Source organism: Oncorhynchus tshawytscha, unplaced genomic scaffold, assembly GCF_018296145.1.
Source record: "Oncorhynchus tshawytscha isolate Ot180627B unplaced genomic scaffold, Otsh_v2.0 Un_contig_27_pilon_pilon, whole genome shotgun sequence".
Lineage (NCBI taxonomy): Eukaryota > Metazoa > Chordata > Actinopteri > Salmoniformes > Salmonidae > Oncorhynchus > Oncorhynchus tshawytscha.
This window is the reverse complement of record NW_024609711.1, coordinates 49,603-174,666: the sequence shown is the minus strand read 5'-3', so window position 1 is coordinate 174,666 and position 125,064 is coordinate 49,603. Positions and strand designations below refer to the sequence as shown.

General features: G+C 41.8%; 3 long non-coding RNA genes and 6 gene segments (V, D, J or C); all 9 read left to right on the top strand.

Annotated features, from left to right (window-relative positions):
* Nucleotides 1-24,084: 24,084 nt before the first annotated feature.
* Nucleotides 24,085-24,646, top strand: LOC112232664. The gene is made up of 2 exons (XR_006082652.1): nucleotides 24,085-24,181; nucleotides 24,348-24,646. It is a non-coding gene; the product is annotated as an uncharacterized LOC112232664 (long non-coding RNA).
* Nucleotides 24,647-35,174: 10,528 nt separating this feature from the next.
* Nucleotides 35,175-35,761, top strand: LOC112232663. The segment is given in 2 exon segments: nucleotides 35,175-35,317; nucleotides 35,421-35,761. Coding segments are annotated over 2 exon segments (384 nt in total).
* A 1,391-nt stretch (nucleotides 35,762-37,152) lies between these two features.
* On the top strand, nucleotides 37,153-37,718 carry LOC112232662. The segment is given in 2 exon segments: nucleotides 37,153-37,268; nucleotides 37,369-37,718. Coding segments are annotated over 2 exon segments (378 nt in total).
* An 8,832-nt stretch (nucleotides 37,719-46,550) lies between these two features.
* On the top strand, nucleotides 46,551-47,226 carry LOC121845608. The segment is given in 2 exon segments: nucleotides 46,551-46,744; nucleotides 46,832-47,226. Coding segments are annotated over 2 exon segments (426 nt in total).
* An 8,824-nt stretch (nucleotides 47,227-56,050) lies between these two features.
* LOC112232675 lies at nucleotides 56,051-75,457 on the top strand. The segment is given in 3 exon segments: nucleotides 56,051-56,090; nucleotides 56,204-56,374; nucleotides 75,287-75,457. Coding segments are annotated over 3 exon segments (360 nt in total).
* Nucleotides 74,820-75,158, top strand: LOC112232679. The gene is made up of 2 exons (XR_002950676.2): nucleotides 74,820-75,005; nucleotides 75,116-75,158. It is a non-coding gene; the product is annotated as an uncharacterized LOC112232679 (long non-coding RNA).
* Nucleotides 75,458-99,957: 24,500 nt separating the features above from the next.
* Nucleotides 99,958-100,566, top strand: LOC121845607. The segment is given in 2 exon segments: nucleotides 99,958-100,000; nucleotides 100,097-100,566. Coding segments are annotated over 2 exon segments (363 nt in total).
* Nucleotides 100,567-100,891: 325 nt separating this feature from the next.
* On the top strand, nucleotides 100,892-102,740 carry LOC121845610. The gene is made up of 3 exons (XR_006082653.1): nucleotides 100,892-101,427; nucleotides 101,518-102,418; nucleotides 102,548-102,740. It is a non-coding gene; the product is annotated as an uncharacterized LOC121845610 (long non-coding RNA).
* Nucleotides 102,741-103,530: 790 nt separating this feature from the next.
* LOC121845609 lies at nucleotides 103,531-104,131 on the top strand. The segment is given in 2 exon segments: nucleotides 103,531-103,646; nucleotides 103,737-104,131. Coding segments are annotated over 2 exon segments (393 nt in total).
* The last annotated feature ends 20,933 nt before the right edge of the window (nucleotides 104,132-125,064 follow it).

The window sequence follows — 125,064 nt, the reverse complement described above, 5'->3', positions numbered from 1 at the left end:
AATCCTCCAGCAATACTGTGACTTTAACAGGACAGAACCTGCAGACTGAAGACACAGCTGTGTTTTATTGTGCCAGAGACTCAGTGATACAAACCAGGGCCAGACATGTACAAAAAACTCACTCATCCCTTATTAAACAGTTGGAGCAATACGTTTCAATCAGTAAATGGTGATATTAACCTTCTTGCTGTAATGAAATCAAGTCTAATCCCCCCATGTAATTACTAATTCTGTTTGTACTACATTGATATCATTGACAGGATAACAAATAATTGGCTTAGACAGAATAGATATGGTTTTCTCAATGTTTAGCTCCAACCTTCTCCATGATATAAAATACAAGTTCCAAACTGTGGACCTTTTTAAGTCAATATGATAAGAGCTTTACTATGTCCAACAGTGGAGGCTGCTGAGGGGAGGATGGCTCATAATAATAATAATAATGTCTGGATTTGATCGTAATGGCTGGAACGAAGTGATAGGAATGGTATGACAAACATGTTTGAAATGATTCCATTCCAGACACTATTATGAGCTGTCCTCCCCTCAGCAGACTCCACTGATGCCCACCTCTACAGTATAACTACTAGTACCATGTTCTCATTGGATATTGAGGAGCATCTATGTTCTATTCAATTTAAGGAGTCCTATTATACAATTAATCCCTGGAGGAAGGTTTTTTGTACAGCTCTGGTCATGGTTTGTATCACTGTGTCCACCAAGCACAATAACACCTAGCTGTGTCTTCAGTCAGAATTTATTTTACCTGTATTTAACTAGGCAAGTCAGTTAAGAACAAATTCTTATTTTCAATGACAGCCTAGGAACAGTGGGTTAACTGCCTGTTCAGAGGCATAACGGCAGATTTATACCTTGTCAGCTCAGGGGTTTGAACTTGCAACCTCCCGGTTTCCAGGCCAACACTCTAACCACTAGGCTACCCTGCCGATACATGAGAACTGACAGACTTTGTCACATCTCCACTATATCTGTCATGTTACTGTGGTCTTTTTAAAAGTAAATAACCATGTGTGTAGATTGTACACTTTTGTTTCACAGTAGATGTGTTTAAGCCCACCAAGAAACACCTGATTTATCCCACAGTATTTATGAATAAGATGGGTAGAAAATGAATCTGTTTAAGTCATAAGTAAAGGCCTTTCAAAAAGAGGCTGTCATGATTGACTGTGGCACATATTTAACACGTATTGCTTGTTACAGAAGACTACTGTTGTACATTGAATATCCATTCATCCTTGTTACACCTTTATGTGTTGGCTCTCTGTCTGTACATGTGTGAAATGCGGTTTCCCTAAAGTTATTACACCCTAAACCTGAATCTGAAATTACCTTTAGGATCTTTCTAACCCCCTATTACTTTGGGGTTCTAATCTCCCTCTTTCAAAATCCCCCCGGTGTACATGCACCGAACATCCATAGGCTGGAGCCACCTGGAGCTCGGCGCATGTACATATGAAGAGAACTAAATAGGTAACTCAACAGTGTGTTGGGCCGAGAAACATTATTTAGATGGTTGTTTTATTGTTGTTGAAAGCTTGAAATGTACACAATGCGAAGGGACCTTGTTTCTAACACCCCATTCTGAGACATATACACACACACACACACACACATACACACACAATTCCCTCCCCAGACATTCCTGCTTCATAGACAACAACCCTAAGGGCAATAAAATAGGGTGTGTGGGGCCATTCTCTTTCGAATGTTCAACTCCCCCCCAGTTCAACCAGGTCCCTACACATCAATCATCATGACAATTTCAAAGGAATATATGCTTAAGTACGTGATCAGTTCCTGCCAGGATGTCCTGACTGGATGCCCAAATATGGGCATGCACACGTCATCCTGACATAGGGTCATAAATCATACGTTTGACGTGTGCTGTCTACTTTATTCTCTCTGGCACTCTCTCTCCATATGAATACAATAAAGACCGGTACTGATGAAGAATCTGCTATTTAAATGTATTACAAGAAAAAAGTATAATATGGATGTTGATTCAAAATGCTTTAGTTTGTCGAAATGAAAGTAGTGTCTTAAATATGTTTCATCCACCTCAAGTTAAATGTTAGGGGGCGCTATTTTAATATTTGGATGAAAAACGTTCCCATTTTAAACAAGATATTTTGTCACGAAAATATGCTCGACTATGCATATAAATGACAGCTCTGACGTTTCCAAAACTGCAAAGATATTGTCTGTAAGTGCAACAGAACTGATGTTACAGGCGAAACCCAGATAAAAATCCAACCAGGAAGTGCTGCATTTTTTGAAACCGCCTCATGCCAATGACTTCTTATATGGCTGTGAATGAGCTACGAATGAGCTTACGTTTTCCACGTATTCCCCAATGTGTCTACAGCATTGTGACGTGTTTTTACGCATTTCCGTTGAAGAATAGCCGTAAGGGACCATATTCAGCAAGTGGTCACATGGTGTCTCCCGCAGAAAATCTTGCGTAAAATACTGAGGTAGCCATTTTTCCAATCGCTTCTTATGAGAAACCAATTGCCTCGACGGATATATTATCTAATATATATGTTAAAAACACCTTGAGGATTGATCCTAAACAACGTTTGCCGTGTTTCTGTCGATATTATGGAGCTAATTTTGAAAAAAGTTTGGCGTTGTAGTGGTAGCATTTTCCGGTCGATTTCTCAGCCAAGCATGATGAACAAATGGGAGCTATTTCGCCTACAAAAATAATATTTTTGGAAAAAAGGAACATTTGCTATCTAACTGAGAGTCTCCTGAGTGAAAACATCCGAAGTTCTTCAAAGGTAAATGATTTAATTTGGTTGCTTTTCTTATTTTCGTGAAAATGTTGCCTGCTGCCAGCAGAGCCTAGCATAGCATTATGCCATGATAAACTTACACAAATGCTTGTCTAGCGTTGGCTGTAACGCATATTTTGAAAATCTGAGATGACAGTGGGATTAACAAAAGGCTAAGCTTGTGTTTGAATATATTTCATTTGCGATTTTCATGAATAGGAAAAGTTTCTAGGGGTATTTACGTCCGCTGCGTTATGCTAATTCGTTTGAGGCTATGATTACGCTCCCGGATCCGGGATTGCTAGTCGCAAGAATGCTGTAAATGTAAAGTTTCTTATTTACCCCACCCTCCTATTCAAAAAGATAACCTAAAGAGGGTCTCTGAGTTTTCAGATTGCAAAGGTTGTGTCCAGGAATAGTGGTCATGGTCCTGCATTATCTCCTAACCTCTTATACATCCCCTCCCCCTTTATGTCAATGCAAACGTGGTTCTTTTCCTACTTAAACCGTATCTGTCTGTCCTAGCTCCCACCAGTTCAGTTTCAACATAAACCATGTCCCCTGCATCTCTGCTGCTGCTGGCAGTCTCTCTGGGTTTGGAGGAAAGACAAAACAAAGAAAATTGCCTGTAGTATAAAACTAACTTCAACTCAACTACTAGAATTTATGTAGCGTAACTAACATGTTGCTATTTTGTGTATTTAGTTCATTATTTTCTTTCAACAGGTGTACAGAGTTATGAACTCACTCAGCCACCCTTTATGACTGTCAAATCAAATCAAATCAAATCAAATTTATTTATATAGCCCTTCGTACATCAGCTGATATCTCAAAGTGCTGTACAGAAACCCAGCCTAAAACCCCAAACAGCAAGCAATGCAGGTGTAGAAGCACGGTGGCTAGGAAAAACTCCCTAGAAAGGCCAAAACCTAGGAAGAAACCTAGAGAGGAACCAGGCTATGTGGGGTGGCCAGTCCTCTTCTGGCTGTGCCGGGTGGAGATTATAACAGAACATGGCCAAGATGTTCAAATGTTCATAAATGACCAGCATGGTCGAATAATAATAAGGCAGAACAGTTGAAACTGGAACAGCAGCACAGTCAGGTGGAAGTTGAAACTGGAGCAGCAGCATGGCCAGGTGGACTGGGGACAGCAAGGAGTCATCATGTCAGGTAGTCCTGGGGCATGGACCTAGGGCTCAGGTCAGTTGAAACTGGAACAGCAGCATGGCCAGGTGGACTGGGGACAGCAAGGAGTCATCATGTCAGGTAGGCCTGGAGCTCAGGTCCTAGGGCTCAGGTCCTCCGAGAGAGAGAAAGATAGAGAGAAGGAGAGAATTAGAGAACGCACACTTAGATTCACACAGGACACCGAATAGGACAGGAGAAGTACTCCAGATATAACAAACTGACCCCAGCCCCCCGACACATAAACTACTGCAGCATAAATACTGGAGGCTGAGACAGGAGGGGTCAGGAGACACTGTGGCCCCATCCGAGGTCACCCCCGGACAGGGCCAAACAGGAACAAGGCAAAACTGTCCAGCCAGGTCAACCACTGACCATCTCCTGTAAGGTCTCTTATTCTGTTACTAAAACTTGGACTGCTTGGATTCGACAGCTGGAATGGATTGGAAATGTATATTCTGGAGACACACAATACAAGGATTCACTGAAGAACATGTTGGGCCTCTCAGTAGACTCTAGCAGTAATACTGTGTTTTTAAAAGGGAACATCCAGACTGAAGATACAGCTGTGTATTATTGTGCCTACCCTCAGTCATACAAACCAGCACCAGAGCTGTATAAAAACCCATCCTCTTGGGAGACACTGTATAGAATATGGAAGCTGAAGAGCAGCAATGTAATGCTCCTCTTTTCCACTAATTGTATTAAAAATAAATGTTTTATCCATAAAATGCTCAGTAAGTGTCACACCCTGACCATAGTTTGCTTTGTATGTTTCTATGTTTTGGTTGGTCAGGGTGTGATCTGAGTGGGCATTCTATGTTGGATGTCTTGTTTGTCTATTTCTATGTCTGGCCTGATATGGTTCTCAATCAGAGGCAGGTGTTAGTCATTGTCTCTGATTGGGAACCATATTTAGGTAGCCTGGGTTTCACTGTGTGTTTGTGGGTGATTGTTCCTGTCTCTGTGTTTTGCACCAGATAGGGCTGTTTTGGGTTTTCATGTTTCTTGTTTTTGTAGTCAGTTGTTCATGTGTACATTTACATATTAAAAGAACCATGGACACTTACCACGCCGCATATTGGTCCTCTGATCCTTTTCGCCTCTCCTCTTCGGAAAAAGAGGAGGAAATCCCTGACAGTAAGAATGTCTAGCCCATCTCCTTTGTTAATAAATCAGAGGAGTTATAGTCAATATACCAAATGCACCTGAAAAAATTACAGACTTATAACATCGTTATAGGAATATATTATGTAATTAATGCTTACATGGCTTTACAATAGCTGTACTTTTGAGATTGGTCGATATGATATGATGATGTTTCTGAACAGGTGTACACTGTGGTCTTAAGCTCACCCAGCCAAGTTAAAAGGTTATAAATTCTGGAGTGTCTTTGGTTAGCACCTGTAAGATCTCTGGGTATTCTCTGACTGATAGCACCAACCTCTATGGAGTGTCATGGGTCCAACCTGAAGTCATTATACCAGAGTGGGTTGGGAATATCTACTGTGTCACGATGCAGGCACAGCTTACAAAGATTCTCTTAAACACAAGTTCAGCTTGACCAGAGACACTTTGAGAGGCACAGTGGCTTTAATAGGACAGAGTCTGCAGACTGAAGACACAGCTGTCTATTACTGTTCGCATTACCAAAGTGAAACAAACAAGCCCAAAACTTTTCCAAAAATCCCAACAGCCATGAGTAGAAAACAAACTTAATCATATTGTATTTCCCCGACCAGAAATACTGGTGTACCATTGATAGACGTCTACATAGTAAATCAAGTGTGAAAATAGACCAAAGCAATTCTCAAATCATTCCTCTGTACATTTCACTCTACATGATGTGTTGTATCTTATTTGCTCTATAAGAGGTGTCAATAATCAAGAAAATTCAGAGTTCATACTAGCTAGCTATAGTTAACCATCGTTATTTCACTGAAAATATCAGCAGCAAGTCATTACATTCTGATACTGATTCGGTGTATAACTTGTCACAAAGATACAAGTTTATTTTGTCCTTTTATAACTCTTTCACTCTATGCAAAGCAACTCTCCTCTCTTGTGTATAAAGAGGAATATCTCACTCTCTTTCACTGAGTTCAGAAGTGCAGTTACCATCAGTTCAGCTTCAACACAAACCATGTTCCCTGTATCTCTGCTGTTGGTGCTGGCAGCTGTATCCTGTGAGTTTTGGGGGACTGATATGTCAACATTGGCGTAATAGGGAGTAATGGAGTTTTAGAAATGTAATTAACATAATATTTCGTTTGTTTTGTTTCACAGGTGTGTTCTTCAGACTGAACTCACACAGCCAGGCTCTATGATCCTGCAGCCTGGACAGCCTCTGACCCTCACCTGTAAAGTCTCTGGGTATTCTTTTACCAGTACCAGTTACTGTACAGGTGTGAATCACCAACCTAAAGGAAAATCATTAGAGTGGATTGGATTTATTTGTCAAGATGGTAGACATATTACAGTGATAAACTGAAAAACAAGTTCAGTATCTCCAGAGACACTTCAAGCAGCACAATGACTTTAACAGGACAGAGTCTGCAGACTGAAGACACAGCTCTGTATTATTGTGCTCGCCATCCATACTGATACAAACCAACACAGAACCGGTACAAAAACTCCATGACATTCATATGAATATAAAGGTATACAAACACTAAACATGACACCACAATACAAACTTATATAACAATTCAAACACATGTACATTATACACAATTACTGTATTACTACAATTTCTTAGCAGTTATACTCCATCCATCAAATCTGCTCAAAGTATTAGTGTCACGCTCCCTTCTTCATTTGTTTGGTGTATTCTAACTTTATGTACAGAGAATTCAGATGAACTAATCATCCCTTCTTTAAGGATCTCTATTGAAAAGCTTTCCACAATTTCATTCAATAAAGATATCAGGTCACACAGAAACAGCATATTTTCCATAATTTGGTCAAACCGTATGAGAAGTAACTATTCATGCATCCATTCCATAGTCTAAGAGTTTATGTTGGATAATCTATTCTGTTTCACACTGGCCCTGCTCTGCTTATCTCAGTTGTGTCTGTTTCTCTCACACACCCCACCCATCTCTCTTCCCCCCTGTGACCCTCACAGCTGTGTGTCACCACGCTTTGTTGAACTCCAGCCTGTCACCTGGGTGTTTCTGGGTCCCAGTTTAGCATCTCTGATGATTCAGATAGACAGTTCAAGCAGTTAAGTAGTCCAGGGACTGTCCCTAAACACTTTCATGATCTAATTCTCACTACCTTGTTTCGGCTGAGGAGAAACTGCCTTTTTGCATTAGCCAGCTGGTGGCTGGTAACCATACAATGTTTCAACCACATGGACACAATTTGCATTTGGTTTGAATAAATGGTGAGATGGATCAAAGAATCAATCAATTGAATCACCATTAAATATATATTATAGACCTTGTTAGCAGTTGTATTCATTACATGATTTAATATTTTCAGTCATTCACTGCTACTCATCACACACAATGTTATTGACACACCATATTCATGGTTTGTGTTTGTAATAGATATAACACACTTTGCAAGAATTGCATTGAACAATGTGGTTTCTCAAAGCTGCCCTGGGAAATTCCCCCTAAATACTTTAGTATGTCTTGGGGAGAATATGTTCAAGAATGCGTTTTTATTTGTCGTGTCTATCAAAATGAGAATTGGGCACAGTAGTTCAAAGCTACTCAACCATGACTTCTACCCAGGATGCACCTGCACTCTGATAAAGCCATTTCCCTGATATAGCATCTTGATTAACCCTAAAAAGGGCCGATGTATCATTGTGAAAGTGCAGTAACACATTTAAAAACACACAACAGTGATGTATTGAAGATGTGGGAGAAAATGTCAAATTATGAATTGAAAAAGTCATTGAGTGAAGTTTAGCCATCTAAGTGAAGTAGTTTGGTGAAAGTTGTTGACCATGTGACATTGAAACAATGAGAATACGAACTTGTTGTTCGTTATTGTTTTTTAAAACATTGTTTTTTGTGCTGTTGTAATATGATTTGATATCAACTATTTCATGACTCTTAATACATGAAACATAATGTTCGAATTTGAGACGTGAAGAAGAAAAAAACATTTAATTTATTGTTTAAACAGTACAGAAAATGTTTGCTGATTGACAGTGATCACTGATGTCTGACTTTGTTTTAAAATGTATTTATTGCCTTGAAACCCCTTTTATATGCATGTGACATGCTACTATCCAACCATGGTTGTCATGCAAATACTGTCTCACAAGTTTGTGTACTTATATGATTTTTCCTCCAATAGGTGAATTGTCTTCCATCCTGAAAAGATGACAGGCAAACTACACCTCCTCCTGGTCTTGCTGGGCCTCTGTAGTATGTACTCAATAATCTAGCAATTTATTGGAACAAAGTGTTTTATCTTTCCCAGATAATTACAATATCCATTGAGTTAACATTTTTGTGATCTATTGTGTTCAATCTCTTTTCTCTATTAGGGGTGTATAGTCAGAGTCTGGAGGACATTCCCTCCAGTCCAGTCCTGAAAAAGCCTGGAGAACCTCTCAGCCTCTCCTGTAAGGGATCTGGCTTTACCTTTAGTAGCTACAACATGGCCTGGATACGTCAACCTGCGGGAAGAGCTCTTGAATGGATAGGCATTATATGGGATGATGCTAGTGGAACTGTATATGCAAAAAGTGTTGAAGGACGGATAGAAGTCACCAGAGAGAATTCTAACAGCATGGTGTATCTGAAGCTGTCTGGTCTGAGAGCAGAGGACTCTGCTGTGTATTACTGTGCAAGAGAGGCACAGTAGTGTGAGTGAGTGGAGGATCTGTACAAAAACCCCTCAGAGAATCTAACTCTCAACTGAGTACACCTTTACAAGCTCTGGTATGAACTGTATTCACCAACCTACAGGGAAACCACTGGAATGGATGGGCTGGATCAACACCAATACTGGAGCAGCAGGCTATACCAAATCCCTGGAGGGACAGATTGAACTGACCAAAGACAGCTCAGTGAGCATGACACATCTGAAACTGTCTGGTCTGAAGGCAGAGGACTCTGCTGTGTATTACTGTGCACGCTGGGTACAGTGAAGTGAGTGGTGGAGCTGTACAAAAACCCCTCAGACATATACTGAACAAAAATATGAACGCAACATGCAGCAATTTCAAAGATTTTACTGAGCTACAGTTCATATAAAGAAATCGTTCAATTGAAATAAATTCATTAGGCCCTAATCTATGGATTTCACATGACTGGGCAGGGATGCAGCCAATTGTGGGCCAGGGAGGACACAGGCCCACCCACTGTGGAGCCAGGCCCAACCAATCAGAATGAGTCTTTCCCTACAAAATGGCTTTATTACAGACAGAAATACTCCTCAGTTTCATCAGCTGTCCAGGTGGCTGGTCTCAGACGATCCCAAAGGTGAAGAAGCCGGATGTGGATGTCCTGGGCTGGCGTAGTTACATGTGCTCTGTGGCTGTGAGGCCGGTTGGATGTACTGCTGAATTCTCTAAAACGACCTTGGCCTCCAAGGCTTTTGGTAGAGAAATTAACATAAAATTATCTGGCAACAGCTCTGGTGGACATTCCTGCAGTCAGCATGCCAATTGCACGCTCCCTCAAAATTTGAGACATCTGTGGCATTGTGTTGTGTGACAAAAGTGAGCATTTTAGAGTTGCCTTTTATTGTCCCCAGCACAAGGTGGATGTGTGTAATGATCATGCTTTTTAATCAGCTTCTTGATATTCCACAACTGTTAGGTGGATGGATTATATTGGCAAAGGAAAAATGCTCACTAATAGGGATGTAAACAAATTTGTGCACAAAATTTGAGAAAAATATGCTTTTTGTGTGTATGGAACTTTTCTGGGATCTTTTATTTCAGCTCATGAAGCATGGGACCAACATTTTACATAATTTTGTTCAGTATATAGATAGAGACAGGCTGTGGAACATTGACTAAGTCTTCTCTGCAAACAGCGGGAATAGACAACCTTCTACTTGAATTAAATGTCCCGAACCTCAGAAACACTGTCCATGCTTCATGAATAAGCTCTCTGAGGTTTTTCTTATGTTGTGACCTGTCCTTTTCAGAAAGAGCAGAAAATACATTAAGGACATAAGGACCTTGACTGTCCAAAAGAAGAGGGTTTGCCAACTTTGACTGAACACTTAACAGTGACTTAACAGTAACGATATTGAATTGTGAAAAATAATTTTATTTCATATCAAAGTGATATTTGACAACATTCCATATAGTAATACTATGTGTAGCTAATATACGACTTTAGTTTTTAGTTAGTCAATTTGAAATAATAGTGCAACGATTCTGTAAAATCACACAAATATTAGCTGAGCATGGATTCTGCAGGAAGGTTTTTGACAGGGTAAAGAATAAAAACTATGTCGAATGCCAAACTCCGAGACCACCAAGCAGGGTCCCACCAAGACCTCTCTTAGAAAGAGTAGTGATGGGCATAAGGTATTATTACAGTATTGTTCTGCACACTCTGCATTGATACATACAATCCTGTATGCTATGAAAAAGCTCTACTTTAGTACCCATCTCCAATTCAACAAACCCATTTGTGCTAAACGAATATAGGCCTGTAGCATTAACGTCCCTGGCTATTAAGTCTAGTATTACTAATGTGTACTGACTGTCTCTTTGTGACCCTATCCTCTCCCCCTGGGGCATCTTCCTGGACTCGCCCGGTGGCCGGAACTGGGGCTGCGGCCAGAACTTGGGGGGGTGGTAGCTTTTGAGGGCATCATAACTATTCGAATATGATGACAATCCTTCATATAGCACGCTTGTGTCAGAAAGAAAATGACCAAAATATAGACAGAGGAAGAAAATGGCCAGGCCACAGAGGGTCACTACCACAGCAGCCGTGTTGGTCCTGTAAGCATGACCACTGCACTGCCGCACCCCCTTCAGGTCCCTCTTCGCCATCCTCTTCCTCACCTGAGAGGTGAAAAACAAGGACATAGACAGGGGAATAAAGGGTTTTGTACATTTCTGATTTCAATGTCATTAAAATGTCAGTTTAACTGGTCACATTTTACTCATGCTAGATCAACAATAACTGCAGAAAGTGCATTGTATAACTCTTGAATTACACAATGGCGGTTGGGTGACCTAAAAAGTCTCATCCCTGATTGGCTTAAAACTCTTAAACCTATAACAAAGTGCCTAGGTAGATTGGAGCCATCATTGTACCCACACAGCTCACCATGACAACCATCTTATTTCTTAGTGCTTTGTTATGACATGATCCAATCAATGTCAGACATCTTACCTGATAAGAGCAGAGCAGGGCCAGGAGCACTAGGAAGATGAAGTTTCAGAACATGGTGTTTAACACAGAGCAACAGAGGTAGTCTTTAATCTGGACTCCTATGTGTCTTAGAGCCCGTTGCTGTTGTGGCTGTCGGGGTCGTCTGGGCCGGCCTGAGCGTCCACGATCTCCCTTCTCTTCCTATTCTTCTTCTTCTCCCTCCTCTTCAACATCACCATAGTGATCCATCTCTAGGTCCGCTTCACCAAAATCAAACTGCACTTCAGGCATATCAAAATCAAACCTTCCTCCATGACTGTCCAAATGACATTAATGTTGAGCTGAACTAAAGGTTTCGCCAGGTATCTCTCCAATTCCCTCTCCTACACTGTATAACATGTATCTCATACACTTGATGCTTAACGTCTGTAACATGCGGTGTGAACTAGCTACACTTTCCTAAGTAGAGACTGTATATCCCTTCTTCAACCACAGCACCATTCTCTCTCATTTAACACTATCTCTTGCTGCACTAGATTTGCAGAATGGTGTAATGTTCCAAATCTCTGTGGTGAATGACACATCGAGCAAACTAACTATCTGACCTAGAACAACTGACCATGAAATCTGTGGTAGTCAAAACCCCCACCTACCCAACAGCAGCACTATCTCCTGATGTAATAGACAGCTTCTTTATTAATATTATCTTAGTCTCTCACAGTCTGTGGTCCCACACGGGGGGAAAACTCTTAATCCTCCATGATCACTGTAGAACAGTATTGTTGAGTTAGTCATGAATGTTTGCATGGAAATCTGTACAATATAAGCATTTTTTCCGGAACCTAGGTTGATGTCTCAATATTGACTCCTGTTTACTCTGTCAATAAAAGACGGAGAATATGCAAATAATCCCCTCTGATAATAACTGTATATCAATGACCAGCTCTGAGGTGCAGCCACACACACAGACACACACACACACAGACACAACCTTCATCACTGCAACCACCCTGTCTGTCAATACCCAGACAGACACTGTCTGCCATTCAACAGAGAAACATGTTTCTTACATCTCTCCTCCTCCTGTCCTTCCTACCAGGTAAGTGGGGGGATTTTAATATCTTCAAATACAAGGTACAAAACAAGATTGGACATTAAATCCAGTAAATAAGGTTGTTTTTGCCCATGTGTTAATTTTTGTATAAAGACGTAGATGGTTGGAAAAAGTAATTTATTCTCTTTCATCAGATTAAGTTTCCTGTCTGTCTCTCTGTTCTCCCTGCTCTCTTTCAGATATATACAGCATTAGTTTGACCTCCTCCCCTGCTCAACTCAAACCTCCTGGAGAGTCAGTGAAACTATCTTGCCAAGTCTCTGGCTATGTCCTGACAGACTATGGTACAGGTTGGATACGACAGCAGCCAGGGAAAACACTGGAGTGGATTGGGATCATCTGGGGTGGTGGATCCATCAACTCTGGAGCCTCTTTTAAGAACAGATTCACCATCTCCAGAGACAGTAGTAATGTACTGTACTTAGACATCACCAGTCTGCAGCCTGAGGACACAGCTGTGTATTATTGTGCTCGCTACCCACAGAGATAGAAACCAGCACCAGACCTGTACAAAAACTCACCTACTCCATAAACGGTTGGAGTTATATGTACCCACCAGGAGTGGGCGATCTTAGCCTTTACATGAAATACATCCTACTATGATCTGATGACTGTATGAACTATATGTAGTATCAGTCACTAGTCATAACATATGACTACTATAGGATATGAACAGATATAGGTATAACACAATACCCTCACTATTAAACATGTGTTAATATCAGTGGTGGAAAAAGTACCCAATTGACATACTTGAGTACAAGTATAGATATAGAAAAGGACTTGAGTAAAAGTGAAATAATACTTGAGTAAAAGTAAAAAAATATTTGGTTTTAAATATACTTAAGTATTAAAAGTAAATGTAAATACTCAAATATACTTCCGTATCAAAAGTAAAAGTAAAATAATACATAATTTCAAATTCCTTATTATGCAAACCAGATGGCACGATTTTCTTGTTTCTTTTTATTTACGGATAGCCAGGGGCACACTCCAACTCTAAGACATCCTTTACAAATGAAGCATGTGTGTTTAGTGAGTCTGCCAGATCAGAGGCAGTAGGGATGACCAGGGATGTTCTCTTGATAAGTGCATGAATTTGACCATTTTCCTGCCCTGCTAAGCATTAAAAACGTAATGAAAACTTCTGGATGTCAGGGAAATGTATGGAGTAAAAATGACGTTATTTTCTGTAGTGAAAGTACTCAAAAATATGAATAGTAAAGTACAGATACCCCCCAAAATGACTTAATTAGTACTTTAAAGTATTTTTACTTAAGTACTTTGTACCATTGATTAAAATGTTATTCAACAAATACATATTGTGGGATTGATTCCGTGGATGTTTCAGAAGTTTGCCCCTTTATCATGCTATGACAACATGATGGCAGCATGTTCCAATATTATTTTACTGTCATGAATAATAATTTGTACATTCATTCTGAAACGGTCCTTACAACTCCTACTCGGGTTTGTGTTGTCATGGAAATGTGTTCTCCATCTATTTACCTGGTAAAATAAATACATAGAAACAGAAACAGAAGGATTTCTTCTTCATAACAGAGCATCTCAAGATGACCTCATACTAGGTGATCTGTGGGTATCTATCAAAGCCTCTTGTGATTGGTCCTCCCAGTAAGAAGGAGCTCATGCAAAACATTCTAGTCCTCCATCTTTATTAATGTCTCTGTTGAAGGAGGATTCTGCTGTAGACTCTCAACTACCATTAGAGAACTACACAGATCACCATGTTTCCTACAACAGGAATATTCTTACTGACAGTCTATCTAATAGGTGTTTATACTGTCTATCAAATAAACAAGTTGACATCAGATTTTAGTTTCAACTTCAACAACATCTCTGCTTTCTATTTCCACAGGTGTTCATGGTCAGACACTGACTGAGTCTGGACCAGTAGTTAAAAAGCCTGGAGAATCCCACCAACTGACCTGTACAGCCTCTGGCTTCACATTCAGTAGCTACAGGATGGGTTGGATCAGACAGGCTCCTGGGAAAGGACTGGAGTGGATTGCTTATGTTAGCACACAGAGTAATCCAATCTCTTATTCCCAGTCAGTCCAGGGTAGATTCACCATCTCCAGAAATGACTCCAGCAGTAAGCTGTACCTACAGATGAACAGTCTGAAGAGTGAGGACACAGCAGTGTATTACTGTGCTAGAGAGTCACAGTGGTTAAACTAATGGGAGAAGCCATACAAAAACACTTCCGCATTCAGCACAGATAATCGTATTTATTTCTGATGAACGCTAATAGCAATATGTTTACAAACACCGCAATACCTTTGTTTTTACAATAATAACTTTATACATATGGCATAGGCATTACCAATAATATGAGAACAATGTTAAAACATTCTAGAGTGTAGTGTTAGAAACTGACACATTATAAATATTTTACCACCATTTGCACTGATATTCCCAGTGCTTTAATACTGATTATCTTCATTATGCAAATATAATCTCACCCCTCACTTCCTCTCACTCTCTGTTATATAATGCTCTGTCTGTCTGTCCTACATTCTTAGAAAAAAAAGGTTCCAAAATAATTCTTCAGCTGTCCCTATATTAGAACCCTTTTGGGTTCCATTTTAGAACCCTCTGCGAAAATAGACCTGCATGGAACCAAAAAGGGTTCTTCCAAGGATTCTCCCATGGAGACAACCAACGAACCCTTTTAGGTTCTAGATAGCCCCTTTTTTTCTAAGCGTGTAGTATGTCTCTCTGAGTTCTGGAGAGTAGAGAAGAGCTGCTCCCACCAGTTCAGCTTCAACACAAACCATGTTCCCTGCATGTCTGCTGCTGGCAGCTGCCTCCTGTGAGTTCCTGACTATAGTCTGATCAGTATAACCTGTGTTGCTGTGATACTGATGTGACTCCTTGATTGATCTGACCTGTCATTCCTCTCCCTCCTCAGGTGTCCACAGTCAGGTTGTACTCACACAGGCTGAACAGTCAGTCCAGGGGACCCCTGCAGGATCCCTCAAACTCAGATGTGCCTGTAGGTGAATTCACTCTAAGCAGCAATCATATCCACTGGATCCACCAGGCACCTGGAAAAGTACTTGAATTGATCATTTACTATTATTCGGACACTGACAAGAGCAATGCCTGATTTGAATGGATCATTTACTATTACTCTGATAGTAACAAGAGCAATGCCCAGGTAGTACAGAGTAGATTCACAGCGTTGAAGGACAGCTCTAACATCTATCTACACATGAGCCTGTTGAAGTCAGAGGACTCTGCAGTGTATTACTGTGCTAGAGACTCACTATGGTTAAACTAATGAGAATAGTTGTACAGAAACCATCTGGTAGAGAAGGGAAGGACGTGTACAAACACATGACAAGGGGAAACATGATGAACAATTCTAATGATGTATCAAATAATAACACAATGATACACCTGTTAAATACATGGTGCTAGTGTTGTTGATGCACCAACAGGGGGCACTCTCTCTCTCCATATGATTAAAATAAAGACTAGTACTGATGAAGACTCTGATAATAAATGTTATTAAAGGAAAAATGCATAATATGGATGTTGATTCAAAATGGTTCGTGTGTCAAAACGAAAGTAGTGTCTTAAATATGTTTCATCCACCAACCACATGTATAAACCAAGGAGGTAAATGTAGTGTTTCAACCTGCCCCACCACCCCACCTTTCAAACAGGTAATCTAAAGAGGGTCTCTGTAAAGGTTGTGTCCAGTAATAGTGGAGATGGTCATGCAGTGTTTCTAACCCTCTTATACATCCCCTCCCATTTTATGTCAATGCAAACCTGGTTCTCTCCCTACTTAAACCGTATCAGTCTGTCTGTCCTAGTACGTACCTCTGAGTCCTGGAGAGAAGAGCAGCTCCCACCAGTTCAGCTTCAACACAAACCATGTCCCCTGCATCTCTGCTGCTGGCAGCTGCCTCCTGTCAGTCTCTCTGGGTTTGGAGGAAAGACAAAGCAAAGAAAATTGCCTGAAGTATAAAACCCGCTTCAACATAACTACTAGAATGCATATAGTGTAACATGTTGCTATTTTGTGTATTTAATGTTGTTCGTTCTTTTCATTCAACAGGTGTACAGAGTTATTTTTAACTCACTCAGCCAGCCTCCATGACTGACCAGCCTGGTCAACCACTGACCGTCTCCTGTAAGGTCTCTTCTTCTGTTACTAACACTTTAAAAATGTTTTATTTTATTTAACTAGGCAAGTCAGTTAAGAACAAATTCTTATTTACAGTGATAACCTACCAAAATGCAAAAGGCCTTCTGTGGGAAAAATAAAATAAGATACCTGATTTATAGCTGATTATCTTCATTGTGCAAATATTTGTATTTATTTATTTATTTCACCTTTATTTAACCAGGTAGGCAAGTTGAGAACAAGTTCTCATTTACAACTGTGACCTGGCCAAGATAAAGCAAAGCAGTTCGACACATACAACAACACAGAGTTACACATGGAGTAAACAAACATACAGTCAATAATACAGTAGAAAAATAAGTCTATATACAATGTGTGCAAATGAGGTGAGATAGGGGAGTTAAGGCAATAAATAGGCCATGGTGGCGAAGTAAATACAATATAGCAATTAAACACTGGAAAGGTAGATGTGCAGTAGATGAATGTGCAAAGTAGAAATACTGGGGTGCAAAGGAGCAAAATAAATAAATAAATAAATACAGTAGAGGATGAGGTATTTGTTTGGGCTATTTACAGATGGGCTATGTACAGGTGCAGTGATCTGTGAGCTGCTCTGACAGCTGGTGCTTGAAGTTAGTGAGGGAGATGAGTCTCCAGTTTCAGTAATTTTTGTAGTTTGTTCCAGTCATTGGCAGCAGAGAACTGGAAGGAGAGGGGTACAAAGGAGGAATTGGCTTTTGGGGGTGACCAGTGAGATATACCTTCTGGAGTGCGTGCTACGGGTAGGTGCTGCTATGGTGACCAGCAAGCTGAGATAAGGTGGGGCTTTACCTACCTTGATCTTGTAGATGACCTGGAGCCAGTGGGTTTGGCGACGAGTATGAAGCGAGGGCCAGCCAACGAGAGCGTACAGGTCGCAGTGGTGGGTAGTATATGGGGCTTTGGTGACAAAATGGATGGCAGTGTCCAGAGAAGGGCAAGAAGTATACAGAATGGTGTTGTCTGCGTAGAGGTGTATCAGAGACTCACCAGCAGCAAGAACGACATCATTGATTTGTACAGAGAAGAGAGTCGGACCAAAAATTGAACCCTGTGGCACCCCCATAGAGAATGCCAGAGGCCCGGACAATCAGCCCTCCGATTTGACACACTGAATTCTATCGGAGAAGTAGTTGGTGAACAAGGCGAGGCAATCATTTGAGAAACCAAGGCTGCTGAGTCTGCCGATAAGGATGTGGTGATTGACAGAGTCGAAAGCCTTAGCCAGGTCAATGAATACGGCTGCACAGTATTGTTTCTTATTGATGGCGGTTATGATATCGTTTAGGACCTTGAGCGTGGCTGAGGTGAACCCATGACCAGCTCTGAAATCAGATTGCATAGCGGAGAAGGTACTGTGGGATTCGAAATGGTTGGTAATCTGTTTGTTAACTTGGCTTTCGAAGACCTTAGAAAGGCAGGGTAGGATAGACATAGGTCTGTAGCAGTTTGGGTCAAGAGTGTCTCCCTCTTTGAAGTGGGGGGTGACCACAGCTGCTTTCCAATCTTTGGTAATCTCAGACGACAAGAAAGAGAGGTTGAACAGGCTAGTAATAGGGATTGCAACAATTTTGGCAGATCATTTTAAATAGATAAATATAATCTTACCCCTCACGTCCTCTCCCTCTACCTCTCCGTTACATAAATGGGCTCTATGTTTGTCTGTCCAACACTCTTAGAAATAATATTATAACATTAGAACCCTTTTGGGTTCCATTGAGAACCGTCTGTGAAAATATTCCTACATGGAACCCAAAATTGTTTCACCTGGAATCAAAAAGGGTTCTCCTATGGGGACAGCCGACAAACCCTTTTAGGTTCTAGATAGCTAAAAAAAATATAAGAGAATAGCAGCTCCCACCAGTTCAGCTTCAACACAAACCATGTTCCCTTCATCTCTGCTGCTGCTGGCAGCTGCCTCCTTTGAGTTCCTGACTGTAGTTTGATCAGTACAACCTGTTTTGCTGTGGTACTGATTTAACCGCTTGATTGATCTTACCTGTCATTCCACTCCCTCCTCAGGTGTCCAGTGTAACGGTCGTACTCACACAGGCTGAACAATCAGTCCAGGGCACCCTTGCAGGATCCCTCAAACTCACATGTGCCTGTAGTGGATTCACTCTAAGCAGCAATTATATGTACTGGATCTGCCAGGTACCTGGACTGATTATTCAGAGAGTAGCAAGTGCAATGCCTCTGGAGTACAGGGCTGATTCACAGCATGGAAGGACAGCACTAATGTATGCACATGAGCCAGTTGATGTCAGAGGACTCTGCAGTGTATTACTGTGCTAGAGATTCACTATGGTTAAACTAATGGGAATAGCTGTACACAAACCATCTGGTAGAGAAAGGAAGGACGTGCACAAACACACAGACACACGTATGGTATGACCAGTAGACCATGACAAAGGGATATACATGAGGAACAATTCTGTGGAGTGCAATTGAAATTGCTTCATCTATGGATCTGTTGGGGCGGTATGCAAATTGGAGTGGGTGTAGGGTGTCCGGGAGGATGCTGTTGATGTGAGCCATGACCAGCCTTTCAAAGCACTTCATGGCTACCGACATGAGTGCCCCGGGCGGTAATCATTTAGGCAGGTTACCTTCATTTACTTGGGCACAGGGACTATGGTGGTCTGCATGAAACATGTAGGTATTACAGACTCTGTAAAATGTCAATGAAGATCACATCGGCTACCGAGAAATTTCTCACAGTCATCCAGAACAGCTGGTGCTCTCGTGCATGCTTCAGTGTTGCTTGCCTCAAAGCAAGCATAAAAGGAATTTAGCTCGTCTGGTAGGCTTGCGTCACTGGGCAGCTCACGTCTGGGTTTCCCTTTGTAGTCCGTAATAGTTTTCAAGCCCTGCCACATCCGAAGAGGGTCAGAGCTGGTTTAGTAGGATTCAATCTTAATCCTGTATTGACGCTTTGCTTGTTTGATGGTTCGTCTGAGTGCCCTGAGTAGCGGGATTTCTTTTCAGCATCCGGATTAGTCTCCCGCTCCTTGAAAGCGGCAGCTCTAGCCTTTAGCTCGATGAAGATGTTGCTTGTAATCCATGGCTTCTGGTTGGGATATGTACGTACAGTCAATGTGGGGATGACGTCATCGATGCACTTATTGATGAAGCCGATGACTGAGGTGGTGTATTCCTCAATGCCATTGGATGAATCCCAGAACATATTCCAGTCTGTGCTAGCACAACAGCCCTGTAATGTAGCATCCATGTCATCTGACCACTACTTCCATATTGAGCAAGTCACTGGTACTTCCTGATTTAGTTTTTGCTTGTAAGCAGGTATCAGGAGGAAAGAATTGTGGTCCGATTTTCCAAATGGAGGGCGAGGAGAGCTTTGTATGCATCTCTGTGTGTGGAGTAAAGGTGGTCGAGAATTTTTTTCCCCTGGTTGCACATGTGACATGAGACCCAGATAGGGTTCAAAAGGGCCGGAACGGCAGGCAGAACGCAGGGTCAGAACAGGCAGGGGTCAATAATTCAGAGTAGTGGGGCAAGGTACAGGACGGCAGGCAGGCTCAGGGTCAGGTCAGGCAGAATGGTCAGAACCCGGGAAAACTAGAAAACACAGGTGCAAGGGGGAAACTGCTGGTAGGCTTGAGGAACAAAACGAACTGGCAGCAGACAAACAGAGAACACAGGTATACCTACACTGGGGATAATGGGGAAGATGGGAAACACCTGGAGGAGGGTGGAGACAATCACAAAGACAGCTGCAACAGATCAGGGTGTGACACTAACAGCATGGTGTATCGAAGCTGTATGTTCTGAGAACAGAGGACTCTGCTGTATAAATGTAAAACACTCTTTTTTTTGCAATTTTCAATTACTATCACATTGAAAACATATCCTGTGAATACTGGTGTACTGTTTTTGTCACCAATGGCCTTTTTGTATATACATGTTAATTATTTCCTTGACAAATGGATGTATATGCCATTTCAATGAACCCACAATAAAATGAATTCATGAAGATGTTCAATATTTAGAAAATCATCATGTTCCCCACAGTTCCTCCAGTCCTTGAGTCAGTTGTGTGTGGTGAGTAGAACCTGGATTTATTTTGAATAAGTGACCTGATCAGGAAAAACTCTGTTCCTGGTCAGGTCATGTAATAAAGGACAACTCTTGGCCCTACTTATGAGTCATAAATTCACCTCTGACCTCATTTATCAGCCCCTCCCCCATGACATCATGATGTAAATCCAGATCTCTCAGAGTTCATATATACTTATGTTCTGCTGATGACTTGTTGTCTTGCGTGGAGCAGCTGAGTTCATATCTCTACCCTCAGTATGACAGGAAAACTCTCCCTTCTGCTGCTCTCTCTCTGTCTGACCTGTGAGTTCTGCAGTACTTCATTAGCTGTCTTTTATGGAATGACTGAACATTGACAATGTTTTTTTGTAAACTCTCTTCTCTTGCTATCCTTAATTTTTCTGCTGCTTTCCCTGTAACACATTCTTCCTATTTCTTTCTCTCTCTCCATTAGGTTTAAATGGTCAGAGTCTGGAGTCCATTCCCTCCAATTCAGTCATGAAAAAGCCTGAAGAAGCTCTCAGTCTCTCCTGTAAGGGATCTGGGTATACCTTTAGTAGCTACAACACACATTGGATTAGACAACCTGCTGGGAAAGCATTGGAATGGATGGGTTATTCTGGATTAGGCCTAGGTAACCATGCTAAAAGGTTTGAAGGACGTATGGAAACGACTAAAGATAATTCCAACAGCATGATGACTCTGAAGCTGTCTGGTCTGAGAGCAGAGGACTCTGCTGTGTATTACTGTGCACGAGACACACAGTGGTGTGAGTGAGTGAAGGATCTGTACAAAAACCCCTCAGAGAATTTAACTGGCAGCAGAGTCAACAAAGAGCAGTAGAGCATCAATACAACAGTGTAACATCTACTGAAGTATTATATTCCCCTGGGAGCCAAAAAATACTTGTCAACAGAACTACTTGTACATCAATACAAAGTACACATTTCCCTGAGGAGAGGTGTAGTAAGGAGAGGGATAATTGCATTACTCTGTGTTTAAGATGTCTTATCTGCCATTTAAATCATGATGAAGCTTTTTATCATCCACCAAGGTTGCCCACAGTTCCTCCAATTGCTGAGTCAGTCCAGATGTCTGATGAATAGAGCCAGTCCACCCAATGACAGACTCAGGACCCAGGTTTTAGAACTGTTTTTTTTGTATCGTGCTTTGTATTTCTATTTTTAATCAGATATTTTTATTTTATTGGGCTCACTTGAAAAAGAGACCTTGATATCAACATGACTCCCAGTCAAGAATAAAGGTTAAATAAACTCTTGGCCCTACTGATGACTCAAAAATTCACCTCTGACCTCATTCAACAGCCCCTCGCCCATGACTTCATGATGTAAATATAGATCTACTTAGATATACTTATGTTCTCCTGCTGACTTGTTGTCTTGTGTGGAGCAGCTGAGTTCATATCTCCACCCTCAGTATGATGGAAAACTCTACCTTCTGCTGGTCTCTCTCTCTGTCTGCCCTGTGAGTTCTGCAGTACTTCATCAACCATTTTTTTGTGGAATGACTGAACATGGACAATGTTTTTGTAAACTCTCTTCTCTTGCTTTCCTTAATTTCTCTGCTGCTTTCCTCTAACATGTTCTTCGTATTTTATTCTCTCTCTCCATCAGGTTTAAATGGTCAGAGTCTGGATCCCAGTCCCTCCAGTTCAGTCCTGAAAAAGCTTGGATAAACTATAAGTCTCTCCTGTAAGATATCTGGATTCACCATTGACAGCCACAACACACAATGGATAAGACAGCCAGCTGGAATATCCCTGGAATGGATGGGTTATTCTGGATTAGGCCTAGGCTACCATGCTAAAAGGTTTGAAGGACACATGGAAACGACAAAAGACAATTCCAACCGCATGATGACTCTGAAGCTGTCTGGTCTGAGAGCAGAGGACTCTGCTGTGTATTACTGTGCAAGAGACACAGTGGTGTGAGTGAGTGGAGGGTCTGTACAAAAACCCATCAGATAATCTAACTGGCAGCAGAGTCAACAGAGGGCAGTAGAGCGTCAGTACAACAGAGTAACAGAGTATCTAATGAAGTATAATATTCCCTTAAGGGTCAAAACTACAGAACTACTTGTACGTCAACACATGGTACATAACCCAAAGTATGTGGACATCTGCTCATCAAAAAGCTCATTCCAAAATCATTGGCATTAATGTGGAGTTGGTCCCCCCTTTGACTCTATAACAGCATGGTCAGAATATTAGCCCCATTGGTGAAGTATTTCTATAAATATTTAGAAAATCATCCTCCAAGATTCCCTACAGTTTTACCAACCTCCCTGACCTGAGCAGGAAAAGCTCTTTGCCCTGGTTAAGGCACGGGTACATAGTTTGTCCGTGTCACTTCACATGTCATGAACAAAATAAAATACACATAACAAAGAAATCTGCCTGTAGTATAAAACTGGCTTCAACGTAACTAGCTACTAGAATGTATATAGTATATAATTTGTGTATTTAATGTTGTTCATTATTTTCTTTCCCAGGTGTACAGAGTTATGAACTCACTCAGCCAGCCTCTATGACTGTCCAGCCAGGTCAACCACTGACCGTCTCCTGTAAGGTCTCTTCTTCTGTTGGTAGCTATTGGACAGCTTGGATCTGACAACCTGCAGGGAAAAGCATTGGAGTGGAATGGAAATGCATATTCTGGAGACACACAACACAAGGATTCACTGAACAACATGTCCGGCCTCTCAGTAGATTCTAGCAGTAATGCTGTATTTTTAAAAGGGCAGAACCTTCAGACTGACGACACAACTGTGTATTATTGTGCCTACCCTCACAGTGATATAAACCAGCACCAGAGCTGTATAAAAACCCATCCTCTTGGGAGACACTGTATAGAATATGGAAGCTGAAGAGCAGCAATGTAATGCTCCTCTTTTCCACTAATTGTATTAAAAATAAATGTTTTATCCATAAAATGCTCAGTAAGAATGTCTAGCCCATCTCCTTTGTTAATAAATCAGAGGAGTTATAGTCAATATACCAAATGCACCTGAAATAGCGGGACAACTTATGCTAAATGGTGATAAAAAATATTGACTAGCTTTACCACTAGGTTCTGTAAGAATACATGGGATAACGTACCACAATTACTGAAATTATACAACATTATGACAAGCTATAGGACACAGCCATTCATCTTCCCTGGCCAGAATATGGTGCCATGACTCCATACTTCATCACTGCCACGACTGGAAGTAATTATTTACATTTACAAAAGGTATGTATGCAGGTATTTTAATGTATTGTATTGTATGTGCATATATTATGAGTATATTATGCATATAGAATGCATCCAGTGACACCTGTCTTTGCAGGACAGACAGTATGCAAATAAACCCCCTCCCTCTGATATATAAATGACATGTTCTGACCTTCCTCACTGCAACCACCCTGTCTGTACTCAGACACACACTGCCAGAGATCCAACAGAGAAACATGTTTCTTACATCCCTACTCCTCCTGGCAGTCCTGCCATGTAAGTGGGGGGGATTTTAGTCTCTTTGTATACAGGACACCAAACAATGTATTAGTCAGTTGTTTTATCATTTTGTTAGTCAGTTGTAGTCAGTTTTGTTGCCATTGTGACAGTTTTTGTTGAATGCCTCTCCTCTGTCTTTCTCTACACTCCTGCTCTCTTTCAGATATACACAGCATTAGTTTGACCTCCTCCCCTGCTCAACTCAAACCTCCTGGAGAGTCAGTGAAACTATCTTGCCAAGTCTCTGGCTATGTCCTGACAGACTATGGTACAGGTTGGATACGACAGCAGCCAGGGAAAACACTGGAGTGGATTGGGATCATCTGGGGTGGTGGATCCATCAACTCTGGAGCCTCTTTTAAGAGCAGATTCACCATCTCCAGAGACAGTAGTAATGTACTGTACTTAGACATCACCAGTCTGCAGGCTGAGGACACAGCTGTGTATTATTGTGCAAAAACTGGAGGCACAGTGCAACAGCTCAATGGAAGACCTGGACAAAAACATCTTACATACTAATTTTCAACAAATACACAGCAAGTTGGGTGTAGGTTTTTTTCAGTTTAAAAGTTGTGGTGTTGATTTCTAAATGATTTGACTCTAAATGGCACACTCCATGGTCATAAATTCAACACTCCCTTAGTTAATTTAATGCTGATAAATACACCTTTTTTTGGTGATAAGGGTCAAATAAGGATTTCTAAAAAATAGTCCAATGGCTGTTTTTCTAAACATACTTTTGAGTCCCATCCTATAAGTGAAGCGTGAAAAGTCAATATGGTTCAGTGGGTTTTCTGAAATGTCTAATTTCTATCGGCTCCCGAGTGGCGCATCAGTCTAAGGAACTGCATCTCAGTGCTAGAGGTGTCACTACAGACCCTGGTTTGATTCCAGGCTGTATCACAATCCGGCCGTGATTGGGAGTCCCATAGGGCGGTGCACAATTGGCCAGGCGTGTAGGCCAACATTGTAAATAAGAATTTGTTCTTAACTGACGTAAATAGTCAAATAAAAAATAATCACAATGTACCAGCCTTGTGCAAATTACACATAGCTTTCTAATTTTTTTACTAATTCATCTCACTCCCTCTACCTTATATAAAACAGTCTCTCTGTGTGAATCATACAGTATCTCTCTCCCATCAGTTCAGCTTCAACACAAAGCCTGTTCCCTGATTCTCTGCTGCTGCTGTTGGCAGCTGTTTCCTGTCTCTCAGGATTTGGGTGTTTAATTAACAGACTTATAACATGTTTAAAGGAATATATTGTGTAATTAATATTACATAGCTTTAAAATAGTTGTACTTTGAGATTGTTCTACATGATATTATGATGTTTCTTAACAGGTGTACACTGTGGTCTGGAGCTCACCCAGCCGAGTTCAATGGTTATAAATTCTGGAGTCTTTGGTCCTGTTAGGTCTCCGGGTATTCTCTGACTGATAGTACCAACCTCTATAGAGTATCATGGGTCCAACCTGAAGGCATTATACCAGAGTGGGTTGGGAACATCTACTGTTTCACGATGCAGGCACAGCTTACAAAGATTATCTTAAACACAAGTTCAGCTTGACCAGAGACACTTTAAGAGGTGGCTTTAATAGGACAGTCTGCAGACTGAAGATTCAGCTGTGTATAACTGTTCTCGTTACCACAGTGATACAAACAAGCACAACATGTGTACAACAATCTCAACAGCCATGAGTAGAAAACAAACTCAATCATATTGTATTTCCCCCACAAGATATAACATTTATAGATGTCTACTGTACATTGCAAATCAAGTGTTTAATCACACACAAGTAATGCTCAAATCATTCCTCTGTACATTTCACTCTACATGATGTGTTGTATCTTATTTGCTCTATAAGATGTGCTAATTCTCAAGGAAATTCAGAGTTCATACTAGCTAGCTATAGTTAACCATCAATACTTCACTGAAAATATAATCATTACATTCTGATACTGATTCTGTGTATAACATGTCATAATGATACACGTCCCTTCCTCTTTTTTTATGACTTTCACTGCAAAGCAACTCTCCTCTCTTGTATGAAGAGGAATATCTCTCCTGCTTTCACGTAGCAAGTGCAGTTACCATTAGTTCAGCTTCAACACAAACCATGTTCCCTGCATCTCTGCTGTTGGTGCTGGCAGCTGTATCCTGTGAGTTTTGGGGGACTGATACATCAACATTGGTGTACTAGGGAGTAATAGAGTTTTGGAGATGTAATTAGGAACATTATTAGTTTTGTTTGTTTTGTTTTACAGGTGTGTTCTGTTAGAATGAACAGCCTCTGACCCTCTCCTGTAAGGCCTCTGGGTATTCTTTAACCAGCACCAGCTACTGTACAGGGGTGAATCACCAACTTGCAGGAAAAGAACTGGAGTGGATCGGATTTATTTGTCACGATGGTAGACATATTACAGTGATAAACTGAAAAACAAATTCAGTATCTCCAGAGACATGTCCAGCATCACAATGACTTTAACAGGACAGAGTCTGCAGACTGAAGACACAGCTGTGTATTATTGTGCTCGCCATCCATACTGATACAAACCAACGCAGAACCGGTACAAAAACTCCATGACATTCATATGAATATAAAGGTATACAAACACTAAACATGACACCACAATACAAACTTATATAACAATTCAAACACATGTACATTATACACAATTACTGTATTACTACAATTTCTTAGCAGTTATACTCCATCCATCAAATCTGCTCAAAGTATTAGTGTCATGCTCCCTTCTTCATTTGTTTGTTGTATTCTGTCTTTTCGTATGGAGAGCGCAGATTAACTAATCATCCCTTATTTACTATTTGTTACACTGTAGAATAATAGTGAAGACATGAAAGCTATGAAATAACACACATAGAATCATGTATTAACCAAAAAAGAGTTAAACAATTCGAAGTATATTTTATTCAAATAGCCACCATTTGCCTTGATGACATCTTTGCACACTGGCATTCTCTCAACCAGCTTCACCTGGAATGCTTTTCCAACAGTCTTGAAGGAGTTCCCACATATGCTGAGCACTTGTTGGCTGCTTTTCCTTCACTCTGCGGTCTGACTCATTCCAAACCATCTCAATTTGGTTGAGGTCGGGAGATTGTGGAGGGCAGGTCATCTGATGCAGCACCCCATCACTCTCCTTCTTGGTCAAATAGCCCTTACACAGCCTGGAGGTGTGTTGGGTCATTTTCCTGTTGAAAAAACGAATGATAGTCCCACTAAATGTAACAGGTGTAAAATATACTTCATGTATTTCACCGAAAATCATTCAAATTTATTTTAATTTATTATTTTAAGGTTATTTTAAGATGTATTACAGTACTTTCAAGAGTGAATTATTTTATTTTATTTATTTTCTAAATTGTGTTAATGCTGTGATGTCATCAACAGGAGCCATGCTCTTACTCCTCAGTTTGCTCAGAGCATGATGAGGAGAGGTAGGTGTTACATATGCTCCGGTCTTTTGAATGCACATGTCGCAAATGTTCCCAAATTCACAAGATGAGACAATCAAAAGTTATATCGTCACTAATTTAGTGTTGCATTACTGTTTATAGGAATACATATTCATGTGAATGTGGATAATGTTCGAGTGCAACTTTGGAAAGCTAGCTCAACTATCATGAGCTTTGTGGCGGGAGGGGGTCTCTTTCAGGTGCAGACATCATGAGTTGTTCTATTATTTTCTCATTGGTTTTCTGCACTGTCTTTTATCAGGCATATAGACTTGAATGGAGTCCAGACTGCAGTAGTAACTTTTGCTTTGTATTTGTATCCATTCCATGCAGGTATGTTGTGAAATGTGAGGATTTTGTATTTCATGTTTAATATGCCTAGTTCGCTGTCGTTCCTTTGTTACTTTGGCTCTGTTATTCCATTAGTATGCTTCAGGTATAATGGTACAATAGTACACTCTCTAAGAATTATTTTGCACTTATTAGCAATTTATTAGTGTATTGGTGGACAACATTTTATAAAATGTCTTTTGGAAATATGAACAGGTACATTTTGTACAATGTACTTTTTGTTGATACTCTTACACTACAGTTTGCTCAGAGCGTGATGAGGAGAGGCAAATATACTTGTATGGAGTCCAGCCTGAAGCAGTTACATTTGCCTTGTATTTGTATATATTCCACGCAGACAATAAAAGAAAGACAACTGGCAGAATTGTGTCCAGAGCCTTATCTTCCACCTACACCTTACCAGAACACAACGCAGAAAGGTACCGGTGCAGAACGGGTTACATAAGCACAAACCAGATGGGATGGTAAATCACTGCAGAATGCTGTTGTAGCCATGCTGGTGAAGAGTGACTTAAATACAAATTAAATCCCAGATAGCGTCACCAGCAAAGCACCATCCTCCTCCATGCTTTAAACATGAGTAGGTCATCCATTCACCCACACCGCGTCTCATAACAGACAGGCTGCAGTTTCTGAGGCTGGTAACTCTAATGAACTTATTCTCTGCAGCAGTGGTAACTCTGGGTCTTCCATTCCTGTGATGGTCCTCATTAGAGCCAGTTTCATCAAAGCGCATGATGTTTTTTGCAACTGCACTTGAAGAAATTTTCAAAGTTCTTGACATTTTCCGCATGGACTGAGCTTCATGTCCAACAGTGATGATGGACTGTTGTTTCTCTTTGCTTAATTGAGCTGTTCTTGCCATAATATGGACTTGGCTTTTTACCAAATAGGGCTATGTTTTGTATACCCCCCCTACATTGTCACAACACAACTGATTGGATCAAACACATTAAAAAGGAAATAAATTCCACAAAATAACTTTGAACCCTTTGTGACTAGGGGGCATTATTTTCATTTTTGGAAAAATAACGTTCCCGTAGTAAACAGGATATTTTGTCAGGACAAGATGCTAGAATATGCATATAATTGACAACTTAGGATAGAAAACACTCTAACGTTTCCAAAACTGTAAAAATATTGTCTGTGAGTATAACAGAACTGAAATTGCAGGCGAAAGCCTGAGAAAAATCCAATCCAGAAGTGCCTCGTGTTTTGAAAGCGCTGCATTCCAATGCGTCCCTATTGAGCAGTGAATGGGCTATCAACCAGATTACCTTTTCTCCCTATTCCCCAAGGTGTCTACAGCATTGTGACGTAGTTTTACGCATTTATGTTGAAGAATACCCGTAAGCGGCTACATTGCGCTGGTCACCTGATGGCTCCCAGAGTGATTTTCGTGTAAAATACAGAGGTAGCCAATATTCCAATCGGTCCTACTGAAAAAACAATTGTCCCGGTGGATATATTATCAAATAGATATTTGAAAAACACCTTGAGGATAGATTATAAACAACGTTTGCCATGTTTCTGTCGATATTATGGAGTTAATTTGCAATATTTTCCGGAGTTTTCGTGACTGCAATTTCCGGACGATTTCTCAGCCAAACGTGAAGAACAAACGGAGCTATTTTGCCTACAAAAATAATATTTTTGGAAAAAAGTAACATTGGCTATCTAACTGGGAGTCTCGTGAGTGAAAACATCCGAAGCTCATCAAAGGTAAATTATTTAATTTGATTGCTTTTCTGATTTCCGTGACCAAGTTACCTGCTGCTAGCTGGACAAAATGCTATGCTAGGCTATCGATAAACTTACACAAATGCTTGTCTAGCTTTGGCTCTAAAGCATTTTGAAATCTGAGATGACAGGTTGAGCTGTGTCTCAATATATTTCACTTGTGATTTTCATGAATAGGAATATTCTCTAGGAATATTTATGTCCGTTGCGTTATGCTAATTAGTGTCAGTCGATGATTACGCTCCCTCATGCGGGATGGGGAGTCATTAGAGGTTTTTAAGAAGGCACACCTGTTAATTCAAATGCATTCTAGATGATTACCTCATGAAGCTGTTTGAGAGGATTTATTTATTTTAATTTTATTTTATTTATTTTACCTTTATTTAACCAAGTAGGCAAGTTGAGAACAAGTTCTCATTTACAATTGGGACCTGGCCAAGGTAAAGCAAAGCAGTTCGACACATACAACAACACAGAGTAAAACAACACATGGAGTAAAACAAACATACAGTCAATAATACAGTAGAAACAAGTCTATATACGATGTGAGCAAATGAGGTGAGATAAGGGAGGTAAAGGCAAAAAAAGGCCATGGTGGCAAAGTAAATACAATTTAGCAAGTAAAACACTGGAATGGTAGATTTGCAGTGGAAGAATGTCCAAAGTAGAAATAAAAATAATGGGGTGCAAAGGAGAAAAATGAATAATTAAATAAATACAGTAGGGGAAGCGGTAGTTGTTTGAGCTAAATTATAGATGGGCTATGTACAGGTGCAGTAATCTGTGAGCTGCTCTGACAGCTGGTGCTTAAAGCTAGTGAAGGAGGTAAGTGTTTCCAGTTTCAGAGACTTTTGTAGTTTGGCAGCAGAGACCTGGAAGGAGAGGCGGCCAAAGAAAGAATTGGTTTTGGGGGTGACCAAATATATATATATATATATATATATATATATATATACTGCTCAAAAAAATAAAGGGAACACTTAAACAACACAATGTAACTCCAAGTCAATCACACTTCTGTGAAATCTAACTGTCCACATGCTGTTGTGCAAATGGAATAGAATACAGGTGGAAATTATAGGCAATTAGCAAGACACCCCCAATAAAGGAGTGGTTCTGCAGGGGGTGACCACACCCCACTTCTCAGTTCCTATGCTTCCCGGCTGATGTTTTGGTCACTTTTGAATGCTGGCCGTGCTTTCACTCTAGTGGTAGCATGAGAGGGAGTCTACAACCCACACAAGTGGCTCAGGTAGTGCAGCTCATCCAGGATGGTACATCAATGTGATCTGTGGCAAGAAGGTTTTCTGTGTCTGTCAGCGTAGTGTCCAGAGCATGGAGGCGCTACCAAGAGACAGGCCAGTACATCAGGAGACGTGGAGGAGGCCGTAGAAGGGCAACAACCCAGCAGCAGGACCGCTACCTCCGCCTTTGTGCAAGGAGGAGCAGGAGGAGCACTGCCAGAGCCCTGCAAAATGACCTCCAGCAGGCCACAAATGTGCATGTGTCTGCTCAAATGGTCAGAAACAGACTCCATGAGGGTGGTATGAGGGCCCGATGTCCACAGGTGGGGGATGTCCTTACAGCCCAACACCGTGCAGGACGTTTGGCATTTACCAGAGAACACCAAGATTGGCAAATTCGCCACTGGTGCCCTGTGCTCTTCACAGATGAAAGCAGGTTCACACTGAGCACGTGACAGACGTGGAGACGCCGTGGAGAACGTTCTGCTGCCTGCAACATCCTCCAGCATGACCGGTTTGGCGGTGGGTCAGTCATGGTGTGGGGTGGCATTTCTTTGGGGGGCCGCACAGCCCTCCATGTGCTCGCCAGAGGTAGTCTGACTGCCATTAGGTACCGAGATGAGATCCTCAGACCCCTTGTGAGACCATATGCTGGTGCGGTTGGCCCTGGGTTCCTCCTAATGCAAGACAATGCTAGACTTCATGTGGCTGGAGTGTGTCAGCAGTTCCTGCAAGAGGAAGGCATTGATGCTATGGACTGGCCCGCCCGTTCCCCAGACCTGAATCCAATTGAGCACATCTGGGACATCATGTCTCGCTTCATCCACCAACGCCACGTTGCACCACAGACTGTCCAGCAGTTGGCGGATGCTTTAGTCCAGGTCTGGGAGGAGATCCCTCAGGAGACCATCCGCCACCTCATCAGGATCATTCCTAGGCGTTGTAGGGAGGTCGTACAGGCACATGGAGGCCACACACACTACTGAGTCTCATTTTGACTTGTTTTAAGGACATGACATCAAAGTTGGATCAGCCTGTAGTGTGGTTTTCCACTTTAATTTTGAGTGTGACTCCAAATCCAGACCTCCATGGGTTGATAAATTTGATTTCCATTGATCATTTTTGTGTGATTTTGTTGTCAGCACATTCAACTATGTAAAGAAAAAAGAATTTAATAAGAATATTTCATTCATTCAGATCTAGGATGTGTTATTTTAGTGTTCCCTTTATTTTTTTGAGCAGTGTACATATATATACAGTGGGGCAAAAAAGTATTTAGTCAGCCACCAATTGTGCAAGTTCTACCACTTAAAAAGATGAGAGAGGCCTGTAATTTGCATCATAGGTACACTTCAACTATGACAGACAAAATTAGAAAAGAAATCCAGAAAATCACATTGTAGGATTTTTTTATTAATTTATTTGCAAATTATGGTGGAAAATAAGTATTTGGTCAATAACAAAAGTTTATCTCAATACTTTGTTATATACCCTTTGTTGGCAATGACAGAGGTCAAACGTTTTCTGTAAGTCTTCACAAGGTTTTCACACACTGTTGCTGGTATTTTGGCCCATTCCTTCATGCAGATCTCCTCTAGAGCAGTGATGTTTTGGGGCTGTTGCTAGGCAACACGGACTTTCAACTCTCTCCAAAGATTTTCTATGGGGTTGAGATCTGGAGACTGGCTAGGCCACTCCAGGACCTTGAAATGCTTCTTACGAAGCCACTCCTTCGTTGTGTTTGGGATCATTGTCATGCTGAAAGACCCAGCCACGTTTCATCTTCAATGCCCTTGCTGATGGAAGGAGGTTTTCACTCAAAATCTTACGATATATGGCCCTGCACTAACCTGACTATCACTAAACAATGGAATGGATGACTGTCTGGTGTTTAGTAGTCATGGAGTTGTCCATACACAGCAAGTGGGCATGTGTTATGTTCACTAGAACAGTACAAGTGTTCAGTTAACATAGTGTGTTATGTTCTTATTAAGAACAGATAACTAAAACATAGGGGTGGGTGGAAATGGTAATACTACCACTACTTATAATAATCAAATTTCAAATCAAATGTATTCATATTGCCCTTCGTACATCAGCTGATATCTCAAAGTGCTGTACAGAAACCCAGCCTAAAACCCCAAACAGCAAGCAATGCAGGTGTAGAAGCACGGTGGCTAGGAAAAACTCCCTACAAAGGCCAAAACCTAGGAGGAAACCTAGAGAGGAACCAGGCTATGTGGGGTGGCCAGTCCTCTTCTGGCTGTGCCGGGTGGAGATTATAACAGAACATGGCCAAGATGTTAAAATGTTCATAAATGACCAGCATGGTCGAATAATAATAATAAGGCAGAACAGTTGAAACTGGAGCAGCAGCACGGCCAGGTGGACTGGGGACAGCAAGGAGTCATCATGTCAGGTAGTCCTGGGGCATGGTCCTAGGGCTCAGGTCCTCCGAGAGAGAGAAAGAAAGAGAGAAGGAGAGAATTAGAGAACGCACACTTAGATTCACACAGGACACCGAATAGGACAGGAGAAGTACTCCAGATATAACAAACTGACCCTAGCCCCCCGACACATAAACTACTGCAGCATAAATACTGGAGGCTGAGACAGGAGGGGTCAGGAGACACTGTGGCCCCATCCGAGGACACCCCCAGACAGGGCCAAACAGGAAGGATATAACCCCACCCACTTTGCCAAAGCACAGCCCCCACACCACTAATAACAATAATAATTATAATTATAATAACAATAATAATGATAATAGAAATAATACATGGGACTTATATAAACTCAGCAAGAATAAAAACGTCCTCGCACTGTCCACTGTGTTTGTTTTCAACAGACTTAACATATGTAAATATTTGTATTAACATAACACGATTCAACAACTGGGTCATAAACTGAACAAGTTCCACAGACATGACTAACAGAAATGGAGTAATGTGTCCCTGAACAAAAGGGGGGGGTCAAATTCAAAGTAACAGTCAGTATCGGGTGTGGCCACCAGCTGCATTAAGTACTGCAGTGCATCTTCCTCATGGACTGCACCAGATTTGCCAGTTCTTGGCTGGTGGCATTGTCATGCTGGACGGTCATGTCAGGATGAGCCTGCAAGAAGGGTACCACATGAGGGAGGAGAATGTCTTCCCTGTAACGCATAGTGCTGAGATTGCCTGCAATGACAACAAGCTCAGTCTGATGATGCTGTGACACAACGCCCCAGACAATGACGGCCCCTCCACCTCCAAATTGATCCCACTCCAGAGTACAGGCCTCGGTGCAACACTCATTCCTTTGACGATAAATGTGAATCCGACCATCACCCCTGGTGAGACAAAACCTCCACTCGTCAGTGAAGAGCACTTTTTGCCATTCCTGTCTGGTCCAGCTATGGTGGGTTTGCACCCATAGGCGACGTTGTTGCCGGTTATGTCTGGTGAGGACCTGCCTTACAACAGGCCTACAAGCCCTTAGTCCAGCCTCTCTCAGCCTAGTGCGGACAGTCTAAGCACTGATGGAGGGATTTTGCATTCCTGGTGTAACTCAGCCAGTTGTTGTTGCCATCCTGTACCTGTCCCGCAGTTGTGATGTTCGGATGTACCGATCATGTGCAGGTGTTGTTACACGTGGTCTGCCACTGCGAGGACGATCAGCTGTCCATCCGGTCTACCTGAAGCGCTGTCTTAGGCATCTCACAGTACGGACATTGCAATTTATTGCCCTGGCCACATCTGCAGTTCTCATACCTCCTTGCAGCATGCCTAAGGCACATTCACGCAGATGAGCAGGGACCCTGGGCATATTTCTTTTGGTATTTTTCAGAGTCAGTAGAAAGGCCTCTTTAGTGTCCTGAGTTTTCATAACTGTGACCTTAATTGCCTACCGTCTATAAGCTGTTAGTGTGTTAATGACTGTTCCACAGGTGATTGTTCATGAATTTTTTATGGTTCATTGAACAAGCATGGGAAACAGTGTTTAAACCCTTTACAATTAAGATCTGTGAAGTTATTTGGATTTTTACGAATTATCTCTGAAAGACAGGGTCCTGAAAAAGGGACATTTATTTTTTTGCTGAGTTTAGTGCTTTTCAAGGATCCAAAATAATAATACGTGGGAGATGCAAATGTGTGTCTGTTCATGTATACCCAAGGTATCCTCCCATTTCAGTAGTCTGATATAACTGCCCTCCACAGACCATCTCCCTCAGCCAAGACAAACACTCTGAGTCTGTGCTCCTACTTTTACATAACCTTAGAAGACTCCAACAATGAGAGTTCTAAAATGTGTGTTCCTTCTTGCTCTCATCTCAGGTGAGTTAACTGGAGTTATTTCATTCCATTGTAGGAGACAGGAGAGGAGTTGTGCTACTTGGCTGGAGGGTCACAGTAATCTAAACTCTTGTCTGTTTTTCAGTTGTTCAGGGACAGTCACTCACCTCCTCTGAGTCAGTGGTGAAGAGCCCTGGAGAGTCAGTAACACTGTCCTGTACTGTGTCTGGTTTCTCCATGGGTAGCTACTACATGCACTGGATCCGTCAGAAACCAGGGAAAGGAGTAGATTGGATTGGCCACATTGACACTAGCACTGGCACTGTATTTGCTCAGTCCCTCCAGGGCCAGTTCACCATCACCAAAGACAACTCCAAAAACCAGTTGTACTTAGAGGTGAAAAGCCTGAAGACTGAAGACTCTGCTGTTTATTATTGTGCCAGAGACACAGTGACACAGGAGGCTGAAGCACCGTACAAAAACTGATCAACACTGATCACAGTATGAGAGGCAATGAGGCGCATCTCGGATATCAATATTAAACCTAAAATGTAATCCACACACATTTTTACCTGAAAAGCACATTATTTACATGAACCCAAAGTCAACTTTACAGAATTGAGTTCATATTAGCTGTCACGTTTTGAGTATTTGTATCGGACAGAATTATATTAATATTACAACTTTTGTATTTTGAATTTGGCGCTCTGCAACTTCACCGGATGTTGTCGAGGTGGGCTGTTAACTTCTCACTGATCCGTAAGAAGTTAATGTGATCAGCAAACAGAAATATACTCAAACTAAATACAGTAATGGACCATTTATATATATTTGGGGAACTCCATAATAGATTCCCAAGAGGGGATAAGCAGATAGAGATACATATAATTCAATACAACTTCTATTGTCCCACATAGGGAAATGTGCTTGTGTCTGTGCTGTTCAGCACTGTATAAAATATTAAACATATCTAGTCTGAACATCCCATTGGTAAAATCTTAAAATCAGCGAGCAGAATAAAGGACAGGGAGGGGAGATCATCAAGGAATAGAGCAAATGTCATTCCCTCTCAGTCTCTATTTAAGCCTCTAGAGGGCGGTGTATGCAAAGTCTCCCTCCCATCCATCCCTTTATAATCAAACACAGCTCTGGCCATCTCATTATAGGCAACTTGGACTGACATTACAACAAGCCCTGCACTAACCTGACAAGCACTGAACATTGGAACTGATGACTGTCTGGTGTTTAGTTGTCATGGTGATGTCCATACACTGTAAGGGAGTGTGTGTTATCTTCACTAGAACAGTGCAAGTGTTCAGTAAACGTATTCTACACAGCACATAATGACCTGTTTCTAACCTGATTATTAAAAACAGAAACATAGGGGTCGTGGAAATGGTAATAATAAAACATGGGACATATGTAGCGCTTTCAAGGACCCAAAACGTCTTATTGATACACTGTCACACTGGGTGGCAGGTAGCCTAGTGGTTAGAGTGTTGGGCCAGGAACGGAAAGGTTGCTAGTTTAAATCCCTGAGCTGACAAGATAAAAATCTGTCGCTCTGCCCCTGAACAAGGCGGTTAACCCACTGTTACTAGGCCGTCATTGTAAATAAGAATTTGTTCTTAACTGACTTGACTAGTTAAATAAAGGTTAAATTTTAAAAAATTAAACGATACATGTCTATGTCACTATTACATGTACACCTTGAGTTTTCACCAAAACTTTTCACAACAGTGCCAATATACGTAGTATTTTAGACCACTAGATCTACGGGGAGAAACATGTAACACCATAGAGATGCAAATGTGTTTCTGTTCACATAGACCCAAGGTCTCCTCCCATTTCAATAGTCTGATATAACTGCCCTCCACAGACCATCTCCCTCAGTCACGACGACCACTCCCAGTCTGTGCTTCTTTTACAGAATTTTAGATCCGTAACACAATGAGAGTTCTAGAATGTATGTTCCTCCTGGCTCTCATCTCAGGTGAGTTAACTGGAGTTATTTCTGTCCAGTGTAGGAGAGAGGAGAGGAGCTTACTTGGCTGGAGGGTCACAGTAATCTAAACTCTCTGTCTGTTTTTCAGCTGTTCAGGGACAGTCACTCACCTCCTCTGAGCCAGTAGTGAAGAAACCTGGAGAGTCAGTAACACTGTCATGTACTGTGTCTGGACTAGCCCTGAGCTGGTTACACTGGATCCGTCAGAAACCAGGGAAAGGTCTAGAGTGGATTGGGCTCATTGACAGTGGCACTGGCACTGTATTTGCCCAGTCCCTCCAGGGCCAGTTCACCATCACCAAAGACAACTCTAAAAACCAGCTGTACTTAGAGGTGAAAAGTCTGAAGACTGAAGACTCTGCTGTTTATTATTGTGCCAGAAACACAGTGACACAGGATCCTGCAGCGCCGTACAAAAACTGATCAACACTGATCACAGTATGAGAGGCAATGAGGCGCATCGTTTTTTTTAAACACACACACTACAACACTGTCCACTGATATCAATGTTATACACATAAAACATTCACACACATTATGAACAGTGAAAAGCACACTATTTACATGAACACAGAAGTGCATTTTTTGCAACTCAGACTTCATATTAGCTATTCTTTTTTGAACATCTTTATCGGACAGAAATATATTCATGTGATGTCAAATAACCAACAGTATCAATAATACATGTGGTCATTTAGTAAAATTATTATCAATGTCAAGCAGCTCAAACCATTTATTTTGTAATGCCTTTCAATTAGGTAAGCTTATTTGAATGAAATCAGATTTCAAATGTATGCAATTCAGAGGTATTACATCAGCAAACATAAGAATGAAGATACTTTTGGGTAGCATATAAGGGTTATTCATTTAAATATTGTCATGAACCAAGTACAGTACAGCTCCCACTAGTTTAGCTTCAAAGCAAATCGTGATCCTTTCATCTCTACTTGTCACATCTACTCCCACTCCTCCCATCCAGCGTTCAACGTCGTTATGAGAGGCGTTGCCTTCAACTAGTGGAGGATACTCTACCACCAGTCGATCCAGCCAGCACACCAGCCCATTCAGCAACCTGCCCAGTTCAGCGATGACCGCTTGTCCTTCCCGGATAAATATGATGGCACCCCATGTAAATGCCGTGGCTTTCGACTACAGTGTTCCCTATACGTTGCGCAACAGATGGGAGCTCCTACCACCGAGAGGTTGAAGGTTGCCTCGGTTATTTCTCTGATGACTGGGCGGGCGTAGGACGGTTGTCTGGGAGAGAGGAGGAGCTGGATTCGTGTTAGTGGTTCATGGCTCGGTTAAGAGGTATCTTTGATCATCCACCGGAGGGCAAAGAGGGGGTGAGCAGACGACTGCTGAGTGCGTGCTCACCTTCCAGACACTAGCAGCATCCAGCGGATGGCATGAGTCGCCACTTCGTATGCTATTCAGAAGAGGGTCAACGAGATGGCGTATAGATCACAGATTCCCAGTGACTACCGTATCTCATCTTTTCATGTCTCCCTTCTCAGGTCAGTGGTTCCTTGTCCCCACGACACCCCTCTGACCCCCTGGACGTCAAGGGAGCTCCCGCCTATGCGGTCAGATCTCTACAGGACTCCCAATGTTGTGGGGGTCGGCTGCAGTACCTTGTGGACTGGGAGGGGTATGGCCCAGAGGAGCGGTGTTGTGTTCCAGGGGAGGACATTCTGGATCCCAACTTCATTACGCTCAACTGCGCTACATCATTACGCACGCCTGGACTCCATTACCTCCCCTTTTATCTGGCACTCCCTTAGTTTCCTTCCCCAGGCAGTATTGTTTGTTGTTCATGTCTAGACGCTACTCCTACATTGTATCTTTATATTAAACTTACAAAAGAAAAGAAGAGCCGCATACTCTAGGAGCTCAGACGCAATAATTTAATAACCTAATAACCAACGTTTCGACATACTTAAACTTACCACCTGCTTCTCGACTGTTACAGTACTGCTGCTGTTGGCAGCTGTATCCTGACAGTTATTCTGGGGATGGAATGAAGTGATGACAAAGAAAATTATATTTATAATAGAAGCAAGTATTACTGATGTACATGTATACTGATTAAGTATTACTGATGTACATGTATTTAGTCAGCCACAATATTATATATTATATTTTCCCGTTCCCTACTGCCCTGTAAGAAGGATTCAATGCAAAACTCTGAGCTCTTCCATCACTACTTATCTCACTGCAAAGTGGAGGAGAGGACTGAAGCACTGACTAGACTGAGGAACAGAGACATACTGTACTAAGAGTTCATCATGACATTTACTATTGTGTTTCTACTGATGACAATAGGCTCGACAGGAACACTTTTAGACCATTGTATTTGTAACAGAATGTTTGCTGAGGTGTTGAGTCCAGGTTTGATCTCAAATAGTACTTTTTTTCTCCAGAGGTGTTCAGGGTCAGACACTAACTGAGTTTGGACCAGTGGTAGAAAGCCTGGAGAATCCCACAAACTGACCTGTACATATTCTGGGTTTGGTGGAAATATTAATGCAGCTTGGATCAGACAGGCTCCTGGAAAAGATCTGCAGTGGGTTTCCTATATTAGCAGTGGTAGTTGTTCTACTACCTCCAGTCAGGGAGGTACGAGGGTCGGTTCACCATCTCCAGAGACAACAGCAAGCAGCAGGTGTATCTCCAGATTAACAGTCTGAAGACTGAAGAATCTGCTGTTTATTATTGTGCCAGAGACACAGTGACACAGGAGGCTGCAGGGCTGCACAAAGACTGATCAATCACTTTTCTCACTGTGAGAGTCTGTTTTTCTGATCTCCAGTCACTGTTAACATAAATCCCATAGCGCTACCAACACTAGGTGTGTAGACACATCATACTCTTAATTATAGCCATAATATACATGATTACTTGATAAACATAAAACATATACATGACAACCTGTCAAGATAACTGTATGAATATCCTTAACCGAAATCCTTAAAGCCATTCAAAGTGAGTTGACAATGGCAAATAACCCCAAAGAGCATCCATAATATTTGCAGCCATTCAGTCAAATTAATTATCAATCTCTAGAAGCTAAATCCATTTAGGCCTATTTGGTAATGTCTTTCAATTTGGTGAGTTTCTTTATTTACATTAAACTAGATGTCAAATGAGTACAATATTAAATACAGAACCATGAAGAAGGTCAATAATGTTAAAGTATTGTTAAAGTATAGATGGAACAAGTTAAGATGGAACAAGTATACTGTAGATGGAACAAGTTAAGATGGAACAAGTATACTGTAGATGGAACAAGTTTAGATGGAAAGAGTTTAGGTGGAACAAGTTTAGATGGAAAGAGTTTAGGTGGAACAAGTATAGATGGAACAAGTTGAGATGTAACAAATATTGATGAAACAAGTATAAAAGGAACAAGTTTAGATGGAAGAAGTATATTGTATTAGTCCCAATAGATTGTCATCCTGTGCTGTTCTGAGAAACACTTTTGCCAATATCAACACTGAAAGAACACCTCCTTCTCAGTCTCTATTTAGGCACACAGTTCTTAGAGGCCGAGAGTCTGAGATCAGAGGACTCTGCTGTTTATTGTTGCGCTCGAGAGACACACTGACTGAAGCTGGTGAATCATCTGTACAGAAACCACCCTAGCAACATGGATAGGTGTTGTACTACTGTAATGCTCCGGGTGTCGTGGGTGTGGAGTCAACTGCAGGAAACAGAATTTCAATGCTGTGCGTCTTTTTAATCGCGCTTAACACACCACAGGGTGCTCACAAAAGTAACATACAAAACACAACAGAGCCGAAGGTTACAATGAAATAATCCCGCACAACAACCAGGCGGGCCGGCTGTCTAATAAAGACAAACTAATTAACCCTACACAGGTGCTACCACTAAACATACAAGGAGGGGGAGGAAAAAACAATCAGTGGCAGCTAATAGGCCGGTGACGACGACCGCCGAGCGCCACCCGCCCGGGAAAAGGAAACACCCTCGGTCGGACTCGTGACAGTACCCCCCTGACGCGCGGCTCCCGCAGCGCGCGACACCGGCCTCGAGGTCGCCCGGAGGACGAGGTGCAGGGCGATCCGGATGGAGGCGATGGAAATCCTTCAACATGGAGGGATCCAAGATGTCTCTCACCGGTACCCAGCACCTCTCCTCCGGACCGTACCCCTCCCAGTCCACGAGGTACTGCAGGCCCCTCACCCGGCGCCTTGAGTCCAGAATGGCCCGGATCCTGTACGCCGGGGTCCCCTCGATGTCCAGAGGGGGAGGGACCTCCGGTACCTCACTGTCCTGCAGGGGACCAGCCACCACCGGCCTGAGGAGAGACACATGAAACGAGGGGTTAATACGATAATAGGAAGGGAGTTGTAATCGATAACACACCTCGTTTATTCTCCTCAGGACTTTAAAGGGCCCTACACACTGCGGACCCAGCTTCCGGCAGGGCAAGCGGAGAGGTAGGTTTCGGGTCGAGAGCCAGACCCTGTCCCCCGGTACAAACACGGGGCCTCACTGCGGTGGCGGTCAGCACTCCTCTTCTGCCGTCCACTCGCTTGTCGTAGAGAGTCCTGGACGGCCCTCCAGGTCTCCTTGGAGCGCTGTACCCATTCCTCCACCGCAGGAGCCTCGGTCTGGCTCGGATGCCATGGTGCCAGGACCGGCTGGTACCCCAACACACACTGAAAAGGGGACACGTTAGTAGAGGAGTGGCGTAGTGAGTTCTGAGCCATTTCAGCCCAGGGAATGTATCGTGCCCACTCCCCTGGCCGATCCTGGCAATACGACCGCAGAAACCTGCCCACCTCCTGGTTCACTCTCTCCACCTGCCCATTACTCTCGGGGTGATAACCGGAGGTCAGGCTGACGGAGACCCCCAAGCGTTCCATGAACGCTCTCCATACCCGAGACGTGAATTGGGGGCCCCGATCAGAAACGATGTCCTCCGGCACCCCGTAGTGCCGAAAGACATGGGTGAATAACGCCTCCGCAGTCTGTAGGGCTGTAGGGATACCGGGCAACGGGAGGAGACGGCAGGACTTAGAGAACCGATCCACAATCACTAGAACCGTGGTGTTCCCCTGAGACGGCGGAAGATCGGTCAGGAAATCTATGGACAGATGTGACCATGGCCGCTGTGGAACGGGGAGGGGTTGTAGCTTCCCTCTAGGAAGGTGCCTAGGAGCCTTACTCTGAGCGCACACTGAACAGGAGGAGACATAACCCTTAACGTCTTTAGCCAACGTAGGCCACCAATACCTCCCCCGAAGGCTCCCCACTGTCCTCGTCACCCCAGGGTGACCCGAGGAGGGTAGGACGTGAGCCCACCGAATCAGTTTGTCCCGAACACCAAGCGGCACGTACCTTCGCCCCGCTGGACACTGAGGAGGCGCGGGTTCAGCCCGTAACGCCCGCTCGATGTCCGAGTCCACCTCCCATACCACTGGGGCTACCAACTTTGAGGCGGGAAGGATGGGAGTTGGTTCGGTGGACCCATCCTCCGTGTCGTAAAGGCGGGACAGTGCGTCAGCCTTTACGTTCTGGGAGCCCGGTCTATAAGACAAAGTAAACCGGAACCGGGTGAAGAAGATGGCCCACCTTGCCTGACGTGGGCTAAGTCTCCTAGCTGCCCGAATATACTCCAGATTCTGGTGGTCGGTCCAGATGAGAAAGGGGTGCTTAGCCCCCTCAAGCCAGTGTCTCCACACCTTCAGTGCCTTAACCACCGCTAGCAACTCCCGGTCCCCCACATCATAGTTACGCTCCGCTGGGCTGAGCTTCCTTGAGAAGAAAGCGCAGGGGCAGAGTTTTGGTGGCGTACCCGAGCGCTGTGATAGCACGGCACCCACCCCAGCCTCGGACGCGTCCACCTCCACTATGAATGCTAGAGAGGGGTCCGGATGCGCCAACACGGGCGCCTCAGTGAACAGCGCCTTCAACCTGTTGAATGCTCCGTCCGCCTCGGCTGACCACTGCAAACGCACCGGGCCACCCTTCAGCAGTGAGGTAATGGGAGCCGCTACCTGGCCAAAACCCCGGATAAACCTCCGGTAGTAGTTGGCAAAACCCAAAACCGCTGCACCTCCTTTACCGTGGTCGGAGTCGGCCAATTACGCACGGCACTAATGCGGTCACCCTCCATCACTACCCCCGAGGTGGAAATGCGATATCCCAGAAAAGAGACGGCTCGTTTAGAGAACACGCATTTCTCAGCCTTGACGTATAGGTCATGCTCCAGCAGTCTACCAAGCACTTTGCGCACCAGAGACACATGCGCGGTGTGAGTAGCCGAGTAGATCAGAATGTCATCGATATAAACAACCACTCCCTGCCCGCACAGGTCCCTGAGAATCTCGTCTACAAAGGATTGGAAAACGGCTGGAGCATTTTTTAACCCATACGGCATGACGAGGTACTCATAGTGGCCTGATGTAGTACTAAATGCGGTTTTCCACTCGTCTCCCTTCCGAATACGCACCAGACTATACGCGCTCCTGAGATCCAGTTTTGTGAAGAACTGCGCTCCGTGGAACGATTCCACCGCCGTAGCGATGAGAGGTAGAGGGTAACTATACCCCACTGTGATGGCGTTTAGACCTCTATAATCGATACACGGACGCAAACCTCCCTCCTTTTTCCTCACAAAAAGAAACTCGAGGAGACGGGTGAAATGGAGGGCCGAATGTACCCCTGTCCCAGCGACTCCGTGACATATGTCTCCATTGCCAACGTCTCCTCCTGGGACAGCGGGTACACGTGACTCTTGGGAAGCGCAGCGTCTACCTGGAGATCTATCGTACAATCCCTTCCCGGTCGATAAGGTGGTAATTTAGTCGCTTTCACTTTACTGAAAGCGATTGCCAAATCGGCATACTCGGGGGGAATGCACACCGTGGAACCCTGGTCTGGACTCTCCACCGACGTGGCACCGATGGAAACTCCCAAACACCTTCCAGAACACTCCTCTGACCACCCCTGGAGAACCCCCTGTCTCCACGAAATTTTAGGATTGTGCCGGGCCAACCAGGGAGTCCCCAGCACCACTGGAAACGCAGGCGAATCAATAATAAAGAAACTGATACGCTCCCTATGATTCCCCTGCGTCACCATGTCCAGTGGGACCGTGGTCTCCCTGACCATCCCTGACCCTAATGGCCGGCTATCTAGGGAGTGCACGGGAAGGGAGAATCTATCGGCACCAGCGGAACCCCTAACTTAAGGGCGAGTCCGCGATCCATAAAGTTCCCAGCTGCGCCTGAATCGACTAGCGCCCTATGCTGGGAAGAGGGAAAAAGTAAAGGAAAAAGTTAAGACAAACATGTGGCCAACAAGGGGTTCTGGGTGAGTTTGATGCTGACTCACCTGGGGTGACCGAAGCGTTCCGCCTGCCATCTCTACTCCCAGACGGACCCCCCAGCACCGATCAGACGTGTGTCCTCTCCGACCACAGTTGGTGCAGGGAAGGCCTCCTCCTCCGGTACCCCTCGGCGCAGCCCCTCCCAACTCCATCGGAATGGGAGCGGAGGGGCTGGGTGGTGGAATGCACAGGACCCTCTCTGAACGCCCGCGGGCAGCCAGCAGATTATCCAGTCGAATGGACATGTCAATCAGCTGATCCAGTGACAGAGTGGTGTCCCGACACGCTAACTCCCGGCGGACGTCCTCTCGGAGACTACACCTGTAGTGGTCCATGAGGGCCCTGTCGTTCCACCCAGATCCGGCTGCCAAGGTCCGGAACTCCAGCGCGTAATCCTGGGCGCTCCTCCTCTCCTGCCTGAGATGAAATAGTCGTTCTCCCACCGCTCGGCCGTCTAGAGGGTGATCAAACACGGCACGGAAACGGCGGGAAAACTCTGGGTAGTGCTCCCGCGCTGAGTCTGGGCCATTCCAGACTGCGTTCGCCCACTCCAGAGCACGACCCGTGAGGCAGGAGATGAGGACACTCACCCTCTCTGCTCCTGAGGGAGTGGGTCTGATGGTGGCCAGGTATAGCTCCAGCTGAAGCAGAAACCCCTGGCAACCCGCCGCAGCTCCATCATAAGCCTTCGGTAGCGTCAGACGGAGGGTGCTGGAGTCGGGAGATGGAGAGTCCGGAACCGTGGGTGCCGAAGGTGGAGAGAGGAGACCACTCCTCTCCCATCGGTCCATTCTCTCCATCACTTGATCCATCGCGGTTCCGATCCGATGGAGGACGGTGGTGTGGTGGAGAACCCGTTCCTCCATCGATGGGAGAGGGTTGGCTGCTGCTCCTGCTGACTCCATTCAATTTGATAGGTGCGGGATTCTGTAATGCTCCGGGTGTCGTGGGTGTGGAGTCAACTGCAGGAAACAGAATTTCAATGCTGTGCGTCTTTTTAATCGCGCTTAACACACCACAGGGTGCTCACAAAAGTAACATACAAAACACAACAGAGCCGAAGGTTACAATGAAATAATCCCGCACAACAACCAGGCGGGCCGGCTGTCTAATAAAGACAAACTAATTAACCCTACACAGGTGCTACCACTAAACATACAAGGAGGGGGAGGAAAAAACAATCAGTGGCAGCTAATAGGCCGGTGACGACGACCGCCGAGCGCCACCCGCCCGGGAAAAGGAAACACCCTCGGTCGGACTCGTGACAACTACTTTCTCTGTTTGTGTCACACTAGAATAATACTGAGTATCATTACTGTAAAGAACACAAAAATATCACAAAGAACTACACACTAAAAGACTCCAGCCTCTAACATCCCAGGTGTCTCTTGGCCAGTCTGGTCAAGCTTTCTTTTTGTCACAAAAACACGTTTTTATAGACCCAGTGCAGTCAAAAACTAGATTACTCTGTGTTTTATATATTTCCACACTGAGTTTGGAATAATACTTTGAAATTGTGAAAATCATGATAATGCCATGTTAGTGTAAGGTTTTGGGGGGAAAAAACAGCTGAAATTTCAGCCTGTTTAGGCCGGAGAAAGTTTTGGCCTTCCACGGTGACATCACCATGCAGTAAATGAGTTAATACACCGATAAGAAGGAGAGTTGCAAACCTCTCTGTCAATAATAGCACATTCTCTGTTTTCCCCTCCCCACTCAGACCACTCCCAGACAGCCCTAGCAAAATTCTTGCTTGATAAATTGCTCTTTGATGTAAAGCTCCTTTTTTATACAGTTGTCATTGAAAACAATCAGAGTATGATTCTTAATAGTTACCCAGGAATTATTTCAAAATTCAACAAATTATTTAGGCCATATGAACCTCTTCCCTATCTCAGACTCTATCTAATCCCTGTTTATCATCCCAACCATTGAGGAGGAGTCAATGCAAAACTGACCTCTTCCATCACTACTTATCTTACTGCAGAGTGGAGGAGAGGATTAAAGCTCTGACTAGATTGATGAACAGAGACACATCATAACTACTAATAGTTCATCATGACGTTTACTATTGTGGTTCTTCTGATGACAATGGGCTTGAAAGGTGAACAATGTTAGGCTGATTATATTTGTAAAAGAATGTTAGCTGAGGTTTGGAGGAATTTTATCTAATGATACTTTGTCTCCACAGATGTTCATGGTCAGACACTGACTGAGTCTGGACCAGTTGTAAAAATAACTGGAGAAACACACAAAGTGACCTGTACAGCTTCTGGGTTCACATTCAGTAGCTACTGGATGGCTTGGATCAGACAGGTTCCTGGGAAAGGACTTGAATGGATTGCCATTATAAGATATGATAGTGCTGAAATCTACTACTCCCAGTCTGTTCAGGGTCGGTTCACCATCTCCAGAGACAACAGTAAGCAGCAGGTGTATCTCCAGATGAACAGCCTGAACACTGAAGACTCTGCTGTTTATTATTGTGCCAGAGACACAGTGACACAGGAGGCTGCTGCGCTGTATAAAAACTGGACAACACTGATCTCAATATTGGAAGCAATGAGATGAGTCTGTGCTCCACTCTGTCTCAGCATCAACCTCATGGCATTAACAAAACACATACTGGTCTACACATAACATACTCACATAGACAGGTTATACGCTCAGTTATATCTAAAATAATATATTAAAGATATGCCTGCCATTGTTATATACAGTGCCCAATTTTTCAGTTTTTGATTTGTTAAAAAAGTTTGAAACATCCAATAAATGTCGTTCCACTTCATGATTGTGTCCCACTTGTTGTTGATTCTTCACAAAAAAAATACAGTTTTATATCTTTATGTTTGAAGCCTGAAATGTGGCAAAAGGTCGCAAAGTTCAAGGGGGCCGAATACTTTCGCAAGGCACTGTAGGAATATGAAAAGAGTCATGAAACTCAGCAATACAAGTTGAAATACTAAATATGTATAGAAATTTGAGGCACACCAACAGAGTGCTATTCTGTGCCATTCGAAGAAACATTGAAGACAATAATAGTGTTAATAATAATAGAGTTCAGCAAACAAAAAAGAGAACCCAGAATTAGATACATTTTGTAATTCATTTGAGTTTTCATATTGCAGGTTAATGCAGCTTATAACAGTCATACTTAATCTACTGAAAGTATATTTTTGTTTTTCCTCTTTTACAGTACCAACTCTCTCACCTTTATGCAAAATGTCTCACCTCCCTGTCTATAAAAATGAATATTTGTCTCTCAGTATGAGTTAACAAGTACAGTTCACATAAGTTCAGCTTTAACACGAACCATGTTCTTTGCTTTTCTGCTGCTGGCAGCTGCTTCCTGTGAGTTTTTGGGACTGATACATCATCTATAATCAGAACAATAGTCCACAGTAAAATGTAATAGATAGATATGCAATATAATTTAAATAGCTAAATGCAGTACTATAAAGTATGTATACTTACTATATATACAGCAGGGTTCCTCAACTGGCTGTCCTCAGGATGAATTGCAGGTGATTATATTTGTCCCCCCATATTTTCTGAGCAAAAAAAGATAGAAAACTATTTTAAAAATTACGAATTGTATTTTTCTGAACATGAAAGACTGTAAAAAGAAACACAAATCAGCTCCAAGTCATTTTAATTTTGAACATCTTCTCCAAAGTATTCCCAAGCATAATAGAGATATATACTGTATTTGATCGTATACAAGTGTAATGTAGTCAAATGTAGCCAAATATTATGTCTGTTTGGGCTTCTTGAGGTCAATTTGCAGTCTACAAATGATTTGTAATTATGTTCCAGCCCCTGACCATCTGCTCAAGAAAAAGCAGACCTTGGCTCAATCTAGTTGATGATCCCTGTCAGATATCTCTAGTTTAAACTGATGAATTTTTATGGGGATTTGTTTATTGATAACATCAACTCAGTTAATTAACAACATTTTGTATTGAATTTCAGTCAGTAATACAGCTTGGTGCAGCTTATAACAACCATACACAATCTGTTTTTAGTAGACAAGAGCAGCTTCCACCAGTTGAGCTTCAACACAAGCCATGTTACCTGCATCTCTGCTGCTTTTGGCAGCTGCATCCTGTGAGTCCCTCTTGGGTGAATAAAAATACACATACATTTATTATTATGATTATTTCAAAAGACCAATTAATTATTAATGCTGGGTTACTTTGGACCTTCATCAATCATTTTATTTTGCACAGGTGTGAACTATGGAGTTGAGCTCACCCAACAAGGCCCAATGGCCATAGAGCCTGGACAATCTGGCCCTCAGATTGGGGGGGTAGTGCTCTTTTCTCTGGTTCACGTTCGCTCTTTTGCAGGTTTTACTATATCGTTTATTCCATCCTAGAAAATGTCCTCATCTGCTTGCATCTACCTTCCCTTATATAAATGTGTTTTGGTACTTTCCTTATGCACTGCGCTTTAATCTGTGCTAACTTTTACTATACCACAGGTCAATATATTCTACCAGTCCATCCAGCCCTCTCTCCACCTTTCATTGTGACAATAGTGGTAGGTGGTTAATTTGTCCAGGTCTGCAATAGGCTATAGCAATCATGGCACACATAAAAGCATTCATTTGAATCCATAAGAACAAAGAGGAGAGGCCAGGTGCCTCATTGAGCATGAAGGAAGAAGACATGAGACAAGCAGCTCAAAAAGCTACCCTATTGATCTTGTTAAGGGACAATATCATTATCTTACCTAGACTGGCAAAATTCTACTCTTGGCTGCTGTGAAAATGTCATTTGAATAATTGCACAAAAGCTTTGTGGTTTGAATGTTTCATTCCATTTGGATCAGTTGTCTGTCTACTCTAGACAGTTTATAAGGTCTCGAAAGGCACATTAACAGGCCAATCTGACTGTATTTTTTCTTCTGACACTGAGAATGGAGGGTGGAGGAGAGGACTGAAGCACTGACTAGACTGAAGAACAGGGACACACCATAACTTCTGACAGTCCATGATTAAATACACTATTGCTTTATTACTGATGATTATAGGGTTGACAGGTGAACAGTTTCAGACTGATTTTACTTGAACAGATTGTTAAGTTGGGTTTTGAGTCCAGGAATGTTCTCTAATGTAACTTTGTCTCCACAGGTGTTCATGGTTAGACAGTGACTACAGTCTGATATGAAAGTCTCTAGGGACCAGTTTCTCCAGAAAAAAATGAAGCCTAGTCCTGAACTAAATGGAGAGCTCAATGGAGAATCGGCATGAGAAGTTATTTTCAGTCTATGATTAGTCTTAATCTGTATCTGGGAAACTAGACCTAGGAGTCTATTTTCCACAATATCAACTACCACATGGCATCAACAACATACTGTACACTGGTCTACACATATCATACTGTCATACACAGGTTATATATAATCTAAATGATATCTAAAATAATACAAAATAATTATTTTGAATACGTAATGAGCTGAGTATAGATCCTTGAGACACCAACAGTTAGAAATGCACCACAGTCCTATGTGCTGTGACATTCCAGGAAACTCGGACAACAATAACAATGTTGTTAAAAATAATAACATACTGTAAAAAATGTATTTCATTTCAGTCAGGATTACAGGTTGATGCAGTTTATAACAAACATATATCAGTTTCTTTATATATAGACATGTTCCTCTTATTCCAACCCCCCTCAACTGAAAATGAGATTTTCTCTGTATGTAAAGAGGAGTGTCTATCTGTCCTTCACTCATTTGGAGTAGACAAGTGCAGCTTCACTCATTTGGAGTAGACAAGTGCAGCTTCACTCATTTGGAGTAGACAAGTGCAGCTTCACTCATTTGGTGTAGACAAGTGCAGCTTCACTCATTTGGTGTAGACAAGTGCAGCTTCACTCAGTTGGAGTAGACAAGAGCAGCTTCACTCAGTTGGAGTAGACAAGAGCAGCTTCACTCAGTTGGAGTAGACAAGAGCAGCTTCACTCAGTTGGAGTAGACAAGAGCAGCTTCACTCAGTTGGAGTAGACAAGAGCAGCTTCACTCAGTTGGAGTAGACAAGTGCAGCTTCACTCCTTGACCCCATCCCTCTCTTTGTTTATGTTCTTGTTTAGTTTGATGTTGTTTTGTTTTGACTCCTGTTTTTTTGTTTCATTTCTAAAATTGTAAAGAGACTTTGGGTCCTTGTAAGAGCTTCAGAGGAGAAACCCAACTGCCACAAATTATTTATCATCGAATAGATATGTGAAAAACATTGATTCTAAACAACGTTTGCCATGTTTCTGTCGATATTATGGAGTTAATTTGGAAAAAAGTTTGGCGTTGTAATGACTGAATTTTCGGGGTTTTTTCTTAGCCAAACGTGATGAACAAAACGGAGCGATTTCTCCTACACAAATAATATTTTGGGAAAAACTGAACATTTGCTATCTAACTGAGAGTCTCCTCATTGAAAACATCCAAAGTTCTTCAAAGGTAAATGATTTTATTTGAATGCTTTTCTAGTTTTTGTGAAAATGTTGCCTGCTGAATGCTAGGCTTAATGCTATGCTAGCTACCAATACTCTTAAACAAATGCTTGTGTAGCTATGGTTGAAAAGCATATTTTGAAAATCTGAGATGACAGTGTTGGGATCATGCGAATTTTCGCAGCTTTTTGTTAAAAATCACGCAACATTTCAAAGTCCTGCTACTCATGCCAGGAATATAGTATATGCATATGATAGGTATGTGTGTATAGAAAACACTCTGAAGTATCTAAAACTGGTTCAATCGTGTCTGTGGCTATAACATAACGTGTTTAGGAGTAAAAATCCCTCGAAAAACTGTTCACCAATAACACAAAAAAAAATATCAATCCGCCAGTCAATGTATTGTTTAAGGCAACAGAAAATAAATGAGGATGCCCTGTAAACGCCTACAGCTTCCACACGATGTCGCCAGTACTGGCATTAAAAGTTTGCTTTATCCTTGGTTTGATGACGTTTTGGCCCTTCCTGTTTTAGTCTCTCCACAGGATGTTGTGAAATTGTAAACAATGGACGATGATTTCAAGACTTGCTGCTATCGAATACAGATCGCCCCGTGATCAATTTTATAGATTATTAACGTTTATTAATACCTAAAGTTGGTTTAGAAAAGTAGTTTGAAGTGATTTGTAAAAGTTTATAGGCAACTTTTGTAATTTTAAAAAGTGACGTTGCGTCTTGTAAAATGGAATATTCCTGGATCAGACCGGTCTAAGGAAAACGACATTTTGGCTATACAATGACGGATTTAATCGGGAAAAAGACCCAATTGTGATGTTTATGGGATATATAGGAGTGCCAAGAAAGAAGCTCGTCAAAGGTAATGAATGTTTTATATTTTATTTCTGCGTTTTGGGTAGCGCCGGCTACCGCAAAATCTTTTGTTTTAGGTGACGTTCCAGTATTTTGGGGGGTGCATGCTATCAGATAATAGCTTCTCATGCTTTCGCCGAAAAGCATTTTACAAATCTGACTTGGTGGCTAGATTCACAACGAGTGTAGCTTTAATTCAGTACCTTGCATGTGTGTTTTAATGAAAGTTTGAGTTTTATCAAAAACTATAGGTGGCGCTCTTGAAATTTCTGCTGATTTGGTCCCGACAGCGGAACCAAATCCCTAACAATTAACAAAAGGCTAAGCTTGTGAGCCAATATATTTATTTAATTTCATTTGCGATTTTCATGAATAGTTAACGTTGCGTTATGGTAATGAGCTTGAGGCTATGATTATGCTCCCGGATACGGGATTGCTCGACGCTAGAGGTTAACCTCTAAGGTACTAAGCTAACATATGGAATTGTTTTAATCTGATTTAGAATTTTAGGACCCCTGTAGGTATAAAAATATATACAGTGCCTTGCGAAAGTATTCGGCCCCCTTGAACTTTGCAACCTTTTGCCACATTTCAGGCTTCAAACATAAAGATATAAAACTGTATTTTTTTGTGAAGAATCAACAACAAGTGGGACACAATCATGAAGTGGAACGACATTTATTGGATATTTCAAACTTTTTTAACAAATCAAAAACTGAAAAATTGGGCGTGCAAAATTATTCAGCCCCTTTACTTTCAGTGCAGCAAACTCTCTCCAGAAGTTCAGTGAGGATCTCTGAATGATCCAATGTTGACCTAAATGACTAATGATGATAAATACAATCCACCTGTGTGTAATCAAGTCTCCGTATAAATGCACCTGCACTGTAATAGTCTCAGAGGTCCGTTAAAATAATCGCGCAGAGAGCATCATGAAGAACAAGGAACACACCAGGCAGGTCCGAGATACTGTTGTTTCTGAAGAAGTTTAAAGCCGTGATTTGGATACAAAAAGATTTCCCAAGCTTTAAACATCCCAAGGAGCACTGTGCAAGCGATAATATTGAAATGGAAGGAGTATCAGACCACTGGTGAGTTGACAAATCTACCAAGACCTGATGACCTGTCCCTCTAAACTTTCAGCTCATACAAGGAGAAGACTGATCAGAGATGCAGCCAAGAGGCCCATGATCACTCTGGATGAACTGCAGAGATCTACAGCTGAGGTGGGAGACTCTGTCCATAGGACAACAATCAGTCATATATTGCACAAATCTGGCCTTTATGGAAGAGTGGCAAGAAGAAAGCCATTTCTTAAAGATATCCATAAAAATTGTTGTTTAAAGTTTGCCACAAGCCACCTGGGAGACACACCAAACATGTGGAAGAAGGTGCTCTGGTCAGATGAAACCAAAATTGAACTTTTTGGCAACAATGCAAAACGTTATGTTTGGCGTAAAAGCAACACAGCTCATCACCCTGAACCCACCATCCCCACTGTCAAACATGGTGGTGGCAGCATCATGATTTGGGCCTGCTTTTCTTCAGCAGGGACAGGGAAGATGGTTAAAATTGATGGGAAGATGGATGGAGCCAAATACAGGACCATTCTGGAAGAAAACCTGATGGAGTCTGCAAAAGACCTGAGACTGGGACGGAGATTTGTCTTCCAACAAGACAATGATCCAAAACATAAAGCAAAATCTACAATGGAATGGTTCAAAAATAAACATATCCAGGTGTTAGAATGGCCAAGTCAAAGTCCAGACCTGAATCCAATCGAGAATCTGTGGAAAGAACTGAAAACTGCTGTTCACAAATGCTCTCCATCCAACCTCACTGAGCTCGAGCTGTTTTGCAAGGAGGAATGGGAAAAATTTCAGTCTCTCGATGTGCAAAACTGATAGAGACATACCCCAAGCGACTTACAGCTGTAATCGCAGCAAAAGGTGGCGCTACAAAGTATTAACTTAAGGGGGCTGAATAATTTTGCACGCCCAATTTTTCAGTTTTTGTTTTGTTAAAAAAGTTTGAAATATCCAATAAATGTCGTTCCACTTCATGATTGTGTCGCACTTGTTGTTGATTCTTCACAAAAAAATACAGTTTTATATCTTTATGTTTGAAGCCTGAAATGTGGCAAAAAGTCGCAAAGTTCAAGGGGGCCAAATACTTTCGCAAGGCACTGTATATATTTCAATAATGTTTTTGATAAAATATTGAATTTGACCTTTCCCACTATAGCCCATAGAAACGCATTGAATAACACATTCATGAATGTAAAAAAAATCAAACGCTAAAGAAATTATCAAAAGGAATACGGTTTTGTAGTGTCTGTCCGATATCTAGGAGATATCTAAGAAATCCCAGGAAATAGTGTGTTTTTTGTACACATATTTAACCCCTCCATGCTTCCATTCATCTGTATGGGTTACCTTCAGACGAGTGTTGGTGAGAGTTTCCCCATTCCACAGTGGGGAAATATTAGTTTGTAGCCCAAACGGTCCGGATACTACATATAGAAGTTGGCACATCAGCGTTACTGACTTCAGACGAGACCCTTGACCCTTGTGGGGATGTTTTTATTGTGTTACTTAGATTGACGCACAGGTGCATCAATAGACTCTTAAGGATTTAGCCTGTAAAATCAATAAGGGACATCAATAGCTTCCACCTGGATTCACCTGGACAGTCTATGACATAGAACGAGCATGTGTTCATAATGTTTTGTGCATTCAGTGTATCATTTCATACTTGTGAGAAGAACATGAGGTGTTTAATTAGGCAGTAGCCGTATAAATCCAGTATGGCCAGAATTCCCACACTAAAAGAGCACTTGGTCAAAATGCCCTACAGTAAGAATATTTAAGCAATATGATAAACATTTATAATCTGCAAATTACAATACAGCGCCTCTTGAGTAGTGAAGTAATACATTAATTATTTAAACTCTTTGTCATCTTCCCTCCCAGTGAGGGGGAGTCAATGTAAAACTCTGAGCTCTTCCATCACTACTTATCTCACTGCAGAGTGGATGAAAGTCACACTGACTAGACTGAGGAACAGAGACACATTATAAGAAGAGTTCATGAAATGTACTACCGTGTTTCTACTGATGATAATAGGCCTGACAGGTGGAAACTTTAAGATTGTTAGAAGAAAACCTTAATATTGTTATAATGTGTATTTTTGAATCCAGCTAAAAACTCTAATGTTACTCTCCTTCAACAGGTGTTCAGAGTCAGACATTGACTGAGTCTGGAGAATCCCACCACCTGACATGTACAGCCTCTGGTTAAGACATAAATGCCTGCTACATGACTTGGATCAGACAGGCTCCTGGGAAAGGACTGGAGTGGATTGCAGCTATTACTGGCAGTGATGGTGACAGCACTTACTACCCCCAGTCTGTTCAGGGTCGGTTCACCATCTCTAGAAAAAATAGCATGAAACAGGTGTATCTCCAGATGAACATCCAGATACACAGTGACACAGGAGGCTGCAGTGCCATTCAAAACTGGTCAGCGCTGAGCTCAGTATGTCTCTAAAATGAGTCTATGGTCCCCTCTGTCAGCATCAACTCCATGTCATTAACAACACACACACTGGTCGACACATACCATACTCTCACAAACATGTCATACGCTCAATGATGTCTAAAATAAAATATAAAATATGTAAAATATTAAAAACATGTATTTTTTAAAAATAATATGAATATCTCACAGATAAAATGTATTTGGCCGAGTATAGATCCTTGACGGACAACAACAGTTAGATTGCTATATTCTGTGCTATTGCAAGAAACATTGATGACAATAATAATTGTTTTTAAAGTAATAAGATGCTGTAAACAAAGTGAGATTCCAAATTTGTAATGCAGGTTGTTGCAGCTCATACCAATCAATCTACTCAACATGTCAGTGTGATACTAGTTGATTCTCTCTCTTCTTATACCAACTCTCTCAGCTGTATGCAAAGTTCCACCCCTCTTCTCTCTGCATATAAAGAAAAGTGTGTACCTGTCTTTCACTCATTTGTAATAAACAAGTGCAGCTCCCACCAGTCTAACTTCAACACAAATCATGTTTCCTGCACATCTGCCGCTGCTGGCAGGGGCCTCCTGTGAGTTTCTGGGAGCAATATATGAACAAACAACAGAGTAATAGTCAGTCAAATTATTTTGAAAATATGTTTCACGAAAAGTTGTATACTGTTTTTTTTGTTTTGTTTTACAGGTGTGTTCTGTCAGACTGAGCTCACACAGCCAGGCTCTATGACCCTGCAGCCTGGACATCCTCTGACCCTCTCCTGTAAGGTCTCTGGGTATTCAGTAACCAGCACCAGCTACTGTACAGGTTGGGTACGACAGCCTGCAGGAAAAGCACTGGAGTGGGTTGGAGAAATTTCAAAAAGATTTGATCTTGCAACCATTTCGGTTAGTAGTCCAATGCTCTAACCACAAGGCTATGCTGCCGCCCCAACTATTTGTAGTTGTCCACATATTTCAAGAACCATCCAGAGTAGTGATGCTGGACGGATGGGGAGGTGAGGGCAGCGATCAGTTGAAAAGCATGCATTTAGTTTTGCTTGCATTTAATAACAGTTGGAGGCCACACTGTGTTATTTAACACAGTGTCCAAAGAAGGGCCAGAAGTATACAGAATGGTGTCGTCTGCATAGAGGTGGATCAGAGAATAACCAACAGCAAGAGCGACATCATTGATGTATACAGAGAAAAGAGTTGGCCCGAGGATTGAATCCTGTGGCACCCCCATAGAGACTGCCAGAGGTTCAGACAACAAGCTCTCCGATTTGACACACTGAACTCTGCCTGAGAAGTAGTTGGTGAACCAGTCATTTGAGAAACCAAGGCTGTTGAGTCTGTCGATAAAAATGTGGTGATTGACAGAGTCGAAAGCCTTGGCCAGGTCAGACTGAATCACATTTTCCTCTAGGATTTTTCCTGTGCTTATAGCTATATTATGCTTAATAATATATATATTAACCCACTAATCCTTGCCGATGACAATCATACAGTTAACAGTCACTTTGTGTTTAAATACTGCATCAACCAAATCATATGTATATACTGTATTCTATACTATGCCACAATATCTCCAATGCCGCTCTGACATATATTTATATATGTGCAATCCATTCCTTACTTAGATTTATGTGTATTTTGGGTATATGTTGTGAAACTGTTAGATATTACTGCACTGTCATAGCTAGAAGCACAAGCATTTCGCTACACCCGCAATAACATCTGCTAAACACATGTATGTAACCAATAAATATGATTTCATTTGAACATGATGCAACCTCCACCACGCTTGAAAATATGTGTAATTGAAAAACCTCCCTGGTCTTTGTGCTTGAATCTGTGCTTGAAATTCACTACTAATTGAATGTGTTGGGTACAGAGATGGGGTTACTATTCATTCATGTTAACCCCTTCCAGTCTCCTCCTTTATTTCCAGAATTTGTATAACTTCCCCACAATGAGAGTTCTAGAATGTGTGTTCCTCTTGGCATTCATCTCAGATGAGTTAACTGGAGTTATTTCTGTCCAGTGTAGGAGAGAGGAGGGGAGCTGTGCTATTAGGCTGGAGGGTCACAGTCATCTAAACTATCTGTTTCTCAGCTGTTCAGGGGCAGTCACTCACCTCCTCTGAGCCAATGGGAAAGAGACCTGGAGAGTCAGTAACACTGTCCTGTACAGCTTCTGGAATCTCCATGGGTAGGTACTGGATGCAATGGCTCCATCAGAAAAAGACAAGAGTAGATTGGGAAAGGACAAGAGTGGATTGGGCAAATTGATTGGGGCACTGGCACTATACTTGCCCAGTCTCTTCGGGGAAGTTCACCATAACCAAACATAGCTCCAAAAACCAGCTGTGTTTCAAGGTGAAAAGCCTGAAGACTGAAGACTGTTGAGTGTTATTATAGTGACACACGATGCTGCAGTGCCATACACAAACTGATTAACACTGATCTCAGTGTGTGGCAAAAAGGTATGTCTGTTCTTTGATGTTAGGGAGGCTGCGAATTTTCGCAGCTTTTTGTTAAAAATCGCGCAAGATTTCAACGTCCTGCTACTCATGCAAGGAATATAGTAAATGCATATGATTAGTATGTGTGGATAGAAAACACTCTGAAGTCTCTAAAACTGGTTAAATCATGTCTGTGGCTATAACAGAACGTGTTTAGGAGACAAAATCGCAAGGAAAACTGTTCACCAAAAACACACAAAAAATATCCATCCGCCAGTCTCTGTATTGTCTATGGCAAGGGAAAATAGATAGAGCCCCGTTTACAATGCCTACCGCTTTCGCACAATTTTGCCAGTACTGGCAATTCAGTTGTAGTTTATCCTTGGTGGGATGACGAATAGGCACTTCCTGTCTTGGGGTCCACCGAAGGAAGTTATGAAAGGGAGAATATGGACGATGATTTCAAGACTTGCTGCTATCGAATACAGATCGCCCCGTGATCAATTTGATCGATTATTAACGTTTATTAATACCTAAAGATGGTTTACAAAGGTAGTTTGAAGTGTTTTGTCAAAGTTTATAGGCAACTTTTTTAATTTAAAAAAACGCTGTTGCGTTTTAGAAAGGTGCTTTTTTCCTGGATCAGACGGGCTTCATAAATGGACATTTTGGGTATACATGGACGGATTTAATCCAAAAAAAAGACCCAATTGTGATGTTTATGGGACATATAGGAGTGCCAACAAAGAAGCTCGTCAAAGGTAATGAATGTTTTATATTTTATTTCTGCGTTTTGTGTAGCGCCGGCTACGCTAATTATTTCTGTTTACGTCCCATTTGGTTATTTCGGGGGTTGCATGCTATCAGATAATAGCTTCTCATGCTTTCGCCGAAAAGCATTTTACAAATCCGACATGTTGGCTAGATTCACAACGAGTGTAGCTTTAATTGAGTACCCTGCATGTGTGTTTTAATTAAAGTTTGAGTTGTATCGAGGACTATTAGTTGGCGCTCTGAAATTTCCACTGATTTGGTCCCTGTACAGGGACAGCAGCTGTAAAAGGTTTTAAACACACATACTCAACAGTAGTGAAAAAAAACACTGATATCAATATTATCCCTATAAACGAATCCTGACTGTCTGTAGTTTAATACTTATGGCTGTGTTCATACAAGGTGTGTTCATACAAGGTGTGTTCATATGTGAGTCTGTTGTGTCCACTACAATCACTCTCAGACAATAGGCTTTTAAAATAGTTTTAATTGTGACTTTAACTAACAAACTACAGAATTATGACCTACAGATTAAAGCGACTGGATGTGTTCGAACTTCAAAGTAACATTTTTATTTGATAGTTTGTCAAATGTTGTTTGTGATTTTGAATTTCTACATGTTTTCAGGGCCAAACTGACTGAGTCTGAACCAGTGGCTAAAATGCCTGGAGAATCCCACAAACTGACCTGTACATATTCTGGAATCTCAACTGGCTCCAACTTTAATTTGATCAACGACTGTAAACAACGAGCAGAACAGAGCCATTCATAATGCTGCACAATGCATTCCATAAGAGATTTTTGGATTATTATTATGATAAATAATTGTTCTACTCAACGTCACTGTGATACTAGTAATTTGTAATCTGTACTTAATCCTGAATCTCTGACTTTGATGCAAATCAATTCCCTTCTTTATATAAAAAGAGTCTCTCTCACTCAGTTGGAGTAAATAAGTATTGTTCCCATCAGTTCAGCGTCCTCACAAACCATGTTCACCGGGGGTTAGGTCTTGCTCGGGGTCCACGGGGTTTAACACGCATTACCAAGCATTATTCTAAGCATGATCAGAGAGAGAGAGAGAGACAAAGAAACCATGGCTTGTGCCATGGCCTATAGCTCATATGAGAGGGAAAGGAAGGGAGACAGTGTACATCTCACTACAGCAGGTCAGGAACAAAAAAGAAAGAGACAATGAACCCAAGACCCTTTTATAACATCTGACTTGTTTGGATTCAAAATCTGAGTTGTTGACCATTGGCATTACTGTAAAGTTAACCTCCAATCAGATATCAACCCTACAGACCTACACTCCACACTGCCCCTTTCCCACCTAGACAAAAGGAGCACCTGCAATTGAAGTCGGAAGTTTACATACAACTTAGCCATTTAAACTCAGTTTTTCACAATTCCTGACATTTAATCCTACTAAAAATGCCCTGTTTTAGGTCAGTTAGGATCATAACTTTATTTTAAGAATGTGACATGTCAGAATAAAAGTAAAGAGAATTATTAATTTCAGCTTTTATTTCTTTCAACACATTCCCAGTGGGTCAGAAGTTTACATACACTCAAGTTTACATTTCTGGCTTTTTTATGGCGGTTTTGGAGCAGTGGCTTCTTCCTTGCTGAGTGGCCTTTCAGGTTATGTCGATATTGGACTCATTTTACTGTGGATATAGATATTTTTGTACTTGTTTCCTCCAGCATCTTCACAAGGTCCTTTGTTGTTGTTGTGGGCTTGATTTGCACTTTTCGCACCAAAGTAAATTCATCTCTAGGACACAGAACGCGTCTCCTTCTTGAGCGGTATGATGGCTGAGTGGTCCCATGGTGTTTATACCTGCGTACTATATTTTGTATAGATGAACGTGGTACCTTCAGGCGTTTGGAAATTGCTCCCAAGGATGAACCAGATGGCTGTGCGCCATCGTACACTTTCGTGCATACATTTATTTTGCCCCCCCACACCAAACGCGATCACGACACGCAGGTTACAATATCAAAACAAACTCTGAACCAATGACACATTCATTAGGGGACAGGTCAAAAAGCATTAAACATGTATGGCAATTTAGATAGTTAGCTAGCAAGTGCAGGCTAACGTTAATTTGTCCAATTTAGCTAGCTTGCTGTAGCTAGCTAATTTGTCCTGGGATATAAACATTGAGTTGTTATTTTACCTGAAATGCACAAGGACCTCTACTCCGACAATTAATCCACACATAAAACGGCCAACCTGAATCGTTTCTAGTCATCTCTCCTCCTTCCAGGCTTTTTCATCTTTGAACTTATATGGTGATCGCATCTACACTTTCATTGTATTACCATGACAACCGGCAACAACGTTCGTCTTTCAATCACCCACGTGGGTATAACCAATGAGGAGATGGCACGTGGGTACCTGCTTCTATAAACCAATGAGGAGATGGGAGAGGCAGGACTTTCAGCATGATCTGCGTCAGAAATAGGAATGACTTCTATTTTAGCACATGGTAACGCAGACGCTCATTGGCGCGCGTGAGCAGTGTGGGTGCAATAATTGAATAACATGGATTTCAAATTTATTTTGCGACGCTCGCGCACGCGACATGTTCGGTCTGGTCAGCATGTAAGTGTATGTGTAATGTCGTGTGTGTAGGTGGAAGGGAAGTCTGGTGGAAGGGAAGTAGAGAATGTTCATTTCTCTACCATAAACTGCATCCCATGTCGATTTAGAGGATTTGGCAGTACGTCCAAACGGCCTCACAACTGCAGACCTCGAGTTTGGCGTCGTGTGGGTGAGCGGTTTGTTGATGTCAACGTTGTGAACAAAATGCCCCATGGTGGCAGTGTGGTTATTGTATGGGCAGGCATAATCTACGGACAACAAACATATTTGCATTTCATTGATGGAGATACCGTGACGAGATCCTAAGTCCCATTGTCGTGCCATTCATCTGCCGCTCACCTCATGTTTCAGCATAATAACACAGCTCCATGTCGCAAGGATCTGTACACGTAATGGAAGCTGAAAATGACCCAGTTCTTCCAACGCCTGCATAATCACCAGACATGTCACCCAGTGAACACGTTTGGGATGCACTTGGCCGATGTGTACGACAGCGTGTTCCAGTTCCAGCCGCTTCGTACAGCCATTGAAGAGGTGTGGGACAACATTCCACAGACCTAGGGCTGTGGCGGTCACAAAATGTTGTCAAGAAAATAACTGTATCACAGTAAATGATCGTGAATTGATATAAACACATTTAGCATCTCCTGGCTTCCATACAAGCCACCGATGCAGACCTTTGGAACATCTACATTTTAAAAAGTCTAATGAATCCATGTAATAAATCCCACACCATCACAATGAATCCATTATTTATTTTAGACAGGTCTAAAGAAGCATGATATGAAGAAAATGTAGTCTATTCCAGATGAACAGAATAGCATACTTTGAGTTTTTCTTGTTAGGTCCTGATCTGGCCATGCCAAACGGCTGTGGGCTACACTAGTTCATTTAGTAGACAAGATTTGCTTAGAATTACGTGGTATTATTTTATAGTATGAAGAATACAATTGAACAAAGCTGAAGTAAATAGAAAGGATATTTTCTCCAAACGATTTGAGGGAGTGCACACATGCGGCTATTCTGTTAAATACTTAACAAAGAAATAGCTATTCCTATATGCTTAACTTCTTGCGGATCAGTGGGACGCTTCTTGCAGAGCAGTGGGACCTCGCCAACATCCGGTGAAATTGCAGAGGTCGAAATTCAAAATAAAAAAATTGTAATATTAAACATTCATGAAAATAGAAGTGTCATACATCAGTTAAAAGCTTAACTTCTTATTAATCCAGCCGCTTTGTCAGATTTCAAAAAGGCTTTACAACAAAAGCATACCATGTGATTATCTGAGGACAGCGCCCCGGGAACAAAAGCATTAAAAACATTTTCCAAACAAGCAGAGGCGTCACAAAAGTCAGAAATAGCGATTAAATAAATCACTTACCTTTTGAAGATCTTCCTCTGTTTGCAATCCCAATGGTCCCAGCTACATCACAAATTTTCGTTTTGTTTGATAAAGTCGTTCTTTATATCCCAAAAAGTCTTTAGTTGGCACGCTTTATTCAGTAATCCACCGGTTTCACTCGTTCAACATTCATAAGAAGACCTTTGGCGAAGACTTTTGGAGGATGGCCTGGTTTCAAGAAGGGCAGCAAAGAAGCCACTTCTCTCCAGGAAAAACATCAGGGGCAGACGGATATTCTGCAAAAGTTACAGGGATTGGACTGCTGAGGACTGGGGACAAGTCATTTTCACTGATGAATCCTCTTTCCGATTGTTTGGGGCATCCGTAAAAAAACTTGTCCAGAGACAAGGTGAGCGCTACCATCAGTCCTGTATCATGCCAACAGTAAAGCATCCTGAGACCATTCATGTGTGGGGTTGCTTCTCCGCCAAGGGAGTGGGCTCACTCACAATTTTGCCTAAGAACACAGCCATGAATAAAGAATGGTACCAACACATCCTCCAAGAGCACCTTCCCCCAACCATCCAGGAACAGTTTGGTGACAAACAATGCATTTTCCAGCATGATGGAGCACCTTGCCACAAGACAAAAGTGATAACTAAGTGCCTCGGGGAACAAAACATCAATATTTTGGGTCCATGGCCAGGAAACTCCCCAGACCATAATCCCATTGAGAACTTGTGGTCAATCTTCAAGAGGTGGGTGGACAAACAAAACCCCACAAATTCTGACAAACTCCAAGCATTGATCATGCAAGAATGGGCTGCCATCAGTCAGGATGTGGCTGAGAAGTTAATTGACAGCTTGCCAGGGCGGATTGCAGAGGTCTTGAAAAAGAAGGGTCAACACTGCAAAATATTGACTCTTTGCATCAACTTCATGTAATTGTCAATAAAAGCCTTTGACACTTATGAAATGCTTGCAATTATACTTCAGTATTCCATAGTAACATCTGACAAAAATATCTAGACACTGAAGCAGCAAACTTTGTGGAAATTAATATTTGTGTCATTCTCAAAACTTTTGCCCACGACTGTACACACTTTCTATTAACTATTTTCTAAGATAGCACTACACGCTCCCCCTGATAATAATTGATTGGTCACTGCACTTAATACCTTGTATTATAACCGATACCATAAACGTCTTCGAATCTATTACTTGAGAATACGGACTTTATGTCCTATTCCAGTACTTCCTCAAAAATCACTATTATTGATAACCCACATCATCTCTCATCGCACCCTCTCCCCATAGGGCATAAACCAGCCTCTCTCCATGTTGATACTGCTGCTACACGTAAATCAAACAGTGTTCGAAAATCCTGTATTTTCTTTTTGTTTTTTTAACTCACTATCTTCTAGAACTCTCTTCTTAATTGAAAAAACTCACTGCAACTGGGACTTTTGTCCTTTTTACAGATCTCGCAGGGGAATACCTCCACTAGGGACCTATCCTATTGTCACGCCCTGACCTTAGTATTCTTTGTTTCTATATTATTTTGGTTAGGTCAGGGTGTGACATGGGTGATGTATGTGTTTTTGTACTGTCTAGGGGTGTTGTATATTTATGGGGGTTGTTTACTATCTAGGTGTTTATGTATGTCTATGATTGCCTAGATTGGTTCTCAATTAGAGGCAGCTGTTTTTCGTTGTCTCTGATTGGGAACCATATTTAGGCAGCCATCTTCTTTGGGTATTTCGTGGGTTATAGTCTATGTCTAGTTGCCTGTGTTTGCACATTTATATTCCAGCTTCACGTTCGTTTTGTTATTTTGTATAGTTTGTTTAGTGTCCGTCTTTATTAAAAGTATCATGTATTCATATCACGCTGCGCCTTGGTCTCCTCCATTAAATGAACGTGACACCTATATGGAACCTACCCTTCACTTATATTAGCCTGGCTCTCTGAGAGAACCTCCACTTGGGACCTATTGTTAAAGGAACCTACTCTTCACATATATTAGCCTGCCTCTCGCAGAGAAAAACCTCCTTGGGACCTATCCTTAACTACTTTGGGCTAGGGGGCAGTATTTTGAAGTTTTGATGACAAACGTGCCCAAAGTAAACTGCCTGTTACTCAGGCCCAGAGGGAGGATATGCATATAATTGGTAGAATTGGATAGACAACACCCTGAAGTTTCTAAAACTGCTAAAATATTGTCTGTGGGTATAACAGAACTGATTTGGCAGGCAAAATCCCGAGGACAATCCATCCTGGAAAAAACATTTTGAGGTCATTGGACTTTTCAATGCTTTTCTGTGGGAAAGTCTAATAATTAACCCAGATTGCAGTTCCTATGATTTCCACTAGATATCAACAGTCTTTAGAAATGGTTTCATGCTTGTTTTTTGAAAAATGAAGAAGTATTCGTATTCTTTCGAAGTATCCCTGAGAAGGACTCTAGTCGTTTGGTGCGCGTGAATGAGTGCGCGCTCCCTGTCCTTTTTCTCTGGTATTGAACACAGTATATTCCATATAAAAATGGTATCGATTATTTACATATTAGGGTCCCTGAGGTTGGATTAGAAACATTGTTTGAATTGTTGGAATAAGTTTACAGGTAGCTTTTTAGATTTCTTTGAAGGCATGTTGGGCGAGTTAGAACAGGTGGATTTCTGAATCAAACACGCCAAATAAAACTGACATATTTGGGATATAAAGAAGGACTTTATCGAACAAAATGACCATTCAATGTGTAACTGGGACCCTTTGGATTGCAAAAAGATGAAGATCTTCAAAGGTAAGTGATTTATTTTATCGCTATTTTTGAGTTGACACCTGTCAGGTTATGAATTCATGTTAATGCAGGAAGTGGGTGAGGCACTGTCTTCAGACGATCAAATGCTATGCTTTCGCCGTAAAGCCTATTATAAATCGGACAAAGCGTTTCGATTACCAAGATTCTAAGCTAAAGAATGGTGTATAACACTTGTATTTTTTTTAATGTTTTAATATTACGAAATGTTCTATTTTGAATTTTGTGCTCTGCAATTTCACCTGATGTTGTCGAGGTGGGAAGCTAGCATCCCAATGATCCGAAAGAAGTTAAGCATTTGCCCTGTACTGAAAAGCTTTCCACAATTTTATTCAATAAAGATGTCAGGTCACACTGATACAGCATTTTTCCCATAATGTGGTCAAACTGTATGAGAAGTAAGTATTCATGCATCCATTCCATTCCATTCCATCCGTCTGATAATCCATTCAGTTCCACACTGACCCTGCTCTCCTTTTCACAGTTGTGTCTGTTTCTCTCACACACCCTACCCCTCTCTTCTCATATGTGACTCTCACAGCTGTGTAGCACCACGCATGGTGAACTCCAGTCTGTCACCTGGGTGTTTCAGGGTCCCAGTTTAGCGTCTCTGATGATTCAGATAGGCAGTTAAGTATCTCAGGGACTGTAGGGACTGTCCCTAAACACTTTCATGATCTGATTCTCACTCTCTTGTTTCAGCTGCGGATAAAAAGCTTTTTTGCATCAACCACATGAACACAATTTGAATTTGATTAAATGGTGAGATGGATCAAATCATTTAATTTTAATTATTGGTTTGTCAACAGTTGTATGAATTATATAATTTAATATTGTCAGTCATTCACTGCTACTCATCACACACAATGTTATTGACAGACCATATTCATGGTCTGTGTTGGTAATACATATTAACACATTTTTCAAGAATTGCATTCAACAATGAGTCCTTAACTAAAATAACAAATTGCTCTATCAGGTTTCTCATACTTTAGTATGTCTTGATTATAATTGTTTATAGGGGAGAATGTTTAAGAATGTGTTTTTATCAAGTGTGTCTATCAAAATTAGTGTTGGGCGTAGTAGTTCAAATCTACCCAAGCATAACTTCTGCTTCTAACACTCACCTGCTCTGGATACAACAAGCTGAAGGTTGTCACACCCTGACCTTAGTGTTCTTTGTTTTCCTTGTTATTTTGGTTAGGTCAGGGTGTGACATGGGTGATGTATGTGTTTTGGCTTGTCTAGAGGTTTGGTATGTTTATGGGGCTTTTTCCTTTCTAGGTAGTTTGTATGTCTATGATTGCCTGGATTGGTTCTCAATTAGAGGCAGCTGTCTATCGTTGTCTCTGATTGGGAACCATATTTAGGCAGCCATATCCTGTGGGTACTTTGTGTTATCTATATCTATGTCTTCTGTCTTTGTGTCTATGCACCAAATCAAATCAAATTTTATTTGTTACATACACATGGTTAGCAGATGTTAATGCGAGTGTAGCAAAATGCTTGTGCTTCTAGTTCCGACAATGCAGTAATAACCAACAAGTAATCTAACAATTCCAAAACTACTGTCTTATACACACAAGTGTAGGGGGATAAAGAATATGTACATAAAGATATATGAATGAGTGATGGTACAGAGCGGCATAGGCAAGATACAGTAGATGGTATCGAGTACAGTATGTACATATGAGATGAGTATGTAAACAAAGTGGCATAGTTAAAGTGGCTAGTGATACATGTATTACATAAAGATGCAGTAGATGATATAGAGTACAGTATGTACATATGAGATGAGTATGTAAACAAAGTGGCATAGTTAAAGTGGCTAGTGATACATGTATTACATAAAGATGCAGTAGATGATATAGAGTACAGTATGTACATATGAGATGAGTATGTAAACAAAGTGGCATAGTTAAAGTGGCTAGTGATACATGTATTACATAAAGATGCAGTAGATGATATAGAGTACAGTATATACACATATGAGATAGGACTGTTTCGGTTTTTCACATTTGTTGTTCTGGCATTTTGTAGTGTTCACGTTTATGGTCTTTATTAAACATGTTGAACACTGACAACGCTGCGCTTTGGTCCGATCCTTCGTCCACAGAAGAAAGCCGTGACAGAATCACCCACCACAACAGGACCAAGCAGCGTGGTGACAGGCAGCGGCAGCAGGAGCAGCAAAATCAGGACTTATGGACTTGGGATACAGTCAATAATACAGTAGAAAAAAAAGTCTACATGCAGTGAGTGCAAATTAGGTAAAATAATGGAGTTAAGGCAATAAATAGGCCATGGGGGCGAAGTATTTAAAATACGGCAATTAAACACTGGAATGGTAGATGTGCAAAAGATGGATGTGCAATATAGATACCGGGGTGCAAAAGGAGCAGAATAAATAAATACAGTATGGGGATGAGGTAGATAGATGGGCTGTATACAGATGGGCTATGAACAGGTGCAGTGATCTGTGAGCTGCTCTGACAGCTGGTGCTTAAAGCTAGTGAGGGAGATGGGAATCTCTAGCTTCAGTGATTTTTGCAGTTCGTTCCAGTCAGTGGCAGCAGAGAACTGGAAGGAAAGGTGACCAAAAGAGTAATTGGCTTTGGGGGTGACCAGTGAGATACACCTGCTGCAGCGCGTGCTACAAGTGGGTGCTGCAATGATGACCAGCGAGCTGAGATAAGGCGGGGCTTTACCTAGCAGAGACTTGTAGATAACCTGTAGCCAGTGAGTTTAGCGATGAGTATAAAGCGAGGGCCAGCCAACGAGAGCGTATAGGTCGCAGTGGTGGGTAGTGTATGGGGCTTTGGTGACAAAACAGATGGCACTGTGATAGACTGCATCCAATTTGTTGAGTAGAGTGTTGGAGGCTATTATATAGATGACATCGCCAAAGTCGAGGATCGGTAGGTTGGTCAGTTTTACGAGGGTATGTTTGGTAGCATGAGTGAAGGATGCTTTGTTGCAAAATAGGAAGCCGATTCTAGATGTAATTTTAGATTGGATATGCTTAATGTGAGTCTGGAAGGAGAGTTTACAGTCTAGCCAGACAACTAGGTATTTGTAGTTATCCACGTATTCTAAGTCCGAGCCGTCCAGAGTAGTGATGCTGGATGGGCGGGCAGGTGCGGGCAATGATCGGTTGAATAGCAGGCATTTAGTTTTATTTGTGTTTAAGAGCAGTTGGAGGCCACGGAAGGAGAGTTGTATGGCATTGAAGCTTGTCTGGAGGTTAGTTAACCTCTGAGCACGGAACCCGGTTGCGGGCTGAAATTCCACAACATACGGTGATCGCTACATAAATAGTCATATTAAACATTCATGAAAATACAGGTGTCTCACATGTATCGAAAGCCAGGAATCTTGCTAATCCAACTGTGTTGTCAGTTTAAAAAAAGATTTACTCTGAAAGAATACGATGCGATTATCTGAAGATAGAGCCCATAAAAAACAACAATTTCAACCAGCACAGGATTTACAAATTCACAAACTGCATTAAAATAAATAGTGTACCTTTGACGATCTTCGTCTGTTTGCAATGCCAATGCTCATTGTTACACAGTGAATGGTCTTTTGTTTGATAAAATCGGTTTTTATAGCCTAACACGAAACATTTTGTGAACCGCTTGTGTCGTGAATTCCGTCTCATTCTATTTTCGATGACAAATTCCAGGTAAATACCCACACAGAAAGTGACTTTTCCAGTCATGTTTGGTTTCACTACAATCAACTGGTTTGTTTGTCTTGAAATCTAGCTGGGTAGATAGCCAGTGAGCTGAGGTAAACTTCAATACCCAATGATTGTGCGTTGGAAGACCAACCCATGTCGTAAACTCAGGCGTAAAGAGAGTCATTCGCTATTGAAGTTTTATTCCGGAAGGAGCTACGCCTTTTACGCACTGCATTGTTTTGGTAAACGCGCAGATTCAGCTGTTTATATATCAATCAGTATGGCGACTAAGTCAGGGAAAGCTAAACCTAAGTCTAGATATACAGATGTACACACAATTTTAGAAGAAATTGATCGGAAAGGTGATACAGAGATTGTTGTAGAACGATTCATTTAGCGATTCCCAAGTGGAGGAATATTTTTTTAATGGAGAGGACACCGTTGGCAGCCACTGTGTATAATCTGTAACGGTGCCTGCAGAAGAGGAACAATGTCACGGTTTTGGACTGGTAAATTCTTCTCATGCTAATGCCCTTGTTTGAAATTAAAAATATAAAATATGTGATTTTATTTAATTTTAGAAGCAATATATAAAAATGAAATGTGATGTAATGAAATGTAATGAAACGTGATGAAATGTGTCTGCCGCCCTACCCCAACCCACATGAAATAGCCTATTTGAGGCTGTTGAGGGGAGGGCAGGCCCGCAACAATGGCCAAAGTGAAATGGAGACAGTAGATACAGCTGGTCTGTTGTAAAATAATAAAGACAGTAGATCTAGCTGGTCTGTCATAATATAATAGAGACCGTAGATCTAGCTGAAATGTCATAATATAAAAGAGAGACAGTAGATGTAGCAGGTCTATAATAATATATTCAACCTTATGTTCCCTGTACTCTAGATATATATCTGTTCATTATACCTCAATAGCACAATATTGTATAGAGCTTTGGCAATGTGGGTGATGTTATATCCTTCCTGTTTGACCGTGTACGGGGGTCTCATCGGATGGGGCCACAGTGTCTCCTGACCCCTCCTGTCTCAGCCTCCAGTATTTATGCTGCAGTAGTTTATGTGTCGGGGGCTAGGGTCAGTTTGTTATATCTGGAGTACTTCTTCTGTCTTATCCGGTGTCCTGTGTGAATTTAAGTATGCTCTCTCTAATTCTCTCTTTCTCTCTCTCGGAGTCCTAGGAGCATGCGCCAGGACTATCTGGCATGATGACTCCTTGCTGTCCCCAGTCCACCTGGCCTTGCTGCTGTTCCAGTTTCAAATCAAATCAAATTTTATTTGTCACATACACATGGTTAGCAGATGTTAATGCGAGTGTAGCGAAATGCTTGTGCTTCTAGTTCCGACAATGCAGTAATAAAAAGCAAGTAATCTAACTAACAATTCCAAAAAAAAACGACTGTCTTATACACAGTGTAAGGGGATAAAGAATATGTACATAAGGATATATGAATGAGTGATGGTACAGAGCAGCATAGGCAAGATACAGTAGATGATATTGAGTACAGTATATACATATGAGATAAGTATGTAAACCAAGTGGCATAGTTAGTGGCTAGTGATACATGTATTACATAAGGATGCAGTCGATGATATAGAGTACAGTATCAACGTATGCATATGAGATGAACAATGTAGGGTAAGTAACATTATATAAGGTAGCATTGTTTAAAGTGGCTAGTGATATATTTACATCATTTCCCATCAATTCCCATGATTAAAGTGGCTGGAGTAGAGTCAGTGTCATTGACAGTGTGTTGGCAGTAGCCACTCAATGTTAGTGGTGGCTGTTTAACAGTCTGATGGCCTTGAGATAGAAGCTGTTTTTCAGTCTCTCGGTCCCAGCTTTGATGCACCTGTACTGACCTCGCCTTCTGGATGACAGCGGGGTGAACAGGCAGTGGCTCGGGTGGTTGATGTCCTTGATGATCTTTATGGCCTTCCTGTAGCATCGGGTGGTGTAGGTGTCCTGGAGGGCAGGTAGTTTGCCCCCGGTGATGCGTTGTGCAGACCTCACTACCCTCTGGAGAGCCTTACGGTTGAGGGCGGTGCAGTTGCCATACCAGGCGGTGATACAGCCCGCCAGGATGCTCTCGATTGTGCATCTGTAGAAGTTTGTGAGTGCTTTTGGTGACAAGCCGAATTTCTTCAGCCTCCTGAGGTTGAAGAGGCGCTGCTGCGCCTTCCTCACGATGCTGTCTGTGTGAGTGGACCAATTCAGTTTGTCTGTGATGTGTATGCCGAGGAACTTAAAACTTGCTACCCTCTCCACTACTGTTCCATCGATGTGGATAGGGGGTGTTCCCTCTGCTGTTTCCTGAAGTCCACAATCATCTCCTTAGTTTTGTTGACGTTGAGTGTGAGGTTATTTTCCTGACACCACACTCCGAGGGCCCTCACCTCCTCCCTGTAGGCCGTCTCGTCGTTGTTGGTAATCAAGCCTACCACTGTTGTGTCGTCCGCAAACTTGATGATTGAGTTGGAGGCGTGCATGGCCACGCAGTCGTGGGTGAACAGGGAGTACAGGAGAGGGCTCAGAACGCACCCTTGTGGGGCCCCAGTGTTGAGGATCAGCGGGAGGAGATGTTGTTGCCTACCCTCACCACCTGGGGGCGGCCCGTCAGGAAGTCCAGTACCCAGTTGCACAGGGCGGGGTCGAGACCCAGGGTCTCGAGCTTGATGACGAGCTTGGAGGGTACTATGGTGTTGAATGCCGAGCTGTAGTCGATGAACAGCATTCTCACATAGGTATTCCTCTTGTCCAGATGGGTTAGGGCAGTGTGCAGTGTGGTTGAGATTGCATCGTCTGTGGACCTATTTGGGCGGTAAGCAAATTGGAGTGGGTCAAGGGTGTCAGGTAGGGTGGAGGTGATATGGTCCTTGACTAGTCTCTCAAAGCACTTCATGATGACGGATGTGAGTGCTACGGGCGGTAGTCGTTTAGCTCAGTTACCTTAGCTTTCTTGGGAACAGGAACAATGGTGGCCCTCTTGAAGCATGTGGGAACAGCAGACTGGTATAGGGATTGATTGAATATGTCCGTAAACACACCGGCCAGCTGGTCTGCGCATGCTCTGAGGGCGCGGCTGGGGATGCCGTCTGGGCCTGCAGCCTTGCGAGGGTTAACACGTTTAAATGTCTTACTCACTTCGGCTGCAGTGAAGGAGAGACCGCATGTTTCCGTTGCAGGCCGTGTCAGTGGCACTGTATTGTCCTCAACTGTTCTGCCTGCGGCTATGGAACCCTAAACTGTTCATATTTACACTTGAGGAGCTGTCCTGTTGCATCCTCTACAACTACTGTGATTATTATTATTTGACCCTGCTGGTCATCTATGAACGTTTGAAAATCTCAGCCATGTTCTGTTATAATCTCCACCCAGCACAGCCAGGAGAGGACTGGCCACCCCTCATAGCCTGGTTCCTCTCTAGGTTTCTTCCTAGGTTTTGGCCTTTCTAGGGAGTCTTTCCTAGCCACCGTGCTTCTACACCTGCATTGCTTGCTGTTTGGGGTTTTAGCCTGGGTTTCTGTACAGCACTTTGAGATATCAACTGATGTACAAAGGGCTATATAAATCAATTTGATTTGATAGAGGACTGAGGGTCTTCCAAATATTGAAAGTGTGTAAATCGTTACCCATGTTATTTTGTAAATGTATATACTTTTTTCCTCATATTTTTTCCCCTACATTTTTTCTCCATTTTTTGGAGGGGGGTGTTAGAATACCATCTTGGCATTACAAACACACGTATGGTAGGACCAGTAGACCATGACAAGGGGATACATGAGGAACAATTCTAATGATGTATCAAATAATAACACAATGATAAACCTGTTAAATACATGGTGCTGGTGTTGTTGATGCACCAACAGGGGGCACTCTCTCTCTCCATATGATTAAAATAAAGACCAGTACTGATGAAGACTGCTATTTTAATGTATTACAAGAAAAAAGTATAATATGGACGTTGATTCAAAATACTTTTGTTTGTCAAAGTGAAAGTAGTGTCTTAAATATGTTTCATCCACCACAAGTATGAACTTAGGCTGTAAATAGTGTTTCATTCAGTTATCTTTTACATTAAAAAAATCATCTAAAGAGGGTCTCTGAGTTTTCAGATTTCAATCGTTGTGTCCAGTAATAGTGGTAGAAACATCTCTAGGATGAACATTGGAAACAGAATGCAGCTGATCTCAATTTTGAGTCTCATAGCAAAGGGTCTGAATAGTTATGTAAATAAGGTAAGGTAAATAAGGTTTCTGTTGTTCATGCTTTGTCATTATGTGTGTAGAGTGATTTATTGAATCCATTTTACAATAAGGCTGTATTGTATCAAAATGTGGAAAAGGGCAAGGGGTCTGAATACTATCCGAATGCACTGTATGTACAGTATGTGCATATATTATGATTACATTATGCATACATAATGCATCCAGTGATGTATCAGACACCTGTCTTTATAGGACAGACAGAATGCAAAAAACACCCTTCTTCTGCCCTGTTCTGACACAACCTTCATCACTGCAACCACCTTGTTTGTTAGTAACCAGACAGACACTGCCAGAGATCAAACATGTTTCTTACATCCCTACTCCTCCTGGCATTCTTGCCATGTAAATTGGGGGATCTTCAGATTACAAAGTTACAATTTTCCTAATATAACTCTTCAGGTATTTTAATATCTGATCAATTAGTCTCCTAATTAATTAATTATTCTTTACCTCACGTTAGTCTCATTCCAAACATCATAAATTGTTATCTGCACGAACCCAGCCTTTACTATGAATCAGCCTTACATCAATTGTCTTAATAATTTATTGACTAACTAACTAAATATTCACGGAAATGCATAAACAAACAACAGTAGATATGGTTACAAGGAAATGATAGGGGAGGTTCCCTAGTGGGCTAAGCCGATATGACGTCTTGGTGGACAAAGGGAAGTGGGTGTAGACTGAGAAGGGCGGGAAGGACATGAGTCACGACACAGTTGATAATTATATTAATTGAAATGCTAATCCTTTGCCCATGAATGCTCACATGAATGCGCACTTCCCTTACTGTGAGGGTCTGTGAGACAATTCTGTGCTCCAGTCTCTGTCGACATCAAACCTATGGCCCCATAAACACTATAGGAAAGAATAGACAGATAATTCTCTAAATTTGAACCATAATTACTCGAAAAGTGTAAAACATGCCTGTCATCTTTGTAAGATAAATGTATGAATGTCCTATTGAAACTTTAACTGAAAACTTTAAAGCCATTCCATTTCAGTTGACAATCGGAAATAACTAACATTATCAATAATAAATGCAGTCACTTAGTAAAATGATTTATCAATCTCTAGGAGCTAAAACCATTTTGGCCTATTTGGTAATGTTTATCAATTTGATGAACTTATTTAAATGAAACCAGATGTCAAATTTCATCAAACAATTAATACAATATTGAATATATGTACCATGAAGGTGATTAATGTTAAACAGAATTGGAACAAACATAGATCTTCTGGGATCCTAATAGATCATGTTATCTTGTGCAGTTCTGAGAAACAATGCTGACATTATCAACTGTCAAAAAACATCTCTCTCTCAGTCTTTATTTAAACCTCTAGTGGGCGGTCTATGCAAAGTCTTCCATCCTTTCACCCCTTTATAATCAGACGCTCAGCTCTGCCCTTCTCATCATAGGCAACGTGGACTGACATTACAGCAAGCCCTGCACTAACCTGACTGATCACTGAACAATGAAACTGATGACTGTCTGGAGTTTAGTTGTCATGGTAATGTCCATAGACAGTAAGTAAAGTATTACATGGTGACTGAAGGATGTCTGAGCATCATAGTTAAACTCAAAATGTGTGTAAATACCACATCTTCAAGAGTGTTGACATGTTTTTATATTGCAGGTGTTTGTTGTGATATCAGACTGGATCAGTCACCTTCTCAGGTGAAAATACCTGGAGACACTGTTAAAGTGTCCTGTATAATCTCTGGTTATTCAATGACGAGCCATAACATTCACTGGATAAGGCAGAAACCAGGGAAAGGACTTGAGTGGATTGGGAGAATGAACACTGGTTCAGGAACAGATGTTATCTATGCAGACTCCCTGAAAGGCCAGTTCATCCTGACTGAGGACGTCTCTACAAGCACACAGTTCTTAGAGGCCAAGAGTCTGAGATCAGAGGACTCTGCTGTTTATTATTGTGCTCGACAGGCACACTGACTGAAGCTGGTGAAGCAGCTGTACAAAAACAACACTAACAAAAAGGTTAGCTGGTGTACAACTTCCTCTCTTTGTGTCATACTAGAATAATACTGAGTTTCATTACTGCAAATAATACAACAATATCACAAAGCACTACACAATAAAAGACTCCAGCCTCTAACGTTCAAACTACACAAAAATATGATATCCTGTCCAGTCTGGTCAATCTTACTTGTTGTCACATGAACAAGTATCTAACATTCCAACTCCTGCCCTGTCTGGTCAAGCTTTCTTGTTGTCCCACATCATCTGCTACTGATTATACGACATTGATGTTACTTTCAACAGATGGTGTGTAAGCTTTTCTTCAAGTTTGAAATACTCTACACTACCCATGACAGCAGAAGCACCTACTACCCACAGTCTGGTCAGGGTCAGTTTATCATCTCCAGATACAATAGCACGAAACAGGTGTATCTCTAGATGAACAGTCTGAAGACTCTGTTTAATATTGTGCCAGACACAGGAGTCTGCATGGCTGTACAACAACTGATCAAGTACTTCTCTCTCTCTGGCAGTGTCAAATGGAAGTGAGACAGACAAACTGAGGATCCAGCATCAATTCTAAGTTAATTCAAAGCATATCATTTTTTATTTTACCTTTATTTAACCAGGCAAGTCAGTTAAGAACAAATTCTTATTTTCAATGACGGCCTAGGAACAGTGGGTTAACTGCCTGTTCAGGGGCAGAACAACAGATTTGTACCTTGTCAGCTCGGGGATTTGAACTTGCAACCTTTCCATTACTAGTCCAACACTCTTACCACTAAGCTACCCTGCTGCCCCCATCATTCCTCATTGTAATGAACACGATGGGGGACAGAGTGTTTCAAGCGCAGGGTGCAGCAGGTGTTTATTGTAAAGGACCACAGGAGGAGGCAGGTAGCTGGGTCCAGGGGCAGGCAGAAGCTCATACACAGGAGGAGGCAGGTAGCTGGGTCCAGGGGCAGGCAGAAGGTCATACATAGGAGGAGGCAGGTAGCTGGGTCCAGGAGCAGGCAGAAGGTCATACACAGGAGGAGGCAGGTAGCTGAGCCCAGGGGCAGGCAGAAGGTCATACACAGGAGGAGGCAGGTAGCTGAGCCCAGGGGCAGGCAGAAGGTCATACACAGGGGGTCCAAAAGGGAACAGTACAGGCAGGGAAAAGGATAGTAACGTAGTCCGGGAGATCAGGCAATAGGTTGATAACAGGAAATCCGATAAGCTAAAGTACAGGCAGGGAATAGGCAAAAGGTCATTAGTGATGTAGGCAAAAACTATCATACAAGGGAGGAGTCACTCACAGGAAACCCAGCACTCAGAAAGCCATGTTTCACAAATCAAACAATACCTCACAGTGATTGGGTGCAAAGAACTTAACTAGTGTGTGATAATGACATACAGGTGTGTGAACAGGTGATTAGAATTCAGGTGATTGGGATCTGGAGAGTGAGCTGCGTTCAGGGGATCTAGGTGTTTGAGAGTGGGAGCTGGAAAGTGAGCTGAGTTCAGTGGAGGGTGTGAGTTGGAAGCAGACGTTACAATCATCAAGGTCAATGCAGCTTAATCCACTCCTCTGGCCACTTTGATCAGTAAATATCATCTTAATTACATTCACCTTTATGTCAGCCTAATCCAAATAAGAGTTTGGATTCCTGGTAGGTATTAATGAATGTCCTCATTGAGCATAATTAAATATAGAAGAAGAATTTTGATTACAGACTTACTTTTAACTCAAAATATTAATTGTCCAAGTATATGCTGTATCTTTGGGGATACCAATAGTTCAATTCTCACCATCTGTACCTTTTGTGCAATTCTTCAAAGCATCAATGATAATAATTATGGTAACATACTGTAAACAACGAGCAGAACAGAGGCATTCATAATCATTATGAATGGTTTAACCTTTAACCGTGAGAGCCATGAGATGGCGTCATCCATGTAAGGGGAGGGTTTGACCGGCTAGGATGTCCTTGCCCCATCGCGCTCTAGCGATTCCCTGTGCTGGGCCGGGCGCATGCATGCACCCTAACTTCGGTCACCAGCTGTACAGTGTTTCCTTCGACACATTGGTGCAGCTGTCTTCCGGGTTAAGCGAGCATTGTGTCAAGAAGCAGTGTGGCTTGGGGTCGTGTTTCAGAGGACAAATGGCTCTCGACCTTTGCCTCTCCTGAGTCCGTTTCGCGATTAGCAGCGATGGGACAACACTGTAAATAATAACTATTAAAGGTTAAATCACTCATAACGTTGTTGACTAAATAACAACTATTAAATAGATACATTTAAATAAAAACAGCAGGATTTCTTCCTCATTACAGAGCATCTCAAGATGACCTCATACCACGTGATCTATTTATCAAAGCTTCTTGTGATTGGTCCTCCCAGTGAGGAGGAGCTCATGCAAAACTTTCCTGTCCTCCATCTTTATTATTGTCTCTTTTAAAGGCTGTTTCTGCTGAGAACTGTCTCAACTACCTTTAGAGAACTACACAGATCACCATGTTTCCTACCACAGGTGTACTCTTACTGACAGTCTATCTAACAGGTGAGGATATTAACAATGTTAATCAAATGAATAAGTCAACACATCAGGATTTATTTGCTTCATCATGATCTCTGCTTTATATTTCCAAAGGTGTTCATGGTCAGACACTGACTGAGTCTGGACCAGTGATTAAAATGCCTGGAGAATCCAACACACTGAGTTGTACCATCTCTGGGTTCACATTCAGTAGCTACCATATGGCTTGGATGAAACAGGCTCCTGGGAAAGGACTTGAGTTTGTTGCCTTTATACACACTGGTGGATCGAGTCCATTCTATTCTCAGACAGTACAGGGTAGATTCACCATCTCCAGAGATGACTCCAGCAGTAAGCTGTACCTACAGATGAACAGTCTGAAGAGTGAGGACACAGCATTGTATTACTGTGCCCGATACACACACAGTGAGAGAGAGTGTTGAGAGAGCTGTACAAAAACCACTTCCCCATTCAACACAAGCAGCATCAATACCCTCAGATTAATGTTGTAGAATGACAATGTTCACAAGCACAGCCATAATTGAAATAATTGTGTTCAAGATATTAGGATTACTAACAATGCAATAAACTATCAATGTCATATGTGCCACAACCAAGGCCTTTTCTAACCCCCACCATGTTCTACTACTATTGGGAGTTATTTTATTCCTGCAAATATCACTTGTCGCTCGACGCCTCTCACTCTCTCCACCTCTCTATTATACAAACAGTCTCTCATTTTTTGTCCCATAGTACGTCCCTCCGAGTCCTGGAGAGGAAAGAAGTGCAATTCCAGAGAACCAGTTCAGCTTCAACACAAACCATGTTCAGTGCATCTCTACTGCTGCTGCTGGCAGCTGTGTCCTGTGAGTCTCTTTGGATCTGGGGGAAAAAACACATTAATGAAAATTGAATTAGACTGATGTAATTTGACACTATTTGTAGCTTGTAATTATCTCTTCCTTCTTTCTCTTCCCAAAGGTGTTCACTGTGAATAACTCACTCAGCCAGCCTCTATGACTGTTCTGCCAGGTCAACCACTGACCACCTCCTGTAAAGTCTCATACTCTTTATCTAGCTATTGGACAGCTTGGATCCGACAACCTGCAGGGAAAGGACTGGAGTGGATTGGGCAAATATATACTGGAAACACAGTGTACAAGGATTCACTGAAAAAAAGGTCAGCCTCACTTTAGACTCCTCTAACAAGATAATGACTATAACAGGGCCGAACCTGCAGACTGAAGACACAGCTGTTTAATATTGTGCCTGAGACTTACAGTGATACAAACCAGGGCCAGACATGTACAAAAAATCACTCATCCTTTAAACATTTGGAGTTACATGTATCAATCAGGTGGGGTGATATTAACCTTAACAAGTCAAATCCACGATGGATTGATTCATTTAGTTTATACTACGTTGGTATCTTTGAAATGATAAAAAAAGATTTGCTTCGACATAATATATATGTTTGCTCAATATATAGCTCCAACCTTCTACATAATATAATATTTAACCACAAGTTCCAACCTCACAAGGTACTGTCGTGACATTGTATTAGTTAATGTGACGACTGTTGCTCATCAAATAATTAAAGGTTTCTAATTGCGTGATTAACTGAATCAAGCAATTATTAACTCATTAACCTGGGGAATCATGGGAAAATTAGTTTTATTGAGTTTCTATTTCCCAAATTAACTCAAAGAATATCAGAATATCGATTTTACAACAGCCGCTAATTAATCAGTTACCTCCACAGTCTCGTTCTGAACGTCGCATAATCCGGGAATCTGCACGGACCCGGGTCTCAATGAGTTCGTACCACAACAATCTTAGTTGAGTATTCATTTACTAGAAAGCTAAAATGATGATAAAAGATACGCAATCACAAAAACACATTCTAGGCTATTGATTAGAACCTATTATAACCTTTTGTGACTAGGGGACAGTATTTTCATTTTTGGAAAAATAACGATCCTGTAGTAAACGGGATATTTTGTCAGGACAAGATGCTAGAATATGCATATAATTGACAGCTTAGGATAGAAAACACTCTAAAGTTTCCAAAACTGTAAAACTATTGTCTGTGAGTATAACAGAACTGATGTTGCAGGCGAAAGCCTGAGAAAAATCCAAACAGGAAGGAACTCTTATTTAGAAGGCTCTGCGTTCCTATACGTCCCTATTAAGCAGTGAATGAGATATCAACCAGATTCATTTTTCTATGGCTTCCCTAATGTGTCTAGTGTCACAATACATAGTTTCAGGCTTTTATTTTGAAAAATGAGCCTGAACGTCAACATTGCGTCAGTGGTCAACTGAAGTCTCTCAGAGTGTTTGGTGCGTAAAGGACAAATGTGGCCATTGTTTCTCTCTATCCTACTAAGAAGCCACCAGTCCCGGTTGATATATTATCGAATAGATATTTGAAAAACACCTTGAGGATTGATTATAAACAACATTTGCCATGATTCTGTCGATATTATGGAGCTAATTTGGAATATTTTTCGGCGTTTCATGACTGCAATTTCCGGGCGATATCTCAGCCAAACGTGAAGAACAAACGGAGCTATTTCGCCTACAAAAATAATATTTTTGGAAAAAAGCAACATTGGCTATCTAACTGGGAGTCTCGTGAGTGAAAACACCCGAAGCTCATCAAAGGTAAACGATTTAATTTGATTGCTTTTCTGATTTCCGTGACCAAGTTACCTGCTGCTAGCTGGACAAAATGCTATGCTAGGCTATCGATAAACTTACACAAATGCTTGTCTAGCTTTGGCTGTAAAGCCTATTTTGAAAATATGAGATGACAGTGTGATTAACAAAAGGCTAAGCTGTGTCTCAATATATTTCACTTGTGATTTTCATGAATAGGAATGTTTTCTAGGAATATTTATGTCCGTTGCGTTATGCTAATTAGTGTCAGTCGATGATTACGCTCCCTCATGCGGGATGGGGAGTCACTAGAGGATAACGGACCAACACACTATGGCGCGTGTTACTCAAAATGGGGATTTAAAAGAGAGAAAAAGAGAAAGTACACAAGAGAAATATACATTTGGGTGAATTTGTCAGCTATGCTTATTCTAACCCTAGCCTTGCCCCAAACTGCCGCTCTTATGGGTCAGAATATAATGATGTAATTATGTGGGGAAGGTCTCCGTGGATCCTCCGCGTGGACTGTTCAGGCTGCTCAATGACGCACTTCTCCGGTGCAATTCTCTGGTTGTCCTCACGATATCAGTGTCCTTTTGGCTTAGGGTTCTGTTCCCTTGCCCTTGCTCTGGAAAGGCTCTTCTGAGGACAGACAGCTCTGTAGCTCAGAGCTCACAGCGTAGGAATGAAACAGTGTAGATACCACCATTTGATGGGGAGTAGAGGCTAGGTGGTTCGACTTGAATTCACCCGCTTAGACACAGCTACTCATCCATAGCTTGGGTAGAAAAATATGTCTTTGTCTTCAAACTTGTGTTGCGTTTTGAGTTCGTTGACTTTATTAGACCTGCAGCTTGGGCCACTTAGTCTTATCTGTTAATTCTTCACTCACAGGTTTTATACCCTCAGGTCAGAAGTGGGCGTAATCGCCTTTAGGGCAATTCTCTGGGCGTACCAAGTTAAGAGCAAGGTCTAGATTTTACTCAAATCCAATTTTAGACAAAACTTCACATTTCATCTTTACCAAAACATTCTCTTTGATTTGGACATTTTCCACACAGCGTACTATGTATAAATATCAAACATATACTTGGAAAACTCTTCACGTTACAATGTTTTGATAATAATGTCATCTATTAACCTTTAATAACAAAACAAAAATGACGTACATTTTCATATTCCATCTATCGTCATGACCACCATTGTGGCTGAGGGAAACCATTGTTCCAAAGGGCCTTTATTGGATGTTTAATGTTCTGAGGGTGGTTCTCCATATTGAGGGGACACGGGAATGTTGTGTGGCCTAATATTTACCAGGGTCGTGAGGGGTGTCATGACATTGGCCTGGGGGTAGGTTTATGACAGTCATAAATACCTCTTCCCCCCTTTTTCCTCTCTCTACCCTGCTGATGTTACATTTGCAAAACCCTTGGTTAACATAGAGATTCTGGGAACATCAGAAGGTGGGGAGAAAATGAACTATATTCTGGTAATCCGACCAATTGAACATATGCGGTGGTACTTAATGAATATGATGTCAGCTCGGTTGTCATCTGAGACATTCTCATCAATGATAAGATGACATAAACTCTACAATGGAAAGTCTACACATCAGAGTTATCGGATTCACATGGAATTGTTGTTCAATTTAAATGTTTGAATATTAAATTATTCATGATGGGATGAAATGTGATTTTAGCTTCTAAAATGTGAGATTTGGGTTTTCATAAAATAGGGCTCTGCTCAATCAGTGGCCCGCCCCTGTGAAGGGACATGGGCTATAAAACTTTTCAAACACGCCCTCCTCTCCCTTCCTATATAAAACCTTGATGACAATATAACCTCCTGTACCGAGGACAACGGTCCGATGTCAGAATGGTTCAGATAATAACTGCAGAACGAAGCTAACATCAGCGTGAGCTTTGGTTGAGAATGGCATGAACTTTGAGCTCTTATTCACTACAGAAGTGATACCTCCTAGCCGTTAAGTTAGCAACAGCAGATGCAAACGAGGGTTAGGAAGGAACAGACAGAGTATCCAGTCTATCACACAACGACGTTACTACAACGTATCCAATTGACAACCAGAGACATTCTTCAAAGGACTTGGTTGGGCAACACGGCCTTCCATCTACCACCAACCTACCGAAGCGCAGCTCAGAGTAAATATTTATTGCATTTTCCTTTTCCAAATGGACGGTAATTTAGAATGCATAAGATACTGTATTTACGATAGCACAGCTTCGCCCTTTGTTCCTCAGTCTTCCCGCTCTTTCACTCCAACCCAGCCCCTTTTCTTTTGTGTAACAAGCTGTCACATCTGTTCCGCCCGCTAGGGACGTTTTCCTTTATGGCGTAATTTTTAATCAAGTTATGATTTAATTATGTGTATGTGTAATTATGTGTGATTAGTTAGGTATTTAGTAAATAAATAATTAAACCCAATTTTGTATTGCTGATTCAACTTGTTAGCCAGGGTTCATGCAGATAACCAAGAATTTACAACATTCAGATGAGACTGAATTAAGATGATGATTAATATTGACTGCTATTGATGTAAAATATTACTAGGTCTTTAATAGTTTATTTGGAAGATAACAGCTCTATAAATATTATTTTGTGTTGCCATACTTTCTAGTTAATTACATTTACATGATTAGCTCAATCAGGTAATATTAATTACGGAGAAATTATTTTATAGAATAGCATGTCGTATCACTTAATCCGGCATAGCCAAAGGCACAACATTGGAGCCCCTTAATATGAATCTAAAATAGAATGACGCTTTCACTTTGATTCAGCCTGTAGAAAATGTAAAAACATGTTACATAAAATACCAAGTTATTTTACACATTTTTGGAGTGTTAAAGACAAACATTATTGTGTGTGTGTGTGCTGAAGATTCCCAGCCTCCGTGTTGTTCGCTGACGTAGTCAGTGGGTAACATAAGCGAATACATTTCTGTATGAGAGCCGAAAAAGCTAATTCTAGAAATCTGAGAAATAGAGCGTTTGGCCAAACGCAGGGCTATTTCTGCCTGGCGCGTTTCAGACGCGGGTAGGCTCTGTCATTATTAATTTCTCGAGCGAGGACAAAGAGCCAGCCGAATGAAATTCAGGAGATATAAGCTTGACCAGCAATATATCTCTGTCTCTCTCGCAAGTAGACCAAGGTGCACTTCGCTGTTTACCGCGTGTTCCGGATAAAACATCGTCAAAAATCGCAGAAAAGGGTTTGAACATAATACGTTATAAGTAAAACCTTTCCCTTGCCAAGGGAATCCTATGTGCTGCATTTACAGGCACAAAGGAGGGTTTAGCTTGCATGCTAAAGCAAACAAGGGAAAATAGCTATTTTGTTTTCTTGTGCTACATTGAAATTCCTCCGCCTTGCGGAACGGAAGTCCCACCCCAGGTAGTTCCATTTGAATTCAGCGTGTGAAATCATTGACCGCTGACCAGGATATTCGTTAATGAAGAATTATTCAGGTCACACTCAAGTCATTACTTTTGATATCCAGACGGATATCAATGTCTTATCCAATTGAACTAATAAGTGTAAATCTGGCAATTTACATTCTGAAATAGATATTTTAAATAATATCCAAATTGATGAGTTTTCTAAATAAGACATTGTACTTTTTCCAAACTAACCTAGATGAAGAAACTTCTCAGGTTAATTAAAGTTTAATTCCCAAATAACCTATACAGGCTGATGTATCATTCAATTGATCAATCAGTAAAATTTGGTTTTTGCAAAAACCATTCAGTAATCCAGTACTGACAGAAGCCCCGCCAAGCGGGAATCCCATGTGGTTTCGGCCTTATAAGGAGAAGTGCACCAGTGTTGAATGTTCCCAACATTTGATCTACTGTTTACACTTATGATATCTAATCAATGGAGATTGTATGGATTATTGTCTCATTCAATTTAATAAGTGAAAATAGTTGAACATACCTTAATGTTCTTCCAATCAAATGAGACACTTTTAAACTTCTCATATTAACCTGGATGAAGCAACATCTCAGGTTAATTAAAGTTTAATACCCAGATAGCCTACCCAGGTAGGATTAATCATTGGCGTTGATGAATTAATTCAATTTGCTTTTGCAAATTCATTCACGTCCAACTTCCACATGACTGGTACGGTACTGATGGTTCGTCAACATCTATAAATAGATTACTCTTGTCTTTGCAGCCTCCAATGAATTCCAAACCCAAACTTTGAAAAAAACAAACATCTTTCCTCTAAATGTATCACCACCTGGTATGGCAACTGCTCCGCCCACAACCGTAAGGCTGAGGGTAGTTCTAATAATGTGCAAGCTATCGAAGGGGGGGGGGTCACCACTCCTCCACTAATTAGTGAACCTCCACCCATAAAATGATTGGCAGGGTCTACAGTCAATCACGGATTACAAAAAGAAAACCAGCCCCGTCGCGGACCAGGATGTCTTGCTCCCAGGCAGACTAAATAACTTTTTTGCCCGCTTTGAGGACAATACAGTGCCACTGAGAAGGCCCGCAACTAAAACATGCAGACTCTCCTTCACTGCAGCCGACGTGAGGAAAACATTTAAACGTGTCAACACTCGCAAGGCTGCAGGCCCAGACGGCATCCCCAGCCGCGCCCTCAGAGCATGCGCAGACCAGCTGGCTGGTGTGTTTACGGACATATTCAATCAATCCCTATCCCAGTCTGTTGTTCCCACATGCTTCAAGAGGGCCACCATTGTTCCTGTTCCCAAGAAAGCTAAGGTAACTGAGCTAAACGACTACCGCCCCGTAGCACTCACTTCCGTCATCATGAAGTGCTTTGAGAGACTAGTCAAGGACCATATCACCTCCACCCTACCTGACACCCTAGACCCACTCCAATTTGCTTACTGCCCAAATAGGTCCACAGACGATGCAATCTCAACCACACTGCACACTGCCCTAACCCATCTGGACAAGAGGAATACCTATGTGAGAATGCTGTTCATCGACTACAGCTCGGCATTTAACACCATAGTGCCCTCCAAGCTCGTCATCAAGCTCAAGACCCTGGGTCTTGACCCCGCCCTGTGCAACTGGGTACTGGACTTCCTGACGGGCCGCCCCCAGGTGGTGAGGGTAGGCAACAACATTTCCACCCTGCTGATCCTCAACACTGGGGCCCCACAAGGGTGCGTTCTGAGCCCTCTCCTGTACTCCCTGTTCACCCACGACTGCGTGGCCACGCACGCCTCCAACTCAATCATCAAGTTTGCGGACGACACAACAGTGGTAGGCTTGATTACCAACAACAACGAGACGGCCTACAGGGAGGAGGTGAGGGCCCTCGGAGTGTGGTGTCAGGAAAATAACCTCACACTCAACATCAACAAAACTAAGGAGATGATTGTGGACTTCAGGAAACAGCAGAGGGAACACCCCCCTATCCACATCAATGGAACAGTAGTGGAGAGGGTAGTAAGTTAAGTTCCTCGGCGTACACATCACAGACAACCTGAATTGGTCCCCCCACACAGACAGCATCGTGAAGAAGGCGCAGCAGCGCCTCTTCAACCTCAGAAGGCTGAAGAAATTCGGCTTGTCACCTAAAGCACACAAACTTCTACAGATGCACAATCAAGAGCATCCTGTCGGGCTGTATCACCGCCTGGTACGGCAACTGCTCCGCCCACAACCGTAAGGCTGAGGGTAGTGAGGTCTGCACAACTAAAATTTGATTTGGATTTGATTTGATTTGATTGATCTCTGGCCTCAGCAGCGATACCAACCTTAATTTTGCCATTAAGCGAAAAAACAGCCGGAATTGCGAACTCTCTCCAAAATCAACCATCAAACACAGGCTTTGTGACGGTTCTCCCCACTTTTGCACTGATGTATCACCATAAAAATGTGGCATTGGTCCAAGCACGTGCCAGACATGGCTAACATGAGGGGACAGGTGGAGAGAACTGAGCAACTATTGTCAAAAGCAGGCAATTAAAACATTCTGCTCGTCGAGGAACTGCATTTGAAATCTGAACAATTAAATGTAATTTCAAATACTTATGACGATGAACGAGCACAAACTCTTCAACAAAATCGTGGTCTCCAGGAACAACTCGACTTAGCCTGAACTACATATGATGTTGTCCACTCCAAACTAGATACATCTGTTGAGTTATCTACAAACAGGAGAGCGCAATTTGATATCATGCAGGCAGTTTTGTTGAATGTTACTTAGAGTAACACGGTTCTACTCAAAATTCTGCAGACCAAAGAAAATCAATTGATGAACACAATGACTAAGTTGGATGACAAATAAGCAGAACTCATTGAAGTCACTGACCAAATGAATGATGTGAGAACTCGCATGATGAAGATGGAAATCTTGATTTCTAAGCAAGCGGAAGAAATCTCCTCACTGAATCTCTCGCTCCGTACTCAAGACCTCTATCTGCAAACCATGACAGATAAGTTTGAGACCGAAAGGAGCAAGTGCGACACTCACGTGTCCAAAATCAGTACTGTAAGCACTCAAGTGGACTCTGCAATGCAGCAGAATACCACCCTTAGGTACCATCTGGAGGAAGTCCAGAATGGTCACGCTCTACATCGTGACTATCCTCCAAGCTACCGGAGCCCGGTACTGAAAGGAGTGAAAACGATAGGTTTCAGACATTGCCTCCATCATGTGTCCCTCAGTCTTCTCCTCTTGGCCATTCGGCACTGAGTAATATGGCGCCTCTTGGCCAACAAAGCCAGAGCTTGGCTTCTCCTCTTGGCCTTTCGGCCCCACTTTCCCCACAGGATGAAGCCAACCCTCTCCGCCCGCTTGACGCGGAATACCTTGGCAAACTTGTCAAGATTTTTCCCACCTTTGACCCCGTTCCAGGTCAGCCAAATGATACTGAGACGTTCCTAGCTGACATAGAGGACGCGTTGGATGGCTACCCGAACGCTACGGGTTCTGAAAGGGTTTACCTATTGAAGCGAACGTCGAATAGACACGTGACAAGGTTCATTCGCCTACAACAGCAACACATGCTAACTGACTACCCTAAACTTTTAAATTAGAATTCAGTGGTTCTGCAACTCACAAACACGATAGGTCACTGGTTAACACGGTCAAACAAGCTCGGAACGAACACCCACAAGCTTACTATCATAGGCTTCGTTATATCCTTCCTGTTTGGCCCTGTCTGGGGGTGTCCTCGGATGGGGCCACAGTGTCTCCTGACCCCTCCTGTCTCAGCCTCCAGTATTTATGCTGCAGTAGTTAATGTGTCGGGGGGCTAGGGTCAGTTTGTTATATCTGGAGTACCTCTCCTGTCCTATTCGGTGTCCTGTGTGAATCTAAGTGCGCGTTCTCTAATTCTCTCTTTCCCTCTCTCTCTCTCTCTCTTTCTCTCTCTCGGAGGACCTGAGCCCTAGGACCATGCCCCAGGACTACCTGACATGATGACTCCTTGCTGTCCCCAGTCCACCTGGCCGTGCTGCTGCTCCAGTTTCAACTGTTCTGCCTTATTATTATACGACCATGCTGGTCATTTATGAACATTTGAACATCTTGGCCATGTTCTGTTATAATCTCCACCCGGCACAGCCAGAAGAGGACTGGCCACCCCACATAGCCTGGTTCCTCTCTAGGTTTCTTCCTAGGTTTTGGCCTTTCTAGGGAGTTTTTCCTAGCCACCGTGCTTCTACACCTGCATTGCTTGCTGTTTGGGGTTTTAGGCTGGGTTTCTGTACAGCACTTTGAGATATCAGCTGATGTACGAAGGGCTATATGAATACATTTGATTTGATTTTGATTTGATTCTTTCAGCCTACTTTGGCCTACTCACTGAAACAGGCATGGAAGACCTGTTACCATTTAAACAAATGTTCCTGTCGAACATGTATCCTACCTTCATTACCTACTTCGGCCCCGCCGCCCACGTTGGCTTGCCTATCTTACAACTCAGAGAGCTTGCAAGCACAGCTTTTAAGGCATCAAATGTTCGCAACGCTAAGAGCCCTGACCACTCGGTTTTGAAGTTTGACCAGGAGCACTCGCTCCAGTTAGAGGTTGCATTATCAGGTATTGGAGCGTTAACTAACTTGCCTAATTAAAGGTGTAACAAAAAAAATATATACTTTTTTTTTTTAAATCGGCCAAATTGGTGTCCAAAAATACACCGATTGTTATGAAAACTTGAAATCGCTCCTAATTTATTGGCCATTCCGATTAATCGATCTACCTCTAATCTGGATTACTGGCCTTTGCCTGCCTTGATCTGTCATTTTGCTTTTCCCTGTACTAGTAATAAACGTTTGTTACTTTGACACTGTTCTCATCTGCATTATTCGTAGCCGTCTCTTTCCCATCCCAAAGCGAAGCTGGCACTTTGACCGCTCTCAAACAACTCCATAAGGCCGTAAGCAAAGAAGAAAATGCTCACCCAGAAGTGGCGCTCCTAGTGGCAGGGGACTTTAATGCAGGCAAACTTAAATCAGTTTTACCTAATTTTAACCAGCATGTCACATGTGCAACCAGGGGGAAGAAATCCTAGACCACCTTCACTCCACACACAGAGATGCATACAAAGCTCTCCCCCACCCTCCATTTGGCAAATCTGACCACAATTCTATCCTCCTGATTACTGCTTACAAGCAAAAACTAAGCAGGATGTACCAGTGACATGCTCAATACAGAAGTGGTCAGATGATGCGGATGCTACACTACAGGACTGTTTTGCGAGCACAGACTGGAATCTGTTCCGGATTCATCCAATGGCATTGAGGAATACACCACCTCAGTCATCGGCTTCATCAATAAGTGCATAGATGACCTCGTCCCCACAGTGACTGTACGTACATATCCCAACCAGAAGCCATGGATTACAAGCAACATCTGTATCGAGCTAAAGGCTAGAGCTGCTGCTTTCAAGGAGCGGGAGTCTAATCTGGACGCTTAAAAGAAATTATGCCCTCAGAGGAACAATCAAAAAAGAAAAGTGTCAACAAAGGATTAAAGGGCTACACACAGATATGGAATTTTAGATAAAGGAATGTTCTGGGAACCTGGGATACAACATGTAGAATATGTTTGATGGTTTTTCTTTAATTTGTCGAATATAGTAAGAAACATTACTGTGAAAGGGTGGTATGACTTTTGACCTCTATCATGGCTTTCCTTTGTGGTCTGATCAGCCTCATGGGAGGGCCATTTGGATAATGAATTTAAGGTCATTTGTAATACTGATTTTAAGGTGGCTTAAGTGTTCATTAAAAGAAAAATGTATTCTAATCATGCTGTGCTTTGGTCTCCTCGTTATAATGAACGTGACAGCATCATTATGAATGGTTTAACCTTTAATCACTGTTATTTAGTCAGCATCATTATGAATGGCTTAACCTTTAATAGCTGTTATTTAGTCAGCATCATTACGAATGGTTTAATCTTTAATAGCTGTTATTTAGTCAGCATCATTACGAATGGTTGAATCTTTAATAGCTGTTATTTAGTCAGCATCATTACGAATGGTTTAATCTTTAATAGCTGTTATTTAGTCAGCATCATTATGAATGGTTGAATCTTTAATAGCTGTTATTTAGTCAGCATCATTATGAATAGTTTAATCTTTAATAGCTGTTATTTAGTCAGCATCATTATGAATGGTTTAACCTGTCTGTTGAATACCAGGCGTCCAGCCCTTTTAGTGCATTTGGATGTTCATCATTTCTATCACTAAAATAACAAAAAAAAACTTTCACTAAATGTAAAAATCTGCTTTTAAACTTATTATAAACATTAAACAACTGTGAATTTACATGTACATGTCTGATATTCATTCTAAAATATGATTGCAGAAACATTTATTAATTATTTTCGTTATGTACTGTAAAACGCTTTTCAGACAGTTTATCTCAAATTCCCAGGATGTGTCTATTTTGACTATGACAATATGACCTGAGGGAACAATGGATTCATGTGACACATCTTTGTTGTTTTTGTACAGGTCATGCTTTGCTTCACACCACTGTGTGTCATTATATCTGACACAGTAATACACAGCTGTGTCTTCAGTTAGAATTCTCTGCCCTTCTAAAGTGACTATGTTGTTGGAATCATCTTTGGAAATGCTGAACCTGCTTTTCAAGGAATCCTTGCAGTTTCCATCTGAGTCACCGATCCATTCCATAGCTTTATCTACAGGATGTCTAATCCAGTCTGTGGTATAGCTATCATCACTGATAGAATACCCAGAGACCTTACAGGTGATGCTCTGTCACGCCCTGGTCGAAGTATTTTGTGTTTATCTTCATTTATTTGGTCAGGCCAGGGTGTGGCATGGTTTTTTGTATGTGGTGTGTATGTATTGGGATTGTAGCTTAGTGGGGTGTTCTAGTTAAGTCTATGGCTGTCTGAAGTGGTTCTCAATCAGAGGCAGGTGTTTATTGTTGTCTCTGATTGGGAACCATATTTAGGCAGCCATATTCTTTGAGTGTGTCATGGGTGATTGTCCTTAGTGTATTTGGTCCTGTCTCTGTGTTAGTTTACGCAAGTATAGGCTGTTTCGGTTTTCGTTACGTTATTTGTTTTATAGTGTTTGTATTTAGATTCGTGTTACGTTTATTGAATAAACATGGATCGCAATCTACACGCTGCATTTTGGTCCGACTCTCCTTCACACCTAGAAAACCGTAACAGAATCACCCACCACCAACGGACCAAGCAGCGTGTCAACAGGCAGGAGCAGCCCAAAGAGGAGATGCGCTCTAAGGATTTCTGGACATGGGAGGAAATCCTAAACGGAGAAGGACCCTGGGCTCAGCCTGGAGAATATCGCCGCCCCAAAGAAGAACTGGAGGCGGAGAAAGCAGAGAGGCGCCGGTATGAGGCGGCAGCATGGCGACTCGGAAGGAAGCCTGAGAATCAGCCCCAAAAATTTCTTGGGGGGGGGCTCAGGGAGAGTGTGGCAGAGTCAGGAGTCAGACCTGAGCCAACTCTCCCTGTTTATCGTGAGGAGCCAAGGAGGAGACCAGAACCAGAGCCGGTGTTGGAGGTGAGCGAAACAGAGACTGTGAAGGAGTTAATGGGGAAATTGGAGGAGAGAGAAATGAGGGAGTTGCTGTGTTGGTGCTTTTTGCATGGAATTCGCCCGACGGAACGTGTCGGGGATTTGATGGCACCTGGGTTAGCGCTCCATACTCGTCCTGAGGTGTGTGTTAGTCGGCTGGTGAAGTTGGTGCCAGCCTCACGCACCAGGCCTCCTGTGCACATCCCTAGCCTTGCACGTCCTGTGCCAGCACTGCTCTCAAGATCTCCAGTACGCCTTCACAGTCTAGCCCATCCTGTGCCACCTCTACACTCCAGCCCTCCGGTAGCAGCTCCCCGCACCAGGCTTCCTGTGCGTGTCCTCGGTCCAGTACCACCAGTGCCAGCACCACGCATCAGGCCTACAGTGCGCCTCGCCTCTACAGCGCTGCCGGAGTCTCCCGCCTATCTAGTGCTGTCAGAGCTTTCCTCATCTCCAGCGCAGCCAGAGTCTCCCGCCTGTTCAGCGCAGCTAGAGCCTTCCTCCTCTACAGCGCTGCTGGAGTCTCCTGCCTGTTCAGCGCAGCCAGAGCTGCCAGTCTGCATGAAGCAGCCAGAGATGTCAGTCTGCATGAAGCAGCCAGAGCTGTCAGTCTGCATGGAGCAGCCAGAGATGTCAGTCTGCATGGAGCAGCCAGAGATGTCAGTCTGCATGGAGCAGCCAGAGCTGTCAGTCTGCATGGAGCAGCCAGAGCTGTCAGTCTGCATGGAGCAGCCAGAGCTGTCAGTCTGCATGGAGCAGCCAGAGCTGTCAGTCTGCATGGAGCAGCCAGAGCTGTCAGTCTGCATGGAGCAGCCAGAACTGTCAGTCTGCATGGAGCAGCCAGAGCTGTCAGTCTGCATGGAGCAGCCAGAGCTGTCAGTCTGCAAGGATCTGTCAGTCTGCAAGGAGCTGTCAGTCTGCAAGGATCTGTCAGTCTGCAAGGATCTGTCAGTCTGCAAGGAGCTGCCAGTCTGCAAGGAGCTGCCAGTCTGCAAGGAGCTGCCAGTCTGCAAGGAGCTGCCAGTCTTCAAGGAGCTGCCAGTCTGCACGGAGACGCCAGAGCTGTCAGCCTATATGGAGCAGCCAGAGCCGCCAGTCAGCCAGACTCTTCCAGATCCGCCAGTCAGCCAGACTCTTCCAGTCGGCCAGACTCTTCCAGATCCGCCAGTCGGCCAGACTCTTCCAGATCCGCCAGTCGCCAGACTCTTCCAGATCCGCCAGTGGAGACTCTTCCAGATCCGCCAGTCAGCCAGACTCTTCCAGATCCGCCAGTCAGCCAGACTCTTCCAGATCCGCCAGTCGGCCAGACTCTTCCAGATCCGCCAGTCGGCCAGACTATTTCCAGATTCCAGATCCGCCAGTCGGCCAGACTCTTCCAGATCCGCCAGTCGGCCAGATCCGCCAGTCGGCCACTCTTCCAGATCCGCCAGTCGGCCAGACTCTTCCAGATCCGCCAGTCGGCCAGACTCTTCCAGATCCGCCAGTCGGCCAGACTCTTCCAGATCCGCCAGTCGGCCAGACTCTTCCAGATCCGCCAGTCGGCCAGGATCTGCCAGTCGGCCAGGATCTGCCAGTCGGCCAGGATCTGCCGAAACCACCAGCCAGCCAGGATCTGGTAGATCCATCAACCTGCCTGAGCTTCCTCTCACTCCTGAGCTTCCTCTCACTCCTGAGCTTCCCCTCAGTCCCAAGCTGCCTCAGTCCCGAGCTGCCCCTCAGTCCAGTGGGGTTCTGGGTGAGGACTACTAGGCCATGGTCGGCGGCGAGGGTGGACTATCCAGGGACGCGAGGAGAGGGGACTAAGACATTGATTGAGTGGGGTCCACGTCCCGCGCCGGAGCCGCCACCATGGACAGACGCCCACCCAGACCCTCCCTATTGTTTTGAGGTGCGTTCGGGAGTCCGCACCTTAGGGGGGTTCTGTCACGCCCTGGTCGAAGTATTTTGTGTTTATCTTCATTTATTTGGTAAGGCCAGGGTGTGGCATGGGTTTTTGTATGTGGTGTGTATGTATTGGGATTGTAGCTTAGTGGGGTGTTCTAGTTAAGTCTATGGCTGTCTGAAGTGGTTCTCAATCAGAGGCAGGTGTTTATTGTTGTCTCTGATTGGGAACCATATTTAGGCAGCCATATTCTTTGAGTGTGTCATGGGTGATTGTCCTTAGTGTATTTGGTCCTGTCTCTGTGTTAGTTTACGCAAGTATAGGCTGTTTCGGTTTTCGTTACGTTATTTGTTTTATAGTGTTTGTATTTAGATTCGTGTTACGTTTATTGAATAAACATGGATCGCAATCTACACGCTGCATTTTGGTCCGACTCTCCTTCACCACAAGAGAACCGTAACATGCTCAAAGATTCTCCAGGTTTTACAACCATTGAGCTTGGCTGGGTGAGTTCCGGGTCAACAATGCCGCACACACCTGGGGAGGCAAATCAAAATATACACTAATATTCATTCAAAACATAGCATGTTTTGCTTTCAAACTCCTAATCCCTTGAAGGAACTCACAGGAGGCAGCTAGCAGCAGCAGAGATGCAGGGAACAGAGTTTGTGAGGAATCTGAGCTGATGGGAACAATACTTATTTCCTCCAACTGAGTGAAAGAGAGGCTCCTTTATATACAGAGAGGGAAATGTATTTGCATAGATGTCAAATATTTAGGATTAAAGGAGAAGTACAGTAAATACATCACTAGTTTCACAGTTACATGTTAAGTAGAACAATAATTGGTTCTGTTCTGCTCATTGTTTACCGTATATTACAGTATATACTTGGCCCATTAGTCTTTTTAGTTAACAGCGAAAGTCTATCAGTCTCATCTACTGAACAAAAATATTAAAACAACATGCAAAGATTTTACTGAGATACATTTCATATAAGTAAATCAGTCAAATGAAGTAACTGAATTAGAGGAGGCTGGAACTGGAACATGCTGTCGTACACGTCGATCCAGAGCATCCCAAACGTGCTCATTGGGTGACATGTCTGAGTATGCAGGCCATGGAAGAAATGGGACATTTTCTGCTACCAGGACATGTGTACAGATCCTTGAGACATGGGGCTGCGCATTATCATGCTGAAACTTGAGGCGGATGAATGGCACAACAATGTGCCTCAGGATCTTGTCAGGGTATCTCTGTGCACAAACATTTTCAGCGATAAAACGAATGTGTTCGTTGTCCGTAGTTTATGCCTGCCCATATCAAAACCCCACGCCACCATGGGGCACTCTGTTCACAATGTTGACATCAACAAACCGCTCACCCACACAACGCCAAACACGTGGTCTGCGGTTGTGAGGCCGGTTGGACGTACTGCCAAGTTCTCTAAATTGACATGGGATGCGGGTTTATGGTAGAGAAATGAACATGAATTTATCTGGTAACAGCTCTGATGGGCATTCATGCAGTCAGCATGCCAATTGCACATTCCCTCAAAACTTGAGACATCTGTGTCATTGTGTTGTGTGACAAAACTGCACATTTTAGAGTGGTCTTTTATTGTTCCCAGCACAAGGTGCACCTGTGTAATGATCATGCCGTTTAATTAGGTTCTCGATATGCCACACAAATCAGGTGGATGGATTATCTTGGCAAAGGAGAAATGCTCACTAACAGGGAAGTAAAAACATTTGCATACATTTTTTTGTGCGTATGGAACATTTCTGTTATCTTTTATTTCAACTCATAAAACATGGGACTCACACTTTACATGTTGCGTTTATATTTTTGTCTGCAGGCTGAAGACACAGCTGTGCTTTCCACCACAGTGATACAAACCAGCAGCAGACCTGTACAAAACTCAATATATTATACAGTATATTTATCCCAGGAGGGGCCAAGCTCCCAACCATTGATAATGATGCTGACTAAATAACAACTATTAATAAAGGTTAAACAATTCACACTAATGCTGACTAAATGGCTATTATTTTGAGTGAGTTGAAATTAATACATTATAAACCTTACCATAAGAAAGGCTCATAATGTACATGTTTGTAACAATTATAAAGCATTGTACCTGCAAGATTTAGGTAACATTTTGTAATTCTAAAGAATAATGTAATGTTATAACATATACTACTTTACAAAACAGTTAACTGATTGTTAAAATATGTTTTAATATTTGAAGAATTAATATATATTTGTATGATCACCTAACCACAACCATCTGAATCTGTTGCTATCCTCATAGAGCAGGTGTGTGGTACTGGTGGGAGGATTTTGTTATGGTGTGTATCACTGTGACTATATGGGGGCCACAGTGATATTACATCGTACAAAAAACCCTTTGCTTCTGTATGAACACATCAACACTGAACAGGTCAAATTAACACCCTCCACAACAATGGTGGTTAACCTTTAATAGTGTTATTTAGTCAGCATCATTGTGAATGGTTTAACCGTTTGCGTGTAGGGGGCAGTATTATTGTTTTTGGCTAAAAAACGTACCCATTTGAAACTGCCTATTTCTCAGCCCCAGAAACTAGAACATGCATATAATTGTCAGGATAGATAGAGATAGAGAAAACTCTAAAGTTTCCAAAACTGTCAAAATATTGTCTGTGAGTATAATAGAACTGATATTGCAGGCGAAAACCTGAGGAAAATCCAATCAGGAAGTGCCTCTTATTTTAAATCCTCTCTGTTCCTATGCATGCCTATCCTCCATTTAAAGGGATATCAACCAGATTCCTTTTTCTATGGCTTCCCTAAGGTGTCCACAGTCTTTAGACATAATTTCAAGCTTTTATTTTGAAAAATGAGCGAGAGAGATCCCATTGTGTAAGTGGTTAGGTGGGGGCTCTCAGAGTGAGTTTTGCATAACAGAGTAAAGCAGCCATTCTTTCTCCCGGTCCTTTTGAAAAACCTACCTTCCCGGGTTGATATATTATCGAATATATATTTTAAAAACAACATGAGGATTGATTATAAAAAATGTTGACATGTTTCTGTGGACATTATGGATATTATTTTGAATTTTCGTCTGCGTTGTGGTGACCGCTCTTTCCTGTGGATTTCTGAACATAACCAAAATACCTCCGTTTGTTTGTCGCGTTATGAAAATGATCTTTATGGAACAAATGGAACATTTTTGTGTAACTGGGAGTCTTGTGAGTGAAAACATCCGAAGATCAAAGGTAAACGATTAATTTGATTGCTTTTCTGATTTTCGTGACCAAGCTACCTGATAATAAGTGTACTTAATGTTTTGTCATGCGTTCGATAAACTTACAAATGCTTGGATTGCTTTCGATGTAAAGCATCATTTCAAAATCTGAGACGACAGGTGGATTAACAAAAGGCTAAGCTGTGTTTTGCAATATTGCACTTGTGATTTCATGAATATGAATATTTTTTAGTAATATTATTTGACTGTCGCACTATGCTATTCAGCGTTGCTGATGACAATTATCCCGCTACCGGGATGGGGTGCGTCAACAAGTTAACTTTTAATAGTTGTTGTTTAGTCAGCGTTATTATGAATGGTTTAATAGGGGGCAGGATAGGGGGCAGCATTTTCACTTTTGGATGAATAGTGTGCCCAGAGTGAACTGCCTCCTACTCTGTCCCAGATGCTAATATATGCATATTATTAGATTTGGATAGAAAACACTATGAATTTTCTAAACCTGTTTCAATGATGTCTGTGAGTATAACAGAACTCATATGGCAGGCAAAAACCCGAAAAAAAATACAACCAGGAAGTGGGAAATCTGAGGTCTGTAGTTTTTCAACTCTTTGCTTATCCAAGATACAGTGGACATGGGGTCACATTGCACTTCCTAAGGCTTCCACTAAATGTCAAGTCTTTAGAACCATGTTTGAGGCTTCTACTGTGAAGTGGGGGAGAATGAGAGGGGATTGAGTCAGAGGTCTGCCAGAGAGCCACGACCTGGTCAGGCGCATTCACATGAGAGGTAGCTTGCGTTCCATCGCAAAGTTGTTTTGTTCGATAATGTCCATTAATTATGTCCAAGTAGCTACTTTTGCTAGCACGCGCGGGTCCAGGCGAACGTCGGACGAAAACGTCAAAAAGTTATTTTACAGGTCGAATAAACTTGTCAAACTAAGTAGAGAATCAATCTTCAGGATGTTGTTATCATAAATATTCAATAACGTTCCAACCAAAGAATTCCTTTGTGTCTACAGAAGTAATGGAATGCAAGGCGATATCATGTGGAATGCGTGTGACCCGAACTGGCACTCTGCCAGACCACTGACTGAAACAGCTCCCATCCGGCCCTACAGCACAGTAGAGGCTTCATTCAACGTGCTATAGACTCTTGACATCTAGTGGAAGGCATAGGAAGTGCAAACAGATCCATATCTTACTGGGATTTGAATATGCGGTGAGTTGAAAAATCGACCAACCTCAGATATCCCACTTCCTGTTTGGATTTTCTCTGGATTTTGCCTGCCATATGAGTTCTGTTATACTCACATACATCATTCAAACAGTTTTAGAAACTTCAAAGTGTTTTCTATCCAATACTAATAATAGTAATAATAATTTAACATCAATCCCCTGGCCCACCAACACTACAGAGGAGACACATCATACTCTTAATTATAACCATAATATACATGATTACTTGAAAAACATACAATTTACATGACATCTTTTCAAGATAACTGTACAAATATCCTTATAAACCTTCAACTGAAAACTTTATAGCCTTTAATAATCAGTTGACAATGGCAAATAACTCCCAACAGGATCAATAATTTCTTCAATCATTCAGTGAAAACAAACAATCTCTAGCAGCTAAAACCATTTATTTATATGTCTTTCAATTTGATGAGCTTATTTGCATGAAACAAAATGTCACATTTCAGCAAACAGAATTAGTACAATATTGAATATAGATATATAGGCATTGTTTGAAGATCTATATGACACCAATCTCGATGGAAATTATCAAATCAACTTGATTGTAGGTAAACAACACGCTCCCCACCTCTCATCTGGCCGTTAATGATAAACACATACCAGATTTTTTTACAGGGTCGTTAGCAATTGATTTTTAACACTGATGAGTATGCAATTTGATTTTTTTTTTGATAAGGGTAAAATATTGGGATTGCTAAAAATTGTTCTATGGCTGTTTTTCGAAACATTCTATAGAGTTCCATCCTATAAGTGAGGCATCAAAAGTCAATAGGGTTCACAGAGGGTTATCTGACATTCTCATCCCTGCATACTGTACTTACCTTCTTATGCAAATTACACATAGCTTTCTAACTTAACTATTTCATCTCACTCCCTCTGGCTTTTATAAAACAGTATCTCTGTGTGAATCAGATACAGGTATCTCTCTGAGTCCTGGAGAGTAAAGAAGATAAACTCTCACCAGTTCAGCTTCAACACAAACCATGTTCCCTGCATCTCTGCTGCTTCTTTTGGCAGCGGTCTCCTGTCTCTCGGTATTTGGGTGTTTAACAGACTTATAACATGTTTAAAGGAATATAGTATGTAATTAATGCTTACATAGCATTAAAATAGCGCTAGTTTTGAGATTTTGAGATTGTTTCTTAACAGGTGTACAATGTGGTCTTAGGCCAAGTTCAATTGTTATAAAATCTGGAGAGTCTTTGGTAATCACCTGTTAGGTCTCTGGGTATTCTCTGACTGATAGCACCAACCTCTATGGAGTATCATGGATCCGGCAACCTGAAGGCATTATACCAAAGTGAACTGGGAACATATATCACGATGCAGGCACAGCTTACAAAGATTCACAGCAACACAAGTTCAGCTTGACCAGACACTGAGAGGCACAGTGGCTTTAATATGACATAGTCGGCAGACTGAACACAAGAGCTGTCTATTACTGTTCTCAATACCACAGCGATACAAACAAGCCCCAAACCTGTACCACATAGCCATGAGTAGGAAACACGTTTAATCATATTGTATTTTCCCGACCAGAAATACTGGTGTCCTATTATTATATGTCTACATAGTAAGTAATTATCAAATCATTCCCCTGTACATTTCACTCTACATGGTGTTATAATACAATGAAATGATAATATGAGTGTTTTGTTTTTAAAGTAATGGACCAAGTATTTATCCTTGGAGGACACGTCATTACATTCTGATCCTGATTCTGTGCATAACATGTCACAATGATACAAGTTGTTTAGTTCCTCCTTTTATAACTCTTTCACTCTATGCAAAGCAACTCTCCTCTCGTGTACAAAGAGGAATATCTCGATCACTTTCACTGAGTTCAGAAGTGCAGTTACCATCAGTTCAGCTTCAACACAAACCATGTTCCCTGCATCTCTGCTGTTGGTGCTGGCAGCTGTATCCTGTGAGTTTTGGGGGACTGATACATCAACATTGGTGTACTAGGGAGTAATAGAGTTTTGGAAATTTAATTAACAAAATGTTTGGTTTTGTTTTACAGGTGTGTTCTGCCAGACTGAGCTCACACAGCCAGGCTCTATGATCCTGCAGCCTGGACAGCCTCTGACCCTCTCCTGTCAGGTCTCTGGGTATTCAGTAACCAGCACCAGCTACTGTACAGGTTGGGTACGACAGCCTGCAGGAAAAGCACTGGAGTGGGTTGGAGAAATGTGTGGCAGTGGTGGCATATACTACAGTGATAAGCTGAAAAACAAGTTCAGTATCTCCAGAGACACTTCCAGCAGCACAGTGACTTTAACAGGACAGAGTCTGCAGACTGAAGACACAGCTGTGTATTATTGTGCTCGACGACCATGGTGATACAAACCAACACCGAACCTGTACAAAAACTCTATGACATTCATATGAGTATAAACACTACAACACAAAATTGCATATCAGTTAAAACACATACAGTGGGGAGAACAAGTATTTGATACACTGCCGATGTTGCAGGTTTTCCTACTTACAAAGCATGTAGAGGTATGTCATTTTTATCATAGGTACACTTCAACAAAAATCCAGAAAATCACATCTTAATCCCTGCTGCAGTGTGTGCAAACCTGGTCAAGAACTACAGGAAACGTATGATCTCTGTAATTGCAAACAAAGGTTTCTATACCAAATATTAAGTTCTGCTTTTCTGATGTATCAAATACTTATTGCATGCAATAAAATGCAAATGAATTACTTAAAAATCATACAATATGATTTTCTGGATTTTTGTTTTAGATTCCGTCTCTCACAGTTGAAGTGTACCTATTATAAAAATTACAGACCTCTACATGCTTTAAGTAGGAAAACCTGCAAAATCGGCAGTGTATTAAATACTTGTTCTCCCCACTGTATACGTTACACACAATTACTAAATTACTACAATTCCTTAGCAATGACACTCCATCCATTAAATCTATTCAAAGTATTAGTATCACGCTCCCCTCTTCGTTTGTTTGGTGTATTCTGGCTATGTATGGAAAGTGCAGATGAACTAATAATTCCTTCTTTAAGCCACTAGAGGGTGAGCTAGGTTAAGGTGAACTGAATGTTTTTTTTATAGTAAGGTAGCATTATACTGTAATCCATTTCCCCTTACTAAAATGTAAATGAACTTTTTCAGTTCACATGAAGCTGTTCTCTGAATCTCCATATGCTCTCTGTGTGATCGTACCACCTTGTGAGGAGGAGTCAATGCAAAACTCTGACCTTTTCCATCACTACTCACTGCAGAGTGAAGGAGAGGGACTGAAGCTCTGACTAGACTGAAGAGTAGGGACACACCATAGCTTCTGACTGTTCATGATGAAATATTCTATTGATTTATAGGCTTGACAGGTGAACACTTTAAGTTTGGTTTTATGTAAACATGCTATTATTTGAGGTTTTTAGTCCAGGTATTATCTCTATGTTGCTTTATCTCCACAGGTGTTCATGGTCAGACACTGACTCAGTCTGACTCAGTCTATAAGCTGAAGCTTATAAAACCTGGAGAATCACACAAACTGACCTGCACATATGCTGGATTTGGTGGCAACAATTTGAATTCTTGGATCAGAAATGCTCCTGGGAAAGGACTGGAGTAGGTTGCAGATATTACCAGCAGTGATGATGGCAGCACTTACTACTCCCAGTCAGTTCACCATCTCCAGAGACAACAGCAAGCAGCAGATGTATCTCCAGATGAACATTCAGAACACTGAAGACTCCGCTGTTTATTATTGTGCTCAAGAGACACAGTGACACAGGAGGCAGCAGCACTGTACTAAAACACACTGATCTTAGTATGAAAGTCTCTAGCGGGACACAGATTAGGCTTAATTAGGCTTCATCTGTGTCTGGGAATCTGGCCCTTGGATTATATGTTCCACTCATGGCATCAACAACACACATTGGTTAATATTTACCATGTTATACACAGGTTATAATCCAAATATAAATATTTAATGGGCCGAGTATAGATCCTTGAGAGACACAAACATTTAGAGTACTATATTCTGTAACATTTCAAAAAACATTGACGACAATAATAATTGTGTTGATAGTAATAACATAATTGAAACCAAGAGAGAGTACAAAGTTCACTCAAATTTCAGTCAGTGATACAGGTTGATGCAGTTTATAACAATCATACACAATCTGTTTTTTTCTTCATGTTCCTCATATACCAACCCCCTTCACCTCTATGCAAAGAAGCTATTTTCTGTATATGAGGAGGAGTATCTAGAAGTCCTTCACTCAGTTGGAGTAGAGAAGAGCATCTTCCACCAGTTCAGGTCAACACAAACCATGTTCCTTGCATCTCTGCTGCTATTGGAAGCTGCATCGTGTGAGTCGCTCTCCATTTGGGGGGAAAGAAATACACTAATAAATAATTAAGGAATATTTTTTCAAAAGCCTAACAAATTACTAATGCCTAGTTACTTTGGATATTCATCAATTGTAACATTTTTCACAGGTGTGCACTGTGGTTTTGAGCTCATCCAGCAAGGGCCAATGGCCATAGAACCTCCTGCAAGGTCTCTGAGTACTCTTTGACTAATGATAACTACACAACTGCTTGGATCCGACGGCCTGCAGGGAACAGACCGGAATGGTTGACTCATATTTGGGGTGGGGTAACGATTAGATTCAAAGATTCACTGAAAAACAAATTCAGAATTTCCAAAGACCCTGCTAGCAACATAGTAACTTTATCAGGTCAAAGTCTGCAGACTGAAGACACAGCTGTGTATTACTGTGCGCGGCTCCACATTGATACAAACCAAGGCCAGACCCGCACTAAAACCCTTAGCCCATTATGAACATAACATGTATGTTAGCTCACAGACATACTTATACTAATGTCACAGTATTAGGGCAGAATAACATTGATATTCAATCATGATATTATTTAGTAGCATTCTCCTCTTTTATATTTGCCTCTTTCCATTGTTTATTTCTGACAGCAGGGTGACTAAACATCCCTAACCAGGCCACTAGCCACTAGAGGGCGAGCTAGGTTAATTGGATGGTTGTTATGGCATGAAGTACCGCATATTTGCATGCTTGTTTGTACAACATGTGGTGTTTATTGGGTAGTCAGCATAACTATGAATCCAGTATGTCCAGAATTCACATTCTAATGGAGAACTTTGTCAAAATACCCTATACTACCCTATAATGCCCTATAATACCCTATACTACCCTATACTACCCTATAATACCCTATACTACCCTATACTACCCTATACTACCCTATACTAAGACAATTTAAGTCATTGTTGTAAACCTTTAATCACATTATGAAGGAAGTTAAATACTTAACAATCATCTAGACATACAACAGGGTGCCTCTTGAGCAGTGAAGTAATCCATGGACTGTATAAACTCTATTTGATCTTTCCACCCTGTGAGGAGGAGTCAATGCAAAACTCTGAGTTCTTCCATCACTACTTATCTCACTGCAGAGTGGATGAAAGGCACACTGACTAGACTGAGAAACTCAGACACATCATACTAAGAGTTCATCATGACATTTACTACAGTGTTTCTTCTGATGATAATAGGCCTGACAGGTGGAAACTTTAAGATTGTTAGAAGAATACCTTCAGATTGTTATGTGAGGTTTTCAGTCCAGCTGTTAACTCTGTTACTTTCTTCAACAGGTGTTCAGAGTCAGACATTGACTGAGTCTGGACCAGTGGTTAAAAAGTCTGAAGAATCACACAAACTGACCTGTACAGCCTCTGGTTTAGATATAAATGGCTACTGGATGGCTTGGATCAGACAGGCTCCTGGGAAAGGACTGGAGTGGATTGCAGCTATTACTGGCAGTGATGGTGGCAGCACTTACTACTCCCAGTCTGTTCAGGGTCGGTTCACCATCTCCAGAGACAATAGCATGAAACAGGTGTATCTCCAGATGAACAGCCTGAAGACTGAAGACTCTGCTGTTTATTATTGTGCCAGAGACACAGTGACACATGAGGCTGCTGCTCTGTACAAAAACTAATCAAACACTTCTCTCAAGTTAAATCAAATCTTATTGGTCACATACATTTGATTAGCAGATGTTATTGCGGGTGTAGCGAAATGCTTGTGCTTCTAGCTCCGACAGTGCAGTAATATCTAACAAGTAAAATCTAACAAATTACACAATATATACCCAACACACACAAATTTAAGTAGAAATAAATTAAGACTATATACATATGGAAGAGCTATGTCAGAGCAGAACAGACTAAGATACAGTAGAAGAGTATAGAAAAACATTATATACATATGAGAAGAATAATGCAAATATGTCAACGTAGCAGTGTGATGTTGTTCCCTAGAATTTTCACAAAGTTGCACACAAGGACCAGTTCAAAAAGTCCAGGTCAAGAGGGGATGTTAAGGATCTTGGTTCCCAATTGGGGATCAGCCCTCCCACCGTCAGCTGGAATGTGGCGCATGGAACGCAAAAAATATTCTTAAAAATATTTAACCTCCACACATTAACAAGTCCAATAGCTCAAAAGAAAGATAAACTTGTTTATCTAGCCAGCAAGTCAGATTTCTAAAATGTTTTACGGCGAAAACATAGCACATATTTATGTCAAACCACCACCGAAGACACACCGAAGACCAAGCTAATTTCCATAGCCAAATTCAACAAAATATGCAATCACCAAACGCAGGATTAAAAGAAAAATAATTTCACTAACCTTTTGAAATCTTCATCAGATGACAGTAATATAACATGTTACACAGTACATTTATGTTTTTTTCAATAATATGCTATATATATCCATAAATCTCTGTTTACAATGACGCCATGTTCAAAAAAATGCTACTCGAATGTCCGGAGAAATGCGATAGCTCCGGCATATGCTGTCAGCTAACATGGAATACTGTAAGAATTATAAGAATTTCTAGCTTAAAATATGCCTAGCAATGTAATAACCTTATTAAAATAATGAAGCTGCCATAACACATGTAACTTCTCTACTTTCATAAGAGACTATCCACATGCACATGCAAAGGAACAGAGCTGGCTTACTGCTGAGCGCTGACAACAGTATCTCTGACAACAGTATCTCGTGACAAACACCAGCTGCATGTACACACCCAACCTTGAGAAACAGGAACAGACAAGCACACACACATAATCTTCTTCTTAGCTGAACATTGTGTGACAAAGAAATGCACGACGAGACTCAGAGGGATGACGGACGGCCCAACAGGACCAATCCGAGAAGACCAGAACTTCTAGACTCAACCTACTTTCTGTACTGTATATAACATACATGCACTCTGTTATCAGGGCTTCTTTCTGGAGGTTCCTTATGAGCTGAATGAACGGCCCGTATACGCTGTACCAGATATCTTTACTCTTAAAATAAACTGTCGCTTGTCATACAATTTACCACCTTGTCTGAATCGATCCTTGACCGGCTCACCCTTCTACATATCCCATTATCAACAATACACAACATAAACTTAGACTAAATATGCATGTTCTACATATATATAGAAAGATACACTTCTTCTAAATGCAATCGCTGTGTTACATTTATTTTTAACGTTACAGATTTCGTTCACTAGGCTATACACTCCCCGTGTGCTCCCACCCAATACATTTTTGGGGCTGCCTCTCGGGCTTCCAGCTGCACTGCCGTACTGCCTCCTCATACTACCGCCACTCAGCTCTCGCTACCTCCAGCTCTGCTTTGGGGTGGCGATATTCTCCAGCCTGAGCCCAGGGTCCTTCTCCGTTCAAAATCTCCTCCCATGTTCAGGACTCCTGAGATTTCGGCCGCTGCTGCTGCTGCTGCTGCTGCCCGTTACCACGATGCTTGGTCCTTTTGTGGCGGGTGTTTCTGTAGTCTGTGGTGGAAGGAGAGGGGGACCAAAGCGCAGCGTGGTAAGTGTTCATAATTTTAATTAAAGAAAGCGCTGAACACTGAATCAATACAAAAAATTAAAAGTGAACGAACGAAACCGAAACAGTTCTGTCTGGTGCAGAAATACAAACACTCAACAGAAAATAAACACTCACAACTCAACAGTGAAACCAGGCTACCTAAGTATGATTCTCAATCAGGGACAACGATTGACAGCTGCCTCTGAATGAGAACCATACCAGGCCGAACACAGAAAATACCAATTTATAGAAAAAGAACATAGACAACCCACCCAACTCACGCCCTGACTATACTAAAACAAAGACATAATAAAATAACTAAGGTCAGAACGTGACAGGTCTAATATATTTTGCTTTGTCTCTTCATGCGCAGGGCAAATAAAAATCCAACAAGCAGACCTCCAGTTGTGGCAGTGTCCTCATTAAATTACACAACGCATAACGAACCACGCTACATAAGCATTATTAAGTGAATGAGATACTGTAGAATAGTATTTGAAACAGTATATACACAATGGATGAGTAATGCCAGATGTAAACATTAAGTGACTAAGATACCGTAGAATGGCATAGAATACAGTATATGCATATGAGATGAGTAATGCCAGATATGTAAACATTATTAAAGTGACTAGTGTTCCATTCTTAAAGTGGCCAGTGATTCCTAGTCTATGCCTATATAGGCAGCAGCCTCTAATGTGCTAGTGATGGCTGTTTAACTGTCTGATTGCCTTGAGATAGAACTGTTTTTCAGTCTCTCGGTCCCAGCTTTGATGCGCCTGTACTGACCTAGCCTTCTGGATGATAACGGGGTGAACAGGCAGTGACCCGGGTGGTTGATGTCCTTCATGATCTTTTTGTCCTTCCTGTGACATGAGGTGCCCCCGGTGATGCATTGTGCAGACCGCACTACCCTCTGGAGAACGGTTGTGGGCGGAGCGGTTGCTGTACCAGGCGATGATACAGTCCGACATGATTCTCTCGATTGTGCATCTGTAAAGGTTTGTGAGTGTTTTAGCTGACAAGCCAAATTTCTTCAGTCTCATGAGGTAGAAGAAGCTCGGTTGCGCCTTATTCACCACCTTGTCTGTGTTGGTGGACCATTTCAGTTTGTCCATGATGTGTTCGTCAAGGAACTTAAAAACATTTCACCTTTTCTACTACTGTCCCATCGATGTGGATGGGGGGGATGCTCCCACTGCTGTTTCCTGAAGTCCACGATCATCTCCTTTGTTTTGTTGACATTGAGTGAGAGGTTATTTTCCGGACACCACACTCCGAGGGCCCTCGCCTCCTCCCTGTAGGACGACTCGTCGTTGTTGGTAATCAAGCCTACCACTGTAGTGTCGTCTGCAAACTTGATGATTGAGTTGGAGGCGTTCATGGCTATGCAGTCATGGTTGAACAGGGAGTACAGGAGAGGGCTGAGAACGCACCCTTGTGGGACCCCAGTGTTGAGGATCATTGAGGTGGAGATGTTGTTTCCTACCCTCACAACCTGGGACCGTATCAAGTGTCCACCACATAAATATATGGTGCATGCATCTGTTTATATACTGTGCATGTGCACCTCACTCAGGTTTTAACTCAGGTTGTATATCCTTAACTTATGTATGGAATACTGTGTCAAGTGTAACAGTATATAAAGTATGCTAATGTGCTGGTGTAAAGGCATTTGGGCAGTGGTGTAAAGTACTTCAGTAAAAATACTTTAAAGTACTCCTTAAGTATTTTTGGGACGGTATCTGTACATTAATTTACTATTTATATTTTGGGCAACTTTTACTTTACTACATTCCGAAAGTAAATAATGTACTTTTAACTCCATACATTTTCCCTGACATTTTCCTTAAAAGTACTTGTTACATTTTGACAGGAAAATTGTCCAATTCACACACTTATCAAGAGAACATCCCTGGTCATCCCGACTGCATTTGATCTGGCAGCCTCACTAAACACAAATGCTTTGTTTGTAACTTATGTCTGAGTGTTGGAGTGTGCCCCTGGCTATCCGCCAATAAATATAAAATAAAAAGTGCATTTGGGCTGTCTGGTTTAATTAATATAAGGAATTTCAAATTATTTATATTTTTACTTTTGATACTTAGCTATTTTAAAAACCAAACACTTTTAGACTTTCTCAAGTAGTATTTTACTGGGTGACTTTTACTTCAGTCATTTTCTATCTTTACATTTACTCAAGTATGACAATTTAGTATTTTTTTTCACCACTGAATGTGGCTGGGGGTTATAGCATCTATTTCACATGACCCATCAATTTACACAAGTGTGTCTGGGTAAGCGTCATCTAATATTTATGAAATATCTTTATCTGAACACTTTTTTTTATCTGAACACTTTCTGTTTACCTGGAATGTTTACCCTTTGCTGTCAAGGCAAAGGGTGCCTACTTTGAAGAATCTCAAATATAAAATACATTTTGATCTGTTTAACACTTTTTTGGTTGATACCTGATTCTGTATGTGTTACTTCACCGTTTTGATATCTTCACTATTATTCTAGAATGTAGAAAATAGTAAAGATAAAGAAAAACCCTTGAATGAGCTGTATCCAAACTTTTGACTGGTACTGCATTTGACTGATATGTGGTTGTTTCACCTAGCTATATTAAGATGAACGCACTTATTGTAAGTCACTCTGGATAAGAGCATCTGCTAAATGACTAAAATGCCAAATGTAAAAGTTTTACATACAGATCTCATACTCACGTCTTGAAAAATGTGTTTTAATTTGTACAGTTCTTTATATAAAAAATGTAGTTATGTACTACTTATTTTGCTAAGAGTGAGACAGATATATAGAATTTTGCAAAAAAATAAATATTATTTGTGTCTCTGCAATGTAACCATCACGTGATTTTAAACAAATACATGTCTGTCATTGAACAACCCCTTGCAATGATTAAATAGTGAAAAACACACTATTCTCATTCAAAAGTCTTTAAAATAAAAGATAATTTACCAAGATTTCTGAATATGGTTGAAGTAGAGAAGAGCTGGCAGCTGCCTCCTGTAAGTCTCTCGAGATTTCGGGGAAGGAATGGGTTGATGCTCAATAAAATATATTGAGAAAATATGATTTACAATATCCATAACAGTCATACTGAGCTATACTATGTAACATATGACTAATTGTTTTTCCCACAGATGTGTACTGTGGTGGTCTGGAGAGTCTCTGAGCATCACCTGTAAGGGCTCTGGGTATTCTGTTAGTGATAGCAGCACAAGCTTTGCCACAGGTTGGGTTCGAAAGCCTGCAGGGAAATCTATGGAGTGGATTTCCCATATATGGGATGATGGAGATATCTACATGAATTATGCACTGAATAACATGTTCAGCATTTCAAGAGCTGCCTCCAGCAACTCTGTGTCTTTTAAAAGGCAGAGCCTGCAACCTGAAGACATAGCTGTGTATTACTTTGTTCGCTACTCTCCACAGTGATACAAACCAGCACCAGACCTGAACAAATTCCCAGATACCCATGTGAGAATGATGCAAGCACAACATAATATACAGCTCCACAACAAGATATCAACATATTTAAGACTAACGCTCCGTCCCGAAAATTGTCAAATTATAATTGAATTACTTAACCTTACCAAAAGCGTTAAAACCATGCAGAACTTTTGTCCCCGTGTTGCTGATCTTCAACACATCATATTAAAGCCATTATATATAGTCAACACATCATATTAAAGCTATTATATATAGTCAACACATCATACTAAAGCCATTATATATAGTCAACACATCATACTAAAGCCATTATATATAGTCATAACGTCATACTAAATCCATTATATATCGTCAACACATCATACTAAAGCCATTATATATAGTCAACACATCATACTAAAGCCATTATATATAGTCAACACATCATACTAAAGCCATTATATATAGTCAACACATCATACTAAAGCCATTATATATAGTCAACACATCATACTAAATCCATTATATATCGTCAACACATCATACTAAAGCCATTATATATAGTCAACACATCATACTAAAGCCATTATATATAGTCAACACATCATACTAAAGCCATTATATATAGTCAACACATCATACTAAAGCCATTATATAGTCAACACGTCATACTAAATCCATTATATATCATCATACTAAAGCCATTATATATAGTCAACACATCATACTAAAGCCATTATATATAGTCAACACATCATACTAAAGCCATTATATATAGTCAACACATCATACTAAAGCCATTATATATAGTCAACACATCATACTAAATCCATTATATATCGTCAACACATCATACTAAAGCCATTATATATAGTCAACACATCATACTGAATCCATTATATATAGTCAACACATCATACTGAATCCATTATATATAGTCAACACATCATACTAAAGCCATTATATATAGTCAACACATCATACTAAAGCCATTATATATAGTCAACACATCATACTAAAGCCATTATATATAGTCAACACATAGTAAGCCATTATATATAGTCAACACGTCTCATAAGTAGAATCTGAACTACAGAGAGAAGAACAAAGGACAGGGAGGAGAGAGAATAAAAGAATAGAGCAGAAGATCTCTCCCTGTCAGGATATTTAAACCTCTAGAGGGCGGTCTATGCAAAGTCTCCCTCCCGTTTATCCCTTTATAATCAGCCTGGCCTTCTCATTATAGGCAGTGTGGATTGATTCGGTAGCAAGCACGGCATATAACCTGACTATCACTGAACAATGAGGACTGTCTGGAGTTTAGTACTCATGTTGGTCTCTGTAAAAATTAAGTTACAATATTCTGTTTTCACTAGAATGAATGCTCCATCATTTTCAGTAATTTTTCAGAAAATGATGAATATTGACATGTTTAAAGACATTACTGTTCATGTGTATGAATGTTTGCATTCTAAAGTTTTGGGTATTTCATTTCCACAGCTGTCCAGGGTCAGACACTAACTGAGTCTGGACCAGTGGTTAAAAAGCATCAGGATTCCCACAAACTGACCTGTACATATAACGGGTTTGGTGGAAACATTGATGCAGCTTGGATCAGACAGGCTCCTGGGAAAGGACTGGAGTGGGTGTCCTATATTAGCAGTGGTAGTAGTTCCATCCACTATTCCCAGTCTGTTCAGGGTCGGTTCACCATCTCCAGAGACAATAGCAAAGAGCAGGTGTATCTCCAGATGAACGATCTGAAGACTGAAGACTCTGCTGTTTATTATTGTGCACGACAGCCACAGTAACATAGGAGGCTGCAGTGCTGTACAACAACTGATTAACATTGATCTTAGTATGAAAGTTTCTAAAAGACTCAATGCTACACCATTTGCATCAATGGTCGACACATGAAATACTCTCATGGACAGATCAGATTTTCAATTAAATGTAAATTGATAAACCATGAAAACATATAAAAACACGTACCTGACATTTTTGGATCAAAAATATGAAGAAAAGGTCATAAAAGTAATCATGTGAATCAAAATTAAATATATAATATCTGATGGCAAACTATAGTACAACCCCCCACCCATCCCCCAGCCAGCACTTAGACTGTAATGGGTTAATAGGCTTCTTGATATGCCACACATGTCACATGGCAGGTGGTAGCCTAGTGGTTAGAGTGTTGAACTAGTAACTGAAAGGTTGCAAGATTGAATCCCAGAGCTGACAGGGTACAAATTCGCTGTTCTGAACTAGGCCGTCATTGAAAATGATAATTTCTTCTTAACTGACTTGCATAGTAATATAAAGATATTGAGAAATGCTCACTAAAATTTGTGCACAAAACTTGAGAGAAATAAGCTTTTTTGTACTTATGGAACATTGATTTTATGGGATCTTTTATTTCAGCTCATGAAACATGGGACCAACACTTCACATGTTGCGTTTATATATTTGTTCGGTTTAGATCCTTGAGTGACACCAATAATTGGTATATTCAATTATTATATACGATTAATAAATATATATCCAGTACCAGTCAAAAGTTTGGACACACCTACTATTTCAAGGGTTTGGCTTTATTTGTATTTATTTTTTACAATTTTCTACATCAAACTATGAAATAAAACATATGGAATCATGTAGTAGCCAAAAAGTGTTAAACAGATTCTTCAAAGTAACCACTCTTTTCCTTGATGACAGCTTCGTACACTCTTGGCATTCTCTCAACCAGCTTCATGAGGTAGTCACCTGGAATGAATTTCAATTAACAGGTTTGCCTTGTTAAACGTTAATTGTGGAATTTATTTTCTACTTAATGCTTTTGAGCCAATCAGTTGTGTTTTGACATGGTAGGGGGGATATACAGAAGATAGCCCTATTTGGAAGAAGACCAAGTCCAAAATATGGCAAGAACAGCTCAAATAAGAAAAGATAAATGACAATCCATCATTACGTTAAGAGATGAAGGTCAGTCAACACGAAAATTTAAAGAACTTTTGAAGTTTCTTAAAGTGCAGTAACAAAAATCAGCAAGCGCTATGATGAAACTGGCACTCATGAGTACCGCCACAGGAGAGGAAGACTCAGTTACCTCTGCTGCAATAGATAAGTTAATTAGAGTTAACTGCAAATAAATGATTCACAGAGTTCAGGTAAGGGACACATCTGAACATCAACTGTTCAGAAAAGACTGCGTAATTCAGGCCTGCGTGGTCAAATTGCTGCAAAGAAACCAATTCTAGAGGACTCCAATAATAAGAAGAGACTTGCTTGGGCCAAGAAACACCAGCAATGGAAATTAGACTGGTGAAAATATGTCCTTTGGTCTGATGAGTCCAAATTTGAGATTTTTTTTGTTCCAACCTCTGTGTCTTTGTGAGAAGCAGAGTTGGTGAACAGATGATCTCATCATGTGTGGTTCCCACCATGAAGCATGTAGGAGGAGGTTTGATGGTGTGGGGGTGCTTTGCTGGTGACACAGTCTGTGATATATTTAGAATTCTAGGCACACTTAACAAGCATGGCTACAGTACCACATCATTCTACAGTGATACACAATCCCAACTGGTTTGCGCTTAGTGGGACTATCATTTGTTTTTCAAAAGGACAATGACCCAACACACCTCCAGGCTGTCTAAGGTCAATTTGACCAAGAAGGAGAGTGATGGAGTGCTGCATCAGAATACCTGGTCTCCACAATCACAAGACCTCAACCCAGTTGAGATGGCTTGGGATGATTTGGACTGCCGATTGAAGGAAAAGCAGCCAACAAGTGCTCAGCATTTGTGGGAACACCTTCAAGACTGTTGGAAAAGCTTTCCAGGTGATGCTGGTTGAGAGAATGCCAACACTTTTTTGGTTACTAGATGATTCCATGTGTTATTTCATAGTTTTGATGTCTTCACTATTATTCTACAATGTAGATAATAGTCCAAAATAAAGAAAAACCCTTGGATGAGTAGGTGTGTCCAAAGTTTTGACTGGTACCTTATATAATTTCTAATTGATCTGAGAAGAACAACATTGGCAGGGCATTTCAAGCATAGCCAATATGCAGGGATAATGTATGATAATGTTTTGGGCCAATACCCTACTGCAGCCTTTCTTAAAGTATCAGTCATGACCTAAAGTGTTATTGGTGGGTCGTGAAGTGTCATAGTAAACTTATAATTATTTCATTAATTGCTGGAATTGATTTGGCCAAGTGCAACTTTGCTCTCTGTTCAATGCCCTCTCAGTTTATCAGCGTTGTCTGCATTATTAACAGTATTCGTTAATGCGAGACCTGCATTAACTAATACTGAACAATGAGGACTCTATAGTTTAATACTTATGTTGGTGTTCATTCACGGTATGTGTGTGAGTCTGTTTTGTCCACTAGAATCATTCTCAAACAGGCTTTTTCAAATAGTATTAATTGTAACCATTATAACTCAATAATAACAGATTTATGCCCTACAGATTAATAAAATGGGATGTGTTCAAACTTCAAAGTATTTTTTTTATGTGATAGTGTTAAACATTGTCATTTTGAATTTTCACAGGTTTCCAGGGCCAAACACTGACTGATTCTGAACCAGTTGCTAAAATGTCTGGAGAATCCCACAAACTGACCTGTACATATTCTGGAAATTCAACTAGCTCTGACGAACTAGATCAGAAAGGCTTCTGGTAAATGGTTGGAATGGATAGCTTGTATTCATGGTCCAAGTGGTAGTACTATCTACTACTCCTAGTAAGTTCAGGGTCAGTTCACAATCTCCAGGTGTATCTCCAGATGAACAGCCTGAACACTGAAGACTCTGCTGTTTATTATTGTGCCAGAGACAAAGTGACACAGGAGACTGCAGCACCGAACAAAAACAGACCAAGCCGATATTTTACTGTGAAAAAGTGAGACAATTCTGAGCTCCAGTGTCTGTAAATATCAATCCAATGACCACACCAACACTATAGGAATGAGTAGACACATCCTACTGTAAATTATAACCCAAATATAAAAAATATATATATTACTTGAAAAGCATAAAATATTCCCGACCACCTGTAAATATAACAGTATGAAAATCCTCTTGAAACTTTAACAGAAAACTTTACAGCCTTTCAAAGTCCGTTGACAATGGAAAATAACTCCAAATGGTTTAATCATTTATGCAGTCATTCAGTCAAATAAAATATCAATATCTAGCAGCTAAACCATTTTTTTGGTATTATCTTTCAATTTGGGGAACTTATTTGCATGAAACCAAATGTCAAATTTCAACAAACAGAATTAAGTTTTAATGTCACGTGCACAAATACAGTGAAATGCCTTTTGTGCAAGCTCCAAACCCAACAATGCAGTTATCAATATCAATGTAGCACAAAGAAGAACATAAGGTAGAACAAAAACACACAATAAGTAAGAAGAAGCTATATACAGCGTCACTTCCAATACCATGTACAATGTGCACTGATACTGGAGTAATGGAAGTAGATGTATAGAGGTAAGGGAACAAGGCATCATGATATATGATAAACAGAGTAGTGCCAGCGTAAGTGATGATTGTATGTGAGTGTGTGTGCATGTGTGTGAATGTTATGTGTGTGTTGGAGTGTTAGTGTGTAGAGTCCTATGAGTGTGCATAGAAACTGTAAAAAAAAATGTAATACAAGGGTCAACTCAGATAGTCCATGTAGCCATTCTATTAGCCACTGTATATCCAATAACGTTCCAACCAGAGCATTAGTTTTTGTCTGCAGAGTCATGGAACGCAGGCGTCATCAACAGTACTTTGCGCAACCAGGAACTGGCATTCTGACAGTCCACTGACTCATTCCCCTCCCATCCGGTCATACATCACACTAGAGGCTTCATTCCGCGCTCTACTGACTGTTGACATCTAGTGGAAGGCATAGGAAGTGCGAACAGATCCATATCTTGTTTGGATGTGGATAGGCGATGACTTGAAATTCAACCAGCCCTAGAATTTCCACTTCCTGTTTGGAAGTTTGCCTGCCCTATGAGTTCTGTTATACTCACAGACCTAAATCAAACAGTTTTAGACACTTCAGAGTGTTTTCTATCCAATAGTAATAATAATATGCATATATTAGCATCTAGGACAGAGTAGGATGGAGTTCACTATGGGCACGCAATTCATCCAATGTGAAAATGCTGCCCCCTATCAGCTTGGACAATTCCAGAAAATGATGTCATGGCTTTAGAAGCATCTGCTAGGCTAATTGACATCATCTGAGTCAATTGGAGGTGTACCTGTGGATGTATTTCAAGGCATACCTTCAAACTCAGTGCCTCTTTGCTTATCAATTCATTTATTTATTTTTATTATTATTATGTTTTCTTCTCGGGCCCCTATAACTATATCTATTGTTTTTATTTTTGTTGTTGTTGTGTGATTTGGATTAATCCCCTCTACCACACGGAACCCCACTAATCTACTGACGGAACGCAAGAGGTGGCTAATAACAGACCTCCATCCTATGCTAGCTTGCTACCGATGGCCTGGCTAGCTGTCTAAATCGCCGTGACCCCCAACCAACCTCTCCACTCACTGGACCCTTTTGATCACTCGACTAAGCATGCCTCTCCTTAATGTCAATATGCCTTGTCCATTGCTGTTCTGGTTAGTGTTTATTGGCTTATTTCACTGTAGAGCCTCTAGTCCTGCTCACGATACCTTATCCAACCTATTAGTTCCACCACCCACACATGCAATGACATCTCCTGCTTTCAATGATGTTTCTAGAGACAATATCTCTCTCTTCATCACTCAATACCTATGTTTACCTCCACTGTATTCACATCCTACCATACCTTTGTCTGTACATTACACCCTGATGCTATTTTATCGCCCCCAGAAACCTCCTTTTACTCTCTGTTCCAGACGTTCTAGACGACCAATTCTTATTGCTTTTAGCAATAAAGGTGAATCCAGGCCCTGCAGTGCCTAGCTCCACTCCTATTCCCCAGGCGCTCTCTTTTGACGACTTCTGTAACCGTAATAGCCTTGGTTTCATGCATGTTAACATTAGAAGCCTCCTCCCTAAGTTTGTTCTATTCACTGCTTTAGCACACTCTGCCAACCCGGATGTTCTAGCTGTGTCTGAATCCTGGCTTAGGAAGACCACCAAAAATTCAGAAATTTTAATTCCAAACTACAAAATTTTCAGACAAGATAGAACTGCCAAAGGGGGCGGTGTTGCAATCTACTGCAAAGATAGCCTGCAGAGTTCTGTCCTACTATCCAGGTCTGTAACCAAACAATTTGAACTTCTACTTTTAAAAATCCACCTCTCTAAAAACAAGTCTCTCACCGTTGCCGCCTGCTATAGACCACCCTCTGCCCCCAGCTGTGCTCTGGACACCATATGTGAACTGATTGCCCCCCATCTATCTTCAGAGCTCGTACTGCTAGGCGACCTAAACTGGAACATGCTTAACACCCCAGCCATCCTACAATCTAAACTTGATGCCCTCAATCTCACAAAAATGATCAATGAACCTACCAGGTACATCCCCAAAGCCTTAAACACCCTCATAGATATCATCCTAACCAACTTGCCCTCTAAATACACCTCTGCTGTCTTCAACCAAGATCTCAGCGATCACTGCCTCATTGCCTGCATCCGTAATGGGTCAGCGGTCAAACGACCTCCACTCATCACTGTAAAACGCTCCCTGAAACACTTCAGTGAGCAGGCCTTTCTAATCGACCTGGCCGGGGTATCCTGGAAGGATATTGATCTCATCCCGTCAGTAGAGGATGCCTGGATATTTTTTTTAAATGCCTTCCTAACCATCTTAAATAAACATGCCCCATTCAAGAAATTTAGAACCAGGAACAGATATAGCCCTTGGTTCTCCCCAGACCTGACTGCCCTTAACCAACACAAAAACATCCTATGGCGTTCTGCATTAGCATCGAACAGCCCCCGTGATATGCAACTGTTCAGGGAAGCTAGAAACCATTATACACAGGCAGTTAGCAAAGCCAAGGCTAGCTTCTTCAAGCAGAAATTTGCTTCCTGCAACACTAACTCAAAAAAGTTCTGGGACACTGTAAAGTCCATGGAGAATAAGAACACCTCCTCCCAGCTGCCCACTGCACTGAAGATAGGAAACACTGTCACCACTGATAAATCCACCATAATTGAGAATTTCAATAAGCATTTTTCTACGGCTGGCCATGCTTTCCACCTGGCTACTCCTACCCCGGTCAACAGCACTGCACCCCCAACAGCAACTCGCCCAAGCCTTCCCCATTTCTCCTTCTCCCAAATCCGTTCAGCTGGTGTTCTGAAAGAGCTGCAAAATCTGGACCCCTACAAATCAGCCGGGCTAGACAATCTGGACCCTTTATTTCTAAAATTATCTGCCGAAATTGTTGCCACCCCTATTACTAGCCTGTTCAACCTCTCTTTTGTGTCGTCTGAGATTCCCAAAGATTGGAAAGCAGCTGCGGTCATCCCCCTCTTCAAAGGGGGGGACACTCTTGACCCAAAGTGCTACAGACCTATATCTATCCTACCATGCCTTTCTGAGGTCTTCGAAAGCCAAGTCAAACAGATTACCGACCATTTCGAATCTCACCATACCTTCTCTGCTATGCAATCTGGTTTCAGAGCTGGTCATGGGTGCACCTCAGCCACGCTCAAGGTCCTAAACGATATCTTAACCGCCATCGATAAGAAACATCACTGTGCAGCCGTATTCATTGATCTGGCCAAGGCTTTCGACTCTGTCAATCACCACATCCTCATCGGCAGACTCGACAGCCTTGGTTTCTCAAATGATTGCCTCGCCTGGTTCACCAACTACTTCTCTGATAGAGTTCAGTGTGTCAAATCGGAGGGTCTGCTGTCCGGACCTCTGGCAGTCTCTATGGGGGTGCCACAGGGTTCAATTCTTGGACCGACTCTCTTCTCTGTATACATCAATGAGGTCGCTCTTGCTGCTGGTGAGTCTCTGATCCACCTCTACGCAGACGACACCATTCTGTATACTTCTGGCCCTTCTTTGGACACTGTGTTAACAACCCTCCAGGCAAGCTTGAATGCCATACAACTCTCCTTCCGTGGCCTCCAATTGCTCTTAAATACAAGTAAAACTAAATGCATGCTCTTCAACCGATCGCTACCTGCACCTACCCGCCTGTCCAACATCACTACTCTGGACGGCTCTGACTTAGAATACGTGGACAACTACAAATACTTAGTTGTCTGGTTAGACTGTAAACTCTCCTTCCAGACCCATATCAAACATCTCCAATCCAAAGTTAAATCTAGAATTGGCTTCCTATTTCGCAACAAAGCATCCTTCACTCATGCTGCCAAACATACCCTTGTAAAACTGACCATCCTACCAATCCTCGACTTTGGCGATATCATTTACCAAATAGCCTCCAATACCCTACTCAACAAATTGGATGCAGTCTATCACAGTGCAATCCGTTTTGTCACCAAAGCCCCATATACTACCCACCATTGCGACCTGTACGCTCTCGTTTGCTGGCCCTCGCTTCATACTCGTCGCCAAACCCACTGGCTCCATGTCATCTACAAGACCCTGCTAGGTAAAGTCCCCCCTTATCTCAGCTCGCTGGTCACCATAGCATCTCCCACCTGTAGCACACGCTCCAGCAGGTATATCTCTCTAGTCACCCCCAAAACCAATTCTTTCTTTGGCCGCCTCTCCTTCCAGTTCTCTGCTGCCAATGACTGGAACGAACTACAAAAATCTCTGAAACTGGAAACACTTATCTCCCTCACTAGCTTTAAGCACCAACTGTCAGAGCAGCTCACAGATTACTGCACCTGTACATAGCCCACCTATAATTTAGCCCAAACAACTACCTCTTTCCCAACTGTATTTAATTAATTTATTTATTTTGCTCCTTTGCACCCCATTATTTTTATTTCTACCTTGCACATTCTTCCATTGCAAAACTACCATTCCAGTGTTTTACTTGCTATATTGTATTTACTTTGCCACCATGGCCTTTTTTGCCTTTACCTCCCTTCTCACCTCATTTGCTCACATTGTATATAAACTTGTTTATACTGTATTATTGACTGTATGTTTGTTTTACTCCATGTGTAACTGTGTGTCGTTGTATCTGTTGAACTGCTTTGCTTTATCTTGGCCAGGTCGCAATTGTAAATGAGAACTTGTTCTCAACTTGCCTACCTGGTTAAATAAAGGTGAAATAAATTAACATAATGGGAAAATCAAAAGAAATCAGCCAAGACCTCAGAAATAAAATTGTAGACCTCCACAAGTCTGGTTCATCCTTGGGAGCAATTTCCAAACACCTGAAGGTACCACATTCATCTGTACAAACAATAGTATGCAAGTATAAACACTATGAGACCTTGCAGCCGTCATACTGCTCAGGAAGAAGACGCGTTCTGTCTCCTAGAGGTGAAAGTACTTTGGTGCGAAAAATGCAAATCAATCCCAGAACAACAGCAAAGGACCTTGTGAAGATGCTGGAGGAAACAGGTACAAAAGTATCTATAACCACAGTAAAACGAGTCCTATATCGACTAACCTGAAAGGCCACTCAGCACGGAAGAAGCCACTGCTCCAAAACTGCCATATAATTTTCGAAGCATTTCTGTGTTGAAGATTGAAAAATAATTAGGTGCATTTTTCCCCATATTCCATCCAGTTCGCTTTATTTGTATAATATATTACACTGGATCTTTCTTGAATAAGTTCCTGCATTTTGTAAAGTTTTTGTGCCTCTATAGGCCAGTTTTTATTGCAATCTAAATGTACTGTTATTCCTTCAATTTCCTTTATTAATATGGACTCTTTTGATCTACCTGCCGCCACTCCCCCAGTACTCTCTCCCTCTCCCTCTCCCTCTCCCTCTCCCTCTCCCTCTCCCTCTCCCTCTCCCTCTCCCTCTCCCTCTCCCTCTCCCTCTCTCCCTCTCCCTCTGTGATTGTGTGGGCAGAGACAGGTGTGCGGGAGTCAGAGCAGATCCCCACCAGCTGCAACCTGTTCCATAATCAAGACCTCTACATATACTCAGTCCTGCCAGATTGTAATCAGTCTGTCTACGGTCCTAGCCGTTTGTTACTATTCAGATCCTGTTATCCGTTTGGACACGTTTTTCCTTTTCCTCTCCTCTACAGTTCTGCCCACTCTGACTCTGGTCCCTGTTTCCAGTCCCACTTCTCATCATCCAGTCCCACTCAGATTCCCCATTCTACTACTCCATTGGATTCCCTTAAAGACCTGCTTACCCTGTCTCAACCCCTCTCGCTCCAGCCTAAGCTTCCGCTCCTGGTTTCCAACAACCCGCCCGAGCTTCCCATGACCTGCACTCCATCTCCCCCTGTGTCTCAATAAATACCTTGGTTACTTCATCCCAGTCTCCTCGTCTGAGTCTGCTCTTGGGTTCCCCTGTTCCACACTGCGTAACAGTATGACCGGGCCAAAAAGATTAACCCAGCAGACTCTGCTACTCTCTACCAAACCCTCGTCAACCAAGGCGCCCTGCTCGAGCAACATGACCAAGCCCTGAAGACCCTTCTGGAAAACATCAAGAAGTTTTCACAGAGCCTGTCCAACCTACAGGGCTGACCCTTCGCCCAGAGCTCACGACCAGTTCCAAGTCCTTCTCCTCCGCTCCGGGAGCCGTTTGTTCCGACTCCCGAGCATTACGATGGCAACCTCGGAGTGTGCAGAGCCTTTTTGGTTCAATGTTCATGAGTATTTGAGCAACAGCCCTACTCTTATGCCATTCGAACGGGCAAAGATTTACTTTCTGATTGGCTGCCTCAGTGGAGCAGCACTTTCCTGGGCCACAGCGGTGTGGGAGAGACAGTCCCCCATCCACATCTCCTACTCCAGATTCACGGAGGAGATGAAGAAAGTCTTAGACCACCCGGTCTGTGGTAAGGATACCGCTAAATGACTCCTGTCCCTCCGTCAAGGCCCCCATTGTGTTAATGAGATGGCTTGTGAGTGGCACCTTCACCGCTGAGAGCGTCTGGAATGAGGAGGCCCTTCATGGAGCATTCCAGAACGCGCTCACAGAGACCCTCAAGGACAAGTTGGTGTCCAGGGATGAGCCTGATGGACTTGATGAACTCATCTCTCTCACTATCCGCATCAACAACCGTCTCCGTGAGCGTCGTTGGGAGAGGGTAGATAGGGTTGCATGTCCTATAACATCTGGTTCAGTGCCATTCCGGTGGGTTTCAAAGGTATAGGATTGTGGACCGTTCCATTATTGGCCTTATAGAGTTGGTTGAGTGCGGTCTTCGTGCCAGCATATGTCTGTGGTGGTAAATAGACGGCTACGAATAATACAGATGAGAACTCTCTTGGTAGATAGTGTGCTGTTATTGAGAAAGACACACACCCCCACCCCTCGTCTTACCAGACGTAGCTTCTCTGTTCTGGCGAGGCATTGAAAATCCCTTCAGCTCTTTTAACCTTATTATAAACATTAAACATTTTTGAACTTACATGTACATGTCTATTATTACTGTGTATGGACATCACCATGACAAACTCCAGACTCATCAGTTCCATTATTCAGTGATAGTTAGTGCAGGGCCCTCTGTAATGTCAGTCCAAGCTGCCTATAATGAGAAGTCCAGAGTTGACTGTCTGATTATAAAGGGATGAAGGGGAGGAAGACTTTTAATAGCCCTCTAGAGGTTTAAATAGAGACTAAGAGGGAGAGATATTCTTATAAGGTTTATATTGGCAGCATTGTTTATTAGAACAGCACAGAATGACAGAATCTATTGGGATTAATACAATAAACTTGTCCTTGTCACGTTCTGACCATCGTTCGTGTGTGTTTTCCTTGTTTTAGTGTTGGTCAGGACGTGAGCTGGGTGGGCATTCTATGTTGTGTGTCTGGTTTGTCTATTTCTATGTTAGGCCTGATATGGTTCTCAATCAGAGGCAGGTGTTAGTCATTGTCTCTGATTGGGAACCATATTTAGGTGGCCTGTTTTGTGTTGGGTTTTGTGGGTGATTGGTCCTGTGTTTGTGTCTGTGGCACCAGATAGGACTGTTTTGGTTTTTCACGTTTCTTGTTTTGTAGATTGTTGTACTTTCATCTTTATTAAAGATGCACAAAACTAACCACGCTGCATTTTGGTCCGCCTCTCTTTCCCCAGAAGAAAACCATTACAGTCCCATACTTGTTCCATTGCTCTTTAACATAAATGATCATCGCTGTTCTATATGAGAACATCTTGATTGTCTGCATCACTTTTTGGTATGGCAACAGCACCGCCCTTGATCGCATGGTGCTACAGGGGGTGGTTTGGACAGCCCAGTACATTACTGGGGCTGAGACCCCTGCCGTCCAGGACCTCTGTGAAAAGAAGGCCCGGAAAATATATAAAATAAATTGTTAAATGCTCCAACCACCGAAGCCACATATTGTTCTCTCTGCTTCCGCTTGGCAGTCAGTAACGATGCATCAAGTCTGACACAAACAGGGTCCTGAACAGCTTCCATCCCCAAGCCATGAGATTGGTATCTCTGCTTCCGCTTGGCAAGCAGCAACGAAGCACCAAGTCTGACACTAACAGGCTCCTGAACAGCTTCTATCCCCAAGCCATAAGATTGCTAAATAGCTAACAGAATGGCTAGAGTATCCCTGCACATTGTAAATATGGTCTTGCAACTGACTGTATATACAGTAGCTTCTCTTCTTTCCCATGTTCTTCATGTTTCTTATTTTTATATCTTGTGTTTATGTTCTAAATTATGTTATTTTTTTGTGCTACATTGATATTGATTACTGCATTGTTAGGTTTGGAGCTTGCAAGAAAGGCATTACACTGTTCTTGTGCACGTAACAACCTGTTAAGCTTCCCCCCTACTTTTTCGGAAATTCTGTTAAAAATCGCGCAACATTTTGGCGTCCTGCTACTCAGGCCAGGAATATAGTATATGCATATGATTAGTATGTGTGGATAGAAAACACTCAGACGTTTCCAAAACTGTTTAAATCACGGCTGTGACTATAACAGAACGTCTGTTTCATCGAAAAGCGCAGGAAAATCTGATCACTGGAGATGGGAAAAAATATCCATGCGCCACTCCCATGAATTGTTAAAGGTGAACCGTAATATATGAGGCCAAGCTTGCAGTACCTACAGCTTCCACAGGGTGTATAGAGTCTCCTCATTTGAATCTGAATTGATTCTTGGTAGATCCGACCAAAGGGAACCGATTCTCTCCGACCACCAACCCGAGGCATTGTCTGCCTTTTTTCCCGGACATTTTTCCACACGGCAGGCTATCGAATTTACATCGCCTCCTGATGATTTTTATAGCTTATTAACGTGTAGTTATACCTAAAGTTGCATTAGAAAGGTATTTCGAAGTGTTTTGTGAAAGTTTATCGTCGAATTTTTAACTTTTAAAAAATGACGTTACGTTATGAAACGCTCTTTTTTTCCGTTTATCACACAGTCTTCATAGATCGATATCTAGGCTATATATGGACCGATTTAATCCAAAAAAAGACCCAGTATTGATTATGGGACATCAAGGTGTGCAAAGAAAGAAGATGGTCAAAGGTAATTAATGTTTTATATTTTATTGTGCGGTTTGTGTAGCGCCGACTATGCTAATTCTTTTGTTTACATCCCCTACGGGTCTTTTGGGGTGTTGCATGCTATCAGATAATAGCTTCTCATGCTTTCGCCGAAAAGCATTTTAAAAATCTGACACGGTGGCTAGATTCACAATGACTGTAGCTTTATTTCAATACCAAGCATGTGTATTTTAATGAACGTTTGCGTTTTAACTAATACTATTAGCGTGTAGCGTCGCGCATGTGCATTTCTAGAGCTCTAGGTGGGACGTCTGCGTCTCAAGTAAGCTCAAGAGGTTTTAAACCTGTTTGCTGAAATTTGACATCTGGTTTCACGCAATTAAGTTCCCCAAATTGAAAGACATGACTAAATTAATGGTTTTAGCTGCTAGAGATTGATAAATATATGGCAGATTGACTGCATATACTAAAACTGTTGTGGGCTTATTTGACATTGTCAACTCACTTTGAATGGCTATAAAGTTTTCAGTTAAAGTTTCATCAGGTTATTCATACAGTTATCTTGACAGGTTGTCAGGAATATTTAATGCTTTTCAAGTTAAACATATTTTTAATATTTGGGTTATAATTTACAGTAGGATGTGTTTACTCCATCCTATAGTGTTGGTGGGGCCATGGGATTGATGTTAACAGAGACTGGAATCAGAATCTTGGTCTTTAAGAACTGTGTGTTTATGGAGACATCCTCAGTCAGGGTGAACCAGCCTTTCAGGCAGTTTGAGCACTTAGCAGAGCTTAAACCATAATTTTACCAATCTGAGCAGGTAGCAGAGCCGGAACCATAATTATACCAATCAACTAGTCTTTTCCCTGGTTGCTGCCTCATCCAGTTTATATAATAGTCTGTCGTTGTAAACCCAGACGTTTTTCATGATAATTTAACAGTCTCCTTGACTGATCCAGTCTGACATCACAACAAACACCTGTGAAACAAAAACATTTTAACATTCAATTGAAGATGTGGCATTTACACTAATATTGAGTTTAACCATGATTCTCAGACATTCTTCA